The 144,179-nt window shown below is 38.6% G+C and overlaps 4 protein-coding genes across 8 annotated transcripts; 1 reads left to right on the top strand and 3 right to left on the bottom strand.

The window, feature by feature from the left end:
* Nucleotides 1-1,693: 1,693 nt before the first annotated feature.
* Nucleotides 1,694-20,139, bottom strand: LOC122649813 (pathogenesis-related genes transcriptional activator PTI6-like). The gene is made up of 2 exons (XM_043843055.1): nucleotides 20,135-20,139; nucleotides 1,694-2,937 (listed from the first exon to the last, which is right to left on the bottom strand). Exon 2 carries the CDS (start codon nucleotides 2,900-2,902, stop codon nucleotides 2,120-2,122), a length of 783 nt encoding a protein of 260 aa, XP_043698990.1. The 5' UTR covers nucleotides 2,903-2,937; nucleotides 20,135-20,139; the 3' UTR covers nucleotides 1,694-2,119.
* A 26,364-nt stretch (nucleotides 20,140-46,503) lies between these two features.
* Nucleotides 46,504-66,885, bottom strand: LOC122652289 (ubiquitin-conjugating enzyme E2-17 kDa-like). Of its 3 annotated transcripts, none has more exons than XM_043845991.1 (5): nucleotides 66,741-66,885; nucleotides 66,010-66,088; nucleotides 64,850-64,977; nucleotides 57,481-57,585; nucleotides 46,504-46,885 (listed from the first exon to the last, which is right to left on the bottom strand). In XM_043845991.1, the coding sequence occupies exons 2-5, from the start codon at nucleotides 66,077-66,079 to the stop codon at nucleotides 46,742-46,744; spliced, it is 447 nt and encodes a 148-aa protein (XP_043701926.1). In that variant the 5' UTR covers nucleotides 66,080-66,088; nucleotides 66,741-66,885; the 3' UTR covers nucleotides 46,504-46,741. The 3 variants fall into 3 exon arrangements, with proteins under 3 accessions (XP_043701926.1, XP_043701927.1, XP_043701928.1); XM_043845992.1 differs by having other exon boundaries at nucleotides 66,714-66,864; XM_043845993.1 differs by having other exon boundaries at nucleotides 66,737-66,854.
* Nucleotides 66,886-78,017: 11,132 nt separating this feature from the next.
* Nucleotides 78,018-117,078, top strand: LOC122649927 (protein MLP1 homolog). Of its 2 annotated transcripts, none has more exons than XM_043843191.1 (9): nucleotides 78,018-78,117; nucleotides 78,603-78,903; nucleotides 81,844-81,906; nucleotides 82,139-82,201; nucleotides 82,382-82,444; nucleotides 82,877-82,936; nucleotides 98,572-98,715; nucleotides 107,275-107,370; nucleotides 116,463-117,078. In XM_043843191.1, exons 2-9 carry the CDS (start codon nucleotides 78,709-78,711, stop codon nucleotides 116,946-116,948), a joined length of 1,170 nt encoding a protein of 389 aa, XP_043699126.1. In that variant the 5' UTR covers nucleotides 78,018-78,117; nucleotides 78,603-78,708; the 3' UTR covers nucleotides 116,949-117,078. The 2 variants fall into 2 exon arrangements, with proteins under 2 accessions (XP_043699126.1, XP_043699125.1); XM_043843190.1 differs by having other exon boundaries at nucleotides 78,603-78,942.
* Nucleotides 117,079-121,068: 3,990 nt separating this feature from the next.
* On the bottom strand, nucleotides 121,069-127,703 carry LOC122649926 (probable inactive receptor kinase At5g58300). 2 transcript variants are annotated; one of them, XM_043843188.1, is made up of 5 exons: nucleotides 127,598-127,703; nucleotides 126,754-126,832; nucleotides 126,589-126,674; nucleotides 123,451-124,856; nucleotides 121,069-121,995 (listed from the first exon to the last, which is right to left on the bottom strand). In XM_043843188.1, the coding sequence occupies exons 4-5, from the start codon at nucleotides 124,742-124,744 to the stop codon at nucleotides 121,367-121,369; spliced, it is 1,923 nt and encodes a 640-aa protein (XP_043699123.1). In that variant the 5' UTR covers nucleotides 124,745-124,856; nucleotides 126,589-126,674; nucleotides 126,754-126,832; nucleotides 127,598-127,703; the 3' UTR covers nucleotides 121,069-121,366. The 2 variants fall into 2 exon arrangements, with proteins under 2 accessions (XP_043699123.1, XP_043699124.1); XM_043843189.1 differs by lacking the exon at nucleotides 126,589-126,674.
* Between the last annotated feature and the right edge of the window lie 16,476 nt (nucleotides 127,704-144,179).

Raw genomic sequence — 144,179 nt, 5'->3', positions numbered from 1 at the left:
GGTTCTTAGAACCACGGCTGAGCTGGAGGTATAAATTTGTGGGAGTGCAGAGAAACAACAAGAGTGGCTAAGGTTTCAAGAACTGGAATCAGCTGAATCGGATCAGAATTATTTAAGAATTCGCCGGATTCCGATTTCCGATTCCAATTCGAATTCCGAGTTTAATAACAATTGGGTCAAAATCAGATGTATCTATACTTGGTGGTCTACTTTCTTCTGGGGCCATGGAAAGAGCGGATAAGAACAGAGCTATATATATACAAGATTGTAGAAGGGAAGTGGGAGCTGAAAGAGAGAAGTATTTGGTAAGAAACAATTATTCTAGGCCCATAGCAGAAGTGGGCCGGTGGCAGAGGTGGGCCCAAGTGGTGACGATTGGTCACACCACCAATGAAGTATGATGATAATTGATCACGTTATCGTGTTGGTTACCAAATCAATGGGACCCACCAAATCCTTAATAGTTGATTTGGTACCCGTCTAGTCCAGAATCAAGATCTCTCTTCCCTTCCATTCAAAGCTTTTCCTTTAGATTAATGAGTTATGACTTTGATGTGCAGCCGCCGGTTGCAAGTAACAACGCTCCTTATTGTTTTGTACTTTGTGTAGTTTAATTATCCATCTCTCTCCGAGCGGTACACACCACACCACACCACACCACACCACATATATTAAGTTAAAGTGTGTGCCCTGCCATGATATGAGGTTGTGGTCTCCCCACTATAAAGTATTATCTCAGCCAGCCACCATCTTTTGTCATAATTATGAAAGCTAAGCCCAGAATCGGGGAACTGAACCAGTTGGAATCGGTTTAGATCGTTGTGTCCGGGTTGATCTGATCTGGATTGGATCGATCAGGAATTGAGATTGGCCGAACGGGCCAGGGTGGGGCCGATCCATTTTTTAAAACCTTGATTGGTCGTGTGTGGTTATTTTGAAAATTAAAAGTTGATCTTGATATCTCTCTCATGGCCTTTTGGGCTGGGTCGTATAGCCAGGTGATGGCCTTTTTCTACTCTCTTTTTTTTTAAGAAAGGCTGCACATCAACATCTTTGTGGACACGTGATAGAAACCTATCATCAAGAAATTATCAGATCTATCAGATCTTTTTATCCAAGGTTTTTCATTCAACATCATCAGACAGTTCTTCCGGTTCCACTGTATCACCTTTTATAGGTATTCATTCTTGTAATATTTGCTGTGATACCCCTTACGCCCTAATTGGAAAGATTTGAATTCGAATTCGAACCATAGAAAGGTTACTTTAGTAATTCTGTGCGCATTTGGTGTAGTGGAAAACAGAGAGCAACCCAGATTATTATTCTGTCAAGGAGCCATACATTTAATCAATTTAAAATTAACCGTACTGATCTACCAAAGATATTCCAGATCGACGACAGGGGCAATATCCAATCGCCGTCCATTAATAGAAACCAGAGAGAGGCCTTGAGGACCCCCACTCTTCCCAGCCCACCGAACCAGGAGACAAAACCTTGCCATATTTAATACAGATAGTGCAGAGAAATCGTGAGCCAAAAGTCCACATCAGCACGTGACGAATGGTCAGTTGTTTCGCGGGTTTTTTTTCAACACCACGTGTCCACTGTAGATGTTTTCCAAGTAAATCCCCCCTTAGTTGATACCGGCAATAACCGGTAATAGAATATTCAACGGTGATAAGCTCTAGAAATGACAATCACCCGTCACCACCATAACCATTATTATTACTATTTTATTCAAAGATTTCTGGAAAATGAAAAGGAAAGCCTATATAGCCTTATAATACATACTTTTCCTCGTCAAGCGTGGAAAACAAGTAACCAAACACTACCCCACACCACCACTACCCTACTACCAGTCTCAAGTCTCAGTCTTCTCTCTAATTACTCTCTTTCCTTCACAATTCGCAAATTTAATTTAATTTTGAATTTAAATATTAAATAAAAATAAAAGTTCACGGACAAAATCGCCGTATTAATCGGCTCACTCACGGTATCTTGGGTGTATAAATAATAGAACATCTTCATAACCTGACTTGAGCAAAATCGTCAATGTCTAACTCCCCGAATTCTTCCTCGCCAAAGTAGTTATTCCTCGGCAGCTTGATCTCTGGAAACGTTAACGGTGATTCAATGTCAAACCCGAAAGCGTCAACGTCACCGTAAGTTCCGTAACTAAGTGTGTCAGAATCAAACGGTGTTGGTGACCTAGCATAACGGAGGACCGACGTGGGACCGACGTGGGAGAGTAAGCAGCTTCAAAACTATAAGTGTCGACTTGACTAACTACCGTTACTGTGTCCATCCTTGTTGGGAAAGGGAAGTTTGTAACGGCATCAGGGCCCTTCAATCTAACGGCGGCGTTATCATAAACGGTTGCCGCTTCTTCGGGTGTATCAAATGTGCCGAGCCATAACCGTTTCCGACGGGTCGGATCTCGTATCTCCGCTGCCCAACGGCCCCATGGCCGTTGCCGTACACCTCTGAATCTTTTCCGTCGAGTCTCATCGGAGATTACCGACTGTAATCTTCTCTTCTTCACCTTTGCCGGCGACGGAGACGGCAACGACGGCGGCGGAGGTGGCACAGCTTTGGCAGAGGTGTCGATGCCAATCTCTTGTACATATCTTCTCACTCGCCGCACGATCTCTTCTCCTTCGTCGTCACTTGATGAGTCCGTGGCATCTACGTCTCTGAAAATTATTTTCACCACTCTTTTTCGTCGGATTTTGCCTGTGTTTGGAAATGATGATTGGTTGTGATCCATGGATCTCTCCATGTCCCGCTCACTGAGAAGCTTCCTTGTTTTGAGAACATGCTCGGAAAACTTCACCTTTACCCTTCGTTGTGTTCTATCGAAGTGACTCTGTCCACATGCGTCTCCCGTCAGTTCCAGTTCCATAGGACAGAACGACGGATTGAAGGAAGATAGATGTCCTACATCAAAATCGCCCGGAAGGAACATGAAATAGAGAGATGGTATCGCAAGAACTCGATTGGATAGCAGAATCAAAAGGAATTGAGATTTGGTCACGAGAACTTTATCAAATCAGAAGGAATTGGAACTTTATGGGAAAACTATGGAGAAGGAGACAAAAGAGGAGGAGCTTCCTCTCCACCTCCCCCTCCACTTTCTACAAATCAAACAGAAGAAGATAGATCTTGTCGAGAGAACTTGCAAAAGCGGAAAACAGAATTTAATAGCTTTTCTGCAGAGTATGGAAGGACTATTAGGAAGAAGTACAGTCTAGGTACCAGGCTTTACACCGCCGACCAAAGTCTGCTTCTTTTACCGGCAAAAGCTGATATTTTTTAAAGTGGAAACACTCTTCAGTCTTCCCCTGAGTAAAGCCAAGGTTGCAGAAGCAATTAAACGGCGAAGAAATAACTCTCTCTCTCTCTGGCAGAAGAAAATAAAAGAAAATGGGTATCTGAGTCGAGCAGATTCAAGGGTTTAGGGTTGTTGTAGTAGTCACAAAGAAGAAGAGAGTGAGAGACAGAGAGAGAGAGAGAGAGGGACTGCAGCACTGCAGGGGTGGACGAAACGAGGAAGAAAGTAGAGCGAGAGGGATACTTATAGTATACGGCTTTTAAAAGTAAAAACCGCGAGAGCTCTCTCTCTCTTCTGATCTTCTCTCACCTTATTGCCGGTTCGTGTGTTCCGCCTGGGTCGGTCATACCAAGGGCGAAAATTGGAAAATTCACGTGCGAGGCTTCCAGCTGGCTTTTTTTGACGTGGCAGTGTGGCAGTCATGTTTTGGTCTTTTGAGCGTGAGTGACGGAAATCATGCTCGGTGTATAGATTCCAACCTCCCTAAGGTTGTCAATTTCTCTTATGATTTAATATTGTGAAGTGTGAACACGCGTCATTATCCTATGTTGTTACAGCACGATGCTGTATTTCATTGTACGGTGCTGTAGAGATCATGTGACACAGAGGATCTTACATGATGCACATGGTCTCTGTAGCATCACACAATGCAATATAGCACGTGCGATTACAAGCATAGGATAAAAATTCGTGTGAACACCCCTATGGGTGACTATGACCTACCGGTGTATGGATTCGAACCTCCCTAAGGTTGTCAATTTCAATCGAACCCATGTTACCGAAAGCGAATCGAATCATTTAAATCAAATTTGATGAACCAATTATTATATAATTTGATATTGATTTTACAATTGCTTTTACAAATTGTAAAAGAGTAATCGGTTCAGTTATTGGGTTTAAATCTAAACAATTTGAAGCTAACTATTTATTTTAATCAATTACCAACTGTACTCTAAATTCGAATCAGTAATAAACCGAAAACTCGAACCGATTTCAAAATGATTTTCAATTTGAGAACTCAAAACCGATTAATAATCGATTGAGTTTCAATCACTATCAATTATAAAATAAATTAGGGAAGCAGTTTTTTGTATGGGAATGTGGCCTATGCCAACACTCCCATGTGTCTATCTCTCTCCTCCTTAAAATAAAGGGGCAGAGGTGTCTTTTCACATGAGGAGGAGAGAGATAGACTCATGGGAGTGTTGGCGTAGGCCACACTCTCGGACAGAGAACTTTTTCCCAATAAATTAAATCGAATCTATTAACACCTTTATACATACGTTTGCTTACATTCTCTCATCTTCATGATCACATGTGTGTCTACCCCCTTATTATATATAAATCGTGAGACACTCCCTCCCATGCGTCTATTAGCTAAGCATGGGAGATGTTAGTACCAAGTTATAGGTACCGGTGTTGAGATCATTCCCGCATCAATCAACATCAATACCAATATGACACCAATATAGATTGATTGTATCAAACTAGTATCCGTTACAAATTAAAAATCAAATCATATTTTTTTGATATTGATACCTTAAACCATGGTCAATGCATACGAGCATGTAGATTCTTCCCAAAAATAGAAAACAGAATTTTTGTTTAACCCATAATGAAAATGAATTTACCAAACTAATCAGACTAAAAAGAATCCTTATCTACTTTATAGGGAATTTTTATGAAGGGAGAAAAGCGGGGTCCGTTGGACAATTTGAACAAGTTTTGGCCCATAGAGCATGTTCAAGGAGGCAAGGGTGGTCATTGATGGATTGTGATCGATGAGAAAAAACCTAGGAATCAGTAGAAAGTTTTCTGCCACCCGTGGACTAGTAGGATTCACCTACCACCCTAAAGTCTTAATAATGGTTTAATTGCACGGTAGACAATCGCTCGTCAATCGATATGGATCAGCTCAGATTGGATAGTTTTACCCTTGATTTTCTTTAGAAGTTTAAATTACTCCCCCCTCCCCTCGATTATGGTATAATGACAAACCCCTCCCCTGGGTTTTGAGAAATGACTCTCCCCTCCCCTGCATTCCCAAGATTCTATCAACCGTACCCTTGCCGTTAAAAAGGACTGTTAAGTGATGACATCACCCTAATTATATTCGTTTAAACCCCAAACTGCCCTTATATTTGTAATATTTCAATAATACCCCCGCCTAATAAGAAGAGAAAACAAATAGAGAGAAAAGAGAAAGAGAAAATGTATCTCTTCTTCTTCTTGTTCGAACACATCTGTTATCTTCTTTCTCACGTAAATCAGAGAACATCATCGTACAAGTTAGCGGTTAGGCTGCGGCCATATTCTTTTAAATGCTATCCGGCTAAACGAAGGTAAGCCCAATCGATAAACCCTAATTTTTATCTCTAATCCCATCGATAAACAAATTGATAAACCCTAATATTTGGGGACAACCCATTTTGCAGAAATTCAGAAGGGGTGGTGCTACATCAAATGTGATAAAAGTTCATTCAAAAGATTGATCCTACACACGGTTAGGTAAGATTTGCACCTATAGTAGTGCAATTGATTTCTGCTGGTTCTTTTTTTTTCTTTTTCCCCAATTCTACTGTTGTATTATAAAAACGTTTCTTTTGGCTTGATTAGATGATTATATGCTATTCCGTTTCATTATGGGAGTGTATATAACCTATATTCAATACCTATGTGATTAAACTAGAGAAAATAGGCAACCAACTCCCATCTCTCTCTAATTTTTATTGTTTAGATTGGAGTTATTTTCTCACTCCCATATCTCTCTGATTTCTATTATATAGGTTACGGTTTTGTATTCTTTAGATCACTCTACAACATTGATTTGTTTTTTTTGTTGTTTTTGTTGTGCATCTTTTACAGGTAAATGTATCAAATGTCTAGCTCAAGTGTTAATTGCAGCAATCCTAATACACTCAAGTACAAATCCTTGAGGTGCAAATGTAATCGGAAAAGTCTGATTAGAATATCGAGACCGATAATAATCCAAATAGGCTTTTTTACGATTGCCCACGATTAATGGTTGTAATTTTTTGTTTGGTGTGATCCCATTGTTGCACCAACAACCGAGCTTGTGCCGAATCCCACCCCGATTTACAAGAGTTGCGGGAGGAGGTGCGGGTGCTACGAGAGGAGATACGGGTTTTGCGAGAGGTGTTACGGGGTTACACAAGCGGTGCGAAGTGGAACAATTAGAATGGATGAAACGGAGAAGTTTGTTGCATCAATGAAGCTTGGAGTTTATTTTGTTCTAGTTTTCTTTGTTGGTGTAATTGTATCGATTATGATTGGCAAATAAATGTGAAACTGATGTACTTTTTTTTTTTTTTGATGAAAGTGAAACGATGTACTTAAATCCCAGCATTAGTAATGAAAAATTGTACAACATCATTAGCAAATGATTCTACAATCATATTTAATCAACAAGATCTTCTAATTGGCTTTTTCCTCAAGTGATCATTATAGGACTTTATATTGAACTTCTTTCTCATCATTAAACAGAGCCCAGCAGCAGAACCACTATCACATACAATTTTAGATGAATTGCTAAACCATCACACGGTGTATTCACAACTCAACTCCACCACCTCACCGCCCCTTACAAAACCATTTATGCAAGCTTTGGACAGCATTCCCTTGTATTAGTCTACTGTACCACAACATCTGGATATTTGGACAGCAATTCCCTTGTAAATAGGGTTTTAAAAATCTGAAAATTTGGACAGCATTTCCCCTTTAAATAGGCTATCTTAAACCTGGAAATTTGGACAACATTCCTAAATTATCCAAAAAAAAAGTCTATGCTTCCAAAAGTATTTGTCTACCATACTTCAACATCCAACATATCTAAAAAAAAAATTTGTTTGGATCATCCACATCCAACTTAACATCATGTCCAAAATAAAAGTCTACCACAAAATCCAACATATCCAAAAAAAAAAAAAAAAAGTTTACAGTCATCCACATCCAACTTAATATCATATCCAAATAAACATAAAAATCATCAAATTACAGCCTATGATTCTAATTTCTTCACTGCCTCTCCTCCCCTCTTTGAACTTATTTCTTCTTCATTTCTCTTGCTTTCCTTTTATCTTCCTTGGCTTTCCTTTGTGCTTCAATCTTGGCCTGCATATTGTCATAAGTGATGGTAGAAGAAGCTTGAGATCTGGTCAATCTTTGAGAGGTATTGACATCACATTTGCTCCCACTTCCCTTCTTTCCCTATACAAGCATGAATTCAATATTAGAATCCTTGTAATCATCACGATAACATAAAATAAGTATGAGTACTTAGGATAAAATCTTATGATTATACCTGTACTTCCTTCCCTTTAATTGGAGCTCTTTCGCATTTCCTTGAGTTGTGGCCTACCTCCTTGCAGTTGCTACATCTGACATTTCCAAATCTTTTTCTAAACTCTCCAGATGCTCCTTCATCAGGTTCCTTCCTCCTATTGATATGTGGTCTTCCTGGTAACCTCTTCAAGGGTGGAGGCTGAACAGTACCTAGGTGATGCTCAGATTTTAACTGCTCCAAACCAGGTAATGGGTGGATTATATCCTTGTAAGCCTCCAAGTATCTTTTTACACTATAGTAATCATCACAATAGCTTTCCAATGTGTGCCTCTTGGACACATAAATTATCAAACAAGGCTAAAATAGGGGCCCCATAAATTATCAAACAAGGCTAAAATAGGGGACCGGCACATACAGCAAGGCTATATCATGTGCCTGTCCCTCTCGGACTTTCCCACCGGCAGATCTAGGTTCTCAGGGACTGGCACTTGCATGTGCTGTCCATGTGCCTGTCCCTCTCGGACCTCCCACGCAGATCTTTCTCGGGGACGCACTTGCATGTGCTGTCCATGTGCTGTCCCTCTCGGACCTCCCACCGAGATCTTTCTCGGGCCGGCACTTGCATGTGCCTGTCCATGTGCTGTCCCCTCGGACCTCCCACCGCGAGATCTTTCTCGGGGCGCACTTGCATGTGCCTGTCCCTCTCGGACTTCCCACCAGATCTAGTTTCTCGGGTGCACTTGCATGTGCCCGTCCACGTGCCCGATCTTCTTTGTTCATGCCATTCCGAGAATGGTTTTGCACCCCAAAGTCTTGGGCTAAAATGGGGTATTCTTAGGGGTTTTTAGGGGTCTCTTTGGCCATGAGAACAACTCCAACCAAGGTGCCATAGCACACACCCAACATGGGTTTGTAAACCCCATGATCGATTAGGTTTTTCTCCATTAAAATACATATGGAAAGAAAACTCATGGGTTTGGGTATTGGGGTTTTGAAAGGGGCTTTAATCAATGTTATTTAACAACCCACAAACCACACCTCTATGGTCGATGTACCTATCCTCGACGACTTCTTTAGAGTCACGGTCAACAATCTTGTGAGATGGCTTGAGTATCATGGTCCACAGTTCACGAGCGTACTCCGCTCCCGGTTCTACATAAAAGGTTCAAACCAGACCGGTGGTCAGACCGAGTTTTAAACCGGATTTTGGGCACGGATTTAACATCGTTGGTCGTATTTTTGTGGGTCTCGGTGTTGGTATGGCATCGATGACATCTCCATTATACATCTCAGAAGCTTCTCCTGCTAAAGTCCGAGGTGCCTTGGTTAGTACCAATGGTTTCCTTATAACAGGAGGCCAGTTTCTGTCTTACCTGATCAACTTAGCATTCACCAAGGTAATTAAGCCATATCTTGTAAAGTAGTAGTAATGATCTGGTCTTGTTTCTTTTGGTTTAGTGTTAATAGACAAGACAACTTTAATTAACCCATCAGATTTGATGTTTCAGGCTCCTGGGACATGGAGGTGGATGCTTGGAGTTGCAGGGTTACCAGCTATGTTTCAATTTGCACTAATGTGGTTTCTTCCAGAGTCACCACGCTGGCTTTATAGAAAGGTTCACACTTATTTTTATTCCCAGTTATTTTTGAGTTCTTCAAATGAGAACTTTTCAAACAATTTTTATACTGTTATATATCTAGATAAGTTGAAACTTGAGCTCCAATTATCTGCAGATGATTAAGAAAACCAATTTTTGCTTCTTGTGTATTTATAATGTTATACAGGGAAGGGAAGATGAAGCCAAAGCCTTACTCAAAAGAATCTACCCCGTGGATGAGGGAAATGGAGATACAAGCTCACGAAAGAGTCTATTGAGACAGAGATCAATTGCACTACTATAGGTGCAAATCTTACTTAACCGTGTGTAGGATCAATCTTTTGAATGAGCTTTTATCACATTTGATGTAGCACCACCCCTTCTGAATTTCTGCAAAATGGGTTGTCCCCAAATATTAGGGTTTGTCAATTTGTTTATCGATGGGATTAGAGATAAAAATTAGGGTTTATCGATTGGGCTTACGTTTAGTTTAGCCGGATAGCATTTAAAAGAATATGGCCGGAGCTAACCGCTAACTTGTACGATGATGTTCTCTGCTTCCGCCGGAGAAAGAAGATAACGGATGTGTTCGAACAAAAAGAAGAAGAGATACGTTTTCTCTCTCTTTTCTCTCTATTTGTTTTCTCTTGTTATTAGGAGGGGGTATTATTGGAATATTATAAATATAAGGGCAGTTTGGGGTTTAAACGAATATAATTAGGGTGATGTCATCACTTAACAGCCCTTTTTAACGGCAAGGGTACGGTTGATAGAATCTTGGGAATGCAGGGGAGGGGAGAGTCATTTCTCAAAACCCAGGGGAGGGGTTTGTCATTAGACCATAATCGAGGGGAGGGGGGAGTAATTTACTCTTTTTTTTTTTTTTAAAGTTTTGCCCTTGGTCTGTATTGTTCCACCGATATAGGATCGGCATGTACTGATACCAATCTGAGAGCGATACCTCAAACCATGGTCTTAATTTTCCTCCTATGATTAGGAAGTCAAAAATAACCTTCCCACTATTACCAATGCTCATTTCAAGATGCTAACACCCATCGTGTCTCCTTGCCCAATGGGTGAAGGGAAACTTGGTCCAAGCCTTTATATTTAAGGAAAATGAACTCTGTTCAGCAGCTTAGCATGTGCTAATGCCTCTTTGAGTCTATCTCTCTCTTTGCGTTAGCATACATTATGCTCTTAGACAAAGAGCTATTTGGGTTATATCTATTATAAAGGTTGGTGTTCTCTATGAAGGAGTGTGGCCCTTGCGTGCGGGGATATTATGAGGGGGTGGGGTAGGATTTTTCCCTTTCATGAGGGGTAGGGCGATCATTTTTCCCCTTTGTGTCTGGACATGCACATTACACTCCCCCCATGGTTTGAGGTATTTGTATTGTATCACCTATATCAGGCGATACATACCGGTTTACAAGTGACCAATCCTGATATCATGCCAATACCATATCGATGACACGGTACAGGCAAGGGGCAAAATGATCAAGAAACCCATTTTTAAAAGAGAATAAGGAGTTAATTTGTTTGATATGGCTGATCTATGCCAATATCAATCCAACATTGTATTGATTTTTGGGTTGATCGACACCTGTTCCGATATCGTGCACTAAAACAAATCCGTGAGTCCCACAAAGAGAACTGTGTTCCTATTTGATGAAGTAGTCTTTGTATGGAAGCGTGGCTCCTGCACATGCATGAGGGCGAATGGAAGAGCGCATAGGGGCATCAAATGAGGTACCAATTCCATTGATGCATTTCATGGTGACAGGGCGGTCGTTTCGTCCCATGTGGTGCTGGTAGAGACCAGAATGTTCCCAACATTAAATTACTGGAAAACCCCAAGGAAAAAAATGAAAGACCAGACCTCAAACGCGCGACCAGATCCTGACTCCAGACAGACAAACAGTGATCAGTAGTAATGACTAATGAGAGAGAAACATGTCTTTTGTTGCTTTCTTCTTTTCACTTTCTCAGAATCTAAATGGATTTCCTTCTTTTCTAGCGTCTGCAAACGCGTGTGCTGACGACGACGGGTCCTTTTGCCCCGCTTCTTCATTTACCTTTTTGCCCCTCATCCCACTTCTAAGTTATAAGAGGGTAGGGTCAGTCAAATGATCGGCTTGCTCTGGTTTTAATTAGTCTGAATCGATTTTACGTGTATGTGCTGATCCAAATCATAGCCCAACTATTAATGTGAGTTTCAGTTTCGCGTTTTTATCGGGTTCTTATCAATACAATATCAATTCGGTTTTGATTTTTCAAAAATATTATTGAATTTTTTATTTTAATCGGTCTTAATGATTGGACCGGTCAATTTTGATTTTGTACTAATTCTTAAAACCCAAAACCATATCGACCAATCAAGGAATCAGTTTGGTTCAAACATTATTGGTTGGTTCCAATCGATCCAACCAATTCAAGTTGAATTTTGACACCACTAATCTTAGGCACCAAAATGAATGTATGAACACAATTGGAATTTTTTTACCAAAAAAAAAAAAAAAAAACTCAATTAGATTTTCATGACCACCTCTCATTGTTTCTTTTTCACCAATGATTAACTTCACTTTTGAGAAGGAACTAGAGTGAAGAAGAAATTTTCAAGAATAGAGGGGAAAAAATTACTTTTTATGGGAAAAAGAACTTTGTCTGAGAATATGTCTTGCGTCTAGATAAATTGAGATAAAATGACCATCCTAACCCCATGAAATGTGTAAATGATGTCCTAATTTATTTTAATGGGTAGTTACTTGGCAGTGTATATAATGTATCTGGAAGCCACAAGACAGATTTGAGCTGTCCATTTTCTTGACTTTTTCTATCTAAAGTCTCTTCTTACTCAATTAAAGTTGGGAGAGTGCATTAATGGTCAGAGTAATAGTATAGATGCATAGATATACTTGGGATACATGCCAACATACAATTTGGATCATTCGAATCCTTTATGGTCGGGCAGTCGAGCGGCCACCTTGCGGCCTCACATAGACAGGGCATGGACCCAATCTAGGCAGGGTGTTCTGGCAAGGAGTAGGGCGATCATTTCGCCCTTGCCTGTGTGAGGTTGTACGGTGGCCGCTCAGTTGCTCGGACGTAGAGGATCAATGGTATTTGATTGAATTGGACTTTTAAATTTGACATGTGGCTAATCTATAGCATATCGTTTCCATCCAATGATTAGGATGGACAGATCATGAATTTAGCTCGTCTCCAGGGAGTCCAGTATGCCCAGGATGCTGCCAGCCGTTGAGCTGTGCCACACAAATCCCTAGGCATGCACTAAGATGTGTGTGGCACATCTCAACCGCTGGATGCCCCCTGGTAGTATCCTGGGCGCACGCCTCCCTAGAGACGATCGTGATCCACAAATCATCTTTCCACATAGGGGTGCAAGTTTGGCCCTGTTGGCCCGAACCCGCCCTGAGCCCGAACAGGGTTTGGGCTGAGATATTTGGCCCTGAGGGCGGGTCAGGGCTAGAAATTTCTGGCCCTGAGTTAGGGTCGGGTCGGGTTAGGGTTGAGGCCTCGAGCTAAGCTTGGCCCGGCCCGGCCCGACCCTGATTTAAGTTATACTGTAAAATATATATTGACAAAATTTATACATTATAAACTTTAAATTTCACCCACATTTCTTTATATAATATATTATATATGAAGACAATAAGTATTATAATATAATTTATTATATTGTTATTTTATGTAAAATTAATAATGTTCTTCCCAGCCCATTCCAGCCCATGCATTTCTTTCCCCCTCCCCATGATCAGGGCCAATCAGGGTCGGTCCAACCCGACCCTGAGGGCGGGTCAGGGTTGGATTTTTCTGGCCCTGAGTCAGGGTCGGGTCGGGCCTGGGCCCAGCTAAGGGGACTTAGGGTTGGGCTAGGGTTCTATAAAGCCCGGCCCAACCCGACCCTGTTGCAGCCCTATTTCCACATGGTAGAATAGGTGTCTTGTGAGGTTTGAAAAAGTAACATACCCTTACGACAATAATATTTTACTTTTCCTAATTCTATCAACGTTATTGTAAATAGGAAGAACACAGTTCTTGATAGAATTATAATGTGACTGTTGACAACTTAATATAAAAATAGTACAATACAATTAATTTTCTTAATAATTAGATTTTATAATTAGAAAATATCTTATTTCTAATATTATTTCCGGGACTTGAGTTAATTCTATGATTGATAATTGACAATTGTTGTACCTCTCAATTAACAATTTTTTTTAAAAATGTTTATTATATTTGGATCCAATAGACCATTATTTTAAACTAATAAAGTTTGATAATAATGTAAATTTTTTGTAATTTAATCCACTAGTGGCTATTTTTTGCATACTATATATAGTTATACTTTTTTTTTTGGGTAGAAACTAGGGATGTAAACGGATCGGATTCGGCATGGATAGTGCTATATCCACATCTACATTCGATTAGTTTTCGGACGGATTCAGATAGCGCTAAACGGATATGGATACGGATACGGATGTGGATATGTATCATATATTTTATCCGTTGACATGTAAATATAGCTTTTCGAATAGCTATAGCCTATCCGTATCCGTATCTGTTTAGCTTTTGGACGGATTCAAATAGTATTAAACGGATACAGAAACGGATTTCGGCTATTCATTTACACCCCTAGTAGAAATCCTATACAAAGACGAGTAGTATGAGATAAGAGAGAATCAAATAGGAGGAACAAAAGAGTTCCTCTCAAAATAAAAATGTGTTGTACGTGTTTGATGGATCTTAATTTATTTCTTTTATGGGAAAAAAAGTTTTCTGCCTTACTTCACTAGTATACCCCTCTATGCCGCTTACTCAAAATTTTTTTTCCCTTATTTCTTTTACAGGAAAAAGATTATTACACTACTTTTGTACAGATTCCTTTATATCATTCTCACATAATAAACAGTGGGATCTACATTGACACTCTCTCTCCTATTTTGACCATGTGGAGCCCATTGGAATGATATCATTTTCCAACACTTCATTGATATAATTCGTAAGAAATTCCTTCTAACACTGCTCTTGTAGGAAACCCTCCCCTTCCTTTTATTTATGACCGGGGGTTTGCTGCTCGGTCGTGTGGCCTCTTCACTACCACCTAGGCCAATGCGAATGCACACGTGGGCATCCACACATGCATAATACAATCTTTTTATGTGACCATGTGTCTGGGTATAAGGGGCGCGACCGGGCAACGATCTTTTCCCTTTTAATTATTCATAACAAAGTTTTCATCCCAATAAGAAACTAGGGTAGAGGTACCATGTGGACTGTGGAGGCAAAGATTAGATTTGTTAATCAAAAGGTCCAATGCAAAGGGCTCACTTAAGGAGCATAACATGACCAACAATAAATGTCATAAAGTACTAAATGTTTTCAACCACTAATGAGAATATAAACCTTTAAATACATTTTTTTAAGTAAAATACCTTTTTATTTGTCAATAGAAGTTTATAAAATTATTGTTTTTTCTATCAAAAAGGAAAACAAAAGATCTTGCCACAAATTTTGCACAAAATGGAAGAAGAGAGAGAGAGAGATCAAATAAAATAAGGTCGACATAATTTTAAAAAAAAATATCCAAAGAAAGTGCTTGTCACTATTCATAATGTTTAGGGTAAATTACACGTCACCCCGTGGTTTTCAAACGAAACTCAGATCACCCTCTGGTTTTTGAAAAAACTCAAATCACCCTCTCTATAGTAACGGTGTTAGTCTGTTGATAGTTATTAGTGTGAAAGGACTATTTTACCCTTGTAATAAATATTAGAATTAAATTTACAATACTATCCTTCATTCATCTTCAATATTGGTCAAGGGTAGTTTAGAAACTTAAATTTATTTAACTGACTGACATCATCATTTAACAACATAAAACTAACGGAAAGGACTACTTTGTCATATTGGGGTCTAAACCAAGGGGTTATTTAAATTTTTTCAAAAACCAGGGGGTGATCTGTTTCGTTTGAAAACCTGGGGATGAAGTATAATTTACCGTAATTTTTATTTTTGTTGTCCTTCTCTCTCTATGTATAAATTTTGGTCAAACCTACAAGAGAAGTTGGTCTTGTATATTGTGTGTATAGATGTACATATATAAAAATACATAATCTAATAGTGTTAATATTTCTTGTGGAAAAAGTATTGTAAACATTATAGTACAATTAAATGACTATCAGTTAGTGTGTTTTGAAAAGCTAATTATATAAATCCTATTCCATTGATGGGACATCCTTATATATAGAAAATGTCATTTACAAAAAAAGATTTAAAAACTCAGAATCAGGTATGGGGTTAGCCTCCAGTGACTCTGATTTATTTATTTTTTGGTGAAGACTCTGATTTGGATCAAATTAGAATGGGGCAGAAATTGAATAAATGAGCCAAATCTTAGAAAATAGAATTGAGAAGAAGAAGTATAGGTTTTCACATATCTTTGATTTTTCAAAAAGTTATTCAAAACTTTATTGATCTCGTTACAAGAGGCAAGTTTTATTGATTTTATATATTTTTAGTGACTAAAAGAATGAGAAAAAAATGGCCTTCGTGCATTCATAGCCGATTTCTAAAAAAGTTCTCGAAATTAGGAATGGACGAATCTGATTCCGGCTGCTTTTGTCAATTTTCTAAACCATGACTACCAATTGGATGACATTAGATTTATTAATTTCAAGAAAAGAGAGGAAAACCTTTTGTGGACCTTAGTAATATTTATTTAATTATATCATTGGAAAAATGTCTCTAAACCACTAGCGTAGCCTACAACCCCTCGAAGCTTGTAACGAGGGCCCGGTTCTTGATATGTGGAACTATTTAGCTCACTTCTATTCCATAGTTTCACGAAGTTTGTAGTTCAAAATCCATATGTACTCCACGTTCTTATCAGTAAAGTTTTGTTTAAAAAAAAAAAGCTTACATCCCCTTGAAGTTCTTATTATTTTTTCCTTTTCTCAAAAAGAAAAAAAGATGTAGGCTACACTAATGATTTAGAGAACCCTTTATATCATATTACTAGAGTTAAACTAAATCATTCTAGTTTGGCTAGCAGTACTTTTCTAGACATGGGCATTGTAGTTAAGACATGGGCATTGTAGTTAAGACTTGATTTCCAAACTTAATTTCTTATTAATCTATCAATTCATTAATAAGTAATTCTCTCTCAAATTAAAAATAAAAAAATTCCAATCCAACACACTATAGAATCCACCAACACCCATATTACAATACAATTAATCACAATCATAAGCATTATCATCTTCTGGAGTTTTTCATCATAAAAAAAAACCAAAAAATCATCTTATGGAGTTATTGCCATTGGACCAAATAACAAAAGTGGTCTAGAGTTGTTATATGTTTCATGAAGACAATACCAAGATGAAGTTCATTCTTAAAGATTAAGTGGACCAAGATAACTATGAGAAGGTAACAAATTGTGCTCCAAGAAGATTTCATTGATTAGTAATATAATAAAGATTTGCCAATTAAACGAACACGAGAGGGTCCCCATGCTACTAGGGTGGAGAGGAATCTGTACGCCAAATCATTAGCTGTCTTGAAAGGTATGAACCATACGAAGCCCACATTTTTAGAATAGAGAGAGAAAATAATAAAAAAAATCATGTGAGAGAGAATTGAAAATTAGTGGCATTACAATCTTTTTTTCTAACACTTCAAGAGACTATAAAAAATAAGAAAAGTTTTTCTTCATCCACGGTGAAGGGTTCCCCTACAAATGTAAAATCACCCGTATAAGTGCAATGATGACTATAAATGAAGAAATTCCTACTTCATCGTGACTTAAAGAAAACTTGGTCCGAAATCAACAAACCAAGTGCCAAAGTAGAGATATCGCATTGAGCTGCATGTTATGTTCACCATTTTTTTTTTCTTTTTGGTTTGTTATATGACCCTATGTTGATATTATGTATTTCATTAATTACTTTTTCAATTAATAAAATATAATTACATTTTTCTTTTATAGAAAATTATGGAAAAAGGTCTTTGAGCCAATCGCAGAGGGTACATTAGCACTCTCTCTCATACACATACAAATGACTTATCTACCTCTCAATGTACAAAATTGTTTCATCACTCCTCATTAATGTGCTTCCTATGTCGCTTGCTTTGAGAACCCTCTCCCAAGAAATATTTATCACTTTTAGATCTTCCAACATATTAGTTATCAGAGAGACATTATATGCACCACATACAAAGCTATATTCTTCCCACACACACACACACAAACCAAAAACAAAAGCTATTTTCTCATTGCATTGTTTGGAAATAAGTTGAAGCAGTTTATAAAAGGTAAATATAAAATAGATAATAAATAAAAGGAAAATGGTTTTGAACAACGTCAACTTAAAAATGAAATTGCACACACCCTCACATATCACTGTGAATATGAGGGAATGCTATGTCATAAAAGCCTCTGCTCTTTTTGTTAGATTCCAAAAAGGGTTCATTTATTCACCCAAAACTGCACTCAAGCAGTGTAAAGAACCCTCTCCCTAAATAAAAACAGGTTGACCGAAATTTAAAAAGGACAAGAGTTCTTTGTGGGGGAGCGTGACCCTTGCGTGCAAACAGGAGCCACTAAGGATCGCACGATAGCATCAATAGGACTATCATTATCGCCTTTCATGGAGGTGGGGCGATCATTTTGTTTGTGCCTGGATGCAGGGGGTATACTCCCCCTCACAAAGAACATTTCTCCTCATACAAATGAGAGAGAGAGAGAGGGAGAGAGAGAGAGCCAGCCTATTGCAAAAAGGTTTTCTTGCTAGAAACCTTACTTCTTATCCCCAAAGCAAGAGACATAGCATTAGAGATCAGGAAAAAGGTTTGGAAAGTGAAAAACCCCAACTAAAATAAAAAAAATCTAATTGCATCGAAACTATTAAGGTGCAGGGAGAATTAATTATAGAGCTATACTCCTACATCAGTTATATGAAACTTTGAATGTATCTTAATATATCTTTGAATTACCTCCATCTAATAGTACCTTAGGATTTTTATTTTAAAAAATAATACCTTAAGATTTTGAATTGGACCCTCAAGTGATATTTCATAGGGTATTTCACTTTATTTAATAAAAAACTGAGGCTAACTCAAAGCTTTAACACGTTTCACCTGGGCCTATCAACTGTCCCACTAAAAGTAGTGATCATATGATAAATATCATTGAAAGAACCTCATCGGTTGCCCCTTTGAAAAGGCAATAATACATAAAGCCTTTTGTCCTTCTTTCTTACGCAAAGTTGGCCAATCAATTCATTGAAGGACCCATTCAAAGAAGGTGGTGTGTTTTGTTGAGGAATTTGCAAAGAGACTGGCAAAGTAGACCAAATTCTCGAGAAGTGAAGACTGGAGAAGAACATCCTCAAGCTCAAGCTCAAGCTCAACTGTTTCTGCATCCTGACCACACCTCTCCTTTTCTTTCCAGATCTTTTTTATGTTTTTTGAAAGAGAACGCCATCCGGTCACTCAGTGCAAGCCGTCCTTCGCCCTTGGGCTCTGACATAGGGGGGGTGAAATGGTGGCCGTACCCCCTTAAAACCTCAAAAATGATCAGGGGTATAGCGGTCATTTTATGCACCCTTGTGAGGGCAAGAGGTGGCCTGTCTGGTGGTGTTCTTTCTCCCTATTTATTTTTTTGGGAAAAATAATACTACCTAGGCACTTGGAGTGCGTTGCCTTAGCGCCCAGACATAAAGGTGCTGAAATGGTTGTTGTACCCTCACAGAAAAGCGGAATTTCCTAAGACATGGTGATCATTTCGCATGCCCTTATGTCTGGACGCAAAGACAATGCACCACACGTGTCAGGTAGCGTTCTCTTTTCCAATTTTTTTTTTTTGGAATTCCTATCACAGACATGCATTGGATAGGATAAGAAGACTGTTTTTTTCTCTTGCAAAATGCTGTCGTAAGACCCAAGTGCTTGTCAAGATGTGTGAGTTTCTGAATTACCAAGATTACTGTTAGTGTCCTTCTAGGGTTTTAAAACTCTAATGAAATATACCATAGTCGCTCCAAATATGTTGAGAATTGATCCATCCATTTTGCAAAATGAGAAGGAAGTGTTTGTAAAAACTGTGCCTCAATCCAAACAGGCCGTAATCATCCAACCTTTAAGCCGAAAATGAGAGGACATATCCCAACAAACGTTGAGATTAGATAGCTGTTTACTTATTACTTCATTTGCAATTTTATGCCCAACGATCACCATCATTGCTGCCCTGATTGCCCTGAAAGAGAAAAGCTTTAACTGGGGAGTTGTTTTTTTTTTTTTTTTATATTTTTTTAATAACTTTTTTAGCTTTTTGAGTGGTGGTGAATGGTGATGGTACATGCATGGTACTGGAATCTCGTTATCCCCTATATTGCTGCCCTGATTGCCCTGAAAGAGAAAAGCTTTAACAGGGGAGTTGTTTTTTTTTTTATAACTTTTTTAGCTTTTTGGGTGGTGGTGAATGGTGATGGTACATGCATGGTACTGGAATCTCGTTGTCCCCTCTATCAGAGGAATTGGAGGTACCCGCGAATTGAAGGTGATAATTATTCATGGTACTGTAGTAGTAGGGAGCAGGATTTTAGTAATCCGAATTAGATAGCCAAATTAAGGCTTGCTTCTGCGCCCTACCTGATCGTAGACCAAAGAAGCAATGTCACTTGATACGTTTAGCATGTTTGGACCTGTTGGGATCGCTCTTGACTGATATTGATACGAATTGCCCGGAATTGGGTCCGATTTGATGGAATTGTCCCCCCTTTTCTTTTTTTGGGAGGATGTTCTCTCTGTCGCAGCCTGTGCTGTGCCCAGACACATGGGCATGCAGCTTGTGCAAGGGGGCAGGATGGTCATTACGCCCACCCTCATGTGCCTGGGCGCAGGCAGTGCTGCGGCACAGAGAACATCGCCTCCTTTTTTTTTCTTTAATAAAAATTGATTTTTATTATCTTCTTACCTTTGGGTTGTACCTCGGTATCAGTTCGGTCTCATCCTAATTCCTAAGTGATCAGATCTGAGCAAATCCACCAATTTGAGAAGACTGATACTACAAACCATGAGAGAGAGAGATGGGAATTTGAGACAAAATACTTAGATCTTCCATGATTTTAAAACTTGAATTGGATTCAATTGGGCCAATTCCGATTAAATCTAATTTTATACACATTGAATCCAATCGAGTCAGGTCAAATCAGACTGATGGGATGATTCGACTAGGAATCGATGGAGGCCAACCCCCTACCTGGTTCTTAGTTTAAAACATTGAGAGCTCAAGTGGGAGCCAGTGTTTGAATTAGGTTTGGATATAGTGACTGAATTGACCGGTTAAGATCAGAATAGACCGAAGCTGATCTCGATTTTGGACGATCCGGCTCAGCCTATCCCCATACAAGAACTAGGGTTAGGTCATTTTTTTTGGCTGATTTTGACCAATTACTCACCGATCTGGATCCCTATTATGGGTTTTTAAACCCTAGTTTGGATCCCCCATGAAAGCATGTAAGAAGTAGAAGAATAGAAACCCTTTCCAACCTTTTTCTTGATGGAAGAAGTCATTAATAAGACAGAAATCAACCAAAAATTGTTGAAGTGGATAAGCTTTGTTATCTAACTCAAAATTAATTGGTAATTGATGTCTATAAGTTCTATTTAATCAATTAGGTGGGACCAAGACCAATCACCTACCCTAAATGGTACCCAACCCCAACTCCCCCAGCCTTCCTGAAAGGGCAAAGACAAATACATGGCCTATTGTCTTCTCCAAGGGCCAAATCGAAAGAAGAGGACAATTTCATTCACTTATAAGCATGACATGCTAACACTGTAATCTCATCATATGAGAGATTCATTAAATAAAGAAAGAAAGAAGATCTTATCATCATATAGATTTTCAAAAAGAAAAAGGAAGGAGAGAGAGAGAGAGAGAGAGAGAGAGAGAGAGAGAGAGATATCTCTTAACAAGCATCATAAAGAGTGCACCAATGAAGAGGGACATAACAGTTTCTTACATATGGAAATGAAAGATTATTTAATGTCTGTGAGAGAAAGAGAGAGAGGGCTAGTGTACACCCATAGTCGTCTCAATGAACCTTTTCCTATAAATAAAAAATCAGAAAGACTTAAATCCCCGAGAAAGTGAGTGCAGATCGAAGCCCTACTGTATGTCCCATTCCTACAGATACAGATGGCAATGAATTGTGACCGATCGTATCCTACTAATTTCGAATTGTCTCAAAACCACTGAATCGTAACCAAACTCATTTCTTAATCGTATTAAAATATCCCATCTCAATTGATCATATATATTCATGCAAACCCACCAATACGTATCATATGTTAATATATATTATGATAATTTTTTGTTAATGAGTCATGTTTGAGGATATAAAAATTAGTGTCATATGAGTTATTTTGGGTATTATAAAGATGATAAAAGATTTAAATTTCAAACCTAATATAGAGAAACATATACAATTTATTTATTTTTGAGTAAATTGAGAAACATATACATCAAAACAACTAATTCTAATAATTCATTAATATCCAAGGTATTATATATGAATACAAATACTAACATCAATAAATTTTCTTGTCAACGAAGTCAACTATATTGCACACCTTCAAATAACCTAACTCATTTATTTATCGTGTCTTCTTGTGTCATGTCACATTTTTTGTGCCATGCATCTAATTTCTGTCAAACCAAACGTATTGGTTGTGGGTTTATGTTGGAAATTGCTGACCACAAATAAGGGGTCCATGGGCCCCTAACACAACTCGAACCTCAACCGTTGATTGGGAAAGGGTCGGAATCTGATTCAGTGAGGATGATCGCATGATTTGACACTTCCCAACATCAATCAAGGATTGACCCCCACGTTTGATCCTGAAGGCAAGTGAATAGCCATGAACACAAGCTCTTGCCACATGGCAAAAGATTCTAATGGACATAGATGAATCACATGATAGAGACCTCAGAAGTCACACTCATCTCCTTAAAAGTTTCTGCGTGTTTTTACTTGACAAAAACTAGGAAGAAAAGAAAAGAAAAACATAATAAGACGAAAGTAACAATGAAATCAGTGAGATGTTTATGGGTTGATGTTTTCTGTGCCGCAACGCAGCCTACGCCCAGACACATGGGCCTGCCATTTTGGGGGGCATGGTTGTCATTTCACCCACTCCCAAATATCTGGGTGCAACCTGTAACCTGGACATAGAAAACATTCTCCCTAAGTTTATATACCTTTCTCCTTTCTTTATTTTTTTAAATTATTTTGATTTTCTTTTCTTACCAACCAAACACACCCTAAATGCTGGCAATGTGAGTATGTAATAAGAGTATAAAGACATGCCATAACCTCCAATATGTAATAATATTTGATGATAATGATTAGTGTAATTTTCATAACCTTTTCATGATTTTGGATGTATTTTTAGCTCATAGAGCATGCTTATTTTAGGTTGAAATCTAATTTAGGAAATAACTGAAGAGTCCTTTATGTTTGCTGATATGGTACTTCTTGACCTCGGGGACAATTCACCAATGAAAAGAATGTAGAGATGTAGAAAAATATGTTGGGATCCACATTTTTTGGACAAATTATCTATGCCACCATTTAACCTTTAGTTAATTTGTTTTATGTTTTTTGATGAAAGTGTTATCACAAAAACCACACATCAATCCCGAAAGGTTAATCGACTTTTAAGATCGTGGAATGGCAGATATACACAACAAGCACCACACTCATAATGTACACTTGATGTGGGACTAAACCTACACATCCCTTTTTCTTTTTTTGATGAAAGTGTAATCACACAAACCACACACCAATACCAAAAGGTTAATTTGTTTTATATTGCATGTTAGAGTAGTGTTTCAAAAATACTTGAAAAAATCAATTCTATGTAAAAACAAAAAGTTTTAAAGAAAATGAAGAATTTTTTTTTAATGAAAACTAAATATTACAATGTAAAAATTATTATTGGAACTCAGAACATCACACACCCTCTCCCAAAAAGAAAATCTTACGCATCTAATGAGCTCAAGTAATGGTCGTTCTAAATGGGTTTTTGTTTTTTTGGGGGTAATCTTTCTAAAGGATATCATTTTTGAACATTTCATATTTTAGGTGGATCTTTATGTTCTTCTGGGGAGAAAAAAACAAAACTGCCTACCTTTGTCATTCCATCTCCATTATCCCCATGAGCACATCAAATTGTTTTAATTCACTTTTCAAGTTTCATCATCCTAGCCTACAAACCTTTAAACCAGAGCTAGAAGAGATTTAGTGAAGCATAGTCAACTAAAAAAATAATGATTTTAGTATTTTTTTTTTTTTAAAGAAAAAAGGTTAATCTACCATTCTATCAGGTTTAACGAGGTTTTATTTATTTATTTATTTTCAGATAAAAATAATTTTCTAAAATTCGATTCGCGATTTAATCAAAGGATTCAAGCTTCAAAACCAACTTAATAAGTGAAAACTTTCAAATTTAGAGAAACCCTTGAAATAAACATGAGCGATCCTCTGCCAAATCCTATTTTCAGGATCAATTCTGTTTGTTTTAGTGTAAAATTTTACCAGGCAAATTTTATCTGTAAAATTTTACTTCGTCTTTAAAAATTTTTGAAGTGAATTTTCAAGTAAAATTTTACGCTGAAACAAACGGAACTGAAGGGAATAAAAAAAAACCAATGATTAGTGCAGCTATATATGTATCAAATAATAAAGGTGTTATGTATGTTTCGAATTTTTGTATCCATTTCGAAGATTGGTCTGTTCCCACATTTTTTTGTGACAACCGAAATAAGATTTTTTTTTTAAATTTGTGATGGCAGTGGAGGGCTTCTTGGATCAATAGATCGACCCAACTTAAAGGAGTTTTACCGTGCTTTAGTGTCTTGTTGTGTAAAAAAAGAAAAGAAGGCGATTTTTTTTTTTGGTTTTTCGTATTAGGGTTTTGAGAAGTGAGTTCTTACCACCACTTGGGTGTTCTTATGAGATCTCTATTATAACTTCTTTCATTACATAGTAAATAATTTTCTGTTGCTTCACCCGTGGATGTAGCACATCACATTGTTGTGTGAATCATGTTAAAACTCTGTCATCTTTGTTCAGTTTTGTTGTTTTTGTGTTTCTTGATATTTGTTTTAACAAAAGGTCCCATAGCCTCAAAGAATAATCAATATAAAGTGAAATAAAGAGAAAAAGTTCTACGGTCCATATACAAAGATGAGACATCGTGGTATGGAGCAATAGATCAAGAAAACGAAATATATTCCCCCTCATCCAATAGGATGAAGTGTCTAAAATACCTTTACAATGATGATTTCTATCCTTCCCATGTCCCTATACTAACATGGTCTGTCAAACCAGAGAATCCCCATAAAGTAAAAACCAAAAAACGAAAAAAACAAAGGGTTGCAAACTTAAAGGTCGATAGCTTTTCGATCCATATGTGTGATATTAACAGCTCACCAACTTATGTCTCTTTCTCTCCTTAATCCTTAGAGCCCTTGGATGTAAAAGACAACACGTGGAGAATGAATGATCTCATTTTCTATCTTTTGCTGATTCGGTTGTTATGAACTTCATCTGTATCTTATCCAAAAAAAAAACTTCCTCTTTACGTAAAGGTGTTGTGTCCCATCAACATATATATATATATATATATATATAGGTTTTTTTTTAAAAAAAAATTTAATTGAGGAATTCGAACCCTTGGGCACCAAAAGTTTAGATTTTGTTGCATAATCACCATCATAAGGGAACAATGTAAGCTAACATTACCCCCACAAATAAGGTTGTGTGTGTTTCTTTTTTTGAGGGATGTATAGGACATGGGTTCAAAATATAGTCTTGGATTGGTGGTATTGGTTGATTCATTTTGATAAATTTGATCGATCTTGTATCAGTGGATTGGTACATATCAAGGGTAAAATAGTAAAAAAAGAAATTTTTAAATGACCTCAAAAGACAAATCTGTCTGATACGGTCCGATCTGGATCGATATCGGCCAAGACCAATATCATATCCGATACTGATTCCTAAATCCTTATCGATATCAGCACTTGACCGATATTGTATATTATAACAGTTTGTTGTAAGGGTAAATGTGTCAAAAATCGATTTTATTAGTAAAAGTGAGCAAAACCATCTGATATGACTCAATACGGCAGATATGTTTTGGTATCGGTATTGACCAAGACCAATACCCATCCCGATGTCGATATTTAAAACCATGGTATTGGACAATCCCAAAAATTCTATGGACCCATTAAGCAGAAAATGATCTCCAAAATATCTGCTTAGAGATTTCTTTCTATGGTGCTTGCATAAAATAGTTTTTTATTTTACTTATATGTTTGTTTTAAATTTCTAAAAATGAAAGGGTTTTCATGCACGATTGCGTAACGCAATGGCGGGTTATGATGTGTCAAATAAGAGAGTTTAATTATTTCAATCCCTTATTGTGAGAGGAGAGAAGACCCTACACAATGCACGTTCATATACAAAACCTTTGCCTTTTAAAAATTTGTTTCTATATCTCAAGGGCAAAAAAGTTGTAGAAATCTATTTCCACAAATTTTTTTTTTTTTTTGACCACACAAAGAAGATTCTAAAGGACATAAAGAAGATGATGTGACATTCTAACAATTAGACAGAATATTCACCCAAAAAAAAAAAATTAGACAGATAGATATTCAGTCAAATAACCCAACATCTATTGGTTTATTTCTTTATTTTTTTTTTAAGATGCATGTGATTCAAGCATTTTCTACTAGATTTGATCACTTTTAAACTGCCGTGGAAAATGTGGAAATGGGTTCTATTTTGATGGCAGGAATTTTATTCGTATGTTTCCTTTGTTGTTTATTAGAATTTTGTTTAAAAAAAAATTTGTTGTCTAATAGATTCAAAAATATTTTTGGTGTCCATTAGATTCAAAGGATATTGCATTTTTTGTCTACAACCTTTGATGAAGGAAATTTATTGATGATTTTTCTACTTGACTTGGACCAAGGAAAGTGTGCCTTGAATGTTAGAAATATAGTCTCATCCAATAAATAAAAGGGTTGATGTTCTTGTGGGGGAGTGTGGTCCCTACTTGCACACTCATTGGTATCATGAGAGTAGGATTTTCGCTTTTCATGGGGGTGGGGCGATCATAATGCCCTTGTGTGTGGCCATGGGCAGTATACTCTCCCATAGAGAACTTTTCTCTTGAATAAAATTAGGGAAAAGATTCCCCACGCTATCAGTGAAAGGGGAATTAATGGTAGCATAGGAACGGTATCATCTATATGGACCAATATGGCTTGAGAAAGAGAGAAAATAATTAAAATGTGTGCAGAACTTTTTTTCATAAAATTAATATAGAGACATTAGGTATGGAGAAGTATTAACATCAAGCTCCTACCACTCATTGTTTCAATGATTTTTCACTCTAACTCTCCAAACATGAATAGGCTAGTTTGAATAAAATAATACAAGTTGATCTTTACAATAAATTTTTAAATAAAAATATACAAAATAATAAAAGACAACAAATTAAATACATATTTTTAGCTCTTCATGCATATCCTTACAAATCATTACATGCCTCCTATGATCAAGGATCATAGATTTTGCCCTTTATGTATAATATGCATGATCCAATATTTTTTGGGAGTGTCTGGATGACAACTCAATAGGAGTGTGTTTAGAACTCTACAGTTTCTCTTAAGGAAAAAACGACTCTATCCAAGAGTATAGTTCCAGTGCTCAAACACATTATGGTGCGAAATGATCATCACACCCCCATGAAAGGCAGAAACCACACCCTTATTGATGATTTCTCGTGCGCTTCCATTGCCCCTGTGCTGGCGCAAGGGCCACACTGTCGGACAGAAAACTCTTTTCACTTCTTTAAATTTCCCTTGGATTTATTCCCAAAATTTCTTTAAGATATGCTTATTTAAGGTCTTCAAAAATAATTATCCTAATGTCATTATCAAGAGAGTCAATGTACATATCGAGTATACATGTTAAGTGACACTATTACCCTCCTTGAAAAACAGTGTATCACACTAAAAAGACAAAAAAATTAAGATTACAAATTATTTGACACCATGAGGGGTGTCAATGAGAAAATCCCTATTTTAAAAGTTTGGATTTGATTAGTTCCAACTTTCTCCACCATGTCTCTAACCCTAAAAGAAGGTTTTACCTAAGAAACAGTTAAAATCTATGTTATAGGTGTAATATTAACCAATTGTTTTATGTTTACATGATTAAAACTAGACTAGTAAAAGATCATTCCTTCCCGCCACATTAATTTTTATGGGAGAAAGAATGTTGTCCGGCTGTGTAGCGTACACTAATGCCTCCTATGTCTATCTCTCTCCTTCCACAAAAGGAGCAAATATGTTATTATATAAAAGGGAGGACAGAGATAGACACGGGGAGGCGCTAGCATACGCTATGCAGCCTGGTGGCAGCATTCTTTCTCCTATTTTTTTATGGAGTCTTTACATATGTTGTGCACCCTCCCCACCCCCCCCCCCCCCAAAAAAAAAGAAAAAAAAAATTATTCCATACATTGTCCACGAGAAACCTTGAGTCTATTGTTCCTGGTCATCTCCATGCAAACCTTCCAAATTGCTAATTTAAAATAGAGAAAAGGAACGCTAACCTGTGCTATGTGTGGCCGTGTAACTGTGCCCAGACACAACCCGGCTCGAAAAGACCACTGCACCCCGGACTTTTCCACCTCTCTAGGAGGTGTGACAGTCTTTTCGCGTTAGGCTGCGTCTGGGCGCAAGGTACACACCCACACAGTAGTTGGAAAACCAGGTTTTCTGACTTGACTCATCTTTTAGAAAAACCTAGTGACTCGGCCTTGTCAAACCCAGTCAAAGTGAGTCACGATTTTTAATTTTTAAATATAATAAATATGTATAAATTAGTAAATATAAAAAAATATATATCAATGAATTTTGAGTTTATACTATTGAATTAGAGAAGGGAGTCTAAGGGTTGAGAGTTTCTTATTGTTTTAAAATGCAGATTTACTATTTTACTCAACTCAAATTCTAAGCGAACCGGCCTTATAATTTTTAAAGAACGATTAAACTTGTTGAGTTTGTCATGACTCGGGTAAAAATTACTTAGTTTTATTTGACTCGAATGATTTATGATCCAGTCGCGTCACCTTTTACTTGGCATAGTCTACACGAATCTTGACCAGATTTTCCAAAATTTTGATTCGACTTGGGCAACTCGTCCCAATCAAAACCCGATTTTTCAATTATGTCATACACAACACCAGTTAGCGTTCTTTCTCCCTTTTAAATATATGAATATTATACCTATCTTATATAACGTGTGAAATATCTCCCACGACAATAAACTAGGATTCTTTTTCATTTTTTGAAGGCAAATGATGTTCTTTTTTTTTTTTTTTTTCCGGTTTTCTGGGTAAAAGCAAATGATGTTCTACTTAGAATAAAACAAGAACCCTTTTTTTTTTTTTTAATGAGAGTAAAGACATATATATATATATATATATATATATATATATATATATATATATAGATGGAAAATTAGTACAATGTTCATAGATACAAGGTAATTTAGTCAGGGTAGTTCGTTAATAGAACAAGAACTCTTTCTACTAACATAAGCATAACAAGTTGAAATATAGTAAGAAATATTTGAAGTCCCAAATCCAAGATATTGCCATTATCAAAATTCAAACTCGTTTTAATTGGTTTCACTCTAGAGGTCAAAAGTCAAAATTCTCATGCCGATTCTTTTATAAGTTCTGCCAATCATGATTATTAATATCGGTATTGATAATCATATCTTTCTTGGCCGATACAGATACAAATATGTATTGTATCGGTTCATAATAGACGGTTTTGCACTCAATCTCACTAAAAAAAATTGTCTTTCGATAGATTTGCCCTTAATAAGAACCTACCACTGCTACTGGAGAAACCAAACATCGGTGATCCAATACCGATATTTAGTTCCATGTTGTCAATTGTGCTAAGGTTAGAGACATAATAAGGTTATTAAACTTGGAATTGGGATCTGGATCGGGTCCAATCGATTTCAATTCTGATTCCAATTCAATCGAAATCAATCTAAACCCTAGAAACATAGTGAGAATCCACCACTCTATAACTGTGAGAGTTGATCCGTTCTTGATTCTTGAAACCATGAGCTAGAGAGGGATCTGGCTCCTCTCCAATGAGTATGCCAGCCCAATGAAACATTCGACGGATGGACTGGCTAACACATCTTTGAGTATGCATCGAGCAGAGATGTGTGTCAAGCAGGTAGACAACCCAACCGTCGAATGCCTCATTGGGCACTCATTGAGTGGATGCATCAAAGGAGAGGAGCCCAACACGATAGAGACACCTATCTATGCCATTTGGAAGAGTTAGGTAAAATAGAAAATGAAACATCAAAAAGAAGACATCAAAGGCCCCCAAGGACCGGGAGTAAAGGTCCTTTTCCTTGGACTAATGATATGAAATATATTTTAATTTAAAACTAATGAAACTTTGAAAAAGAAGGTTAGAAAGGCTCTCTCTCTCTCTCACACAGCTTGGCTTGGAGAAGAAGCAAAACAGGAGTTTTGGAGAGTAGAGAGAGCTCACTATGTACTAGTCTATGAAAATGGAGGAAAGTAGGGGAGGAGATCACATGACCATGAAAAGAATTGAAGCCACGAGAAGTAAGACATCACATGAGGAATGATGTGGAGAAGTTGGTAATTCCTTTTCAATTATTTTCTGTCTTTGCTTGTCAACCAAGCGATCAGTGAGAGTTTTTCTCTAAAAGACTTTCATTCATTCATTTCACTGAGATATCTGTCTATTGCCCTTGTGACTGAGTCTTCAGTTAATTGACTACCTTCACCTCCAATTTTTTAAAAGGAAAAAAGAAAAGTTAATTAATTAGATCTCTATAGCAATTGGTTATATATTATTTACTTACCTGATCAGTCACTATACATATAATAATTCCATAATGGTAAGTGTGACACTAACCTAACATAAACCTAACACAAAAGCATAGATTCACACATTCAAATATCTAATCCAAATATCATCAACTTTGAATATTCTTAAAAAGAATAGATAATAATTAATAATGAAATTTAAAATAAATAAATTAAAATAAAAAAAAAGGTTTGTGGGTCACACCGAGCCTGACTCTATAACAGCAAGACCTCCAGCTTGAACATCTGTATAATAAGGAGGTATTTTGAATAGTCAAAATATCACTTTATTAATTATGTTTTGTCTTATATGCAAAACGGTTTTATCTTTTATATATCATGTAAGATGGTCACCATGCATTATTATATAGAGGTTAACCCTTAAGAAAATAGAGGCAATTGATAAATAAAAACTTTAAAACAATGGAAGCATAAGAAAAGATCACTTGCCAATAGTCGGGGTTTAAACATTTGGAATAGGATCGCTTCAACTAGCTGGTTTCAAGGATTTACGCCGATTTTGGCCAATTCCGTTTACTTGAACCTTGGTCCTAGCATTGTTGGGAGGATTATGAACAATGGTTTATATGAAATTGATTTTGTTCCTAATTCCAAATTGTACTTCATCTTCTTGTATTTTTTCTGCTGTAAATCCCTAATTTTAAGTGAGGAATCGGTGCCACAATACTCACATCCTATGCCCTATAACTACAAAACCTCTGAAATACTGATGAGGGTGATAAATGCTCTGGTTTGTTCTTTGCTGAGTTAGTTTTTTTTATTTTTTTATTTTTATTTCTCTTACTTTTATCTTCTGACTCGATTGTTAAAGTTCCAAAAATAATATAGATACAATTTTTTGGCTTGCAACCTATTGAAAAATTGCTGTAATTTAAGGAGGTAATTTTTCTTCACCCACGGTGATGGAGGTACTCCTTCCTTGTGGGTATTAATGCCTTATGAGGTGAGATGAGAATCATGGGCATTTTCAAACTTTCATCCTATTGGGGTGAGTATTAATAACTATCAAATCTTGGGTTTTCCTTCTCGTAAGATGGAAGAAAACTTTATCTGTAATGTAATGGAATTATAGTCCCTTCTTTCTCGTTGTCCATTAATAATTTTCTTAACCCCCACCCCAGCCTTCCCCTCCTCTCCTCTTCCCCCCCTACCCCCACCCCAAAAACCCACCAAGAACAAAAAAAAAAAAAAAAAAAAACAAAAAAGGGTAAATTAAGCCTAAGAAGCCTTACAAGTTTGCAAAAAAGATGTTTAAGATACCTTAAGTTTGAAAAGTGACGTTTGGGGTTCTTTATTAACAAGTTTTGTTCTAAACTAGATTTATATTTTCAATCATTATTTGCCTATTTGGGCAAAACACCCAACAGCCATCACCTTCACGAGTGCGGATAAGGCGGTCATTTTCCGCCTTGTTGTGTCTTAGCAGTAGGGTCCTGCCGGGCAGCTTGGCAGTAGTTGATCCAAATTCCACCTTCACGACCCGCTGTGTAATCGTCACTCTATTGCAACCCATCTGCAACTGCCATCACACCTTTGTTCCCGGCCCGCTGCCTGCGACCTCCCACAACTGCAACTACATCGTTGGTCCACCATCTCATACAACTCCATCCATTGTTTCCTGCAAATTGTCCTCTAAGGCGCTCTGATATTCCGATTCTACTAGTTGTCATCTTAATTGGTTTTGCCATTGCCTGCAATTCATCCTGAATCACATGTGCATCTTTGCTCACCAACTCCACCTTCACCACCAATTAGTCCATCAGATCCAACATTTCCATCGCAAACACCATCCCATGTTGACCCCAACCCTGATGCATCTTTAGCCTCGCAACCCTCATCATCCCTCATTCCATCAGCCCATATCCCCTGGAGATGCAAGGAAGCTACTTTGCTCAATTCACCAATTCAAATTAAAGAGCTCAAGTGGGAAACTCCTCTATAAGGATTACTTGCATTTAGAAATTAAATATTAGAGAAAGAGGAAAAAATTTTGCTGCTACAAGGCTGGCAGCCAAGGAAATAGAGAAGCTTGATTTCGATCCATCAGTTGTTATTGGTGAAGTCTGATTTCGATCCAGAAAGTGCAGTTGGGATCTTCGGAGGGTCTTTTCGGTCTCAAAACGATCTCGGATTGTCGAAAAATGGCGTACATCACTACCAAAGGTTGTGAATTGTGTTGGGCTCGTCGAGATCTTCGAAACAGTATATTTCGTGATATACGTTATGTTTTGGTTCGACCCTGTCCTGTTTGGCCTTTTTGGGTCTAGGGTCATTTCTGTACTTTCATGGGTTATGGCTTCTCTATATAATGTTCTTATCTCTGGGAGGGTTGTATGAGAGGTTTTGCAACATTTCCAAAAGCTAGTGAAAATCTGTTCTATTGCTCAGTAGTGGACGTAGCTTCCAACTTGGGGGTGAACCACGTAAACCTTTGGTGTTGTATGTTGTGTGCTTTCTCTGTTTTTCGTTTTCTTTTACAAATCGCCATTCGATCTGGGCATTGTTTTCTTAACATCAATGACCCCAATAATACTATTTATTATTCCAACTAATGCTCTCGTTCTTCAATTGCTTTGTTAACTGAGTATAATCCCTTGTATTTCGCTTTAGTGCAGACAAGGATGGGATGGGGAGATTAATCGTCATCAAGTTCAATGAGAGCTAGAATTTGAGGTCGTAGGGGAGGTGAGGTGAGATGAACTGTACAGAGTGAGGTGGTGGCAGTGGTTGGGGATAGGGTTGGATGGGGTAAATTAGGAAATGTTGCAAACTCAGGCCACCTCAGGTGTAATTTACCTCCCAAAAAAAACAAAAGAATACATGGGTTTTAACGATGGGTTGGGTAGTACTCAGCAGAGATTCATTGGCATTCATAGAACTAGAAGGAAACAAACCTTATCCTTCTAGTTTTATGAATCAACTAGGAGGAGCTAAAATTTGTTAGATGGGTGGCATCAATCACAAAAACAGTGAGAATTATGTTTTTAAGGATTAACAATGGGATGATGGTGGCGAGTAGCGGGGTAAGTGGGTGGGCTACCGGATAGGGTGAGGGCGAAGGGAAAATAGGATTGTACAGACGACATGGTTGGCCAATATGGTTCAACATTGTAATCTTGACCATAGGATTACTTTTAAATGTAATGATCCTGACCAATAATGGTTCAACATTGCGGATCTTTTTTTTTTTATACAGGATGGGGACCCAGAGAGAGCTGCTTCAAAAGAGTCTTGAGGACCCTCTGTTTCAAATGAAGTTCATTGCATAAGCTCCTCTGGTTGAGTTTTAAATCGAGAGAAGGGAAGAGAGAAGGGGTTGTGAGCTCCAATAACAACTCTCAATTTGTTCAAAGAAAAATAAAAGTTCAAGAATAAGAAAAGAAACAACCAACTATTCTGTCATTTTCAAGTAAATAACTACATTTTTAGATCCTGAAAACAGAGAAACAAGACCGGCCCAAACCCTAACTAAGACCCAAACCTTCAGAAAAACACAGACAAAAACCAAACTGAAAAACACCATTATATACAATCAAATCTTCTTCATGATCTCAGCATTAAGATATTCATGACCTGACTCACGAACCTCAACCTCAAACTCTTTATCTTCTTCTTCCACCTCCCTGTCGTTAAATATGTCACATACCATGAACTTTTCATCCAAACTTTTCACCACCACACCACCCCTGTTCTTGAATATTCCGTCTAAAATGAAATTAAGAGAAAGAGAAAATCCTCTTCTACGTTTGTTGCATAGCCATGCAACTTCGAAACTTCATCGGGCTCCTTCTTTAAAACTCTCCTTGGGGACAATTATACGTCTCACGAATTCACCCTTAGATTCTCTATGAACATGCAGCTTTCTAGTCCTCTTCCTAGCCATTGGAACAACCGTAAGCATCTTCACCACCACCGCCCCCTTGAGAAGAAGGATACGAGAGTTTTTTCTGGTTCGAGAGAGAGTTTTGATTTGATAGGAGAAGGGAAAGGCAACATTTGAGGAATATATAGGAGAGGGGAGAGGGATTTGGCTCCTGGCGAGAGCTGGAGCGTCCAGCACCACTTAAGATTAAAACATCTGTCCCTTACAACATCTAACGGGCATAAATTTTTATCTCTCATTTCAATCCATCCTCTCGTTTGTCGAAACCCGATCCGACCCGACTTCACTTCATTCAAAATCCATCTTCCTCTCCTAAAACCTACCATTTCATCTACGAATCTCTCATCTTCCTTCTGTGAGATTTGTTGGATATCGATATGTGCTCTTATGTGTACAAAATCTGGTTTATCAGAGAAATTGATAACCATAGTTGGGCAGGAAGAGGCAAGAATGAACAGGGACATAATTGAAAGTGCCAATCTCACACAAGGCAAGGGGTCTTCATCTGGGTTTTGAACTTTATTAATACATGCTAACCTTATTGGGCTCATATGATAGTTTACCCATTCTAGGTTAAGTCAGGGGTATTGCTGACCTAACATATTGTGGGAGTCTGATTAGGGTCAGGGAGAAAATTATATATTCATCCCAATGTCCCCACAGCCGTCACTTGTTATTATTATTATTTCTACTCACAGGAGATTCAAGAAAAAGGTTGTGGAAGGCTATTAGGAAGGCAAAAAGCTTGGGGATTGATTACAGTTATCAACCAAAAAGGTATGTCATCTATTCTTCCATTTATTTCATTGCATTTCAAATCTATATGGGATTATGTATGAGTGATTACGGATGCTAATCACTACAATTGGTATCAGAGCAGGTGGTCGCGAGTTCAAGTCTCCCCGCGTGTGACATATTGCGGATCATTTTTTTTTATACAGGATGGGGAGCCAGAGAGGGCTGCTTCAAAAGGGTCTTGAGGACCCTCTATTTCAGATGAAGTTCATTGCATAAGCTCCTTTGGTTGAGCATTAAATCGAGAAAAAGGAAGAGGGAAGGGATTGTGAACTCCAATAACAACTCTCAATTTATTCAAAGAAAAATAAAAGTTCAAGAATAAGAAAGGAAACAACCAACTATTCTGTCATTTTTAAGTAAATAACTACATTTTTAATCCTAAAAATAGAAAAACCAAGACCAGCCCAAACCCTAACTAAGACCCAAACCTTCAGAGAAACACAGACAAAAACCAAACTGAAAAACACCAATATAAACTGTCAAATCTTCTTCATGATCTCTGGATTAAGATATCTATTACCTTACTTACGAACCTCAACCTCAAACTTGTTATCTTCTTCTTCCACCTCCTTGTCGTTAAATAGGTCACATATCTTGAACTTTTCACCACCACACCACCCATTTTCTTGAATATTCTGTCTAAGATGAAATCAAGAGAAAGCGAAAGTCCTCTTCTACTTTTGTTGCATAGCCATGCAACTTCAAAACTTCCTCGGGCTCCTTCTTTACAGCTCTCCTTAGGGACGGTTATACGTCCCACGAATTCACCCTTAGATTCTCTATGAACATGCAACCTCGTAGTCCTCTTCCTAGCCATTGGGACGACCATAAGCATCTTTCACCACCGTCACTCCCATGAGAAAAAGGATACGAGAGTTTTTTCTGATTCAAAAGAGAGTTTTGATTTGATAGGAGAAGGGAGAGAGAACATTTGAGAAATATATAGGAGAGGGGATAAGGATTTGACTCTTAGCGGGAGCTGGAGCGTCCAGCACCACTTAAGATTAAAACACCTGTCCCTTACAACATCCAACGGACAAAAATTTTTATCTCTCATTTTAATCCATCCTCTTGTTTGTCGAAACCTGATCTGACCCGATTTCACTTCATTCAAAATCCATCTTCTTCTCCTAAAACCTCCCGTTGCATGTACGAATCTCCCATCTTCCATCTGTGAGATTTGTTGGATATCGATATGTACTCTTATGTGTACAAAATTTGGTTTATCAGAGAAGTTGATCACCAAAGTTGGGCAGGAATAGGCAAGAATGAACAAAGACATAATTGAAAGTGTCAATCTCACACAGGGCAAGGGGTCTTCATTTGGGTCTTGGACTTTATTAATACATGTTAATCTTATTGGGCCCATATGATAGTTTACCCACTCTAGACTAAGTCAGGGGTATTGCTGACCTAACACATTGTGGGAGTGTGATTAGGGTCAGGGAGAATATTATATATTCATCCCAAGGTCTCCACAGCCGTCACTTGTTATTATTATTATTCCTACTCACGGGAGATTCAAGAGACATGTTATGGAAGGCTATTAAGAAGACGAAAAGCTTGGGGATCGACTACAGTTATCAACCAAAAGGGTATGTCATATGTTCTTCCATTTATTTCATTGCATTCCAAATGTGTATGAGATTATGAATGAGTGATTACGGATGCTAATCACTACAACTGGTATCAAAATGGGTGATCGCGAGTTCAAGTCTTCCCCCGCGTGTGACATATTACGGATCATTTTTTTTTTATAGAGGATGGGGAGCCAAAGAGGGCTGCTTCAAAAGAATCTTGAGGACCCTCTGTTTCAGATGAAATTCATTGCATAAGCTCCTCTAGTTGAGTTTTAAATCGAGAAAAAAGAAAAGGAAAGGGATTGTGAACTCCAATAACAACTCTCAATTTATTCAAAGAAAAATAAAAGTTCAAGAATAAGAAAAAAACCAACCAACTATTCTATCATTTTCAAGTAAATAACCACATTTTTAATCATAGAAATAGAGAAACCAAGACCGACCCAAACCCTAACTAAGACTCAAACCTTCAGAGAAACACAGACAAAAACCAAACTTAAAAATGCCAATATAAACAGTCAAATCTTCTTCATGATCTCAGCATTAAAATATCCATGACCTGACTCACGAACTTCAACCTCAAACTCGTTATCTTCTTCTTCCACCTCCCTGTCGTTAAATATGTCACATACCATGAACTTTTCATCAAAACTTTTCACCACCACACCACCCCTGTTCTTGAATATTCCGTCTAAGATTAAATCAAGAGAAAGAGAAAATCCTCTTCTACTTTTGTTGCATAGTCATGCAACTTCGACACTTCCTCGGGCTCCTTTTTTAAAACTCTCCTTGGGGACGGTTATACGTCCCACGAATTCATCCTTGGATTCTCTATGAACTTGCAGCTTTCTAATCCTCTTCCTGGCCATTGGGACGACCGTAAGCATCTGCACCACCGCCGCCCTCATGAGAAGAAGGATACGAGAGTTTTTTCTGGTTCAAAAGAGAGTTTTGGTTTGATAGTAGAAGGGAGAGACAACATTTGAGAAATATATAGGAGAGGGAAGAGTAATTTGGCTCCTGACAGGAGCTGGAGCGTCTAGCACCATTTAAGATTAAAACATCTGTCCCTTACAACATCCAATGGACATAAATTTTTATCTCTCATTTTAATCCATCATCTCATTTGTCGAAACCCGATCCGACCCGACTTCACTTCATTCAAAATCCATCTTCTTCTCTTAAAACCTCCCGTTTCATCTGCAAATCTCTCATCTTCCCTCTGTGAGATTTGTTGGATATCGATATGTGCTCTTATGTGTACAAAATCTAGTTTATCAGAAAAGTTGATAACCATAGTTGGGTAGGAAGAGACAATAATGAACAGGTTGAAAGTGTCAATCTCACACTAGGCAAGGGGTCTTCATCTGGGTTTTGGACTTTATTAATACATGCTAACCTTATTGGGCTCATATGATAGTTTACCCACTCTAGGCTAAGTCAGGGGTATTGCTGACCTAACACATTACGGGAATGTGATTAGGGTCAGGGAGAATATTATATATTCATCCCAAGGTCCCCACAGCCGTCACTTGTTATTATTATTATTCCTACTCACGGGAAATTCAAGAAAAAGGTTGTGGAAGACTATTAGGAAGGCAAAAAACTTGGGGATTGACTATAGTTATCAACCAAAAGGGTATGTCATCTGTTCTTCCATTTATTTCATAGCATTCCAAATCTATATGGGATTATGTATGAGTGATTACGGATGCTAATCACTACAATTGGTATCAAAGCAGGTGGTCGTGAGTTCAAGTCTCCCCGCTTGCGACATATTGCGGATCATTTTTTTTTGTACAAGATGGGGACCCAGAGAGGGCTGCTTCAAAAGGGTCTTGAGGACCCTTTGTTTCAGATGAAGTTCATTGCATAAGCTCTTCTGGTTGAGCTTTAAATCGTGAAAAAGGAAGAGGGAAGGGATTGTGAACTCCAATAACAACTCTCAATTTATTCAAAGAAAAATAAAAGTTCAAAAATAAGAAAGGAAACAACCAACTATTCTGTCATTTACAAGTAAATAACTATATTTTTAATCCTAAAAATAGAGAAACCAAGACCGGCCCAAACCCTAACTAAGATCCAAACCTTCAGAGAAACACAGACAAAAATCAAACTGAAAAACACCAATATAAACTGTCAAATCTTCTTCATGATCTTTGCATTAAGATATCCATGACCTTACTCACGAACCTCAACCTCAAACTTGTTATCTTCTTCTTCCACCTCCTTGTCATTAAATAGGTCACATACCTTGAACTTTTCACCAACACACCACCCCTTTTCTTGAATATTTTGTCTAAGATGAAATCAAGAGAAAGAGAAAGTCCTCTTCTACTTTTGTTGCATAGCCATGCAACATTGAAACTTTCTCGGGCTCCTTCTTTACAGCTCTCCTTGCGGACGGTTATACGTCCCACGAATTCACCCTTGGATTCTCTATGAACATGCGGCCTCGTAGTCCTCTTCCTGACCATTGGGACGACCGTAAGCATCTTCACCACCACCACCCCCATGAGAAAAAGGATACGAGGGTTTTTTCTGATTCAAAAGAGAGTTTTGATTTGATAGGAGAAAGGAGAGAGAACATTTGAGAAATATATAGGAGAGAAGATAAGGATTTGGCTCTTGGCGGGAGCTGGAGCATCCAACACCACTTAAAATTAAAACACCTGTCCCTTACAACATCCAACGGACAAAAATTTTTATCTCTCATTTTAATCCGTCCTCTTGTTTGTCGAAACCCGATCTGACCTGACTTCACTTCATTCAGAATCCATCTTCTTCTCCTAAAATCTCCCGTTTCATGTACGAATCTCCCATCTTCCCTCTGTGAGATTTGTTGGATATCGATATGTACTCTTATGTGTACAAAATCTGATTTATCAGAGAAGTTGATCACCATAGTTGGGCAGGAAGAGGCAAGAATGAACAGGGATAGAATTGAAAGTGTCAATCTCATACAGCGCAAAAGGTCTTCATATTGGTTTTGGGCTTTATTAATACATGCTAACCTTATTGGGCCTATATGATAGTTTACCCACTCTAGGCTAAGTCAGGGGTATTGTTGACCTAACACATTGTGGGAGTATGTTTAGGGTCAGAGAGAATATTATATATTCATCCCAAGGCCCCACAGCCGTCACTTGTTATTATTATTATTCCTACTCATGGGAGATTCAAGAGAAAGGTTGTGGAAAGCTATTGGGAAGGCGAAATGTTTGGGGATCGACTACAGTTATCAACCAAAAGGGTATGTCATCTGTTCTTCCATTTATTTCATTGCATTCCAAATTTATATGGGATTATGTATGAGTGATTACAAATGCTAATCACTACAATTGGTATCAGAGCAGGTGATCGCGAGTTCAAATCTCCCTACGTGTGACATATTGCGGATCATTTTTTTTCATACAGGATGGGGAGTCAGAGAGGGTTGCTTCAAAAGAGTCTAGAGGACCCTCTGTTTCAGATGAAGCTCATTGCATAAGCTCCTCTGGTTGAGCTTTAAATCGAGAGACGGAAAGAGGGAAGGGGTTGTGAACTCCAATAACAACTCTCAATTTGTTCAAAGAAAAATAAAAGTTCAAGAATACGAAAGGAAACAACCAACTATTCTGTCATTTTCAAGTAAATAATTATATTTTTAGATCCTGAAAACTGAGAAACCAAGACCGGCCCAAATCCTAACTAAGACCCAAACCTTCAGAGAAACATAGACAAAAACCAAACTGAAAAACACCACTGTAAATAGTCAAATCTTCTTCATGATCTTAACATTAAGATATCCATGACCTGACTCACGAACCTCAACCTCAAACTCGTTATCTTCTTCTTCCACCTCCCAGTCGTTAAATAGGTCAAATACCATGAATTTTTCGCCACCACACCACTCCTTTTCTTGAATATTTCGTCTAAGATGAAATCAAGAGAAAGAGAAAATCCTCTTCTATTTTTGTTGCATAGCCATGCAACTTCAAAATTTCCTCGGGCTCTTTCTTTAAAACTCTCCTTGGGGACGGTTATACGTCCCACGAATTCATCCGTAGATTCTCTATGAACATGCAGCTTCCTAGTCCTCTTCCTGGCCATTGGGACTACCGTAAGCATCTTTACCACCGCCGCCCCCATGAGAAGAAGAATAAGAGAGTTCTTTCTGGTTCAAGAGAGAGTGTTGATTTGATAGGAGAAGTGAAAGAGAACATTTGAGAAATTTATAGGAGAGGGGAGAGGGCTTTGGCTCTTGGCGGGAGCTGGAGCGTCCAGCACCACTTAAGATTAAAACACCTGTCCCTTACAACATCCAACGGACAGAAATTTTTATCTCTCATTTTAATCTATCCTCTCGTTTGCCAAAACCCGATCCAACCTAACTTCACTTCATTCAGAATCCATCTTCTTCTCCTAAAATCTCTCGTTTCATCTGCGAATCTCCTATCTTCCCTCTGCGAGATTTGTTGGATATCGATATGTGCTCTTATGTTTATAAAGTCTGGTTTATCAAAGAAGTTTTTTCATAGTTAAGCCGTCGTTTTGGAGGTCTGTTTCTACTTTTTGATTTGTTTAAAATCTTCTGGTTTTTATCTTCCAACAACGAGCTTGAAACTATTGTTCTTACGTGTTCTTTGTAAGCTTCTCTTATAGATTTACAGGAAAATATGTGTTTCCGCATATGGGTTTCCATTCAAATGACTAAAAACCTTGTTTTGTTCAATTTTTGTCTTCAAACGAAAGCTGTGGTGATGGGTTTCATCTTTAGCCATGGAAAATATGTGTTTTCGCATATGGGTTTCCATTCAAATAACTAAAAAACTCATTTTGTTCAATTTTTGGTTTTATGGGTTTCAAGTGGTTTCTCTTTTAGACTAAAAGAGGGAATTTTCTAGGGTTTTTATTGTTGAACTGTTGTTTAATTCATTCTTTTATTAGATTCGTAACCTTTTAGCTTTTTCTCCTTTAGAATTATTTTTGTGTTGGAATTACTTTATCATTTTTCTATGGTTCTCACTTACTCATCGCTCTTTTATACTGAATTGACTTGCAGGGTCGAGTTGGGAGGGAATCAGTAATCAAATCGGGTTGTGGTTCCTAAAATGGTGCAAACTAATCTCCACCACAAGATCTTTTTATGCCACATGTCGCACAGGGAAGGTGGTATTGCCGGGTATTGCCAGATTAAAGAATTGGAGAGGATTTTTATCCATGGGATAGGGAGATGTTACATTGGCTTTTGGTCATGACAGTTTGATTCATTCCTTAATCAATAAAGCCAAAGCTGAACCAATACAGATCGTCTACTGCTCAACTGCCCGTAGTGGCCTGTGCGACATGACAGGACCGAGGGCGCAATGACCGCCTTACCCCCTGCCCAGCGCCTCTCCCAAGCGGGGGTAAGGCGGTCATTGCGCGCGACCCTGTCATGTCGCATAGGCTGCTATGGGCAACTGGGCCGTAGAATATCTGGATCCAAGCTGAACTTTTTTGTTCTATCATCCAAACAAATTGCTTCGGGTCCAATCTCGCCTGGTTCCATGAATCCCTCACCCATTTCAGATCTACTCTAGTGAATTTTGCAATCTACTCTAGTGGTGCAAAGTCTGCTACTATTTGCTTAATCAGCCTCTCAGATTTACAAGAGGTAACTCAGTCATAGTAATGGCGTTGAGGAAAGATGGAGAACGGGGATGAGAAAGAGAAACGAAAGGTTTAGAAGGAGGAAGATGGATTTTGAATGAAGTGAAATAAGGTCAGATCGGGTTTCGTCAAACGAGAGGATGAGGAGAGGAAAATGAATTAAAATGATAGATTAAAATTTTTGTCCGTTGGATGTTTTAAGGGACATGTGTAATGATCTTAAGGTGGTGTTGGACCGTCCAGCTCCCCACTGCAAGACAGGAACCAAATCCAAGGGGAGAGAGATTTGATTTGATTTGAGAATGTTCCTGGATCGGGCACTGTGCGATATGCTGGCCCATCGGACCAACCCGTTCAAAGTTTTCGGATGGATCCCATGCTTGGCACCATTAAAGCTCTGTAAGGCATTAACCCCAAATTAGGGCTGTAAACGGCTCAGATTCGGCTCGGATTCACTACTATCCGAATCTGAATCCGTTTAAGGAATGCAATATCTGAATTCGATCCGATATCCGACAGAAATTTAAAAGTTATTATCATATCCGAATTCGAGAGTTTATCGGATATCCGGATATTATCCGATCCGTTAAACTCTCCGATTTGTGAACATTACACTTATGGATTTCCGACTCCGATTACATTCTACACCCAGTTTTGTCGTCCATGCTTTTGCCCTCTGCCACCAAGAGCTGTAAAGAGCTGTAAAAAAAATCATCTACAGCAGCCCCATCTCCCCAAACCCCCCCCCCCCTCGTCTCCAACAGTAAAAACCTATTCTCCTTTCATTACCCCCTGTTGTAAGCCTGTAACAGCGAACAAACAAAAACCCTCGACGTTCACAGCAAAACACTCCTCCCTTCAACTCTCATTCCCACCCAATACCTTGGCCCCAAACCAGATAACTTCTTCAAGTTTTACTGAAAATCACCCCACCCATTTGACTTAAAAAAAAACCACAGTTGATTCCCAGTGAGAGTCGAGAGGGTTGTGCATGTGCCATTGCCGGTGCCGCTAAGAGTCGAGAATCAAGAGTGAGTGACCTTGAGGCTTGAGTGCAGAGTGTCGGCGCCGTTGAGGGCTTGAAACGTTGAGACTTGAGAATCGAGAGTGAAAGAGGGAAGAAGAGAATAGGGATTACTCGATTAGGGTTACAGTCCTAGTTTTAGGTTAAGAGTAAGGATCATATTACAAAAATAACCTTGTAAAAATACTAATAATAAGGGTGATATAGTAATATTTATATATTTTTATAAAAAATATTAAATAATCATAATTTACAATCGGATAACAAATTATCCGATTATTATCCGACTCCGACTAGAACTATCTGACTCCGAATCCGATTAGCTTTCGGACGGATTCAGATATTTTTCGGAAACCAAAATTTCGGATTCGGAACCTCCTAAATGGATTCGAACTCGGATCGGAGTCAGATTTTCAGCTATCCATTTACAGCCCTACCCCAAATATATAAAACACATAATTTGGGATGGAAATTTCACTGGAATGATGGGGTAAAATAATCATTTAAGAGGTAGGTTGGTTCTCTCACCAGTGAATTGTAACGTTGTACTTGACACAGTTAGTGACCTTCACAAGCACGTTATCCGTCTTCCCTCGCATACAGTGTGGGCCCTAAGAAACGGCTATTAACGGTGACAATGAGCTTGCTTGAACACAGCCTCGTGTTGTTCCTCATCACCACCTGCGTAAATCAATTAGTTATAGATGCCAAATTTTGTTGACCCCAAAAAATGAGAAAAGGAAGTAAATGAAATTTGCATAAAGAATGGTTTCTACATGTCGGTGATGGGAATTTTTATGGACAAAATGTTGAAAAGTATTCCAATGTTTGTTTTTTTTATGGAAACAAAATTTAGAAAATTTTCAACATGTAAAATTTTACATTTACAAAGTTAAATTTGTGGCGTGCCAAAACAAATGAAGCCTATATGTCAAATTTAATTTTATAACCAACCTTGTATCAAAAAAAAATTAAATTTCTTTTGTATTAATTCTCCCTTTTTGGACTTTTGAGCCATTTTTTAAAGATTTTATTTTGCCACATAGCAAGTTCTAATTTGGTTTTAATGGATTTATAAAGAAGGAAATAATCCACATGTAAACAAAGTATTGATGTAAGGCAACATATATACCACTTGGTAGTTGTACGCCGTTAATTAAGAAACTATAACTCACAAGAACATACTCATACCACTTTTCCTTTGGTTGTCCTAGTGAGTCTTTAAAAGAATAATATAATCCAAAGGCACCATATCATAAATGCTTCTTTTTTTTCTTTTTTTCTTTTTTTTTTTAAAATGGAAATCATAAATGTTTTCTACCACACAAAGCCAGGAATGGCTTATCATGGAAAGCATTGAGATATAGTCTTCAATTTTATACATGAGTTGCAAATTTTTTATTTTCAATCGAGGAACATGGAATTGAAATGAAAATTATTTCTGCAAAGATATTCTAGACAAAGCTACAGAATATTTCAGAATTTGGAAAAAATTTGGACACTGCCTGGAAGAACTTTTGAAAGTTAAGACAATTTACAATATTTAGTACTTTGAAAATTTCCAGGCTATACTATTTGTTTCAGTTTAAGATCATCAACAAGGCAAACATGGGTGGGTTTTATGATAGAAGCTTAATTGGTTTCTAGTTTCTAGTTTCTAGTTTCCAAGTTCTAGGAAGGTGATCCAGATTGGTATCAAATGGACCAATCCAATCCAATCCATTATACATAATGTATCAACCAATCCACTGGCAATATATATTCAGTTGCTACCAAGCCACTGTGTTTAGCTAATTAATTATATATCTGTTCCGACTTCGGACCATCCAATACAGATTGATCTTGATGGTATAACAGCTTGAATGATCCGTGTGCTAATTAATACTCAAATTGTGTGCCACTTGACCTTTGCTGTGCCATTGGATGTGTACTGCCACCCCGCTGGTATTGCAGAGGATCCCGGTCCCCTTCATGTCTCCATCGCATTTGCACATCAAAGTTTAAAAACCTCTGTATGAGTGCTGGCAGCGTTCACCACTGATTCCAATACCAATATGGATCAATATTATCAAAACTGGATAAGACGATTTTTCCCACCTTAAGATTGTGATATGCTATTTATTATTTTGCCTTCAATATTTTTGTAAACCAATCCCAATCTAAATCGGAATAGGAACCCTAGACTCATGAATCAAGAAAAAATCAAAGATTTCCTTATATCTGCAATTTTCATTCAAAAGACTTGTAAATTTTACTACAAGAGGAAAATCACTACTCTTTTACTATCTAAAAGGGTAGGGAACGACAAGAAAACTGAATTGAAAGGGGATTAAAAAAACCCCCCAATATGAATCAGAAGTAAGGACACCTCGTCAGCAAAATTCTAACCGGTGGAGGTGGGTAACTCAGTAATGCCTTGGAAAAAATGTTGCTGCTACAATTTCGTCCCTTTATCCCCACATATATGGCACAGTCTGTCCTTCAGTAATAAATTTTTCCAGTACTAAATTTAACACCTTAAATCAGCAAAATAACACTTCAGCTCATCATAAAAAATTACAACAAAAAAAAAAAAGAATTCACTACAGCAATAAGATGTGCTCATATCACGGTTAAAGCTGTGATGTTTTCAGCAGAGATCAACAGTGTGGTGTAATACTCCATCCAAGAATTGATGAGAAGCAGTGTTTAAAAGAACAGAATTGATCTAGATCGATCCCGGCTGAATCCGATCCAGAACGGATCAGAATCAGTCTGGATCGGCCAAAAATGTGCAAACATCCAATGACTATGAATGTAGTATTACTCAACCTATTCTAATTGGCCGGAATCAAGATCGGTACAGAGATCAGCCAAAACAAATCTTGATGCGTAAAAAACACTGGAGTCGGGCCACCTATGCACATTTTGAGCTGCACTCCAGGTGCATTAATCAGGTCTACAAAACAGATGTAACAAATTCCATATTCTTCTCCAAAGTTGGGGCCATAGGGTATAACAAGTTCTACTCTCCTCGGATCAGAACTCATTTCTTAAGAGCAGCCTCTGAAAAATGGTTTTAGCTTAACAGGAGAGGCTCCAATACTGACGACCCTCAACTGAGGAACGAGCATCACGCCGGCAGTGCCTTGAAGTGAAAGTTTCTAACCCTGCTGAGCAATAACCTTATGGTCATGGTCCCCAAAAGTGTACCAAAGGCAAACTGTGAGTCCTTGGTCAAGTAGGTTTAACTTACAGGCTGATGCATAACTGTAAACCTGTTGGCATTAAATGGTACAAGGGAACAAGGGAATATCTCAAACTATGCAAGAATGGATAAACTTTAAACAGAAGCATCACCAGGAAACTATGGAAACAACCACAACATCCTATTAGTACAGTAAATTCCCCCCTCATCAAGACTTACACAAGTCAATTTCACAGAGAGGAAGTGCCAAAGGATATTTCATATCAAACATTGTTTCTTTGTATGACAAACAGAAACACTATGGTTTTACACATCTTTCAAAGTCATTCCTTGGGTTATACCCTCATCCCATGGCATATTTCTGTGTCCAGCTCCGAGCAGTTGTCTCGTACTTGTTCCGATCAGACTTGTACATGTGAGCAATCTCCGGTACAAGTGGATCATCAGGATTTGGGTCCGTCAGCAAGGAGCAGATAGAGAGCAAGACCTGATTGGCAGGCAGGGAAATAAAATTGATTTTTCCATTAAATGTCACATATTTCACGTACAATCATGTCTAAAATCAGGACAAACTTCCATCCTTGTTACTGTTTGGAAGAGGGAAGAATGTACAAAGAATTACTGAGATTGCTTTAAAGCCTAATACAGCTTTAAATAGGAAGGAATGACAGAGAACAGGATTTCGTTTAACTGGCCCCAAGTTCTCAGGAATGATTATTGAGTTTATTTGTATGTGTACAACCTTCAATAGCTTTTACTGATTCAAAAATCTCTTATTTTCAAGTTAATTTTTTTCCCTGGACCACATTTTTCACTATTTTTGTACAACAAAATAACAATTAAAAATGATGAGCAAATTATGCCAGAAAGTGCAATATTTGTAAAACAGTAGCAACCTGAATAAAGGTTCTGAACTCAAGACATAGTATAGGATTTTCACCATATTGACTAACCACTCACAGGTAGCAAGAGTTGAAGGATATCACGAAGATGAAGTAGAAAGGTACTCCCTAGATTGTTTTCAGGTAATACATACTAATCAAACATTTGACATTTTATTCTACACATGCCAAACCCAAGTTATTACTAAACAAGTGGGGCCAATGGAAATAAACCTCGAGCTTGGAGACACGTTCTGATCTGATCAAACAGAGGAGAAAAACTATAGCGGCAGTTAGACTCTGGGAAGCAGATGGTATTCCTGGAACTTTAGGTTTACAAGGGTGTAGGAATGAGTGGTGGTTTTCTGCTTTATGTTTGGTTTCTAAATGTCCATATGTCTGTTGACTCAAGTCTCATCACAGTGTTAAGTAGCCAGAAGGATGTTTTGGCTATTTGAATGACCAGGACCAAGTCATAGTAATTTATCCCCCAACATACCCCCCTCAAAAAATCCTATCAAAGTTTCCAGTGGTCAAAAGAAGTGCAGTTGCACTTTTTAACGAATATCAAGTGCATTGTTCTCCTAAAGTCCAATTACCAAAAATCAAGCTAATGCTTGTACGTCATCTAGTACTCCCAAAATCCTAGGAGGATGTGCTGTTTTCTGGCCCTAGTAAAAATTAGAAACCTAGAGTGTGACACAGCATAATATCCTCCTTTCCACTTCTCTTTTTTTCTTTGACAAAAACATACCATAATTAAATTATACTAGCCCTAGCCCAATGGTCATTCTAGACCATGTAGAGTCGTGGAGGGATGATACGGCCAACCTGAACCTAAAGATAGAGGGTAACACATTAGACACATGTACAATTTGGGGGTCCAACTCAATCATCTTCCTCACATTTGTTTTGACTTTTTCCCTTGTATTTCCAGCCATTGAAACATCTTGCCCCTTGAATTTTCTTTTTGAAGCATTGTTTTGCGATGTCACAAATTCCTTTTAGCTCAATTTGACAGGTGGACAGTAGATGGTGAACCTACTAATACACAGAACTAGTTGCAGAATAAGTGCCACCTGGCAGTTATAAAGAAGTATAGCACATCAACAGTTGCACCACCTTCCTCATGTGATTCTTACACTATTAATCTAAAACTTCTCTCAGTATACCTCAATGTAGATTTCAGTTGATAGCAGGAAGAGGAGGACGAGGGCTTGCGGCTGTGTGAAATCAGGACTTTCTTTTGATCCTGCAGTTCTTAAACCTGAACCAGTTTTGGCTTAATTAAACCAGTGGTTGGTCCAGTTAGTGGGCCAGTCCAATTATGGGGGTTTTGTGGTTTTATTCTATGATTTTATTGCAGTTAGTTGACTGGAAATAAGATTGTTTAATCACATCCTTAAAAGAATTGGTTTCCCTTTATTATTAATAGTATTCAAGTCTGTTTAGAACTCCTAGGATGATCAATTGGAGTGTCCTAGTCATATACTCATGTTTGCTTCTGTCTTTTTTGCCTTTACAGCTTTTATAAGTAATTGTAAGGCTTAAACAGTCCCCACGTTTTGAGTAATGAATTTGGCTTTTTGCCTTTGGTTATGGGGTGATTCCTGATTCATATAGTTCCTTTCTTCTTCTTATCTTCTTCTCCTCCTTCCATCGATTACAACAGGTCAAATCTTATCTCTCCTATCCAGTGCATGCTTTTCTTGATGCAGGAGCTGTTCCATGGGCAGGGTCATACCCATTTGAGAACTCATATGAAGACGAACCGGGTCCAATTAAGTTTTGGGTTTAGTAGGATATTTTTGTTTTATTAGTTGGGTTTATCTGAAATTGAGTCGATTTGGAGTTAAGAGTGATTAATAATTTTCTTTTATTGCTATTGATACAGTTTTGTTGGGATAAGGCTGAGTTTGTTGTTGTTGTCGTTGTATTGCGATTTATAGAGTTTTAGATAGGATTTTATTACCGTTATCAGTCTTAGGAGTCTTTATTTATTTCTTTAAATACATGGTTGTAACCTGCAGTTTTCAGATTTGAATGAATGAAGTTTGAGTTTTTTTACCAGAAACCATGGTCGTGTGACCATCTCTTCTCCCCCCCCCCCCCAACTCCTTTGTGTGATCTCTCTCTCTCTCTCTCTCTCTCCCTCTCTCCCTCCCTTCTTCTTCTCCTTCCATTCTTCTTATCATCTTCCCAATCTCAGGTTCTGTTTTAGCAGACGAGTGATTAACAGAAGGTTTGTCGGAACTCCGTCGGCAGAACTCTGTTTGGTCCCATATCTTGATCGAAGGTAGGTCTTTCATGGGCGATTGGAACCCTGGAATTTCTTTCCCCAAACGCATCTCTGTTGCAAGCAAGTAAACCAGTAGCAGATCCGATTTCACCTTTTTACCGCCAGAAGCAACTTCAGATGTGTTGATCTGATGCATCGAATACCATTCCACCAGATTGTTACTTGGGTATCAAAGGACTGTAGTAGTGTGACATTCTCTCAAAATCTGGGCCCCATCAGAGTGTTGTGGAGGAAGATCTAGCCCCATCGTGTTTGGATTTTTCCGCCTCTGGTTTGTTCTGGAGGTTGAAGACAAGCAGCCCCAAAACCCACTTCCACGATTCCTTTTTTTCTATTTTACTCTTTAATTTCCAGTATTGCCCCTTCTTTTCTTCTCGATTCTAACTTATCCTTAATTTACTTGACTTCCTAGTTTATCCTTATTCTTGAAATTATAATTCCAATTCTGTCCTCTCCCCTAGTTTACCTTATTTACCTATTAAGATTTCCCTTTAATTACAATTCTGCCATCCCATTAAAACCTTCCCTTATTTACAGATTTTCCATTGCTCTTTATAAATCTTGATTTATCTTCTAGCTCACCATTCAACTTTGGATTTGAGTGTTTCATTTTCCTGGGTGGGCCCTTAAGCAACCCAACAAGGGTTATTCCAACCCAGATCTGCATCATTCCTTTTCTCACTAATTGCTGAAGCTCTAGGGCTTTCTAGGCCTTCATCTTTGGAAAAACTCTCTTCCTAATCATACGAGGAGTATTGGCTAAATCAGACTCTTTGATCTGATGATATTAGAATTCTCTAAATCTGGTTTCTTCCATGTCCTGCGATTCGGGGAAATTCTTGGTTCTCTAAACCATAGTTGTCAAGGCGTCGCCTTGGCGTCCAAGCGGAAATCTTGTGGGTAAGTCGCTTGGCGCTTTATTGTCAAGGCGCTATTTTATTATTTTTTTATGTTTTATTCTCTCTGTTATATTTCTATTGGGTTGTGTACGTTATTACTGCACACTGTTTTACACCAAATCACCTAAAGAGAAAGATCTATCGAATGAAACCCTCGACTCTGGATACTCCTGGTCTCACGCCTCCTCTCAAGGGAAGAAATGAAACCCTCGATTCCTGCCCCAGCTCTCGCCTCCAACAACTCCGGCAACCACGAACTAGGCTCCGATGATCCTGTAAGTTCTTCGATTCCTGCCCCAGCTCTCGCCTCCAGCGACTCCGGCAACCACAAACCTGGTTCCGGTGACGACTGCAACCTCAGATTTTCTCCGGTAAGTTCTCTTCCTCTCTTTTGCGATTTTTTCTATGTTTCTTCTTCTTTGTTAGTATTTTTTTTCTTTCAATTCCGGCAGCGTCTCACACTCGGTCTCTGCTATTCCGGCAACAGCAAGTCAACAACTACACTCAAGCAAAGCTTCGTCCTCCTACCTGTCCGGCTCCGGCAAGGTAAGTCCCTACTCCTTAGTATTCCTCTTATTCTACTTCTCTGTTTTCCCCTTCTTCTTTTTTTAAATTTTAACGCTTGCTTCCTCCTGCTGTAATGCTGTTTGATTGTTTCTTTTTCTTCTTCTCTGTAGTCTGTAACTCCTGCTGCTGCTTCTCTTTTAATTTTTTTGCCTTATGCTTCTTCTTCTCTGTATTCTGTAACGCCTACTGCTTCTGTGCTTCTTCTACCTTTGATTAACTTCTATGTTTTCCGAATTTTTTTTTGAAAAAATTTTCAAGCCCGTTGCTGCTTCTATTTTTTTTTTTTTCTGGCTTGGCAAGTGGTAACTTGTATGCTTCTTCTGTTTCTTCTTCTCTGCAGTCTGTTACGCTTACTACTGCTGCTTTTTTTTTTGCTTGATTAACTGATGTAGTCTGTAATGCATGCTGTTACTTCTTTTTTTTTTTTTGGCTTGGTTTAGTAGTTAACTGCTTCTAGCCTTCTTCTTCTTCTCCGTAACTTAACTGCTTCGAGCCTTCTTCTTCTTCTTCTCTGTAACTTAACTGCTTCTAGCCTCCTTCTTCTTCTTCTCTGTAACTCACTAACTCTCTGATATAAGGTATGATGCATCATGCCATCATGTATTGGGTGTTTGGCGGGGAGGGGGAAAACTAACACTAGACCGCCTTTACCGCTTAGGCGGACGCTTTACCGCCTAAGCGGTTAGAAAGGCCTCCACCGCCTTGGACTGCCATGCCGCCGTGACAACTATGCTCTAAACCCCAAGCTCTTAGGTGTTTTAGATCTACATTCCATAGTTATCAAGGTCGTCGTGATGTAGGTCAAAGCATGAAGAAGACATGAGAGGGGGGGAGGAAGTTACTGTTCACGTGAACAGTACCACGAGGCACTGTTGTCATGAACAGTGATTTGGGGGCTGATATGGATAAGTTGGTGGATATTGAATGCAACTTGAAAATTCAACTGCCAATTTGTGGAGGACTACTACAGCTGTTATAATTAGATTTATTAGAATAGGGAGTTCCTATTTTATGGGATTGCTTTTATGTAATGGGTAGTTTCTATTTTATAGGTTTTTAGTTTCTTACTTAGATTAGGATTGGGTTGCTTTTGTAATTGGGTTATTATAAACAAGGTCAAATGTTCTCTGTGCCGGGGGCGCAGGCTGCGCCTAGACACATGGGAGTGGGAGAATTGACCACCCTACCCCCCTGAATGGCAGGCCCATGTGTCTGGGCGCAGGCTGCACTACGGCACAAAGAACATCAGCCCTATAAATAAATATGCGGTTGAACAGAAAAGGAGACGGCGATCGAAGAGAAAAGAGCTATTGATGAAGCTGTGAGATGCGGCAATGGTGAGATACCATACCGTGGGTGAGAGGATGACGGGCTGAGATAGCTGATCCTAAACCCTCCCCCCTTCTATATCATTTTCTTCTTCTTCTTCTTATCCTTTTATGTTTTCCTTTATATGTAAACAGAAAATAGCAATAAAAGAGTTTTAGTTATTTAATTTTGTTCTTTCTATTGTATCGACCCTGCTGCAATTGATCTCCCGCTGGTTTCCCTAGTTCGATGTCGAGTCTTGCATTATTTGGTATCAAAGCCTACTATGGTCAGCCATGAAGATGGACGTGCACAACAAGCTTTGTCTAAGAATGATCAAAACTCAAGAACAGGTTTTTTTTCCCCCCTTTCTAGAAGGGGATGTAAATCGAAGCATGAGGACGACCAAGAAAAAGGAGAAAAAAAAAAAAGTTATTGTTCACGTGAACAGTGATTTGGGGGCTGATATGGATAAGTTGGTGGAGACTGAATGCAACTCGAAGATTCAATTGCCAAGTTGTGGAGGACTACTGCAGCTGTTATAATTAGATTTATTAGACTAGGAAGTTCCTATTTTATAGGATTGCTTTTATGTAATGGGTAGTTTCTATTTTATAGGTTTTAGTTTCTTACTTAGATTAGGATTGGGTTGCTTTTGTAATAGGGTTAATAAATAAATATGCGGCTGAACAGGAAAGGAGACAATTTGAATAGAAAAGAACTATTGATGAAGCTGTGAGATGCGACAACAGTGAGATACTGTGGGTGAGAGGATGACAGGTTGAGGTAGCTGATCCTAACACCCCCCCTTTATATCCCATTCTTCTTCTTTTTCTTACCCTTTTATGTTCTCCTTCATATGTAAACAGCAATAGAAGAGTTTTAGTTAAAATATCATCCCCCTCCCCTCTAAGTTTCCTTAATATCAACCCAATCCCCAAGTTTTGGAAAATGATAATGCCCTCCCCTACTTTCCCAAGATTCTACCAACTGTACCCTAAGTGACTAACTCTGTTAAAACAGCATATGAAAAGACGATATTACCCTCATCTCTAACATCAATTCTTTCTTCTTCCAGTAGCCACGGTCACCACCACGACTGTATCCACCACCACCGCCATCCTCACGATGTCCATAACCACTGCCACCCTCCCATAGCCATCCAGTTCGATGTTTACGCCGGAGCTGCCTTCTCTCTCTCCCCTTCTCCCAGTGGCCTACTGCTGCTGTCTTTTTCCAGGAAGAAAGATGGTCTGACGATCGTCGACGACTCCGCCACCAAAGATCTCAGGCGTCTGTTCCTCCTTGATTAGTATTTTAATTCCAAGATTAAACTGGTATAGATCTTGATCTGGATCTAGGTCAGAAAGATTTATGCTTTTTCTGGGTTTCGTCTCTATCTCTCTCCATAGAAATTCAGATCTGTTCTCTGTGGCGAGCGATCTGGTGTTGAGCGTGGTACTGGGAATTCTTTTTTTACCTGGTTGAAGAAGAACAAGGACCGTAGAATAGTAGATAAAGAACAACCCTAGAAAGATTGTCAATTGAATTTAGGAACATATCTGAACATATCAAGAACACAAAATAGTTAGGGATTTCTTTCCTAATCTTACACACAAGAGGTGAAACCCAAAATACAGGGAGAAAAAATCCAGAATAACGAGATTATCTCCAGCGTTTAACAAGGAATCCACAAGGTCTTGTGTAGAAGGGATCTCTTTCATATTTGGTTGGATCCCTTTCTTCCACCATTTCTGAGATATCCCAATGGAACGACTCGTCTACAATGTAGCCAAAATTACCAATTAGTATAGGATATTAAAGATCGATTTCAGAAAAGAAAGGGGCAGAGTTGGAAGGAGATTAACAAACCTGCTCAAAAGAAGCTTGAAGGACGATCCTTTATCCATGGAAGAAGGTCTCTGAAGAAGATTGCATGGTAGATAAGGGGTTCTGAGAAGAAGGGAAACAAAGAGAAAAAGAAATTCTCCTAGGAGAAGCTGAAACGCAAACTGCAAAAATTTACTCCTAATGAACTATGCAACCTTTGCTACTGAAACAAGTCGTTGAGATTTCCAGCCACCTTCCCTTCTTTTTTGACCTCCCCAAAGTCCCTGGCAAAGCTTCCTTGACTACCCATGCGTCTTGCTTTAGATCACTGCCTTCTCATGGATAGAGAGAGATGTGGAATTAATTGCTGGAGCACTGAAGAGAGAGCACCGGAGGAGTGGCAGCGACAAGGGTGGAGGATTGAGGAGATAGCAAGGGTATCTCTCCTGCGTAGAACTTGAGCTTCTCTGATAGTATTGCTCCGTGTGGAAGCAGAATAGGAACTCCTAAGCGGTGGTGGTCCCGGTGGTGCCGGCGGTGGAAGAGGATCGGAGGCGACGGTGGTGGTGTTGGCCGAAGAAGAGGAAATGGAGGAGAAGATGACGCAAAAGGGAAAGTAGGGGAGGGCAAAATTGGAATAGAATTATATTAAGGGTATTTTGGGGTTTTAAAATTTTTGTACATGCCACGTCATCACTTAATGGTATTTTTTAACGGTTAGGGCATGATTGATAGAATCTTGGGAAAGTAGGGGAGGGCATTATCATTTTTCAAAACTTGGGGATTGGGTTGATATTAAGGAAACTTAGAGGGGAGGGGGATGATATTTTCCCTTCAATTTTTTTCTTTTTATTGTATTGATCCTGCTGCAATCGATCTCCCGCCGGTTTCCCTGGTTCGAGGTCGAGTCTTGCTTACGTTGCCTAGGTATCCAGGCGCCTTGGTCGCGTTATTGTCGCGACACGTTGAATCCAGGCCCACATCCAACGGCTTGGGTCGCCTAGACGTCATCTCAACTATGCTCTATTCCTCTGAGAATCTACAATTAATTTCGCAAAACCCCAACCCAATCATCTATTCTTGAACGAACCACCATTACTTCTTCACCCATCCATCGTTCAGTTAAATGTCTGGTTTATTTCTTAAAACAACTAAACCACCATTACTGTTCATCCAATAAATCTTATATCGTCCATACCTTCATCAAACCCCAAAAACATAATTTCAATCTCTTCTTATTTTGAAAATATTAGCCCTCGCTGAAATTATTATTCCAGCAACTTGGGCCAATCAAATCTCGTTTTAGTTCTGTACTAATGCCACAGCAGTGACCAACATCAATCTTTATCAGCCTGTCAAAATGTTGCACTCAAAGATTCATTTATTCATTTCAACGAAAAGCAGCAGTTTCAAGGAATTTTATAACCAAGACTTGACCACCCCTTTCCCTCAACCAGCATTGGACTCTCAATTTTCACCTCACTTAAAACACATTTTGGTTGCAAGCAAAGGGAGATGAGGTGATGCAGGTGCACTGCCTTGGACCGACCCAAACCCATTTGGGTATCCATGTGAAGATGAACCGAGTCCTTTTTTTTTTTAGATTCAGCAGGATATTTAATTTCTTAGGGTTCTTTATTAGTTGGGATTTTATCTTGTAATCTTTTATTGCAAATGGACTACTTAGTGGTACAGTCCTTTCCATACTTAGTTTTAATAGGATAATTAATAGTTGAGTTAATTTAGGAATTTAATTTTCAGTTTTAGTAAGCAATTATTAATTTTTGTTTTCTGGGTTTTATAAATAGAGGTGTAATCCAATGATAGAAGCAGATTCGATGAATTAAATATTGAGTTGGAGTTTTCACGTTTCTGGAGCCAATGGAGGCCGTGTTGCCCTCCCCCCCCTTTTTCCGTACGATCTCTTCTCTCTTCCACTTCTCTCTTTCTCTCTTACTTCATCCCTCTTTTTATTCTCTTTCTCCTGCTTTCCTATTCTTTATTATAATACAGGTGACTTTTTCCTCTTTGCTGGACGGTACTACCAGCTTCAGGGGAAAAACCTTGCTGAAGCTTTAATCCTAATCGATTGACCCTCAGAGTTGGGCCGTAGGTCTGGCCGATTCATCCCTCCAAACCTTTGGCTCGGGCCCTTTCCATCTTGAGGCTTCATCGCACATCAGACCTGCACCTTCATTACCACCGTCAGATTTGGTTTCAGTTCCATCGATCTCCTGGTTGTAGGTTCTTTTCAATTATTCTTGGTGCCCTTGAGAGAAAAGGTTGCGGCGACTCTTGCCTGAAGCTTCGTATCGATTGGGTTCTCGTGAGAAAGATCCATCTTCGAAATAACTTCCATTCAGCCGCTGGGTTATGGTTCCTTCTTTGGCTGAGGAGCCGTGAGGTTGAAGAAGACAAATTCCCACCCTTTGTTTCTCGATTCCTTATCTATTAAACCCATTTTCCTTTAGTTTCCAACACTACCCTTTTCTTTTACCTTTATTCCCCACTATCCATTATTTTATATTTCATTCCAGATTTGCCGTCCCATCACTTACGTTTCATTCCTTTTGTTTGCTTTGCTTGTTGCCTTCTTTGGATTTCCATAAAATTTACCAAAGTGCCATCTCCATGGTTAACTTCAATATAATTACAGAACTGCCATTATTTCTTGCCATTCATCTAGTATTCGGGTGGGCCCATAGCGAGCCGAATAATGGTTATTCCAACCCGGGTTTGCATTACGAGGGACTGTAAATTTAATTTAAAAAAAGAAAATTGAAACTTCAACAATTCTTGATTGGGTAAGCTTACTTAAAATCTCACAAAATATGGTAATAAAACTATTCAAGTGGATTATTTACTTTCCCATTCAAATAAAAAAAAAAAGTTGGAAATAAGTAAAATTTAATTACAAGATTTTGGAAGTTTTTGAGTTATTCAGTCCTTTTATTTCTTTAAGGCAAGTATAATTTACACGATCATCATTTTTAATGACTAGAAAAGGTTCCTTTTTTATATTTGCTTTTACTTATTTGTTTCTTCTCACCGTACTAAAACGGAACCCTTAAAAACCGTAACTCGTCCATCCCTTGACAACATCCAACCGTCTAACGCTTTGTTCCAGAACCTCCAAAACCCAACATATACATCTAGTCTAGCTAACTTCATAAAGCCTATTGAAAGAATGCACTAGTAAGAGGATTGAAAGCAAGAAGAACAAAGCCACTTAGCAAACGAAGAATAAGGACTGGAAGCAAGTAGAAGGTAATTTCCAGCTGCATCACACAAATCATACCTTTGAGATAGTAAGAGCTGGGCTCCATTGTTCTTTAAGGATATCCAAACAAATGCTTCCATTGCTATTGATGTTTGGGTGAAAGACCTTTGTCCTAAATGCTACCTGAAATACAAACATGATGAGCCACTCATGACATATGGGACCTTCTGACGAGCATGCTATTGTACATGTCAAGAGAGAGTGCATCCATGAAACTCAAATGTAAAACAGAAGAAAGATTACCAGTTTATATAAACTATAATCAGAAGGCAGTTATTACAAAAGTACACTCATAAACAAAGAATATTCATGAGAAACCACAAAACAGATACAGAAACACTAAACTGGAACTTCCAACAAAAGATAGCAAGGTAAACAATTAAAGGAAATCACATTATATTTGAAGTTAAGCTATACTTTATTCATATGTACTAGAATTAACACTCAATTTAATAGCACTTCAGACAGATAAATTTTCAATATAGCCTCTAAGAAGATAATGAAGGTCTACCAGATCAGTGGGTGTTCATTGAATCTGGCAATATTTAAATGGATAAAACCTTATTTTATTTTGGCTTACAATGTGCAGGGTCCAATCAAGTAGAATGAAACAAAAATCTCAAACTCGAACAATGAACCAAAAATCCCAACTTGAACAATGAACCATACTGAAAGTAAAGATCCCAATACAGTATCATGGCCTACCTACAGTACAAAGCATAAGGTGCTCTACCCCTGGCAAGGATTTGTTCTGAAGTCCAATCCAGATTTCAAAATTGTTCAAAGACAATATTCCGCTCCGAATATCAAAAGGAATTTAAAATCTCTTTGAAATTTATGGGAGAATATCAAAATATTGCAAGCCCCATCCATTTTTCCAAATATTCTACAAATCCCCCGTCCTTTTTCTATTCGGTACAGAATAGGTCATGGGTCCAATAATTCTGGGACTTTATGTTCATAGTCCAGCATCCACTCTCATGAATCATTCTCATTAGAAGAATGAAATATTACATAAGATAAGAGATTGCAGAAATGCCGTCTCTCACTCAGAGAACTCAATCCACATGCTCTCATAATGATCAAAACTTGAAAATGGGGTTTCCTGAGAGCAATAAGGGCAATTGAGTGATCCAATAAGAAAACATAACTCACACAAACCTAGTTTCTTACTCCCATTCTGTGTTTCTTAAAAAATATCCCAGAATAGTTAATGCAAGACCGAAATCTCAACCCAACTCTCTGAGACGAAGAATAGAAAATCACCCTTGGGAAACTGACAGAGAGCTAATCAAGTGAGGTGATAAGTCCACTGGCCTTAGACAGATATTGTAGGTGTTGGGCTATAAATTCTATTAGATTTTTATTTAGCGGACCAGATCTATAAGCCCATGTGCTAGAGGGGTTGGTTCTACACATGATACCAGTCATTCTTACAATAGTTTATGTTTTCTTGTTTCTCATAGTTTTTAAATCAGGAGTGGAGTTAGTTTGGATAGTAGGGTAATAGTTCTAGTCAATAAATAATGGAATTCAGGAACAATGTAATAGAGTGTTTTGAAATTTTTTAGTCAATCAATGATTGCAGGATAGCAACTCAGTGTGTTATCCCAGGGTCACCATATGGAGGTCTCGAGATTATTCTTCTACTTCTAATGCTTTGTTTCTGTTCCTGTTACTTTCTTGATTTATTGCAACCAACAGGTCAGGAATACCCAACCAATATGTATTTCTGAAGTCAGTTTCTCTCTAACAATTTTCTGCATATCATAGTTCCGTTGGCTGCCGTGTCATCAGAGTTATAGTGAACCAACCTCCTCCGTTTGAGCATTACTTTAGACTGCAACAGTTCAGCTTCAATTCCTGACATTCCAATCATCAGTCTGAGGTTTTGGGTATTAACCCTATTACCGAGGGAGACTCCACCCATGGAGTTTGGTTCTGAAATTCGAAAAGCAATCATGAGTTCCTAAGTCTGACTATTGTTTCCAGGTTATGTATGTACCACCAGGGGTGCTTGCAGAGACTATTATTTTAATTTCTGGACTTCATTGGGGGTTCTTTCTATTTTCGGATTGGAACTAAGAGACCTGTGATTTAGCTATTTAATCCCCAAGTTTCATGAAATTTCATAGTCTGCATTGGTTGCTGGTTCCATTAGGAGGAGTCCAACTTCTTTTCTGTTGCAGAGAACGAGAGGTTGAAGAAAACAAAAATTTTCTTATTTGTGAGGTTGATGAAGAAAATATTTCATATTCAAAAACTTGCTTGAATTTACAGATTTGCCACTGATTTGCTTGATTGGGATTTAATTGATGAGAGTTGAACCAAGCGACCTAATTAGGGTTTTGGAACTTTAGGTAAACAACAGTTCATTTCAGTTTCAAATCGGATCACGAAAAAACTTCTAAACATTATCATTTCCCAAAACCCATTTTGGTTTTCCACACAACTATTATTTTCATGATTTCATCTGGACAAAAAAAGACTTTAGGGTAGTGTGGAAAATCAGGATTAAAGAACCCCTTAATCCAAAATTTTGATAAATTAAATTCTGTGAAACCAATTCTTTTAAATGATAGAAGAGTGAAAAAAAATAATTAATGTGGAACCCAGGTCAAAATACCATATTTGGTTCGCTTATGGGCCCATTAAAACATGCCATAACCAAATAGTGAGGAATGATGGCAATTCTGTAAATATGTGTAAGTTTAGATAACCAATGGCAGAATTGTAAATAAACAGTAGTTTATAATAGAATGGCAGTATCGTAATTAAAGGGGAAATCTTTAAGGGCAAATAAGGTAAACTAGAAGAGAGGACAGAATTGAGATTACTATTTAAAGAATAAGGGTAAAGTGGGAACTAGACATAAAAATAGGACAAAGAGGGATTAGAAGGGGAGAGAGGGCAATAGTAGAAAATAAAGGTTTAAAGATTCAGAATGACAAAATCATGAAAGGGCATCATCTTCAACCTTACGACACCAGATAGCCAGCGGAAACCTTTGCTGATTTCGAAAGATACAACCCACTCACCTTTGATCTGTTCACTCTGAAATTTTAAGTATTGGTTCGTAGCATCTAGGGCTCTTTGAAGCACTCAACAACAGCTCCAATATTTGGGTATTGTTCTGATAATCAAGGACTGAAACAGGCCTGGAAGGTGGACCACAAACCTGGTCTGAATCTGGTTATGAAACTCACAGCAAGAACGTTGAGTGGGAAGGGGAAACTACTGTTTGAATCACCCAGGGAAAGGGTTCCTTCGACCCTAATATCAGGGAGAAAAGAGAAGGAGAGGGCCTGTGCTACAGCCAGAAACAAAGAAGGAATAGTAAAGATATTGCAGGTGGGAAGAAGGGATACGAGACAGAAAAAGATTGCAGGATTTAAAATAGAAGATTACAAGATAACACCCAACTAATAAATACCCTAATAAATTAAATATCCTACTGAGCCCAAAGACCCAATTGAACCCAGTTCGTCTTGGTTTGGGTTCTCAAACGGGTTCGGCCCGGCCCACGGAACAGCTCCTGCATCAATAATTATTTCAGTGTTACTGAACGCCAATTGCACCAACTTGACCACTTAAAAATCAAATTAGACCTTGACCAATGACCATACACTGTAGATATGTTTATGAACCTCTGATCGTAGTTCGAAAACTTGTCTCCACCAGATCTCAGTGAGAGTGCCATTTTTTTTTTTTTTTGTTTCGGAATAAAGTTTCGGTGGGCAAGGCCATAGTTGGCTCCGAAACTTTAAGGGAAGCTTGTTTTAGGCTTAATAAACCCAAGTACAGTGAACAATGCATATTAAATAGACACCCAAGTACAAATAGTATAATACTAAGACTGAGTATTGAGGAGGTCGAGATTCCCGAAATATTTGAGATTTCTCCGACACGTCTTCGAGATTCTCAAAATATTCGAAATTTCGGTCGAGTAATTCGAAGTTGTGCATGTTTTGTGTCTCGTATGTCATGTCGTCTCGTATGTCATGTCGTCTCGAGGAGCTCGAGATTCTCGCAATATTCTAGATCTCACCGAGATTTCGGCAAGTTTTTGAACTATGCCTCTGATAAAGGTTTTGAGATGGAGTAGCATAAGCCCAGAAGTACTAAATCAAAGATGAATTTCTAGGACAAGCACTGTAATATAAACCTAGCTTTTGGATCTGATTTCCCTGGCTGTAGGATCTGATTTCCACGAAGCATGTCAATTCCTGCAGTCCAATCTCTAACATCTAGTTTGGGGTCCAGCATTTTCAACAGCAATCCTAACCTTTTTAAGCGGTGTGAACTCATACCTAGGAGGCTAAAGTTAACATGACTAAGACATCATTGAAACAGTTTATAGAGGAATCCTAAAGGTGAAACAATTGGTATATTTCCTTATCTTTAGTATTTTTGCAGCAATCATTTAGAAAGAAATTCGAGAATGTAAAGCAAAATCAATGTATTTACAAGTAATCATGAGACCTTGCCACAAATAATCTGAGAAGATTTTAGTTCTGGATATTGAAAACTAAGTTACTTTAGAAAATTACTTCATTGTCTACAACTATCTAGGGATGTAAATGGATATTCGAAAATCCATATTCGATCCGCGTTCGTATCCGTTTAGGAGAATCCGAATCAGTCCGAAACTAATCAGATACGAATATGATAATCCCCATATCCGACCAATTATTATTCGATTCATTTAGCAATTTGACAGTAATAAAATATCTGAAATATATCTCTGTATCTGTCTATCCTTTTAAGTTACTCTATTGGATTTTGTTATCTTATATTTATAAATTTATAAGTTAAGATAATGTGATTCTTTTTCTAGATTTGCTAACATATCTATTAAAATAAATACAAGATAAAATCAAAAGTAAAAAACGTAAGAAGATCAAAGACTAAGAAGAGTAGAAGAAAGGGTAGTTGTTGAACTCTCAAGTCTCAACCCTAACCCTCATCATAAAAAAGGTAAAGATGTCAACGGAAAGTCGAAAATTCGTATTCAATCTGTGTTCATATCCATTTAGGAGAATCTATATTTAAAAAATCACAATCCGGAAATTATCCGAATCTGTCCGAAAACCGATAGGATATTATCCGAATCCACCCGAATATAATCGGATACGAATATGATAATGCCACTATCCGACCGAATTCGACCTGTTTACATCCCTACAAATATCTAGAAAAGAAACAGAAATATTGCATCTGGATATTTAGAAATGAATGAAAAGTGCGAACTTTTGGCAGTGGGTGCCTTTTTTTTTGTGGGTGGGGGAGTAAGAAAGCATGACCGCAAACCTAACACAAACCTTACTTCAAAGGGAGTAATCAATGGCGACCCCATATTTTTTGGTCTCCTGGGCTTACTGATGCAGGAGCAATTCCTTGGAATGGTCCAAACCCGTTGATAATCCACATGAAGACAAACCGGGACCGATTAAGTTTTGGATTTAGTAGGATAACTTTGTTTTAGTATTTGGGTTTATCTGAAACTTGATCGATTATGAGTTTGAATTTTATTGCTATTGATGGAGTCTTAGATAGGGTTGAATTAATGATAACGTGTGGTTGGTTTCAATGTCTGTTTAGAGTTTTAGATAGGATTTTATTTCAGTTAGCAGTCTTGGTTAGGAGTCTTAATTTGTTTCTTTACATACAAGGTAGGTTGTAACCTGCGTAAGTTTCAGATTTGATAATGAAAATTTATTGAGTTATTTTTTCACCAGGCTGGTATGAACAATGTTTGTGTGACCACGGTCTGTTAGCAATAAACGTGTTTAAAATCTGTTTTAAACACGTTCCCATTTTTTACCATTTTAAACACGTTTTGTCGTATGTTTCCCAAGCATATGGGAAAAAACGGCAAACGGCAAGTATTCCCGTTTTGCTAACCATGAGACCACCTCTTCTCCCCTCCTATGAAATCTTCTTCTTCTTCTTTTCCAGCAATTTTATGTGTCTTCTCTGTTCCTGGCGGTAACATCAGGCCCTCTTTTGGCCTTCATTATCTCTTCCCTCCTCTCTTTTCTCCTTGAGATTAGGGTCGAAGAAACCCCTTCCCCCAAGGCGACCCAAATGTTGGAGTATTACTTCCAGAATTAGAGAATCAAACTAACTGTCAGACCTGATTCTTGTTTTCCGCCAAGCTCTGTTGCAGGTTTCCCAATTGAGCTCCCAGCTTGCTGTTTGTAAGAATTACCACCTGGATTTAACAACGCCTGGGATTGCAACTCTACATCTGAAATTTCAGGCCAATCCATGGTCAATCGAGTGGGATACCAGCACCTGAACGAAGTCAGATATTCCACCCTTCTGGTTGAACTCCAGAGGTTGAAGACAACCTCGTTCTTTCTCATTCCCCACGATATTACACCCTTTTAAGTTATCTTCCCAAAATACCCTCCACTTAATCTTTTAATTAGTTATGTCCTTAGGCTTCCTCTAATTCCTAGTTTACCCCTTATTTATGATTAACTTTTGAATAACCGAACCCTATTTTCTCTCCCAAGGTTGACGACAACCCCTTTCCCACGATTCCCTTTGTTGCTTACTTATTTCCCCACTTTCCATAATTACCCGTCCTTTGTTCTTATTCAAGCCTCTACCCTTTCATTTATTTTCTTCCAAGTTAGTCCTAAATCCATAAATCAAATACCTTTTGTGTCCTCCCTTTGTTCCTACCCAACAGCCTTCTGTTTAATTACAATACTGCCATTCCAATTATAAGTTTATAACTTTCAGTTATTTAAAATTCTGTCATTGCTCTTACAAAACTTCAAATATTTACTGTTTTTCCACTTGTTCTTATGATTTGAGTTATCTAACACTTGTGTGGGCCTGTAAGCAATCCGAGCCGGGTTTTTGAACCACGGATCCGCCGGTCTTTCTATATTTTTTCCTTCTAATAAGCAAGAGGACAAATCATTCAATGCAAGAAAGGCGTCACAAACACTATACCCCCCTTAACAGATAAATACAACAGTAATTGGTCCCTATGGTAAAGTACATGAAATCAGTAAGCAGAACGTCATTTGTGAGACTTATCTCTGCAGTACTTGTGCAATCTCACAGAGCTTGCAAAAGCCAATTGCAATTTCATACTCGTGCAAATATAAAGATACATTATTGATTGCATCTGATTACCACAACTGTAGCCACCAAGAGAATTATCCCTTCAAAAAAACACAAAACTACTAACAAAGGCAAACAAGACACATATCACCAACAGAAGAATGGTGTAGAACCAATAGACTATTGACATCTACTACAAGGCCACTGGCATTATCTATACAAGACTGGAGTGATGTTCAATGCATTACTTCTCATTTTCTAGATGCATGGATCTTGTTAAATCGGCATAAACAAATCTACATACCTTAGGTGGCTTGAAGGGATAATCAGGGGGGAAATGAATGCTAACAAGAAAAACACCTCCTGCATATGGGCTATCAGGAGGGCCCATAATAGTTGCTTGCCAATGAAACATGTCTTCCGCAACAGGACCTATTAAGAAAAAAGAACCAGGCATAAAAGTTCATTACATGAAGGTTATGTAAGTGAAATGAATCATTCAGAAGTATATGCACAAACAAGAAGAGACCACCTCAAAAAGTGCTATATTCAGAGAGCAGCAAAGAAAAAATGAACAACGAAAAATGGCATGATCAGAATTACTTCCTAAAGTACTCGAACACAATTTTGTCACCTTGAACAATGAAATAAAACCGGTATACAAATTTAGCACCAACTTGGTCAATGAAAGTCGCTCACATTAGCAGTTAGACATGCATTGATACATCACAACGGATGAATCAGTAAGTAAAATATTTCTAAGGCCAATTACATGCTATAGATAGATGTGTAACATAGAAGGGAGAACTCAATATTATTAGGCTGTAGCAGTTACAAATTCATAGAAAAAAATAAACAAAAGGCAGGTTGACCATAGCCAAACTAAGAGTATAGAAACAAAGTAGATCACAGCAAACAATTAACGACTGCAAACAGACTGTGAGGGAAAGAATGGCATGGGAGCCCAACCTCAAACAAGAAAGTTTTCGGTTAATTGCAACTTACTATGACCTACATGGAAAAAGGATCAACAATTCGATTTACCTCCAAATCAAATGAAGTTGCTTCTTGACGCAATTGCACAAAGCATAAACAAAATAAGGGAAAAAGAACGCCACCCGGTCGTGTCGTGTGCTGTGGCATGTACCTGCGCCCAGACACAGCCGGGTGCAAAATGACCGACACATCCCTGCCTTTTCATGGGGTGTGCGGGTCATTTAGCACCCGGCTGAGTTTGGGCACAGGTAGACAGCCACAGCTCACGACCGGGTGACGGACTTTCTCCCAATAATTAACTGCCACCGGAGAAGATATGGAAACAATTTATTTTTGTGTGATACGATCATAGGATGAAGTCGAAGCAGACAACCATAAATCAAAATAACCCACACAATAGAATAGTAAGGTGATAATACACATGACCAGACGAAAGAGATAAGGAACCGAATCAACAAGGATGCATACCAGCACTGCAAGATGTCGGAGGATCCTTCTGCAAATCCTTGAGCTCCTTCAATATACGCTTCGATGCCATGAGATCCGACTTCAGAAATAGGAAAAACAACAAGTTAAAACCTTGTTCCTATAAAAAGTTAGAAACTAACCCCTCTACACTCAAGATATCAAACCAGGGATACGGCAGATCCCTAAAACCAGGTTGAGACAAGGAGAAATCCTATCAGCCAAATAAATGGGGGGGTAAAAGAAAATTAAAACTTCAGCATGCCAAATAGCTTCACGACTCCAACAATGGATCGTAAAATAAGAAACCACAAAATTAAACTAAAGGAAACCTTAAGCTCTGGGAATATAAATTACCTCAGATAACGAAAACAAAATATGTTCAGAACAAGCAAATTTTGTCAGAATCTAATTAAACCCTAGGACTGCGTTATTGTTGACAACCTAAACGCCTAACAAATCCAATCGATGAACATGCAAATCCCATCAAACCTAATTAAACCCAATTAATAAGCTAATGTGACAAACTAAACGCTTCATATCTTCAATCCACGACCAAAACTGCTAGCAAAAGCTAAGAAAATAGGAAGCCAAAACAACAACAAAAATCAAATATCAGGATCCAACCAATTAGAGGCACCATGTTTCCCTTCTTGTTTTTTATCAAACAGGATCAACAAAGCTATGGCAATTAAAAGGAAGCAAACTGAGAGAAGAAGAACGGGCGTACATGAGAGGAAAACTAGGGTTTCGATCGAGAAGCTTGAACCTCGCGGACAACTGTGGTGTCGGAGCGGATCGACGCCACCCCCAGAAACCGCAAATTCCTGCTTTTTTGAGAGAACACGATGACCACTTATAAAGGAGTTACTGACCGTTTTGTCCTTTTGAGCCACATACTTTGACATTTATATCCCCAATGGGCAATTAGTGAAGTGATTAATACGGAAGAAGTTTCTTAAGCCGCCCGGGCTGGTGCAGAGTGCACTAGCATCTCTCTCCTCATGTGAAATGACCTTAAGCTACCATTTGGTAACACATCACTGTGTGCTCTCTATCCGTTTGCTAATACAACAGTCTTCTTCCATTTATAATCCTGCCTATGGAAAATAATTGGGAAGAGGGTTGCCTTTGATGCCAGTGTTAGGGGAATCTACACTCCACGTCAAAGGCAATCTCACAGGAAGTTGGTGGTTACCTAAAGAAACTTCGATTCAATCCCCCTAGCTGGAAGGCATCTACCTTATCTCGATCACAAGGAAAGGCTCACCACAATTCCATCACATGATCATAGCAGGAGAGAAAATAATAATAGACCCTTTGTGACGGGGATATAGTACTCTCGCATCATGGGAAACGTTTTCCCTTATTATCGGCATAAAATATAATCAAATATCTTCTGGACGATATTGCAAAATGAATATTTGAATGCATCTTGTTCCATATAGTAGTAGTCCTTCTTTCTCTAAAAGTGGAGTAAGGAACAGTGCTTTACGATGGCAAACTAGTGTAGCTAACCAAAGGAGTGGAGGCAAGTCTCAAAGAATCTCCTTCTTAATAATCTCCTTAATCAACTCTTCCCTCCTTGAAAGTTCAAGAAGGAATCACTAAAGAATAAGGAAGCACGCTGACTTCGAAAGGAAGCTTGCGAAAGGGAAAGAGATGAAAAGAACCAATGGCATTCATCCTGTCTTGTTCTATAAGAAGCACAACGGGTTACTACGGTTGTGCATTGACTATCGAACGCTTAACAAGGTGACAATCAAGAATAAGTACCCCATTCTTTTGATAGTCAATCTCTTCAGCCAACTCGGATGAGCTAGGTTCGAGAGTTTGGTTCAACTGAGACTAATGTCTCATCGGGTTTAGATGGGGATGGGAATGCGGATTTGGATGCCTCGTATGATAAGGAAGAGAGTTTTTCCAAATATGAAAGTTGCTTTGAAGAGGGGCACCCTTTCCCTATGGAAAATAGGGAAGTTTAAAGTGATAGTAAATATGAAATTATTTTTTCTTTCTGTAGGGACCAGGATATTGGATATAGCCATAAGAAGAATGTTTGGAATAAATAGGTTTGAAAAATGATCTTAGAGTGTCTAGGGTTGGGCTAGGAGGATCTCTTAACGCCTACTTTTTCTCTTTATTAGCGTCATAAAATAGAATCAAATATCTTCTAGATGATACTATAAAATGAATATTTGAATACATCTTGTTCCATCACGTATGGGAATAATGTGGCAAATCCAGCTATTAGATTCAAATTTTAGCATTGAAATCAATGATTTAGTTCCCACATGCAAAGTCATATTCTCCCATATACGTCATGTCATTAATTGAATTCACATGCGTTTTTTCAGTAATCTTAGATTTCTCAATGCCTTATTCTGTGCTTGCCCAAGCCCAATTGAGCTAAAACTACAATGAACTTTGGGTGCACCTGTTAACCCCAATTTGAATTTCCACAAAACAAAATTAAGTGCAAATGCAAAGAAATAAGGATAAAGTTTTCCTCCACCATGAGCTGAAGGAAAAGTATATACCCATCTAGGGCCATAAGTACTCTACCCTCAATTGTACGAAGTCGATAATGCCTCTCCACTACTCCCGATGTGCATCATCATGGGTGAATGGAAACTATCTCCAAGAAATAAAGCTATAGGGTTTCCAACATTGGACAACGCAGGAAGCCATTTCATTCCCACGTGGTTAGCTTCATTCATTTGATGGTACTATAGTTTTCAGAATCGAACGGAGCGAAGGTTAAACCAGAGAAGATTATAATAACCTGGGGCCCAAGCCAGTAGTTAAGCTGATTGTATTTGGCACTGGATGAGTTGAAGTCGACACCGTCGTGCCCTTTGGTCGGCTAGCCATGCCTCATTGAGTGCCGGCCAGAGTCCAAACATAGAATCATTTGTTCTTAAATAGGAATTAAACTGAATGCTCTCTAAAAATCCATTGGTTTTTGAGATCTATTCGATTTGGTTCACTAGACCCTCTAGGAAAAATCAATATTTTAAGATGCATTTGTGTATATATATTTCTACCCTTTTCCTCTTAATTCATCAGGAGATTATCAAACACTCTTCCAACTAAACTCTTGTTTTTGTTAAGGCTCTGTTTGTTTCGGCGTAAAATTTTACACGACAAATTTTACTTCGTAAATGTAAAATTTTACATGTTGAAACGTTTTCTAATGTTTATTTATATATATATATTGCAACACTTTTCAACATTTCAAATTTTACATCTTTTTTTTTTTTTTAAATTAAGTGAAAATTTTCTAGGTAAAATTTTATGCCAGAACAAACGGAGCCTAGAAAAAAAGAACTATATCCGGGAGTGTGACCTATACCAACACTCTCATGAATGTATCTCTCTCCTTCCCATATGAAAAGACAACTCTGCCCCTTTATTCTTATATTTCTCTGGATTATTCAAATACTTAATTATTTTATTAAAAATATGGTCGATGAATCTAAAAAGGGCTGAAATTGACAACAAAAGAAAGGATCATTTTCAGTTCACTACCCCATTAAAGTTTGAAAACTATAGATGATACTATTTGGGATGCACCATGGTCTGAAACACTAGACCACGACAATCGAATATTTCTCCCCTTATTTGACGAATGCTCAATAATAGATAATACCTTCCCTTTTCGTTTTCTCTTCGTATTTTTCTCATCCAACGGTCAACATATAGATACATGAGCCCTTGGGGAAAGGATAAGATTCCATAATTTTCTTAATATGATGAGGGAATAATCTGTAGATGGCATTATACATTATATAATGATAATTAAACCCTCAATTATCTGACAAGAATCTAAATCGTGTTCAATGCATACCTCAAAAAACACTTTTATGTACTCGTTGATTAATTTATTGTAAAAGTTTCCGTAGACCCACATGGCCACATGGTCCAATATAGAATTCATGGTCCTCACATATAGTTGTGACATGTGAAGGAGTGATCCAACAATTTGACTAAAATTGGATATCCATGGAGAGGGATATATTGGGTATTTGTTAATTTAATTTTCAGATTTAATTATCGCGTCCCCCTTATTGGTTTGGCCTTTTTTTTTTTGTTTTTTTTTTATTGTTCATATATTTAGAAGGGAGAGGGTTTAATCAACAAGCGGCATATAAAAGCCCACCTATTTCATGGGGCAAAATAGTTTTGTACATTGGGGGACAAAGAGGATATTTCATGTGAAGAGTAGAGAGAGATATACATAGATGTGCTAGTGTATCATACCACAGTGGCTCAAAAAGCCTTTTCCTTACTTAGAATAAGGTTTTGTTTCTTGTAAAATAAAAAACTTTTAATGTTTGTTTTTTGACGTAAGATATAAAAAACAAATGGCGTCGAAAAATAATAAAAGAAAGGAAAACTTTTGTATGGTATAAGTTCTCATGTAAACTATCATTTTAAGGAGAAAATTTTACAACACCAACAAATATTGAATAAATATCAATTTTCCCTTGATTTTTCAAATTATATTTTACCATTTGACTTTAAACTTGCCACTAACAATGGACCTTAAGACCATGTTTGATTTACAACACAGGTGGACAAGGATTAAAGTTTCATTATAGAAATCAAGTTGATTTTTATTTTGACTGAGGACCCATCTCCTCTTGACCCATACCTTCGACTTAAGGCCATGTTTATTTCATTGTAAAATTTTCCATGCAAATGATATTTTTATTTTAAAAAATATATATTTTTTCAATGCCTTTTTCTTTGCATATACATTTAAATAGGTTTCATTTTGTTTAGAAGGGTTTTGGTGGGTTGGGTAAAGGGTGAAATCGTTGTACGAAAAATGTTGGTGACTGTTTCTTCCCCTCCCCCTCCCCCTCCCCCACAAAGTCCCACCAAATCGATGGGACTTTGCAGAATTTACAGGGAGAATCACAAATGTAACTCTAACTCTCTCTCTGGTTTTGTAGCTAAGAAGCATAATAAGGCTTCCATCTTGAAACTAGTTCTATATTTGATGTTTCATACCCAACATTAATTGATGAAGAAACGATCACATCCTGTGGTAGTGCTTGAACCATGTTTGTAGTTGCAATGGCAAATCGAGGAGAAGATTGAACACCATGGTTCAATACTCTTGCCTTGAAAACTTGCAGGAATTCGGGCATCTTCTCAGAGGAATTTGATGAGCTATCTTCTGGCACAAGAGAAATTTCTACCGCTCCCTTAACCTTCATGTAATGAAATACTAGATTCACTGGCTTCAACTACCACTACTCTGTACAACCTTTTTATGGTTTCTGCTTCTAAAACAATATGTTGGCTTTTGATATCCCTAAATTTAATCACCCAATGGTGTCATACCACATCATCGGATCATTGTAATTTATTAATGACTAAAGTCGGATCATTGTAATTTATTAATGACTAAAGGCCATCGGGTCAGATCTATACCAATGAGGAGCCCATTCATAAAATGGCACAACATGCCACGTAAGGATTTGTCAATCCATCCTCACACTAATTCACCCCTATAAGGAAGCGACAAGAGTAGCATCCACGATTCCTATCAATCAGGGATCACTCTCCTAAAGAGATTCTACCGTTGATTCCCCTGCCATGAATAGATAATTGACAAATGGGGAGTCTCCTCAACCGGCTCTACTCACCATGAACACTATATATACTCAGGTCACAGTGCTAGGAGACAACTCGTGGTGATTTCTTGACACAAGAACTTTGATAACCACTTCATTGCAGTCATCTAGTTTCTGAGATATGCACAACCCCCTTAGCTCTTGCTTGAAGATTACGACCTCAGAAATCCCTCTCGCTCAAAATAAATAATATAAAAATATTATTTTTACAAAAGAATAAAATTACTTTTTCCAACATATTTACATAAAAACAAACATAAAGTTGAAAAGAAAGCTAAATCATTTATAATGGAACCGACCTTTTACATAAAAATTTGACCTTGTCCATTTACTACTTGAAAACAAACAGAAAGCTGAAAAAAAATAATAATAAGTTTAAAATCATTTAACTTGTAATCAGACGGAGCCGAATTTGGCTGATTCATCACGTTTAAGATGATAATTGCCCTTACCGCCTACTACACGACTGCCGCCACCTTATTGGAAGATAGCCCATTGGTTGGGTTATTCATTGGAATATTTGAGCTGGATCGCAATCCTTCTTGGACTTTGACCATCGTGTCGACTTTCTCCACGTTTGATCTGAAAGGGTCAAAGTCAATATTTAATTCGTGTTTGAAAAGTTTCTGTGATGTCAAAGTTCTTAATTACTTAAATGACCCTTTGCCAACTTTAGTTAAAAGATTAGAGACTTGTCATATTTTCGAAAACAGATCCAATAATGTTTTTCGAATTCGGTTTGCACTGGTATTCATTTAGGGGCATCCGTATCCATTTTGAGATATCCTGAAAAAATTGGTGTGATCTGAATAGATATCCAATTAATAAAAAATAAATAAATAACTACTGATCTTGAGGGTTTTTGTCTTTTTGAAGATTCAACAAGTTCTAAGGAACGACGAAATAAGGATCATGAGATTATAACAATTAAGAGACATGGATTAAAAAGTGAATCATATTTGCTAGGAAGAAAGATCTAAGTTACACAAATCAGAGATGTAAACAGATAGTCAAAAATTCAAATACGATTTGTATCCATATCCGTAGGGGTATACAAAGGTTATTTCATTTAAGTTAAGCCGAGTTAATGTATCCTCTCTACAAAAGGTTCAGATAACATGTTTTATTTTATTTTATGTTTTTTTGAGAAAAAGTTATCTGAACCATTAGGAGAGGGTATGTTAGGATATGTAAGCACCCCTCTCTCCCTCTCTCTAAAACAATAAACATAGCATCCAACACTTTACTGAAAATAAAAAATAAAAAACGCATGGCATCCTCATCCCATCCAAAGATTTGGATTCACCCGCTTGCCATGTCATTAGGCAAAAACGTGGGGTGTGGGAACTACTTTCGTTAGGATTAAAATCCTCTCCAATTCCTGACACAGTGGGGTGCACTATGTGGGTGGGATATCGCCACCTAACAGGCACGACATCCAATGGTTCGAGCTCAATACGGTCAGTTTTTTTTTTTTTCTTCCCCTTTCTTCTCAAGCTTGGACCGTTGGATGTTGCGCCGTGGTGGCATCCCAATCCCGAATTGGAGAGAATTTTTTTCCCCTTTCCTTACTACACCTAGGAGTTGTGCCTGTTTAAATTATATATTCAATAAATCTTTTTTTGTCATATTATTTAATATACCAAAATTATCACCAAAAGTAAGTGTCAAGCTTATATGTTATGAGAGAGAGAGAGAGTATTGGGGTTATTGCTACAAAAATCAATTTACAAACGCAAGTACTTTTTTTTGGGAGGGGGGTAGAAATACAAGTATAACTTCTCATCCCGTTCTTAAGAGTAAAGCCAAGCAAATAATGGCACCTCCAAAGTTTGGGTGATCATTGCAATGAAGACAGTGGCCAAATTTATCAAAAGATACTCTGCAATATAAACCAAACACATATAAGGCACATGAATGAGAGACAAAGAGATGAAACATCATGCAAATATAATTAGTGAATCTTTTAAACTTTGCTTTTCACTTGGTCCTCTATAGAAAGGCTTCTCTTTGGAGGACCCTAAAGTGGTAGAATGATGTGTCAATTTCAACTATTGATACAATTTGGATAGATCATTTGTCAAATTTTGGATTCAAATTTGAGCATAAACCAGCATGCGCATGGTTCAAATAATTGAATACAAAATTAGACTAAACATGACATGTGAGTAGAAAACCTAGACATTTAGTTGTGCACAAAGGGCCTCGTCCAATTATGCTATACGCAAAAAAAGTATCTGTGAAGAGAAATTAAGTATTCCCAACGGGCCGTGAAGGAACCTTTCACCCCAATTAATGCATGGGTCCTCTTTTGATGGGAGATAAAAAGATTCTCCCCCCCCCCCCCCACCTCGCCGGTAACAAAGAGAGATAAAAAGATTCAAGAAAACTTATTGACTACATTTGAAATCCATGTTAAATACTAATGCCACTAGGGCTTGCAAATTTTGTTCATCCAATAGCTCTTAAGAACATTAGACAACAAAATCCATAGGTTTAACACATTTAATGGGTAAATCCATGACCTTAACTGAAAAAAAATACTACTACTTCGTAATATAACAAATATAAAAAGATAGCAAAGCATTAAAGGAGCCAATCTTTAGAACTACAAAAACCAAATTGAATTTTACCACATAAACAGAAGAGAGAAATAAAACGGAGACAGCATTAAAAAAGAGAAAGTTTTCCACCACATAGGGTGAAGAGATTTTTTTTTTCATCCTAGGTGATTTGACGCTATGATTAGATTTTTGGAATAATGAATATCATCATTAATATTTACAAAGATTTGGAATACCTTCTCAATCATATGGTCATATCCCATAGATTAAGAGGTTCTCTCTTCATCATAAGGAAAACATGGATAGTGGACTTGTATTAGTCCAGTCCTTCCATGTGTATTCCACGTTAAATGTTACGTGCAAGGTAATCTCAAAATAAAATAACAAAAATAGAGAATTAATAGGGATAGAAAGAGAGGAAGAGAGATAAATTTGGGATAGAGTTTTGCTTTACTGACGAAGTAATGGCGTTTGATTTGTTGGGAGGTAGCCGGTCTCTCTTAAGATAAGCTCAAGATTAGTTTTGATTTTCCAATTCTTCTTTCTATCTCACCATTCACAAATAAATACAAATAATTGGTTATCACAACTATCCACTTCCCATTCCTACAATTTCCCCTACATTTTATCTGCAACTTATCCCGTTACTAATAACTAATTACACACTTACTATTAATTAACTACTTAATATTAAATAAACTTACTATTACTAATTAACTACTGAATATTAATTAAATATTAAATAAGATATACGTAACATTAAACTTTTGGAAAAAAAAGAGGCACTGTTCTCTGTGCTGCAACGTAGGCTACGCCCACACACATGGGGGTGGGCGCAATGATCACCCTGCCCCCTGCACAGGCTGCCCATGTGCCTGGGCACAGCCTGCGGTGCAGCATAATATTCTCCCAAAAAAAAAAAACACTTAAAAGGGCAAAAAAAGGTTGACAAAGAAACATGTGTAGTGGTAGAGAATACTTACTCCTAATGTGAACATATTTTGGTCACAGATAGGTTCATTTCCATGTGGAATATTAGATAACTTGATGTTACTGCATTTTATGACGGTTGGCAAGCCTCTCAACTTTATACTTCCATAAGCTACTCCTACGTTGCCGGTTAACACCACATCCAAAACCAAACTTTTATCTTCATACTTGGCCTTTAATCTTGCACCTTCTTGATTATCAATCAAAGAATTCGAAACTTTTGTATAAACCTTCAAAACAGTTATATTATTAGGATTTTGAAAAAATCCTGGAATTGTATCTTGACCCAAATCGATGTTGCCTGATGAAATGAAAACCTTGATATCGCCGAAGGGGATCCCTATTTTCTTGTTCTTGTTGAAGGAACTAATGAACATATCTACATTTACAGATAAATATGATTGTAGAGCAATAGATGAAGAAATTTTCAATGTGGGTATGATAAGCTTCTTGATTTTTATTTCCGGTAAGTCGGCGTGGAAGGTGGTAATGAATAAGAACATAGATAAGAGGATTAAGAAGAAAATACCAAGGAAAGCGATACATGTATATTGGAAGCAACAACAAAAAGATGAGCAAGGGCAGCGGATCAGAGGTCTTTGGTTCTTGGATTCTTTGTGAAGTTTGGGAGATGGAGGAGGAGGAGGAGATTTTTTGGGGTGAAAGGAGACATGAATGCTTTTTTCTTTGGGGTGTTTAGGAGAAAGGAAGTCATGGCCTGGAGGCTTCCGCAATGACAGAAGTGGTGTTGGTGGGTTACCGTGTTTGGTGGTGGCTTTGAGCGTCGCCGCCCCCGGAGCTTCCATTACATGAGAAGAGATCGATCTTCTATCCAGAAGGAAAAATTAAAAAGCTACGTCCACACCGCCAACCCTGTTTCTTCTACTTAGTTTGTACGAGTCTTATTTTGCATGGACCAATGGAGCATGGAATGTAAATTTTCGTTATTGTGAATGAATGAATGAAGTCATCTTATATGATATCGTCTACTTCTGCCTGCCCCTACTTTCGTGTGCGCCTTACACATAATGAGAGGTGCAAAGATTGCCTTACCCCCGCTCGAGCAAGGCACCCGGGTAGGGGTAAGACAGTCTTTGCATACCCCATTGTGTGTAGAGCACACACGGAAGTAGTGGATCCGGATGCTCTTATCCCTTGCTTTCGATAACCATTTGTCCATTCTTTACCAAAAAAACAATATCTCCGGAAATCCGGTAGTGGCATGAAATCTCAGAAATTAAATGATTGTGTCACCCGTGGGTGATTCACTCTGCCTATTTCATGAGCAGAAATGGCATCTAGGAGTGTATTTATAAACTATGCCCCATATTTAAATGGGTGTAATTGTTTTGGGTTGGTCCAACTAAGGTTCGGTTTGATTTCTATTTGGTCTACAAATTTATGATTTATTCGGCTTCTATTCAGTTTGGGATTTCATTCAATTCATTGATTTTTTTAGGAGCATGCGGAAGTACCAACCTATCTCCCATGAAATAAAAAATTGTACCTATGTTGATGCTCTTATTTATACACTCATTGACCCTACATTGGTGCAGCCGTTACACGGCCAACATTGATCTCTTGCCTTTTGTTTTTTTGTTTTGTTAATTAATTTGGAAAGGAGGATTTTCGATTCACAACCAGATCCAAAGAAAGTTTTAATGGTCAAAACTAAAGCCAAACTGATTTAGTTCGATTGGCAATTTCAGTTCACTATTGATACCCTCTCCCCATTGGGTGCTTAAGGCTTAAGCAGTAGATCTATAAATTGGTGGATGCTTTTCTTTCTCCCACCTCTGTCTTTTCTTCACCAAAGCCAAACAATGGGACCCACACGTTATGCCATATAAGCATGTTGCATTGCGTAACTTGGCAGCATTTTACATTTTTACGTTCCCGGCCAACAATGGGTGGTGTAAATAGGTCTATAAATGGATCGAATTTGGATTAGATACGAATTAGAAGTGATCGGATATGGATATTCCTTAGTCAAATACGAATACCTCTAAACGGATTTGGATACAAGTCACTCTCAATCCATGTTTCCTTAGATCATGATTCTCTTTTCCTTATATTATAAAATATGTTGAATCTTCAAAAACCCTCAAGATCATTATTTATTTATTATTAAGCGTTCAAATTTTTTTTAGATGGATTTTTATTGGAGTATTTGGATTTTTTTTCTGAATATCTCTAAACGAATACAGATGTGGATCGAATTCGGATTTTCGGTTATCCATTTACAGCCCTATGTGTAAATATGAGATCCAATCACCTATTCGTTTGTGCACATTGTATGTACGATTAGGTGATGAAATCTTTCTCGCTTGTGTTCCATTAAGAGTGCATATATAAATGAATATTTATGGATAAAAATAGTGAGAAAGAATGCCACCAGGTTGTGCTAGATACGCCACCCTTGTGCTTAACACAGGGTTGCACGAAATGATGGTCACACCCTTGGTCATTTCCAGGGTTTCAGGGGGTGCGGTGATCATTTTGCACGCCCTTGCTATGTCAGGGCGTAGGGGCAGCATGCGCTGCGTCATCGAATGAAGTTCTCCGGATCGGTCCGCCATGCCGATTCCACGTTTGAAATCACCGAGCCCTAATGAATTGAGGGTAAGGCCATGCGCGTGTGAATGCATGCTCAGTTGGGATTCCAAGATGCATCAGTTGGGTAATTGTATGGTGGGGATCAACCGGTCTTCCGAACAGAGGTGGAAGGACGAAATGCCTACAGCCTAAAAAGCCGTTACGAACTTAAAAATCTCTTTGTCGCCATTTGGTCCCAAAACTTGAATCTCTCTTTCCATTCTCGACGTTAGTTTTATTTTCAAAGCAAAAACCTTCAGAAACCTTAAAATTGGAAGCTAAATCGTCGGAGATCGACTACTTTGGATCTGCAGGTATGTATTTGATTCGATTCGTTTTGTTCTTTGTCGTTTCAATAAGATTAAACACTAGATTTCTTAGACTCGAGTTGGATCCATCAATGAAGAAAAGGTGGACTCCAATTACTGCACTTATAATGGTTTAGGAGGTTCTTTCCCTTCCAGAAAGCTGTAAAATCTTCACCAGGTTCCTGATTTCTTTGTCTATCGTTGCGTCACTTTGAAGATAGTTCTTTGATCTGACGTTGAGTTGGTTTCAATGTGTTCTGACTTCTGATATTTGGTGATTCAATTTGCCGGTGAAGATCTGTTTATTTGGTTCTATGAACAAACGCCTCTAATTTTAGAAGACACTCGCTTTCATAGATCTTAAGTGTTCATGATATTCAGATCCGTATGCCTCTCGAATTCATCATTGGCAGAATTCACTCTCTCTAATCTGTAGAAAAAGACGAAGGTGAGATCTTTGTTGTAAATTTGACTGTTGGATTTCCTGGCAGGTGAACTGGATAGAGATATTGTCTTGGAAGCCAGGGAACTGTTCGATTAGGCGTATTTTTTATTCCTTAATAAACTGATTCTATCCCTAAGAATTTGAGCTAACTAATGGACGAGGATAAAAAGAAGAAGAAGAACAAGAAAAAGAAAAGCAGGCAAACTAAAGCTGCTGAAGATGTGTCGGATGGTGTTGGAGCAACAACTTCTCTGGAGCATAATAATGTAGGTTCTATCGAACAGAACCACTGCAACCTAGTTTCTGGGAATGTGGACATTCAAACGCCTGGAGTGGTGGAAACAAATGTAAGCTTGGACAGACATCATAATGATGGTGCGATAAGAGTAAGTTTTGATTTTGATACCCATGATTCATGTATCTTTTCGACTCTTATAAATTTAGCTGGTCTTGGGTTTGGTGATGAGTGCGTTGGGTCGCATACTTGCAATTAGACATAGTTTGATGACTTACTTCCTCGAGTTCGGAAGCTTGAGCATATGGATTTTTTTTTCTTCTTTGGAGGTGGGGAGAGGGTGGCATATTAGAAAATTCTACAAGCATTAAATTATCAATGAGTTTAACATAGTTATGCATGGTTAAATTCCTTGACCAAGAGAAACTGTTATTGAATGGCTTTAATAATTTCCTTATAGATTTGACTATTCAAATTTACGATGCGGCTTCCACTCATCATGAATGATGATCTTCATACCTTAAATTATTGTCAATAAAGAAATTTGAGTTATTTGCTGCATGTAAAGAGAGTAGACATGAAGTGATGTAGCCATGCATGGAATTTATGTGGATGGTGTGCTTCAGATCCACAATGAGATTGTTTCATTTGAGAGGGAGTAAGGTTGATGCAGCTCAAAAGTACAGGAAGGCCAGCAGCAAACTATACCATTGGACTGGACGAAGAATGGACCAATATGTTTAATTTTGAATCTTTAATGGGTTATATGGGACATGAGCTTAGTATTTTTGCATTTACTATTATAATGGGCCAATTCTATAAGCCAACATATTAGGGATTACGGCCTATACAGGATTAGTGTTAGTTTCTGTTTTAGTAAGTTGTATTCTTTATTTTGGTAGTGTTTAACCATATGGTTCATACCTCATGTTTTGGTGATGAAACAAACTCGTGGATGATGACAGTTGGGATTACTAAAATTTGTATGCATGTGAAAATGTTATACCATCCCGTGAGTTTAAAGAAGCATCAAAGAGATTTATCATTTAGTAAGCAAGCATTAGAGAAGCTAAAGTCATGGAAGAAGTCTTCAAGAACAAATGGGAAAGCTCTTCCAAGACCCTAGCTCAGCAAAGGATGAACATACCATATCTTGGAAGCATTAATAAGGAAGAAGACATCCAAGGCATAGGATTTTATATTTACTTTGTAAAATCTTGTAACCCTATGTATGCAGGTCTCTCACAACTGAAAAGCCCTTTGAAAATCACTAAAGAACTAATTGGAACATTCCCCTAACTTAGGTGGATAGAAAAGTGACTTAAAACTATGTAGACGCAAAAAAATTGTGTTTCTAGTCGTCTGTGCTCTGAGCCTCCGAAGGAGACGTCTGCACTCTTGCAAAGACGTCCACACTTGTGCAGATGTTCAAACAGTATATTTGGGTTTTTAAGGTCTTCATCGGAGTATGTCCACACTATTCTGCAGACGTTTGTCTAATGAAAGGAGACACCCATGCCCTTCACCGGACGATTTCACAGTTAGTGGCATTTCTGCCCTGACAAAGTCTCTCAGACTTTACCTAGAGATGGAAACGGTTATTCGAAAATCAGTATTCGATCCGCGTTCGTATCCGTGTAGGAGATTCCGAATCTGTCCGAAACTAATCGGATACGAATATGATAATCTCCCTATCCGACCGATTATTATCTGATTTGTTTAGCAATCCGAGGGTAATAAAATATCTGAAATATATCTCTGTGTCCATCTATCCTTTTAGTTATCTTATTGGATTTTGTTATCTTATTTTTATAAATTTATAAGTTAAGATAATGTGATCCTTTTTCTATATTTTCTATTGGTTTATATATATTGTTTTATGCAATGTGATACATGGAATCACATATCTATGTGAGAAAATCAAAGACTAAGAAGAGTAGAAGAAATGGTAGTTGTTGAACTCTCAAGTCTCAACCCTAACCCTCATTATAAAAATGGTACAGATGTCAACGGATAGTCGAAAATTCGTATTTGATCCGCATTCATATACATTTAGGAGAATCCATATTCAAAAAATACTATCCGGAAATTATCCGAATCCGTCTGAAAACCGATAGGATATTATCCGAATCCATACGAATATAAACGGATACAAATATGATAATGTTACTATCCGACCGAATTCGATCCGTTTACATCTCTAAGTCTTTACCTGTACATTAGTTTGTTTACAGTTGTGGCTTAGTAGGAAACCAGGCCCTTTTGAAGTTGGTGATCTGACCAGAATATCTGTTTGAGAACAGGAGAGATCTGGAGGGTGTATTCTAGTTCAAAGCAGAATTGCTTTCTCTGAGAATTGGCTTGGAGCTTGCTTATGAGAGAGGGTTTTGAGAATGCGATATTGGAAGGTGATTGTGCCACTATAATTGCTTGGGTTCGTGCAGTCTCTGATTGTCCACGGAGGTTTGGTCACATTATGAGATGTACTAAACACTTGGCTTCCCAGCTGAATTAGTTGTTCAGCTGGAGGCTAATGAGTTGCTGACTATTTAGCATGGGAATGTGTAGCTAGAGTTGGATTGTGTCAAGGAACTCCTTCCTTCCTTCCTTTACCTAGATAGTTGGGGGGGGGGGGGTATTCTTATTATTCTAATATTTATATGTACATTTGTAATCTGTCCAGTGTTTTGTGAAGTTGTGTCTTTGGGTTTTCGTGTGTACTCTGATATATTTCTTTCTATGATCAATACCTGTTATTTATCCCCCCCCTCCCCTAAAAAAAATAAATTTGTGGCTGTAAGGGAGGAGGAACAAAATTTTGGAGTATATAACATACATGAAGTAAACAAACAAGAACACACACACACACACACATAGATACGTATCTAACTATATGCTAATCGAGAAAGATTGTTAGACCTTGGTTCTCCTTGAGCCGGACTCAATCAAGCTCAATTTTGATTGTTACTCTGAATCTCTGATGTTAAAATCTTACAAATTTTGATTTCCAGGTGGTTTTACCGGACAAACTAACTCCATGCCTGTTTTACAGGCTAGTCTAGACGAGAAAATCAGACAATTGCAAAGTGAAAATGATTCCTTCATCCAAAGGGAGGTATGGTTCTTCCTCACCAAATTGTAAATCTCGGGGCAAGGTTTGGGGGGGGGGGGGGGAACATGCTGTTAGCCTAGAAATGTGCCACATATCCTTTTATATGCACTTGGTTTACTTCTCACAGCAGTTATGCTGTTGGATTTTAAAATTTCTAGGATGTTTATAAAGAAGGTAGATTTGCAGCAAAAGGTTTTCTAGGATATTTAGCATCTGGAATCTGGATGATCTACAGGCTGGTTTGGAGAAGAAAATCATAAACTTGCAGAATGAAAAAGATTCATGGCTCCAGAAGGAGGTAATTACTATCATTTTTGTTATACAGAATATTTTAGCTGCATCTTTGAAATAGGCTAAAATTTATAGTTACTGTAGATCCGGGGCATTGATGTTTTAATTGGAAATATTTTCAACATTGGTTAGCTTCAATATTCTTGTAATTTTGGGGCTTTGGAGTTGATAGTTTAATGATATGCAGGTTAGTTTGGAGGAGAAAATCGAACAGTTATCAGATGAGAAAGCCGCTTGGACTCTAAAAGCGGTATTTTTCTTCCCTTTGTGTATTTGTTGATGGCTTCCAGAAAGAACCATTGGCTCTTTACACTCTTAATTTGTTTTCAATGATCCATAGATATTTGGGTGTATGTGTGGTTCTAAGTTTACAATTGTAATTCTGTTGCATCACATCAGCCAATACAATGATCTTCAGGTCACCTTTGGTGATAGTTGAAACAATTAGAAGATGAGAAAAGGTTCCAGGATCTCTTTTTTTTTTGGGGGGGGGGGGTTCGTTTCGACAGTTTTTTAATTTCTCTTTTCCCCCATGAAACCGTTTCTTCTCGTCTTTCTCTTAAACTCTTTATTCTTTCATCATTCTATATCTGTATGCGGGAAATTGAACTTAGCTTTGTATTTTTGTGAGTACATGCCCACAGTCCTTATCAAGAATCTGATGTTTGTTCTTGTTCTACAGAATTCTATGAAGGGAATGTTTGATAGACTGAATGAAGAGACCACACGGCTACAGGCACAGGTATGTAGCTCTGGTAACCTGAGATTGGATTCAATTTTATGCAAAAATTTTGGTATTCAATTGTATGTGCAAAATTGTGTCCCAAACTACTACTGATGTGGTACTTCTACCTTCATTTTATCCATTGTAGTGCCTGCCTTCCTGGTTCCTATTCGGCCTGACTAAGGTGGGTTTCGCCCAATTCTGGGTCTATACTTCTGTTTACTTTTTAAGGGCCTTAGGGAAATCGAGCATAGTTGTCTAGGCTACCCAAGGCATTGGAGGGGCATCTAGGTGACACGCAAGGTTCTAAATCTTGGTTTCGAGGCCTGTTTCGACCCTGGCCCAAGATTTCCCAGGTTTCGACTGAAACCTGATATTTTCTGGGCAAAACTCGACATATCATGGACTGGTTGAAACTTGTTAAAGTTAGTCAAAACTCGGTATTTTTTTGATCGAAACTACAGAAATGTACGAAATTTTGTCGAAACTTGGTACGAGTTATTATCGACTCAAGGTTTCGTCTCGGTTTCTGTTGAAACCAAATTTTCAGTTTCAACCGAAATTTGATCAAAACTTGGTACAAGTTAGTATCCATGTTTGGGAAACATACGGCAAAATGTGTTTAAAACAGTTAAAAAGGGGAACGGGTTTAAAACGGAGTTTAGACATGTTTTTGTTAACAAAGGCCTTGACAACTATGAAATAAGCGGATTTAATCAGCTTATCCTGTCAGTCCTTGTGTCTAGGTGCATTAATTGTTCTAATATAGTTGACATCTACTTTTGGTGTTAAATCTACTCCAGGATCCTGTACCTGATATTTCTTTTTAGGGAAAATGAACTCTGCCAGGAGCATAAGCGCTTCCCTGGGTCTATCTCTCTCCTCCCCCAATGAAATGATATATCTGCCCATCTGTTGTGGGAGGAGAGAGATAGACTCAGGGGGTGCTAGCGTATCTCTCTCCTGGACAGAGAACTACTTCCCCTCTTTTAATTATAGAACTTCATTGAGAGTAAGAAAAAGGATGGGCTACTTCCCCTCTTCTTTGGGTATTCGGCAAGGTTGCCCCCTCTCCCCTTTTATTTTTACTTTGGTCATGGAAATTCTCTCCAGGCTCATCCAGTCTAGTACTGATCAGCAGCTCATTACTCCGCTGCCCAAATGCAAAGCTCTCAAGCTTTCTCATCTCGCATTCGCAGACGACCTCATGATTTTCTCTAAAGCCTCTATTAGCTCAGTGGAGAATATTATGACTTGCTTGCATCATTTTGAAGTTCTCTCGGGCCTTCGCATCAACCCTACAAAGTCTTTGCTTTTTCTTGTAGGGGTCTCTGAGTTTGAAAAGGCTTCTCTTATTGACAAATCTGGATTTTCTTTGGGTCTTCTGCCTGTTAAGTATTTGGGGCTGCCTCTTATCCCTACCAGACTTACTACTCATCACTGTTCTCCTATGCTGGACCTAATCAGGAAAAAGCTTCAACTTTGGAGAGGCAAGCTTCTGTCTTATGCGGGTCGCTTGGTTCTTGTCAAATCAGTTTTGCAAGCTTCCCATATTTTCTGGTCTGGTATTTTTGGGCTGCCATCTTCAACTATTAAGTCTTTGGGAGCTCTCATGGCCTCTTTCCTCTGGAAAAGTACAGACTCTTCAAGATTTCTCCATCCAACAAGTTGGGCTTCTATTTGCCTTTCAAAAGATGAGGGTGGCCTTGGCCTGCGTCGAATCAAAGATGTTAACTCTGCCGGTATCCTCAAGCTCATTTGGAAGATTGTCTCTAAGCCGCGTAGCATCTAGGTTGATTGGATCTACTTGGGGCCTCTCCGCAATGATTCACTCTAGTCCGTCTCTGTTCCTTCTGATGCCTCCTGGGTTTGGCGTAAAATCCTTGCCCTGCGGCCAATTGCTTTTCTCGCCATCAGTTCTTAGATTAGGAATGGTAGTACCTCTACCTCTGTCTGGCTGGATCACTGACATCCTATGGGAATTTTACACCACATTGTCCCTTCTAGAGTTATTTATAGTTGTGGCTTGAACAAGAACTCCATGGTAGCTGACATCATTTCTGGAAATGATTGGGGTCCTTCCCACTGCCCTCATCCAGTTCTCAACTCAGTGTGGGATGTTTTGCCTTCCATTTCGAGAAGACCCTCTGGGAGGGATGATTGTGTTTTCTAGATTCCTGCATCTTTAGCTCCAAATCTGCCTAGAATCTTGTCAGGGCCAGTGGTCCTCTGGTTCCTTGGAGGAAGCTTCTTTGGTTCAAATATCATATCCCTAGGCACTGTATTACAACTTGGAGAGCTCTATCTAACTGCCTTTCAACGCAGTCCTTTCTCTACTATCTACAGATCTAGGTCTCATCCAGGTCTCCCCTCAATGCTGCCTTTGTTGGAATGCTGTGGAGGACAGAGATCATCTCTTTTTTGATTGTCTTCTCCTCTGCTGCATTTGGCAAGGTATTCTCAATAAATGCTGGCCCCGTCGAAGCAGAATACTCTCTTTTGATCGAGAATGGATTTGGGTCGACATGACTTTTGCTGGTTCTTCAATTTGTGACTCTGTGGGGAAGATTGCTTTTTGTGCCATCATCAATCACATTTGGATGGAGCGTAACATCAGGAAATGGACCTCTAACTCTAGGTCTCTTAGATAAATTTGGGATGCCATTTCTTTTGATATTAGATCAAAGCTTTCTTCTGTTTTGTTTGTTTATTTTGATTCCCCAAGGAACAGGTATATTGTTGTGTCCTGGGGATTTCCCTCTTCCTCTCTCCAGCCTTCTTCCTCCTCTTCTTGAGGTAGTGGCTGCTTGTGTATTTGTGTATTTCTTTTCCTTTTTCTTCCTCCCTTTTGGGGGCCCTTTGTAGTTCTTTCTTCTTATTAATGAAATTTTTATTCATCCAAAAAAGAAAAGAAAAGAAAAAGGATGGGCTTACAAGCCTTTCCATGTTGGAATTCATTCTTTTATGTTTCCTAGTGCATCTAATCACTGATTGATCTTTGACTGGCATTGCTGCTAAAGGAAAAAGAGAATATTATATCTTGTACCTTAGTCATTTGCCATCACCATCATTTCTTCGTCTGGCCCTTTCAGTCAGATCCAACCAGGATTTCAGTTCCACATAATTGGATATTCGTGGATATTTGTTTTTGGATTTTTTTCAAGTATAAAATAAAGTTTTATGCATGGTTTGAAGTATCGACCGATGCGATACGATACAGACCGATACGTATCGGTATCGGTCGATACCGATACGATATATACCGATACGTATCGGTATCGGTCGATACCGATACGATACATATCGATATGTCTCCTTTTTTTAAAAAAATGAACTGTCTCGAATTGTATTGAAATGTATCGATCGATACGGGCCGATACGATACGATATGACCGATACGTATCGATACCATCGATACGTCCAGTAAAGGGTTCTGTGGGTGGTTTAATACGTATCGATACATATCGACCAATACGGCTCGATACATACCGATACATTACCGATACGAACCGATACATACCGATACACACCGATACGTACTGATACCATCGATACATTCCATAAAAAAGCCATTTTCACTCACAGACTCGATATAACTCCTAATCTAACAAAAAAATGAAGGAAAACTCTCAACCAAAAGTCTAAAATCTTGCATTTAATCTTGGTTTTTCACACTTGTAAACTAAAAAATGAATCAAGGAGTGCTACAACATCATCCTTGCATCATCCAATACTCTTCATCACTATAGACGATTACAACATATAATAAACCTCATCTTTTATAACAATTTCAATTTAATGCACTTGTTTGGTTATATATTATTCACCATTTTAGGTTTTATTCATGACACTCATTATATATTGTTTATTTATATCGTTTTTTTGTTCCAAAAGTGTATTTCCATGTGTATCTTGACCATTTCTATGCGTATCTGTATTGTTCGATACGTATCTCCGAAATGATACGATACGATACGTCTCTTAAAATCACCCAACCGATACGATACCCGATACCGATACTTTAAACCTTGGTTTTATGTCTATTTTATGGAAGCCATTGTGAACATTTGTTGGTGTTACCCATCCAATTATTGGGTCCTGCCCATCTGACATGCTTGAAATCTACTTGAACCCAGACTATTACGTGTGTGATGGGTTTTTCTGGAAGCCTAAGGAAGTGTTTGGTTCGGCGAACCAACTGGTGGTTGCATTGATATTGGTGAGGAACCAATTGGTAGTGCACCAATGGATCCGTTGTCCTGACAGATTAACTGTTTGTTTACCTTGAGTCTGTTAGTTGAATTTTCCTGAAAAACTGTTTGGTTACCCTGAGTCTGTCAGTTGGATTCTACTTAGATTTATATGAAAAACTGTTTGGTTTCCCTGATTCTATCAGGTAGATTTAGATTGAATCTGTATGAAAAACAGTTTGGTTCAGTTACATCCTATCATCACATTGGTTACTCTATGGCTAGAAAATGAAACAATTATGAAGAAATTTGCATACAACTTATGTTTAAACTTGAATTAAAATGGGAGTTAAGAGTTCTTATCCAATAGTTGTCATTGTCATTCATTACATGAATAAAATATAATTTTAAAAAATTGTTATACTATTGTGACATCCTATTCCCGCCTCCTAGACATGATCACTTGTTAAGGTCAAGTTTTTTGACAGCATCAAGGACGTCCTCTAACTCCCTTGTATGTTGCTCCAACATTCTTGAATGTTGCTCTAACATCCTTGTTTGACCTTGGGAAGCATTGATTGTTCCCCTGAGGCAACTTTGTATGTATTTTATGTCCGCAGGTGGTGATTGTGTGATTGTGGTTTGAACTTCTTCGGTATTTCTATATTTGTTGTTAGGAGACGAAGGTTCTCCCTCTTCTATTATTTTAAACATCCCATAACCACGATTTTGTGCCTGAAAATAAACAAAAATTCCAATTATTGATTAAAAAACAATTTTAAAGGGAATTCTTTTTCAAAGGAAAAAGAATCTAAAAAAGGACAAAAAAAATTGAATGTTGATTCATACTGAGGTGGAATTGGGACAACACAAAAAATCACTCCCTATTGCTAGTCCACTAGTACATCTGCGCACTTTGCATTGTCCTTCTCCACAATCACACATTTTGAAGTGATCCTTCCATGAAAAAAAGTCATTGTGTAGTTGACACTTGTAGAACATTCTTCCTGGATTACGCTTAGTAGTTGATGTCATTATGTTACATTTAGCACCTCAAATTTCACACCTAGCCACATTGTTATCCATCTATCCAAATCCATAAATGAACACATAATAAGAATTTGTCAATGTGTCAATATAGATGTAACAATTACTAAACCATTACTAACAATATAACAAACAAATATTAACCAAAATCATTAGAAGCAACCATTACTAATATGTCAATGTTCTCTTGTACATCAGTCAAATATCTAATCTACAAAAACATTAAAAAAGATGCCTCTAAAGTAAACTAAAATATTACAGTAACCAACAAGTTTTGAAACCATGAAATGTTAATTGTTCTTGCAAACTAAGCACTTCATAAAAAAACCAAACATTGTTCAACACGTCTTAAATAAAAACCATAGAACCCCACCACAGCATCAGTCTTAATTGGTTCACCCAGTTGCTGGCATATACAAGTCCAATAATTTGAGCCTGTCTTCCTCCTTTGCTCGTAAGATGATGATGGCTAAGTTTTTCCTTCCCATGAAAAATGACTTGGCAAGGGCTTTCTTGTTGAAGTCAATGCCTGGGATTGCATTAATTGCATCACAAACTTTGTCCCCAAAAGCTATCTGTGACTCATTCTCCACCATATTCGTGATTGCTGTAGCGATAGCTTTTAGAGGACTTGTAATTTTATCAGCTCCTTGCTTCTTTTTCTTCTGTAGCCTACTTGTACCAGTTGATTGAGGTCTGCCACGTCTACGATTGGAACTTCCAGCAGGAGTGTGAGTTGTAGTTTCTTCATTTTGACTCTCCCCATCATCACTAAGGACAAAGTTATCGAGTCCAACAACTGCAGCGGCAGCCTGTGCCGGGGTTGTTGAAGCAATTCCCATTTGCAATTTCGTTGCCTAACCAAACTACAACTTCTAAGTAAATGGGAAGTACTTGATGCTCCCTCCAGTACTTTTGCTCCTTTTTCTATAAACAAGAACAAGAGAAACAAGAATGACTAAAATGGTAAAATCTAAATTGAATTATTGGATTATTCATATGAAATAAGTTAATTGTACTTTAAACTCAGCCGAAACATGCTGGGGTACATCAAATCTCATCTCTATCGCATTCCAGCCTAATCCAGAATTGTTTTGTAAGTCGGACAATGATTTCAGTCTAGCTTTCCATATCCTGTAGTGGTTTTTACATTGCTCCCATTCATACGTTGCTTTATAGCGATCTTTTATCTTAAGTGAGATTGCTTGCCATTGCTCTTTCTTGAGGCCATTATCTCCACTTCTCCCATGTCTATGTTGCATTAAGAGACACTCTAGGAAAAAATGCGAAATTTCACTAGGCCATGTTGCAATGTCTCTTGTCTTAGACTGAGAGGGGGTTTTGGAGTCCATCAATCTGGAAACCAAAATGTATATAACAGGATAATGGAACTGTCACTAGAAACTAGAAACTAATATAAGAGCTGTCACTATTAAAATCACAATAGAGAGAAATATATAATCATGATCCTAAACTCAAGATGAAAAACTAAAAACAAAATTACCACTAAAATTTCAGAGCTGTCACTAATAAAGTTACTTGCACATTTACCCTTGAACAGAAATTTGCCCTTCTTCCCTTTTCTCCCCCTCCCTCTATTAAACCCAATGACCATCCCATGCAACCATCCAGGAACTTTTCTAGATCTGCTAAGCGGCTAAACACTCCTTTGTTGCACCTCACTCAGCATCTTCCACGGCAGTTGCCCATTATCAACATTGCTACAAGACTCGGTATCTCCTTTTGAATTGAAAAAAGAATGATACAGGAACTTGATGCAACTAACTGCTCACACCATCCTAGTCATAGTATCCTCAGATTTCCAGTACACATAGAAAAAAGAAACTCCAGCACTAAAATCACTTTTGTTTGTCACCTTGCAGCCGTATCTGCTGCAACAATATGCCTAAATTATGACTCTTTTCCCTAATTAGAGCCCGTGACCAAATGGCCTCCATATGAAAATTCTCTTGGAAAAGGAACAAAAAGAAACACAATCTTTTACGGAATCCTCATTGTACAAGTCTACAACCTTGTAACTTGGGTCTCTTTTACTTGGTCGTTTCGATGTTTCTTCTCATTTAGTCATTTACCTGTGCTGCAATCTTGCATGTGAACTGAAATGATGGACTGCATAAACTCATGACAAGTTTTAGATTTATAATTAGTGCATAACTGCACTCCATTTTTCCACGTGGTAGCTCAGATGTCAATGCACACTGAGTTTCATCCATTTGATCTACTAGATGGGGCCCATCTAGATCTGGTCTGGTCTTTCATATAATGAACATGTGGCAAGTTATAAGGCTGTAGACTTGTACAATGGTTTGGGTACCAAGACCTGAGACTTTGCCCCCTTTCAGATGAACTTTCTCTTCTTACATGAGGATTCCGTAAAAGATTGTGTTTCTTTTTGTACCTTTTCCAAGAGAATTTTCATATGGAGGCCATTTGGTCACGGGCTTTAATTAGACAAAAGAGTCATAATTTAGGCATATTGTTGCAGCAGATATGGCTGCAAGGTGACAAACAAAAGTGATTTTAGTGCTAGAGTTTCTATTTGCTATGTATACTGGAAATCTGAGGATGCTATGACTAGGATGGTGTGAGCAGTTAGTTGCAGCAAGTTCCTGTATCATTCTTTTTTCAATTCAAAAGGAGATACCGAGTCTTGTGGCAATGTTGATAATGGGCAACTGCCGTGGAAGATGCTGAGTGAGGTGCTGCAAAGGAGTGTTTAGTTGGTTAGCAGATCTACAAAAGTTCCTAGATGGTTGCATGCGGTGGTCATTGGGTATAATAAAGGGAGGGGGAGAAAAGGGAAGAAGGGCAAATTTTTGTTCAAGGGTAAATGTGCAAGTGACTTTACTAGTGACAACTCTGAAATTTTAGTGGTGATTTTGTTTTTGGTATTTCATCTTGAGTTTAGGATCCTGATTATATATTTCTCTCTATTGTGATTTTAATAGTGACAACTCTTATATTAGTTTCTAGTTTCTAGTGACAGTTCCATTATCCTGTTGTATACATTTTAGTTTCCAGATTGATGGACTCCGAAACCCCCTCTTAGTCTAAGACATGAGACATTGCAACATGACCTAGTGAAATTTCACACTTTTTCCTAAAGTGTCTCTTACAGCAACATAGACATGGGAGAAGTGGAGACAATGGCCTCAAGAGAGAGCAATGGCAAGCAATCTCACTTAAGATAAAAGATCGCTATAAAGTAACGTATGAATGGGAGCAATGTAAAAACCACTACAGGATATGGAAAGCTAGACTGAAAGTATTGTCCGACTTACAAAACAATTCTTGATTAGGCTAGTATCCGATAGAGATGAGATTTGATGCACCCCAGCATGTTTGGGTTGAGTTTTAAGGTACAATTGTCTTATTTCATATGAATAATCCAATAATTCAATTTAGATTTTACCATTTTAGTCATTCTTGTTTCTCTTGTTCTTGTTTATAGAAAAAGGAGCAGAGAGCATCAAGTACTTCCCATTTACTTAGAAGTTGCAGTTTGGTTAGGCAACGAAATTACAAATGGGAATGCTTCAACAACCTCAGCACGGGCTGCTGCTGTAGTTGTTGGACTCGATAACTTGGTCCTTAGTGATGATGGGGAGAGTCAAAATGAAGAAACTACAACTCACACTCCTGTTGGAAGTTCCAGTCGTAGACGTGGCAGACCTCAATCAACTGGCACAAGTAGGCCACAGAAGAAAAAGAAGCAAGGAGCTGATAAAATTGCAAGTCCTCTAAAAGCTATCACTACAACAATCATGAATATGGTGGAGAATGAGTCACAGATAGCTTTTGGGAACAAAGTTTGTGATGCAATTCCAGACATTGACTTCAACAAGAAAGCCCTTGCCAAGTCATTTTTCATGGGAAGGAAAAACTTAGCCATCGTCATCTTACAAGCAAAGGACGAAGATAGACTCAAATTATTGGACTTGTATATACCAGCAACTGCGTGAACCAATTAAGACTGATGCTGTGGTGGGGTTCTAAAGTTTTTATTAGGATGTGTTGAACAATGTTTGGTTCTTCTATGACGTGTTTAGTTTGCAAGAACAATTAACATTTCATGGTTTCAGAACTTGTTGGTTATTGTAATATTTTAGTTTACTTTAAAGACATCTTTTTTAATGTTTTTGTAGATTAGATATTTGACTGATCTACAAGAGAACATTGACATATTAGTAATGGTTGCTTCTAATGATTTTGGTTAATATTTGTTTGTTATACTATTAGTAATGGTTTAGTAATTGTTACATCTACATTTACACATTGACAAATTCTTATTATGTGTTCATTTATGGATTTGGATAGATGGATAACAATGTGGCTAGGTGTGAAATTTGTGGTGCTAAATGCAACATAATGACATCAACTACTAAGCGTAATCCAGGAAGAATGTTCTACAAGTGTCAACTACACAATGACTTTTTTTTGTGGAATGATCACTTCAGAATGTGTGATTGTGGAGAAGGACAATGCAAAGTACGCAGATGTACTAGTGGACCAGCAATAGGGAGGGAATTTTGGTGTTGTCCCTATTCCACCTCAGTATGAATCAACATTCATTTTTTTTTCTTCCTTTTTTAGATTCTTTTTCTTTTGAAAAAGAATTCCCTTTAAAATTGTTTTTTAATCAATAATTGGAATTTTTGTTTATTTTCAGGCACAAAATCGTGGTTGTGGGATGTTTAAAATAATAGAAGAGGGGGAACCTTCGTCTCCTAACAACAAATGTAGAAATACCGAAGAAGTTCAAACCACAATCATACAATCACCACTTGCGGATACAAAATACATACAAGGTTACCTCGGGTACAATCAATGCTTCTCAAGGTCAGCACAACATCAAGGAGTTGGAGAACGCCTTGATCTCAAAAACTTGACCTTAACAAGTGATCATGTCTAGGAGGCGGAATAGGATGTCACAATAGTATAACAACTTTTAAAATTATATTTTATTCATGTAATGAATGACAATGACAACTGTTGGATAAGAACTCTATTAACTCCCATTTTAATTCAAGTTTAAACATTCAAGGATGTTGGAGCAACATACAAGGGAGTTGGAGAACGTCCTTGATGCTGTCAAAAAACTTGACCTTAACAAGTGATCATGTCTAGGAGGCGGGAATAGGATGTCACAATAGTATAACAACTTTTTAAAATTATATTTTATTCATGTAATGAATGACAATGACAACTGTTGGATAAGAACTCTATTAACTCCCATTTTAATTCAAGTTTAAATATTAGTTGTATGCAAATTTCTTCATAATTGTTTCATTTTCTAGCCATAGAGTAGCCAATGTGATGATAGGATCTAACTGAACCAAACAGTTTTCATACAGATTCAATCTGAATCCAACTGACAGAATCGGGGAAACCAAACAGTTTTCATATAAATCCAAGTAGAATCCAACTGACAAACTTAGGGTAACCAAACAGTTTTTCAGGAAGATTGAACTAACAGATTCAGGGTAACCAAACAGTTAATTTGTCAGGACAATGGATCCATTGGTGCACCACCAATTGGTTCCTCACCAATATCAATGCAACCACCAGTTGGTTTGCCGAACCAAACACTTCCTAAGGAATCAATGTCAAAATCAGATTTTGAAATTATGAATAGATAAGGAACTTAATCCAGTTGACAGATCTGAAATCAGAAGTGAAAACCAAGTTCAGAATCTGATAATTTCAGAAAATCGGAATATGAACAGGATTTTTTGAAATCAAGATAAAATTAGTGTTTGAAATTCTGATTTTGAAAGCATATGCTAACAATGATTAGCTGAACTCAGATCTGAAGCTTCAGAACTGGAAACACTACCAGCAGTATAATATGATCTAAGGACAGAAATTAGAAATTATGTGTAGGATAGGATAAGATATACTGACCTATTTCAGTTGATAGGAGTGAAGTGCAGGAATCTGATGCAGATTCATCACCAAATAGGGCTTGTTTCACTGGGAATAAGTCTAAGGTTGAGTTACATACATGTTGGGCCTTTGTTCCCAAGGGTTTTCTATGTATTAGGCCACTTTAATGAGCCTAAACTAGAGGTACATAGGTTGCATACGGGATTAGCCCAATACTTAGTTTATTTTTATGTTTTTTAATTGAACCGGTTCAAATTGGTTGCATCCAATTGGTTCAATTTAAGTGATCATGTGACAACTTAAGTGGTCATGTGATGTAAGTTGGGCTGGATTAGGACTCTATAAGTCCAGCCATATTTTGAGTCTATTTCTTTTAGTATTTTAGTTTCCTAGTTGGTTTAAGTTACCTAATAGGTTAGGGATAAGGTTAGGCCATTCCTTTTTAGTGTCTAAGTCTATTTTTGAGTCTTTTATATAAGTTTGTAAGGGAGGCCAGCATTACATACGAATTTGATTAATAAAAACTCTGCTTTATGCTTGCTGCCTTTGTTGCTGCCTTTGCTCCATCGTGAGTGTGCCTTGTGAGTAATATCAAGGTGAAGGGATTGGTGGATCTCCAATCGACTCCTTGCATTGTGAAGATCGGGAGGGCTACTACTTATCTCCTTGCATCTTGTAGATCGGGAGACCCCATTGTTCAGCTTCAAAGCTGCTGCCATTGAAGAGCTCTTTAAATCCAGTAAGTTTGAATCTGAACTTCGTTTAAACCTTCTTCTTCTCACTCCTACCCTAACTAGGATTCCTCCATAACTTCAAATCTGTCCATTAGTTTCAAACCAAACTTTCAGCATACACCCCTTACATCATTATTGACACTCGATCCAAGTTTCATCAAACCCCCATCACCCTAAACCCTAGAATCCCCTACTCCTACCTCCATTAGGAATTGTCTCCAATAACCTTATCTTGCTGTCCAACTCATTTAACCTACTTCCATTCACTCAAACATCATAAAACCTATACCATTAGACTTCCCTACACCTGCCTATCATTACCATATAAGGCAACCTTAACCTAAACCTAACTTAACCCTAATTTTGACCTAAAATTCAATTCTGCCCAAAATTGCAGAATTTTAAAACTCATCCAAACCCTAACCTTTTTATACCATAATAGCCCTCTAGACCTGCCCATTAATACCCTATAAACCTCTTTCCCAATATCCAACCCTAATCCTAGTTTTACGCTAAACAACCCACATCTGTAAACAGTTATAGAATTCTGATCTTACCTGGCTCCTACCTAGGACTACATTAAGTGGTATCAGAGCCATGGCTGAGCATGGCACCCCTGCTGTGGACCCCACACAACCACCCCCACCCGATTCCCTTGCTGCAATTATGACTATGCTGCAGAAGATTTCAACAAACCAGCAAGCCCTTGGTGATCGAATGACAGCAATGGAACAAAGGCCAATTGTGCCTCTTGTAAGCAACATTCCCCTAGAAAAGGACAGATATCAAGTCAATTCGGTAGTACAAAGAGCCCCAAGGAGAGATCAATACAGAGAAGACAGAGAAAGGTACAAAGATCATAGTGAAGATAGGAACAGAGGATACAGAGACTACAGGAGACGCCATAGACCTCCAGAGGCGTATGAGTTGAGAGACTTTGATGGCAGACCAGATCCACAGGTATTTTATGATTGGTTAGCTGCTTTAGATGATTATTTTAATTGGTATAATTTGCCTGAGCATAGGAAAATTAGACTAGCACATACCAAACCAGTGGGACCAGCACATAATTGGTGGAGAACCCAGATGGATTATCCTGACTACAGTGGTAGAGAACCTGTTACATGGGCAGAGATGAAAGAAGATCTGAGTAAGAAATATTTCCCACGAACGTTTAGAGCTCTACAACAAGGTAACTTAAATTCTCATCGACAACATTACCACCAAAAGGCCTTCAAATCTGAAGACAACTTGAAGCCTCCATCAATGAGGTTCCGTTTACAAGTTGAAGAGTGTGGGAAATCTAACTTCACCAGTATTAAAACAACGGCTGAATACAAATTTCCATTACCAAAGGAAGTTGAGAGAGCACAAGTTAAAGATAAAGCTGAAATGGCAGTGAATTGTGAAGAAAAGAAAGAGACAGCCCCTATAGCTTCAAAGATGGAAAGTCGACATGTAGAAGACCCTACTGAAGTGGTCAATGTCGAAGAAACCAAAGTAGAAAAAGATGAAACAGCAGAAGATGAAGAGATGGTTGAGAGCACTCCACAAGAAATTATTGGCATTCAAGATGCTGTTTTTGAAGAGGTGGAGCTTGTGTCTCAAGTATTAGATGCGAAGGTTGCTAACACTGAAGACTCTATGGACAGGACATTCACAGTTGCTGCTGATTCAGAACACCATGGTTCTTCGAAGAGAAAGTTCCACGCCTTGGAGATTTTATCCCCGATGTTCCTGCTTCATCGGAATTCTGTTTGGGGATGGTCAAAGCTGCTGATTACATGTTGATTCCCCCTCATCACTACAAAATTCGAGGACGAATTTTTTCAAGTTGGGGAGAGTTTATGTAGATTCATCACCAAATAGGGCTTGTTTCATTGGGAATAAGTCTAGGGTTGAGTTACATATATGTTGGGCCTTTGTTCCCAAGGGTTTTCTATGTATTAGGCCACTTTAATGAGCCTAAACTAGGGGTACATAGGTTGCATACGGGATTAGCCCAATACTTAGTTTATTTTTATGTTTTTTAATTGAACCGGTTCAAATTGGTTGCATCCAATTGGTTCAATTTAAGTGATCATGTGACAACGCCAAGTTGGAGTTATGGAGATTGTGAGCAAAACAGAAAAATAAGAATGGCTTGAGTGAGTAATGTGGTCACTCAGCCCCTTTACTTATAGCTTTCAATCAGAGGGCAGAATTACAAATATGTCCCTGCATGGCCGACTATATTGGCTATGTGGAAAATAGAGAAAATAAAAAAGGAGAAAATACCCAAAGTACCCTTATCGGGTTACATAACTCAACAGAGATCAACCTTGGAATCAAAAGGTTTTAAGATAAGTAGAACAAAGCCAGTAAAAAGCATATGGGGTGTGTAACTTTTGTTACATTAGGACGGATAATGAGGTGGTGAAAATTGATGAGAGGAAGATTCCGCAGTGTGATTATTTTAGGTATTTGGGTTCAATCATAAATAAATAAGGTGATATAGAGGATGATGTTTCATAGAGAATAAAAATAGGATAGATGAAGTGGAGATGTGCTTTTGGAGTGTGGTGTGATCAACATATTTCTTTAAAACTCAAAAGGAAAATTTATTGGACAATCATACAATCGGCTATGGTGTATGGTGCGAAATGTTAGGAATTAAGAAGCATTATATAGCTAAACTCAGTGTAGTGAAGGTAAGGATGTTGAGATGGATTTGCGGCAAAGCTAGGAAAGATAATGTTAGGAAGGATCATATTAGAACTGATTTGGGAGCACCTCCGAGAAAGTTGTTTGAGGTGGCATGGCCATGTTCAATGGAGGCCTTTGGATGCTCTACTATGGAGGAGTAATTTGATTTAGATTGAAGGAATTAAAAGAGCCAGGGGCAGACCTAAAATGACCTTAGGAGAAGTGGTGAGGAAAGACATGCATAGCTTAGTTCTTGTATCAAGTATGACTTCAGATAGAGCTGATTGGAGGGCAAGGATCCATGTAGCTGACCCCATTTAGTTGGGTTAAGGCTGAGTTGTTATTGTTGTTTCTAAAGTGAAATTTAATAACCAAATATGGAAAGATTTGGAGTTAGTAACATGATCATGTGGGGTAATGATTACAAAAGCTTATTTTTTAGGTTTAAAACTTCACCTCCCTTCCCTTTAATTTCTCTTGCAACCAAACGGACCTATAATGTAATTTGATTGACTAGGAAACTGACTCAAATAAAAGCTCTAACTAAAGTAATGAAGTAAATTCAATTTACTTCCCTCCTACCCATATTTTCGGCCCATTAAAGTGGCTCATTACAATGAATATCCATTGGACCAAAGGCCCAACATGTATTAAACCCACCCAAGTCTTATTTCCACTAAAGGAAGCGCATTTGCTCTGATTTATCTGCATCAGTGATAGTTCACAGGTTTTTCAATGGACAGCTTTCCACGTATTTTCCTGCCAAAAGTGAGTTGGTAGACTTTGTTTATGGTATCTGATCGAACATCTTATCAACCTAGATACCCAAGGTCCATAAAATAGAGGGGCCACAATGGTCCTGTCCCACATGTATTACTAATTTATTCAGCTGTTGGTTCATAAAATTCTGGCCTTACATTCTTGGTTATAAGAAATTCAATCTTTTGGTTTCCTTTTTCATTTAACATGATTTGAAGTTTAGGAAACTTATGTATGATATCCATTCCATTGTTTCTTCACCATCAGTTCTCGGTATGCCTTCATAATTGTCATTGTTTCTGATATAGATATTAAAAACGAAGCCTGGCAGGTGAAGGAGTTGGAAGAGTCTAGGGCTAGTCTTGTACATGAAAAGCAGCATTTGATGGAAACTGTCTCTTCTCTTCAGTCACAGCTTCAGCACCTTGAAAGGGAGACTTCATTTTCTGCATCCTCAAATATAGATATGACAAAGGTTTGTTTCTTTTAACTGGCAGAGTTACTTATATTTTCTGTCTTCTCATGTGTAATGAGTAAATGTGAGCTGTGGTATGGGTATCCTAAAGATAGTCAGACTGTCAGAGTTGGCAATTCGTAACAACTACCGAAGCTGAACCAACCCCAACCCCAATCCCCCCTGCTGAGCCTGGTTATGGTCTTATTGGGATCATCTCAAACTGACCAATAATCTGTGTGGGTTCAGTTTAGATGTTTTGTTAACAAAACAGGAATTACGTGAATGGCTTGAATGATCAATGAGATCAGTCAAGCTCTCTATTTATAATAATAATAATAAAAGAGATTACAAAGGAAAGCACTGTTCACGATACTATTCACGACACTGTTCACGTGAACAGTATCACAGCCCAAATTACAATCCTACCCTTGTTCAAAAGTACATAAATAAAGCATAAATAAAAAACCCAAAATACCCTTATAATATCGGGTAACACATCTCAACACTCCCTCAAGTTGGGGCATAGATATCACACATGCCCAACTTGACTAGACTAGGATAAAACAACTTCCCACTCAACCCTTTGGTGAAGACATCAGCCAGTTGATCTCCAGACTTCACAAAAGGAATACAAATCTGCCCACTCTCTAACTTCTCCTTGATGAAGTGTCTGTCAATCTCCACATGTTTGGTACGGTCATGCTGCACTAGATTGTGGGCAATGCTAATTGCTGCTTTTTTGTCACAGTACAACATCATTGGAAGATGAACAGAACCACGAATATCAAGGAGTAAACTCTGAAGCCACAGTAACTCACATATGCCCTGGGCCATAGTACGGAATTCAGCTTCAGCACTAGATCTTGCCACAACATTTTGCTTTTTACTCCGCTATGTGGCTAGATTTCCTCCAACAAAAGTACAATAGCCGGAGGTAGATTTCCTGTCAGGGTTACCACCCCAGTCAGCATCTGTGTAAGCCTCAATGCGCAGATGGTCATGAGGAGACAAAAGGATCCCCTTTCCTGGAGCTGACTTCAAGTAATGGAGAATACGAAGAACAGTAGCCATGTGAGTGGAATAAGGGTCATCCATGAACTGCTCACAAGACTCACAAGAATGGCAATATCCGTGTCGGTGTGGGAGAGATAAATTAACTTGCCCACCAATCGTTGATATCTGCCCTTATCAACGGTTCACCATCCTTCTCTTGCGACGGGTAGTAGCTTCCAAGGAGTGTCACAAGGATGACAACCAAGCAAACCAGTCTCGATAGCAAATCTAGAACATACTTTCTCTGGAGAGAAAGATGCCTTTTGGAGAACGGGCAACTTCAATCCCAAGAAAATATCTTAGCGTCCTAGATCTTTTATGTCAAATTCCCGTCCCAAGAAAGCCTTCAGTGAGAAACTTCATCTCAGTATCATTACATCCACTATGTCATCAACATAAACTATGAGAAGAGTGACCTTTTCTCCCTTTCGCTTGATGAACAGAGTGTGATCAGCATGACTCTGTTTGTATCCACAGGAGACCATGGCTTTATGAAACCTACCAAACCATGCCCGTGGAGATTGCTTCAACCCATAGAGTGCCCTTTTGAGCCTACAAACTTTCCCATGGGTCTTGTCAGAGGAAAAACCCGGAGGAACATCCATATAAACCTCCTCTTCTAACTCCCCATGAAGAAATGCATTTTTTACATCCAACTGCTGTAGGTCCCAGCCAAAGTTGACAGCACAAGACAGTAAGACCCGGACAGTGTTCAATTTTGCAACAGGGGCAAATGTCTCCTGGTAGTCGATCCCATAAGTCTGAGTGAAGCCTCTGGCCACAAGCCTGGCTTTATATCTATCCACTGTTCCATCTAGCTTCTGCTTGACAACAAATACCCATTTGCACCCGACTGGTTTCTTACCCGAAGGAAGAACAACTAGCTCCCATGTCTCATTTTTAAGTAAGGCCGTCATTTCTTCCATCATGGCTGCTTTCCACTTTAGATCTGCAATCGCCTCCTGCCATTTCTGAGGAATAGAAATAGAGGAAAGAGAAGAAACAAATGCACGATAGGAAGGAGATAAAGCATCATAGGAAACAACATTGGAGATGGGGTGTTGGGTGCATTACCTAACGCCTTTACGAACAGCGATAGGTAAGCCAAGGGAAGGATCCTTACCAGATGATGTAGTAGGGTCTGGATCTGGATCAAGTGCAGACGATTGTGGAGGTGGTGGTAGTCTCAATTTGTCCTGTGCGCTCCCGGGTATATACCTTATCAACAGGGATTTGACTGACTGGTCTACGCTCCCCCTGAATAGGAGCCACTATAGGAGCTGAAGTTACAGAGGGCTCCCCCTGAATAGAAGCCGGAAGAATAGCAGACACATCTTCAAAACCTTGATCCTGCTCCCCCTGAAGAGGTGTCTGGGAATAATATGACAAGGACTCATGGAAGACAATATCCATGGAGACAAAAGTACGACGAGAAGGTGGATGGTAACACTTGTATCCTTTCTGGGTCGCAGAATAGCCCAGAAAAATACACCGAATGCTCTGTGGAGCAAATTTCCCATGAGGATGATGATTGCGGACATAGCCAACACAACCAAAGACTTTGGGGGGAACCACAAAGGAAGAGGAACCCTGGAGGAGATCAACGGGGGAACGACCATCAAGGACACGGGTAAGCACACGGTTGATGAGATAAGCAGCGGTAAGAATGGCATCACCCCAGTAGTGAGAAGGAACCTGCCGTGCAAACATAATGGCCCGGGCTACCTCAAGGAGATGTCTATTTTTCCTTTCAGCAGCAACCCCATTATGGGCAGGTGTGTCAACATAGCTGGTCTGATGGACAATACCATGTGCAGCCAAATAAAGTTGGAACTGACCCTCCATGTACTCTCTGCCATTATCACTGCGTAAAATGCGCAAGGTGGCATTGAATTGGGTCTGAACCATACGATGAAATAACTGAAAACAGCGGAAGACCTCACTTTTATGGCTCATCATGTACACCCAAGTGGCACGAGTATAACAATCAATAAACGAGACAAACCATCGATGACCAGAAAGGGAAGTACAACGGGCAGGGCCCCACACATCAGAATGAACCAAAACAAAAGGAAACTCACTTCTTTTATTTAATGAAGAATAACTGGAACGAGTCTGTTTGGCCAAAACACAAGCCTCACATAAAAACTCATTCCTATTACAATGCTTAATCAAGCTCGGAAACAAAAGAGACAAAGTACTAAGGGATGGATGACCAAGTCGGCAGTGCCAGAGATGAAGGTTAGGGGATGAGGTGGACTGTAAATGATGAGCTGTAGAGGAAGCCGAATGCAAAGTAGAAGGCTGACCCGGGTCAAATAAGTAGAGACCACCCTGCATCTTACCACCCCCAATCGTATACCCCGTCTCCAGATCCTGTATGACACAATGAGAAGGGAAAAAAGTCAGTTTGCAGTTCAGATCTCTAGTTAGACTACTAATAGAGAGAAGATTAGTAGAAAAGGACGGAACATGCAAAACAGATTTTAATGAAAGGGTAGGGGAGCAGCGTATGGAACCCTTCCCATTAATAGGAGAAAGGGAACCATTAGCTACTCGAACACTGTCTTTGCCGGAAGATGGAGAATAAAGATGAAATACATGGGAGGAGCCAGTCATGTGGTCAGTGGCACCGGAATCTATAATCCAAGGACTGGATATAGCCGATGCACAGAGACTACTGACTGGAGTACCTGAGGCAAAATTAGAACCAGGGGGGGCAGCAGGTGTAGATGCCGTAGTGGAGGCAACGGAAGAGGCCTGTAGCATGCGACGGAAAGCTAGGAGCTCATCCTGAGTAAGCCCAATGTCAGATGAAGGGGCAGCAGCAACAGGAGTAGGAGAATCAGCCATATAAGCCTTGGGCTTAAACTTCCCACGGGCTTTCTTTTCCTCAAAATCAGCAGGCTTCCCATGGAGCTTCCAGCATTGAGCCTTAGTATGATAGAGCCTGTTGCAGTGTTCACACTTGACAAGACCTTTAGGGACAGCAATACCACCATCGGTAGTGGTAAGAGAAGGAGTCTTGGAAGCAACTTGCAGGCGGAGCGATCAACGATGAGAGGAATGCAGCATAGCAGCCCGACGAGATTCCTCATTATGAACCAAGGCAAAGGCCTGTTCTAGGGATGGAAAAGGGGACTGCCCAAGTACTTGCAACCGAATAGGATCAAACTCCATATTTAGTCCAGCCAAAAAATCGTAGACACATATTTTGTCAACGTGTTTGCGATAGGCAGCCGATCGATGCAGTAGAGGGGATAGTCGGAGTAATGATCCAATTGCTGCCACATGTTCTTGAGGGCAGCATAGTATTTGGAGACAGAGAGCTCCTGTTGGGTAGTGGCATTAGCCTTCTTTCTAATCTCATAGACCTGTGCATCATTCCCCGTGCAACCATAAGTCTCTTTGGCACCATTCCAGATAGTATGGGCAGTGTCCAGTAGAAGAAAATTGTTTGAGATATCCCCTTGCATAGAATGGATCAAGTAGGACATCACCATCGCATCATTCGATAACCACTTGTTGAGCTGAGAACCCTCTTCCACTAGGTTAGTTGTTGTCCCAAGAAGATGGCCAGTGAGGCCACGACCAACTACTGTCAAATAGGTAGACCGAGACCACTTCAGGTAGTTGGAGCCATCAAGTTTGATTGGGGCAGCAAGGGGAAGAAAATCAGTCCGGGGCTGGCCATTAATGCCAGAAGAGGCCGAAGAAGAATCTGAACCAGTCATTGCGAGCAGTAACCAATCTTCAATGAAGCGAGAAATAGCCAAAAAATATCCAAAAAATTCTGGAATCGACCCCCAATAGAAAAGGGCTGTATTGGAGCAAAAAATCTCAGATATGTAGGCTGGGAATGATGTCGAATGAAGGCAGCAAGGGTGCCAATCAGATGCAGCAGGAACCAGCAGCCCAACCCCAAGATCGAATAATGTCAGGGTTTTGAAAAAAACCCTGAGAAGAGAGATCGATAAGGGGGATGGGGTCTTCAACCAATCTGATGAAGTGAATAGGGACTGAGAACAATATCAAATAAAGATCCCACAATAGAAGATGCAGCCGAAACAGATGTAGAGGCCTGATCTCTAAAAAAAATAGGAATCTTCAAATCGCAGACAGTGCTTCAGCTCCACTCGATCCAAAAAAGAGGCATAAAAAAGGAGGTATATTGGGGCAGCAGCTAGATCATTACGATCACCTCAGTAGTGCTGCCCTAATGGGAGAAGAAGAACCAAAAGAAAGGAAGAAAGAAGAAGGGAAGAAGCTCGATGGAGGGAAGGAGAAAAAAATCGAAGGGAGGGAGGTGGGTTTTGAAAACCTAGATCAGAGTGTATTTGGCTCTGATACCATGTTGGAACCGCTTCCTCTAAAAGGCCGACCTTGTAAAGGGAGGAAACAATATGTACATCATACAGGAGCTTTAACACGGCGGACTATCCAAAGGGGGACACGGGTGGATAAATAATTTTTTAATACCTGCCCGCTCCCAGGGGGACTCGATACCGTGACCCCTACCTGCTCTGATACCATGTTAACAAAACAGGAATTACTTGAATGGCTTGAATGATCAATGAGATCAGTCAAGCTCTCTATTTATAATAATAATAATAAAAGAGATTACAAAGGGAAACACTGTTCACGATACTATTCACGACACTGTTCACGACACTGTTTACGTGAACAGTGTCACAGCCCAAATTACAATCCTACCCTTGTTCAAAAGTACATAAATAAAGCATAAATAAAAAACCCAAAATACCCTTATAATATCGGGTAACACATCTCAACATGTTTTCATATTGATCTGATGGCTAACCGGGTTGAACTTAATTTTCAGCTGATTAAGCTGTATGGACCAACGGTAAGGTTGGTCCATTACGTCTTAGTGGTCGTAGGTTTGAAAACAGCCTCTCCGCGAAGCAGGGTGCATACATTATGACCCTCCCCCGGCCCCGCAGTGACGGGAGCCTACCGAAGCTGAACCAACCCCAACCCCAAACCCCCCTGCTGAGCCTGGTTATGGTCTTATTGGGATCATCTCAAACTGACCAATAATCTGTGTGGGTTCAGTTTAGATGTTTTCATGCTGATCTGATGGCTAACCGGGTTGAACTTAATTTTCAGCTGATTAAGCTGTATGGACCAACGGTAAGGTTGGTCCATTACGTCTTAGTGGTCGTAGGTTCGAAAACAGCCTCTCCGCGAAGCAGGGTTAAGGCTGCATACATTATGACCCTCCCCCGGCCCCGCAGTGACGGGAGCCTCGTGCACTAGGTACGCCCTTTTTTTAAGCTGTATGGACCAACCTGCATTAATTTTTTGCAAGATTGTTATGTACAAACCTAATTAATGTCTATATTGGCATTTCTGAGCCCAATGACATTGCAGGTTGTTGTGTCCAAACCTAATTACTGGTTATATTGCTATTTTGAGCCTAGTGACTCTTTGATGATCATAGGTGTACCATCTTTGTAGTCTAGCTGTATCATAGATATATATTAATACAAGTGGTGGAGGTGGGACCATCCATACACTGGGTCCCATACTTCTACGCAGGTTCTTGTGTCAGAGATTGACAGCTGATCTGTGGTGTTCTTTTTTTAACTGTGTTCGCCATATTCTTTCTGACCACTGTGAGAGTAGTGGGTATCGTCTAGAAAGGATCATTGGATTGTATGTCTCATATTCCCTGCATGTGTGCCTTGTTGATCGTCTCCCAATTTTAAGAAATGGGCTGGTTATTTCTGTTGAATTTCCTAGATTTTAAGGATATGTAGAATGCTGGTGCTCATTAGAAACCAGAGAATTGCATTGGGATAATCATTGCGTCATCCCTGAATGACTCATCCTCTGGTCAATTCCATGAACAGAAGAAAGTATCTGAGGATATTTTAGTAGATAGACTAAATCCACCAGTACATTTACAGAAAGGAAAACATATGCATCCCCCACGGGACCTAGTGAGCTTACCCGCCCAATCTAACGAGTGGAGAAGGTATCTAAGGGCGCTTCCTGTAATAAAGGACACAGTATTGTGACCTATCTAGGTTACTGGGATAAGTCAAAACATTAGATAAACAGATGGAGCTTGGCTAATCCAGGATGATGCCTCTGTGCTCTTAGTGAATTAGCTAGTCCTAAATAGTACAAATGCAATTCAGAGTGAGCCTAACATTTATATACGTGAGAAGTGGGAATACATTGACTTGCACTATGCAGGCTGTCCTTGTAAGCAGAAAGAGAGAGTTTAAAATAAATTGTTATGCAAGCATTTCGTTGTGTACATATACATGGAAGATTGAGTATCTCAAAGTTGTCATAACAAAGTCTAACTCAGTATAGAATTGTTTGAGCAAGTCTTGATACAAAGAATGTAGTGTTGTCACTGTAGTACTGATCAATAACAGAAACAAATAGTATGAGGAAGAATGTTCTATTGTGTCCTGTGGGATGATGTACTTAAATTTTTGCCCCCTGGACCTTAAGGCAACAAATGGAAAACTTTGACAGCTTTACAGATTCTTTCCCCAACTTTTTTCTTGAATATGGTTATGAACATAAAGATTAGCTGGCTTCTGAATAACCTGTCAAAATGACATGCATAGGTTGGGACCATAGTTGTCATGGCGTCGCCATGGCGTCCTGTCGCTGGAGAAGGTTGCATGGCGACCTACGCCATGGCGTCCCTCTTTGATTTCTTCTTCCTGTCTTCGATTTCTTCTTCCCTCTTCGATTTCTTCTTTCCCTCTTCGATTTCTTTCGATTTCTTCTTCGATTTCTGAATTTTCTTCTTAAAACTTGAGAAACAATAGAGAAAAAATAAAACATGGCTTGAGTATACATCTATTAAAACATTAAAAATAGAGAAAATAAAAAATAAAACAGTTGCCATGGCGGGACATGTCGATATATCGACGTGACACCCCTCCACCGACTTGGATCGCCGTGACGCCGTGACAACTATGCTTGGGACTAATAACAAGTACGGCTTTGAGTAGAGCTGATTGGAGAAAAAGGATCCATGTAGCGACCTCTTAGTTGGGATAAAACTGAGTTGAGGATTAAATATGGCATCCTTCAACTTAAAGAAAAGGACTGAATGAAAGAAACTGTTTAGTTTCATTTATCTGATCTAAATTAAAGTTCAAGCAGCCCTTTCCTTCTTGCTCAATTTGACTTTTATTTGGTGGTGATGAGGCAGATAAGAGGAACCCTTTTTTTTCCGCGGGTGGGGGGGGGGAGGGGGCATGATGAGAAGATCTTGATACACTATAATGTCATTATTTCTATTCTATTATTTTGTGAAATATAAGAGACTCTGATAACAGTTAGGATTTTTGGTGAAGTCCCTGGGGAAAGAAAATATTCTGCATAATGAAAAAAGAATTGCAAGATGAGCAGAGTTCTTCATTTGTATACTTTGATCAATGAACACTTTATTTACTCTCTGGTTTTTTTTTACCGCCCACAGGTCTTTTAAGGAAGTTTTTATCTCTGATAAGTTTTTATGGACCTTTGCAGCATGTATCTGAACATGAGGATTTGAATGCTCAGATAGAAGCAGGACATGTACTAGTTGAGAAACTGATTGCTGAAAATGCACAACTTGTTGAAAAGGTAACACCTTGTCATGGTAGTAGTTCATGAACATGTTGTTTTCATCTATTATTGTTGTTTTTTAAACTTTGTTGTGATCCCTAAGGCTCTCTTTGGTATAGTTTAAATTTATGTTTTTCTGACATATAAACATAAACAGATGCGTTTGGTATTATTTATAACCCTTATTTCTCATTAAAATAAATCAATAGAAGCATAAATTCATAAATAGCTTGAGAGTTGTTTATGATTTATCACCATAAACTGTTAATGTTTATTTATGCGGGTACCATTAATGAACATGTGCAGAATTGCTACTTAAGTGGGGGTAAAATGGTAAAATTAATGGAAATTAGAACAAAACTTGTCTTTTGCCTCTCTCTCTCTCCCCAACCCGGAGGGAAAATGACCACCTTGCCCCTATGAAAAGTGGAAATGCCACCCCCATGATGGCAATGCGTATGCTATCATTGGCCCCCATGCACGCGTAGGAGCCACGCTCCTCCATAGTGAACATCAACGCTTATATTATATAATATATATAATAATAATAATAATATGGAGAAAAGAACATGTCGTGTGGCCCACATGGCTCCTACGTCTAGACACAGAAGCCTGTGAAAGTACTGCGCTGCCCCATGGAAAGGTAAAGATCCCGCAAAAGGTGATGCTTGTGTGTACGCTCCCATTGGCCAGCGTGCGTGTGCAGGTTCTAGAAGCCCAGGTAATGATCTCTTGCCCTAATAATATATTCTTCACTTAAGCATACCAAACATATTTTTCATTATATAATCTATTAAGTCTAGTAGTAACCAAATGATTATTCTCTATAGCCCATAACCCATTATTCATATGATCATAAATATAAATATAAACTATGCCAAAGAGAGCCTAAGTTTGTTCGTTTAATTTCTGATAGGATATCATGCATGTGATCATTATACGAGGCTGAGGACCCAACATATTACGGGTGCAACTTAGGGCGAAATAGACCTAGAATGACGAGGAAAGCTAACCACTGATTAGACCTTTGTCTGGGCCATTGTTTGGCTGTGATAATCGGATTTTGTTGGACAAACAGCAGCCATTTAGTGCGAAGCATTGATTTGTTGTCCTGGATATGTGCATAATCTGACTTGGGGCAGAACTAGAGCTAAAGTGATGATTATAGCCATCTTACGAGTTAACCCTTTAATGACAATCCTGTGGCTAGCCAATCAGCTCATGCTTACTTAGACAAACAGCAAATTTTTCAGAAATCAATTAGTGGTTCTCTTTCATGGGTGTCATAACATTGTGTACATAGATTGTCGCAAGTCATGTTTCATCTGTAGTTATAAATCTCTAATAGAAATGGAGTTGGATTTCTCAAGCCTTCTTGCCACTGAGAATCTAATTATGTTCTCCCTTTCCCCCCCCCCCCCCCAAAAAAAAAAAAATCAATATTAGCAAAACAAAAGATGTAAATACTAATTTTTGATTTGTTTGTTATAACCTTTATTTCTTTTAGATGGTGTAAAATATCCAGTAATTCCATTGCCGACGAGTAGGCATGGGAGGGCTCCTCTAGGGACTTCTACATAGGCTCTTATCCAATAAATGTAGACAGCTCACTTTTTGTTCTGTTGATTCCTATTGTTGTTGTAAAGTATGCTCCTCCTCGGCTTGTACTCTACATGTATTCTCCTTTCTTTAATAAAATTGTTGTTCATAAAGAAAAATTGCTTCAGTGAGTGAGCCTTGGCGCAATGGTTAAGGTGTGCTATTGCAACCTGTTGGTTGCGGGTTCGAAACTTGGAAACAGCCTCTCCTGCGAAGCAGGGGGTAAGGTTGCGTACATTTGCCCCTCCCAGATCCTGCAGTAGCGGGAGCCTTCTGCACTGGGACACTCTTTTTTCATCAAGAAAAATTGCTTCAGTTGCAATTTTTTTTAAAATACTTTCCAAAAAAACAAAATTCACATCTGTCTCTTCTTTACAGAAATCTAACAAAAAAGATCTCCCTTAATAGATGGTGATATCCATCCCAATTATTTTTATCTTTCTCTGACCACCTTAAGATTAAGAAAGCACATCTTTTCTTACATCTCACTCAACAAGTTTTTTAAATTTTCTGCCCCTCTCTTACAGAACTCCTAGTCATCACATTGTTCCTCTAATTAAATTCACATCTTTATATGTAAACAATAGTCCCTATCTTGCTCTTGCTCGAGAATGGATATGGGTGGATATAACCTTTGCTGGTAAGTCGATCTGTGAGACTGTTGGTATGCTTGCCTTTGGAGCCGCCATCAATCTTATTTGGATGGAACAGAATCTCAAAAGATGGTCTCCTTCCTTCAGATCTTTCGTGCAGATTTGGAAGTCTATTGCTTTCGAGGTCAGAAGCAAGGTTTCATCGGTCTCCTCTCGTGTTGATTCTCCAAGGAATAGACATATTGTTGTGTACTGGGATTTGCTTATTTCCTTACTGCAGCCATCTGCCTCCTCTCCTTTAGGGTGGTCCTTCTTTGGTTTGATGTGTAATGCTGTATTGTTTTTCCTTTTCCCCTTCTTAGAGTCCCCTTTTATCTCTTTCTCCTTTTGGTAATGAATTCTTTATTCACCCAAAAAAAAAAAAACAGTTCCTCTCTTTCCAACCCACTTTTTTCTTGTTTGTTGTTTTTTCATCCTTTTTAAGTCATATTAAATCAATCTCTGTCCTTTCTAAATCTTCTCTTCCTCCATGTCTCCCACATCTCTATCACGAAATAAATTTTTACTTTCAATGTCTCTTCCCTCTCACCTAACATCGCCTTCTGTTCTCTATCTGAATCTTCTCTTCCCACTCTCCCCCTCAATCTTTATTTCTAATAAATTTTACTCTGCATATTGCTCCTCACACTCTCACCAAACATTCTTGCCTCCCCCTCTTCCACCGCCACCTTCTCCATGTTCTTGAGGAGATTCTATGTGATGTAGATAAGTCACCGAAGAAGTTTATTTTATATGAAAAAAAAATTCGGTTGGGCCATATATGCAGGGTTTAAAGTATCGGTGCGTATCGTACCGTATCGGCCGATACATCTCGGTATCGATCGGTGTCGATACGATACATACCGATACGTATCTTTAAAAAAAAAAAAACAATGTAGCGACTGTATCGATATGCATGTCAATACGATATGATACGATCGATACGTATCGATACAGCTGATACGTATTATTTTCAAATTTTTATTATTTTTTAAATGTATCGGTACGTATCGATATGTATCGATCGATATGTCGATACATATCGATACGTATTGGTCGATACGTATCGATACACATGCCTTTTTTCATATTTTACACTAAACATGAACCAGAACGGCCAAAAATTTTTTGGGGGCCTAGCCCCCGAACCCCACCAAAGAGATTTGTTCGCTTGCTACAGGTTGGGCCTCCGTGTCACGAACTAAATGTTAATTTTTTTCTCCCTTCGGGTTGCACCACAAAATATGTCGGGTCGGGTCGGATCCACATTGCACTCGAATCCTTGGAATACAAGACATACTCAACACTTGAAAGGGAAAAGGCAGGTTTTTTCACAAAAAACTTGATCTTTTGCTTTAAATCTTGCATTTTAGTTCCTTTTTTTTTTGCTAGGATTCAAGGAGAATAGGTTCAACTAACTATTAGATGCATGTTTGGTATACATTTGCAAAGATTTGAACTCAAATCCACAATTTTTCACCCAAAACCGAAAATGGCTTCCTCAAGAGTCAGTATTGTGCTTATGTTTGGTCACAGTACACAACATCATCCTAGTTGCTCCTATTCTTGAAGACCTTACAAACATGAGTTTGATCCACCTCGACATTCTTCATGGCAATAGAGTGACTCCGCATGTAAGAATCTCATTTTATATAACAATTTAGAAGTGCTGCACTTGTCTGGTTATACATTATTCACAATTCTTAGTGTATATGCATGATATATGACATATATTGCTTGTTTATATTGTCTTTTGTCCAAAAATGTATTTTCATGTGTATTTTGATCATTTTCATGCGTTTCTGCACCAATCGATACGCATCTCCGATCTGATATGATACGATACGTCTCTTAAAATCGCCTAACCGATACAATACCCGATACCGATACTTTAAACCTTGCATATATGCATTGGGACTTTGATCCCATGGGTTTACTTTGTAATTGGCCAATTTAATGGGCCAAAAATATGGGTAGAAAGTAGTAAAACGGGATTTACTTCCTTAGTTTAGTTAGAGTCCTATTTTGAGTCTAATTTCTTTATTCTTAGTCAATTTAGGTTACCTTATTAGTTAAGGATAGGGTTAGGCGTTTCCTTGTTAGTGTCTTAAAGTCTTCTTTTTGAGTCTTCTATATTAGTTTGTAGGGGAGGCCAACATTATACATGAATTTGATTAATGAAATATTGGTTGAGCCTTTGTGAAAATCCTGAGATAGGATGGGTGAGATGCCCAGGCTGAGATAGCCATTCCCTTCCATCAGTTATTGAATTTAAACCCTAATTTTGTTAAAATCAAATTCAAGAGTGCTACAAGCTGCTGGGATTTCTTTCAACTTATTGTCACATCGATTTCTTGAAGATTACCACATTAAGATCATTGCTGCTTCAACAGGTTACAAATTTGTGGGTTTTTATTTGTTATTTCAACGAAGGAAATTGTTCCCTCATTTGAGTTCACATTGTTCTCTTGGTTCCCTCGTATGATTTGGGTTCCCATTATTCTTTTGGTTCCTTCATATGATTTCTTGTTTGTTGGAGAGTTTTTTTATTTGATCCTGGCTGGGATTAAACCTATTCTGGTTCTAGTTTTACATTTCTATGGTTCTTGCTGTAGAATAATGGTTGTACATTTTCAGACCTTGGTATCTGTAACTGGAGAGTTATTGTAACATTTTTCTTTCTGTGGGTGAAAGTTGCCATAACATGTTAGTCACCCCCCAAATCTGAAGTTTCCATAACATAGTTAATAACCTTATTTGGCACTCCTTTCCTTTGATTGAGTCATTGCTCTTGTTACAATATCAGTACAATAATGATCACTTACCATAAGAAGAAGAAATCCATGTGAATTCTACATCTTTCTGTAATTTTAATAAAAGATGTTTTTTTTTGGTAGAAAGGTCTTTGATGTAGGTTCTGCCATAATTAAGGATTCCAAGAAACTGTTGAAGGTGTAATGGAGGGGCCAGAGATGCCGCTGACATGGACGGGAGCGTCCATCTTTTGCCAGTAATGGCCGGGTATTGCAGTGTGTTTGCAAATACAGCCAGTTCCAAAACTAGAAACAACGTTACAGTCTTACAGATATAGAAAATACCTCCCTCTCTTAGAGACTTCTTCCTCTCCCTCCCCCCCTTGTCTTTCTACTCTTTCTATCTCTGTAACGTTGTTTCTCTCAAGGAATAAAGAAGAAGATGAGAAACCGAGAGAGAAAAAAGACCCCAGCAACTAATACCAATAGGCTATATACCCATAATAAATTAGAACATTTACAATAATACTCTATGCTGTATATAAATAAAACATGAACACTACCCCTTAAGCTGGAGCATAAATATCACCCATGCCCAGCTTGGAATAACTGTCAAGAAAAGCAGGGTGAAACAAGGCCGTCATGAACATGTCACCCAACTGATCACTAGTACGAACAAATGGAGTAGAAATCAACTTCCTCATGACGACATCCCTCGCAAATGGCAGTCAACCTCACTATGCTTAGTCCGCTCATGAAAAAACTGATTACTGGCAGCCTAATTATCACAATACATATCCATAGGTTTATTGATTGGAAAAGCAAACTCCTGCACAAGAGATTTAACCCACATTAATTCAGTTACAGCATTTGCGATGGCCCTATACTCATTCAGCACAAGACCGAGCTACTATAGTTTGTTGTTACTCCTCCATGTAACAAGATCATAGTTGTCAAGGCATCTAGTCACCTTGGACGTCTTGGTCGCCTTTCTTCCAGGCCCCTGCCAAAACCTTGAGTCATCTAGACACTGTGACAACTATGAACAAGATTACCATCAACAAAAGTACGGTTTCCGGTAGTTGATCTTCTGTCACCATAAGCACAAGCCCAGTCAGCATCAGAATACCCAACAATATCAGTATGACAATGAAAACGATAGATAAAGTGTTCAAAATATGATATGTTGCCTCTTAGTAAGCCTGCTTAAGCTTCTCCATGAATTGACTAATAACACCAACAACAAATGAAATGTCAGGTCTGGTACTTTATGAAAAGAAGGGAACACTAGTCATGTGATTGGAAGCACCAAAATCAATAATCTAATTGGTAGAAGATGAAGAAGCAAGAAGCTTAGCAATACATATATGCGCTAGGCCGCTAGTGTGGCAGTGGATGAGGAAGTGGAAGCCTCAAGTTGCTGAAGGCGTTTCAATAACTGGTTACAGTAATCTTGAGACAGAGAACTTGATGGACCAGCTCCAGATGAAGAGGCAAAATTGGTGTTGTTAGATGACACCATGTTAGAATTCCCATTAATCACTGCTGAGTTTGCCGCTTGTTGTGCCCACTCGGGTCTACCATGCTCTACCACAGTGCATGCATTGTTGTAAAGGTTGGTCAGTCTGCTGTCCTCATGACCAATAGTACCCATGGCCTCTATCTCCCTCTGAACCATGCCCTCGTATGAAAAAACTAGAACCTCCTCCATGACCACTGCTGCCAGTAACAAACAAGAACTATCCTTGGACAAAGAAGAAGATTCAGCTTTGACGATAGAGGGAGAGACAATTCAATGAATGCAGTAGAATGCCTCATTCGTAGAAGGAACCTTCTCACTGATAACGAGTTGGCTTTTGACAGGTTGCAAATCAGAGTCTAATCCAGAGAGAAATTTTGCTACTTGAAGTTCTGCATGTTGAGATTTAAAAACTTCTAGATCAGTTGAAAGGGTTGGTAGACGTTCAATTCTTCCCACATTCTCTTGATGCACTATAATTTTAACAGATTTACCATTCTCTTTGAAAGAAAAGATCTTTTCATAAAGACCATACACTCGGCACATATTTTTGTCTTAAAAAAGTAGTTGTCAAGGTGTCGCTTAGGCATCCACGTGCCTTGGATGACTAGGCGGGTGCCTTGGTAGCCTTACTGATGCCACCTTGCACTTGGACCCCCTCCAATGCTTTGGTTTGCCCTAGATGCTGTGACAACTATGTGAAAAGCTCTCCTTCAAATCGTCCCAAACACCCTCAGCAGTAGTATGAAACATGACATTAGCAGCTACAGACAGTTCCATATTGACTGGATGCTCACCTAGGTGAAGCCTTGACAACTATGTATATCATTTATTGTCTGGAGTTGCCGGGGAAGAAGTCAGATAATCCACTTTACCTTTAGCATTGATATACACTCTTATAGCCTGTGCCCAAAGTAGATAATTGGAAGCCTCATTCAGCTTAATAGAAGCAATTTGGACTTTTATATTGTCCTCAAAAGGTTTAGAGTCACCTCAGCAACGCACTCAGTCACAGTCCCAGAAGCAATCAAGAATTAAGATGAAATCAACATTGCAGGATGAAGAACCACCAATATCGCAGAGCAACAATTCTCTCCAAACCGCAGAGAGAATAGGGTGCTGAGCGTGCCAAAAAAGTTAAGAAATACTCAGTTGACATATATATAACATAAACTGATAATAAGAACAACTAGCACATTGGATACACCAACAAATAATCAAACCAACTAGGACTTCAGATATTGCAGGGCCTAAGATAATTACATATCAGAAAACTTGAAGAACAGGGTACCGCAGGTAGTGTCATTGCAGGAACAATCAATCACAGCAACATCACATCAAGGTGGTCTTTATCAGATAAAGGAATCCCTTGTTTTTATGTGAGATTTATCAAGGGAACCCATCAAGGCTCATGCACTGAAGCAGCAGCTGCTGCTATAAATATAAAACCAGAAACTTTGAAAGACTCTCAAAACAGGGGAAGAAAAAACCTGTGGTTATTATTGATCAATAATGCTTTGATATCGTGTTATAATATAAGTTCAATAATGATCAATAATCATAAGAAGAAGAAAGATCAAGGAAGAATAAGAATGAAGAAGATGAGAAACCGAGAAGGAGAAAAAAATCTTCTCAATCAATAGCAAGTATATTTATAAAACTAAACTTTAGTCTAATTGCAAACAAACCCAACAACCAATAACAGCAGACTACAATAACAACACCACCAACAACTCAGCCTTATTCCAACCAAATGGGGTCGGCTACATGTGTCCTTTCAAAACAAGGTAGAGAAAAACTGAGGTCCTCACAAAGGGAAAGGAAAGTAAGAGGATGAAGAGTAACAATGAAGAAATGGGATAAGAAAAGTGAGAAAGAGGAAAGAGGATAGCCCAGGAAACTAGGAAAATCTCAGCTACATGGTGTCGATAATGTGGAGCCTTGCCCTTCAACAGGCTCTATCTGAGGTCATAGTGTCATACTTGGTACAAGACCCAAACTATGCATATTATTCTTCCCAACCTCACCTATGGTCGTCTTAGGCCTGCCCCTAGCTCTTTTAGCTCCTTTAATCGGCATCAGATTACTCCTCTTTACTGGGGCGTCCCCAGGCCTCTGTTGCACATGGCCACATTCTTGGAGCTTGTCGTTGATCGGAGCAACTCCTGCATCAGCTCTAATACGTTCGTTCCTCACTTTATCCTTCCTAGTAAAGCAAAAGTCAAGATGTTCGTATCAATTGTTGTAGGTTGTATTTTGGTAGGTTTTAACAATTCTACCAATCTGGGTTGTTTGTGGTAATTTTATTAGATTTTGTTTTTATTTCTTTTGGTTCTCAAATAATGCTTTGGTGTAGAATCTTATTAATATTTTATTCTTATTTTAAGTTATAGTGTGTAAGCCTTGGCGCAATGGTTCAGTTTCGCTATTGCAACCACTAGGTTGCGGGTTTGAAACATGGAAACAGCCTCTCCGTGAAGCGGGGTAAGGCTGCGTACATTTGCCCCTCCCAGACCCTGCAGTAGCGGAAGCCTCGTTCACATAACAATATGCTTTTGTTTGTTTGGAATTATCTGGATTTGATCTGTACTTTGTGTTTGCGTTCAGGTGAATGAACTGTACATTGAGCTTGATCGACAGAGTATAAGAGCTGCACATTCTTCAACAGCTGGATTTGATCCAGCTGTAATGACAGGAACTGCAATCAGTGCAGAAAAAGTTTCGGAGTTCAGTGAGAAGATGTCTGCATCAGGTGAGAATATGGAATCCTTTGAAACTATTCAAATGGGAGACAGGATAAGCAGCACCAACAATCCAGATACAGGCATCAGTGCCATCACTTCAATCCAGATAGAAGAATACCCTGCATCGTTTGAAGCTGGCGGGTCTGAAGAAATTGTGCAGGTTCCATTGGATGACAGTGAAGTTCAGGAGAATGAGTCACCAGCAGCCTTGGCATCTGAAGAAAATGTTACCCTGCCATTATCGGATGCACCACTAATTGGGGCTCCTTTCCGGCTGTTTTCTTTTGTTGCGAAATATGTCAGTGGTGCTGATTTAGTTAACCAGAACACTTCAAGTTCCAGTAGGTAGGATGAATTATGATTTTTTTTTCTTTCAAGTTTTTGTTATTTTTATTACCTTTGATTTAATCTCCAATCCTTTCCCAACTTTTAACAGATTAAAGAATGTAAAGACTGAAGAAAAGTTACTTCATTGGAGATAGGGTTCAGAACATCCATAATCAGGTTCTTGATTTGATGCTTAGGATCAATGTTTTCTAAAATGGATAATGTTCAGGCCCAGCGGTTCAAAAATATCCAAGTACCTAGCCCAACGGTAAGACCTGGTATATTTCTAATGTAAACCAGTTACCAGAACAGAATAATTTAGCAAAAAAATAGTCCAGAACAGGATCACAGAATAGAGAAAATACTTCTTGTGTAAGTCATAAAATAATAATAATAATAAAAAAAAAAAGGACTCCAATTGAATGGATCATGGATGGTTAAAGCCCGTCATTTCTTCAAATCTGAAATCTCTTTTTGATTCAAAATCGTGTGGTGTAACGTATATCCTTCAGTTCGGATCATGAAATAGATTAGATGAATCGAAAAATGGATTTTGTTCTAGAAATGAAATCTCGTTGGTCAAACATGTATCTTTCTTACCCAGAGAAAAAGTAAGCCTTAGACATGTACAATTGAATGGTTGGTTACCCCAGGATTTACTAAAGTAGGATCTGGGTAGTACCAGTAACTGGCCCCCAGCATGCTTGGACCTGGCCTGAACATGGTTACAAATGTTGGTATCGTATGCCCAATCCTGTATCAATGCAACGGTTCTTATAAAGGACAGATATGTCCAACAAACGAATATTTTTATTTATTTATTTATTAAAATTGAAGGTAAAACCATCTGATACGGCTGGCCCGAATCGATATTGGCTGAGACTGGTATGGATTCCGATACTAATATTTATAACCATGGGCCGGAAATCTATCCCTTCGCACCCATAGGCTGTGTTTGGTTGCAAGGGGAATTAAAGGGAAGGGAAGTATTTTTTTTTTTTTTTGGGGTAACAGGAAGTGAAAATTTTCAAACTTTATAATCATTATCCCATGTGATTGTATAAACTACTTAAATTTCTTATTATATTTAGTAATGATACATTTTACATGTAACTTTTATTGGGGAAAAAGTTGCAGCGTGACTGATAAAGACGGATAAACGCAGCGTTACACACAATGGTTAAATCTCAACCGTTGAGATTTAATCAATCGATCATAACCGTTGAGTTTTCAACCTGCAACCGGCACTCCCACGTCTTCTTCTTCAGCTCCCAACCTGCAACCCAAAACCCATTTCCAGAGACAACCAAGGAACCACCACCTGCAACCCAGAACCCATCTCCTTAAAGCAATCCATTGTAAATCTCTCTCTTCCCCTGTAAACCTATTCTCTGCAAACCCAGAGAGAACCAATTTACCAAAAAAAAAAAAACAGGAACCACCCCCTGCAACCCAAAACCCATCTCCTTGAAGCACTCCCCTGTAAATCTCTCTCTTCCCCTGCAAACCTATTGTCTGCAAACTCAGAGAGAATCAATTTATCAAAAAAAAAAAAAAAAGAACACCGAACCCAAATTCACAAGTAATGACCGCCTTGCTACAAGGTTAACCCCTAAAATGTAAGAACATCTAACAGAGAAGACATTAGATCCAATTGATCTTAGGGATATTTCAAGTCCCAATTATAATTTTTAGGGGTTAAATGTTCTTACAGTGGATCTTAGGAATCCAATCCTCTGCAACCTCTTTGATACAAGCTTGGAAGAACTCAACCCCATAAAACCGGTTTATAAGGTGAGGGAACCCAAGAACTTATCAACTCACATTAAGTTTCCTATATAACCGATGTGGGATAAATGGGATCATAACATTCCACCACGCTCCGCAGGCCCGGCGCCCACGCGGGCTAGCTTTGCACTAGCTATTAGTTTCGGTCGAACACTGCCATACCGACGTCACCATCCGAGCCGCACGATTGCACCTGAGAGATGTGATGCTAGTTTTGATACCACTGATACGAGCTTGGAAAAACTCAACCCCATAAAATCGGCTTATAAGGTGAGGGAACCTAAGAACTTATCAACCCACATCAAGTTTCCCATATAATCGATGTGGGATAAATGGGATCGTAACACCCTTTCCCGAAGAAGATGCCTCAGATCCAATCAATTAACACCCCTAGCAAAATCGAATCCAACGGAGAAATCCAGAAAAAGGAAATTGAATGAAAATCAGAAAAAACCCCAATTATAATTTTATTTTTTTAATCTTCTTAAAATTTACATTTCCATGTTCTTCCAGTCGCTTAGAAAACCAGAAAAAAGAAAGAAATTAGAGTTACAGAGAACGAGAGAATGAAGAAAAAGATAGGGCTTTAATTCTTCAAGGTTTCCTTTTCTACCTGTGCTGGTTGTCTCCACGGAAGCTTCACGGAAGCTTCAGGTTCAAGGAGATACCAAACCAAAGACGACGATCTTTTTCTCCACAGAAGCTTCAGGTTAAATCAGGGATATCAAACCAAAGACGACGACGACAACGGCGAGACAAATGGCTGTAGAGAGGAGAAGAGCCAAAAGTAAACGATCACCTGAAGCACTCCCCTGAACCAAGTAGGATTCCGTGTCACCTGAAGCACTCTCCTGCAACAAAGAAGAATAGGAAAAAGAAGAAACTAGTTGTCACGGTGAGCAGGTTACAAGCTTTTTTTATTCAACGACTACAATTAAAAGGTTAAAAAATAAATGGGTCAAATTAAGTCGTTGCGTATAATATTGCGTTTAACGAAAATACCCGTAGCGTTACTACCACCCACTCATTTTTATTTTATATTTTAAACTAAAGGAAATTTTTCTTGGTAATTACACTCAAGGGAATTGAATGCAAAATAAAGTGAAATTTAATAACCAAGTAAAAAATAATTTAGGATTAATAATATTATCACATGGGGTAATAATTATATAGCTTTATTTTTCCAAGTATGAAAATTTCACTTCCCTTCCCTTTAATTCTCTTTGCAACCAAATGAAGCCATAGACATAGGCTATCCCTGGTATCATCAGATCTTCTGGGCTTTAGCCCAACTTCACTCACCCTTTGATCCAGATTGTGGTTGGTTGACCTGGTTTTATTGGTTACCTTGAAGACTCAAAATCTTTCCTAGTCCACCTCCCACGGTAGCACACTCCCACCTGCCCAGGGAAAAGGTTTAACCAGTGAGATATCTTGTTTATGTTTGTTAGTCTGTGTCAGCAGCCGACCAAACATGGATTACTATTAATCCAAGACAGCCATTGATGAGCAATTCAGGTTGGTTTGTCATAGGAAATAAACAGCAATCGGGTTCCAGATCAGTCCTGGCGGATCTACCGATCAGAATTGGAATCACCCAGAATCAGCATAAAGTCCTTGAACCCTAGTTTCTGTATAGGATTGGTCTGATCTAAAATTGGGATTGGCCTTGGCCTATCCGATTTGATTCTTCTAACCGTGGTTTAGGTACCGATATCAGATCGGCAATATCAGTTTCGGCCACGGCCATGACCAATACTTGAACGACACTGTATCAGTGGTCACAGAACAAGAGATGGTAAAACGGTAAAAAATAACTTAGGTAAGAGGTAAAACAGTCTAATCCAGCCCAATACAACAGATACATATCGGTATTGGTATTGATTTTGGAACGGACTAATACCCAATCCGATACCCCGCACTAAAAGTCTAAAACCATGTTTCAAACCCTAACATAGGCTGTAGGCTGTGTTTGGTATGCGTTCTCAGAATAGATTCCTAGTCTAGAACGCATTCTGAAACCTGACCCAAAATCTATTCTGATAAACATACCAAACACAGCCTTTATAGTGCAAGTAGTCAAAAAACGAATGGCGGTCGAAATGTTAAGCCTAGAAGGTCAACATCTCCTCGAGACCTTTGCAACTAACCACTCGCCCTACATCAGGAAATAAAATCAAACCCTCTCTACCACCAATTGGTTTTAGAATAACGATAAACACTTGATCCAAAAAGATCAATAATTGGTATCAGAACCAATGTTGCAAATTTGCGTCACTCGGCAAAAACTGAGGGAGATTGTTGGGCCTAGGAGGTCAGCGTCTCCTCACGACTCTGAGACTAACAGACCAACATGAAATTCATCGTGGATCAAATCAATCAAATTCACAACAATAGAAACAACACGTTACAAGTTACAATTGTGGAACCAATAATGGGCATAAAACCCTATCCTACTGAGAAAAATAATGTATAACACTAAAACATCTAAGAAAAGCATGCAATCGACTCGTTTCACGGTTCAACAATGCAGACAAGCCAACCTTTAAGCAATTGTGGTGATAACTTCAAACGTCGCTCCTGAAACCTGATCAAATTTCTGGAGCTGATGAATAATTAAATATGGTACCTTAGTCCACAACTTGAAAGCAATCATGGAGTTTGCACAGTAGAATCCTTTGACTTATTCTCCTCTGAGGATGGCCGGTTCTCTGAGTCGGATTGCCGGATTTCCTCTATCATTCTGACAACTTCTTCTATCTTAGGTCGCATGTCTGGCACCTTCACCACACAAGCCATGGCTATCTGCAGCATTTGCACCATCTCTTCTTCAATGTTTTGATATCTCATCAGCTCAACATCGAACACCTCAGCTGTCCATTCCTCTCTCACAACTGACTGGACCCACCTTGGTAGATCAGCCACGTCGTCACGCCCAGGTGATTGCAGAGGGGCTTTCCCTGTCAACATCTCAAGGAGCAGCACGCCAAAGCTGTACACATCTGATTTCTGAGTAGGTTTTCGGGTTTCAATCACCTCAGGAGCTCTGTAGCCTATGGTTCGTGATGGAGTGGCAGGGATGTTCATAAGAGGGGTCAACCCAAAATCTGAGATGCAGCCATCTTGGTCTTGGCTGAGGAGGACATTGGAGGACTTTATGTTGCCATGGGTGAACTTTCCCCCTCCTTCAGCATGGATGTGTGCAATGCCCCTTGCAGCTCCAAGGGCTATTTTGATCCTTGAATCCCAGTCAAGTGGAGTTCTTCCGGTGTCCCTGTTTCCTGTCACAGCATTGAAAATGGGGGACAAGGATGCAGAGTACATTAATATATTTGAAATAGAACTGCACTCCACTCAGTAGCATAAGTGATCTTTCAGTCTAAATGAAAAAAAAATAAAAAAAATCATGATGTCAATCCTAGTATACAGTCAACCTAACAGTATACAGTGATTTGAGTCTTCTTGTATTCTAAACTTCTAACATAAGAAGCCTGCAACAAATTTTTGCCCTAGGAAGATGAGAATTCTGATCTTCCCTACTCATTTTAACCATTGATTATGCAAGGGAGTTGGAACACAATCATTCATCAGTTCTCACCAGGACTGACAGTTCAGTTACTTTCATTAATTACTATTTCAGTTGCTTTTAGAAGAGGGGATGGGGAAAGACCAGGAACCTTAACTTCCTAAAGCTACATAACCATGCAAACTTAATCTATATTTCATTTCATGGAAATGTTGAAATATTAGTTTGGAAATGCTAATGATATTTAAGCAAAGAACTCTAGTTATCAGAGAGATTTGATCATTAACTTCCATTTCAGTGACATAACTTGTGTTTAGACAGCCGGACTTGAAAATCCTACATGGTACAGAGGCAAATAAGCTCGGTCAACCAACCAACACCAAAGTGCATAAATTTCTACACTAATTTTATATACGTTAATCTCAGGTAGTAGTCCCACTGTTCAATAGGACACTTGACCGGCAGCAGTTAGACTCTTCTTCATTTATTTATTGTTACAAGTAAAACATATACCGTCACCCGAACACTGAAATTTATAGACGAAACATGCTTCTATTAATCATTTCACACAATATGTACCATGCTTTACAGATCATTTTCAGAAGAATCAATTTTTTAAGTGTTTCCATGATGCAAAATTGCAGTCAAGTTCACCTTACTTATGTTTGGTGCCAACTAAAATGCAGAAACCATCTTTTCATGCTAAAAGAAAGTAGGCTAGAAACATTGCATCTTGGGATAAGCTGCAATCAACATGGTAGCATTATAGGTTCACAAATCTTCTTAAAGATGGACGGGTAGGCAATTTAAGGCAAAAGGGTTCCACCATGCCCTGTACTTTCTATCACTGGATAGATGCGATATTCCACCTTTTAAATTTGGTGGCATATAACTAAGTGGTCGTGGATTTGAGTCTGGAAACAGCCTCTTTGCGAAAGCAAGGGTAAGGCTGCGTACATTATGACCCTCCCCAGACCCAGCAGTGGCAGGAGCCTCGTGCACTGCGTACGCCCTTTATATCTCAACCTTATGGTCCACCTTGAGTGGAGCTTTCCAACTAGGCTTATTAACGCTTTTTCAAATCTCTACAATGACACACAAAGATGCCAGATTGGTATGAAACTTTAAGCATGGTTAAATGGTGACATGGCATTCTAGGTAAGGGTATGTAAAATCTTGAAAAGGCTAGAAAAGATCAAATAGGGCATACCATGCAATAATGTGGACAAGTTCCCCGCAGGGATGTAGTCATAAACCAGTAGTTTCTCATCCTTCGAGTAGTAATAAGCACGGAGTGGCACAACATTTGGGTGCTGCCCAACCCGTCCTACAATCTCCATCTGCTGCTCAAAGTCCCTCTTCCCCACCACCACTTCCTTCAACCTCTTCACTACCACAGTTGTCCCCTCCTCTAGGATAGCTTTATAGGCTGTCCCATAGCTCCCCTTCCCCAGCACTTCAGCAGACGCCCTCAAAAGATCCTCAAGGTCAAAGTTATAAGAACAGCCTTCAAAGAAGACTAACTTATTCTTCTCTGCCTCTTGCACCCCACTACCAAATTCCTCCTTAGGCTTCTCAGCTCTCCCTCCACCAGTGGCCTTCCCCTTCAAGACGCTGCTACCTTCACTATCTTTTTTCTTCAGACAGCATAACAAAATTGTTAGAGCTAGAAGAACTAAAACTGCAGAACCTCCAACCGCAATAGCAATGATAGCCCTTGTGCTCAGTTTCTTTTTCGATCTCTTGCCCAGTTGAGGAGCTGCTGGTGAGAATGGCCAAGTAGCAGGTGAGGGTGAGGGGGAGACTGGAGAGCAATATTTCAGAGGTAGTCCACATAAGAGAGAATTTCCTATGAAAGAAGAATTAGGGAACTTTTGGAGGTAAGCTGGAATGGAGCCATTCAAGTAGTTGTAGCTCAAATTCAAATGCTTGAGCCTTGGGAGGTTGAGATTGGGGATGGGTCCAGAGAGGGAGTTGTTCTGGAGGTTCAATCCAGTAAGTTGTGTCAAATTCTGTACTGTGGGTGGAATCCTGCCACTGAAGGAGTTGAAGGATAGCTCAAGTAAGTTGAGTTCTGGGGAGAGAGAAGCAGGGATATTACCAGAGAAGTTGTTATGTTGCAGGTAGAGGTAGTGAAGGGAAGGAAGGGATGAGACATCAGAAGGAAGATTTCCATTGAGGAGGTTGGATCGAAGGCTCAGGGTTCTGAGGGCACCTAGCTTTCCCAGAGTGTTAGCTGGGATTGGGCCAGTGAGTCCTACACCAGGAAGTCGCAGGGCAACCACTCGAGTGCCATCTGGAGAGCAAGTAATGCCAACCCATGATGAACAAACTGGGGAAGTGGGATCCCAATTAAGTTTCCTACCATGGGGGACAGTGGCAGCAAAGTCGAGGAGAGCTTGTTTGTCTGAGTTCAGGTCAGCAATGACCAGAGGAAAGAGAAACAATACGAAGAAAAGGAAAGGATTTGGTGCAAACGAAAATAGGAGCATTGGGTATTTCATATGGAGGTTGTGTAGGATGGGATGAGTTGAAGTGACTTTGTCTGAGAAAGAAGGATCTTAGCAGATCTTGATTTCAGCCTGATCAGCAACAAAAACCATCTGAGGATATAGACTGACCAAAAAAAGTCACAAGACACAGTTAACACTGACTACAATAAAATGGAAAACAAAATATTATCTGTTCTACACCATGCATGATGCACTAAAGGGTAGCTATAACCACTTGACATTAAATAAAGACTATAGAATAATTTACATGAAACAGTGCAGAAGAAGAATAGGAATACTTGCCACCAAAAGAACTTGAACAGAAAACAATTAAGAAAAAGCAACATCATACTGTTATTAGTGTTTTTCTCAACTCTCTTCAAAAGTAGGAGTCTGTATAACCTAGAGAAAAAGGCTATCCCTTTTGACAGAGAAATTCCCATGCCAAAAAAAATGCATATAATTATGCCATGTTTAACCAAGAAAGCACATGCACCCCACGGGGATTTCTGTAAATATGAAATCAATATCCTCTTAAGCAGTAAGGAAAGTTCAAAAGGAGGGAAAAAGGGGAAACGTCTGGGCACACCAACAGGGTGTCTGGACCGTGTCACTTCCCCCCCCCCCCCCCCTAAAAAAAAAATTGCAGGATTAAATTATGATGTCTAGAGCCAGGAAACCCTTTTCTTATTCCTTATATTTTCTAACAAAAACACCAATCCTTCCCCCCTCCCCCTTTAGGTAGAAGAAATGGGAAGTACTTTCTTCCATTTATGATAACACCAATTATACTAATGATATGCAAATTGTAAATCGAATTAATACTTCAATAATAAACTTCAGTCTTACTTAGAGCTAGGGAAAACCCAGATTTTAAAAAAAAAAAAATGCCTAAAGGAGGGTGAGAAGAGGGGAAACCCCCAATAGAGGGGCATCTCTGCCATTTCAATTTCAAAGAGGAAAGGTTGGACAATTACGAAAAAAATAAAATAAAAATGGAGTCGATTAAATTTCTCAAATCTTAAAAAGCTAATTCATTCTAACTTCCCTAACAAAAGCAATTTCCATTTATTCCACTTTCTTGTAGTGTGATAAAAGCTATGCAACACTAAAGTTCAAAACACTGATTTACAAAAAGTAATCAAATAAAAAACAAAGTCATCCAAAAGCAAAAGCACAATCCTTTTCATATAAAGAAGGCAAACGGGGAAGGCATTCTATGTTATAAAGCAATTCTAATCCTCTACTATGCTCTCCTCTATGGATAATCGTTGATGTATGGACAAGGAGTGAGAAATATCTCAGGGCTATTAATGTAAAAAAGCCGATTCTCCATTTTTTTCCCTGTTGGCTAATTCCTTGTATATATTATATTATTAATAACATTAATGACATTATCCCAGCGTGTCCAGAAACCAAATTTTGTTCATAAGCTAATTGGAGTAACTAATTAATTAAACAAGTTATAGGCTTTGCTTATTGACGCCCTAGGCCTAAGCCCACAGTCAGCGCGTCTTTGGACTAAGGTCATCTCTTTGATCTATGCGAATTGGTTACCATAATAGAGAATTCAAGAAGAGTCGTGTGAGGACATGAATATTAACTCTTTTTTCATTTTTTTTTATTTTTGGGGTAGAAGAATATTAATTCTTCACCTGTCTATTGCTTGGGTGGGAACTCGACGGGACATACACAACAGGTCATTTGCACATCCAACATGGTACATATAAATGCAATGCCTGCCTCGTTTGTTAAAAGCACTCAATGCGCACATTAGCATCCTCCCACACTGAAAACGGGAGTTTTTACTTTCCTGAGATCTAGCTAAGGGTTGGAGAATGCAGTAGAAGACTCACCAAAAGGAAATTCAATGGCTTCTTCTCTTAGAATCCATGGCACTAATAAGAAGGCTCGGCCGTTAAATCTCGAAACCTTTCCGAATCTGGAAAAGCAATAGAAACTTAGAGGTAATACAAATCAACAATTCAGCACAGACCTCACACCCAAAACTCCAGTCTTACCAGATTGAGAGAAGACGCTGCTCAATTTGTTCCTGGGCAACAAGAAGCTCCGGATCCGCCATTAGAACTTTGGAAGTCGCTGCAAGAAACAAATAACCTGAGATTCTCAAACCAAAGATTTATACTGAAAAAAATTAAATCTAGAAATCCGCTTCTTTTAAGAGCTGAAACTGATGCAATCTGCATTATACGAACATTGAAGAGCGGAGAGAACCTCCAGATGAAATATTTTAACAGAACTCTATCTCTTGATCTGAAATCCTATGCTATCTGGAAAATTGTGAGAGTAAAAAAAAAACCGCCAAATATTTGGTAGCATCTGATGAACTTCCAAGCTCAAAATGGATGCGCAACTGAGAAGACGAGTCAGAAAATATGACAGTAGGAAAAAAAAAATTCCAGAAGGAGAAATAGAAACAGTTACACAATTTGAAACGGAGTTAAGTAATACAGATTATAGAGCAGAGACAATCACATTTGCACAGGCTCGACTCAGAAGGAGAAAGGGAAGAAGAAAAACACACACAAACTCGAAAACTTAGAAGTGTGGTTTCAGATAAAGAGTCGAGCGACGGGGGCAAAGAGACACTGCACTCTCGATTGCACTCGGAATCGAGAAGCTACTCTTCAAAATAACTGCATGTAACAGAATCCAGAAATTTCCTCGGAGAATGAAAAAAGTATCCACCGTGGACATCGGATCTGCTATTAGTACGCCGGAGTCCGGACAGCTGAAACCTGAAACTACGTGAAGTTTCACGAGGAACACGAAGACACCAAACTTGAAAACATAAGCGATACAGAAATCAGAACCAGCACTCAAAACTCAAAAAAAGTCTCAGACCTAGAAAATTCTCCCAGAAGAGTACTGTTACACTTAATGACACTTTGCTCCGGAGCTTCGGACTTGGCTTTAGAGCTCCAACACCTTCACAGACGAACAGAGATAATGACTGAAATGATGAGATATTCCCTAAAACAGTCGAACATCCAACGGCATTCCTTCACAAATACACTCCTTGGAGTCTACAAGACTACAACCGAAGAAGCTTCATTTTTAAACCTCGAGATTTCCGCTTTGAATCTGAATCTGCAGGCATTTCTCGTGATGTCGGTAGCTCAGAATCTTCCGCCATTAAAGCGAGAAACGCAGTTCCAGTTCCTCCTGAGCTCAAAAGCTGGTTTTTCGAATAAATTCTCTTTGAAGCTTAAAAAAAAAAGATGAAAGTAAAAGGAAAACTCCCAAACCCCACCACCACCACTGTGGTGTGATCATGAAAATGAAAGAGAGAACTTTATCTTTCTGAAGAAGCTGTGGCCTGTGTAGCTGCGTATTTGTTGTTGTCTGTTCGCTCAGTTTCCGCCCTAAGATCCTTGTCTTGCCAATTGACCCTTGTTTTCCATATAATTACAAAATATCCCTGGCGACTTGGTTGGGACGTCTGGTTCTCGTCTCTTGTGGCTTGTGGGTATAAATCAAATCGAACCATTTATTAAGTATTGGTATCGTATCGCCCATATCGAGCGATACATATTGGTTTTGCTAGTCATCAATATCGATACCATGTTGATACTGTATCGATAGCACAATATGGACAAAGGGTAAAATGGTTAGAAAACTCATTTTTTAAGGAATTTTAGGGGTACTTTTGTCCAATACAATCGATCCAAGCCAATATTGTATTGGTATCATATCGGTTTTGTGTGTTGCCGATACCCGTTCCGATACCGTGCACTAAAACCATAGTTCCATTACCTCAAATCAAACCAATTAATAAACGATTCCGGTTAAGTGGTTTATATCAGCTTCGATTTTGTTGTTGATTCGTGTTAACAGTTTTGGCCTAGTTGGGAATAAACATCTATTTTTTTTTAGGGAAAAAGTTTCCTACGTGGACGTATGGGCGACACATAGTGGGTGACAGAATGACTGCCATGCCCCTCATGTATGATAGAAATTCTACCGCCCATTGTGCTGCCACGAGTGTTCTCATTGATTGGTGTGTGCGGTGTGGCCTTTGCATCCCACTCAAAAAACGATTTCCATTTTTTTGTTTTTTTAAGTCGGTAAAGAATTCTGATGTTATTGTGCTTGAATCACAACATTTAGGCCAAATTGTAACGTAAGAAATAAAAATAATTTAAAATAATTTACATTATTATTATTATTTGTTTAGGTAAGAGTTTACATTAGTTTAAATCCACCATAAAACATTAGAGAGCATATATAGAATGTTAAGACTAACCATTTTTTAATCGATTCAATAATATATCGGTTTTAACGGTTCAAAATTGTCATTTTAAATGGTTTCACTGCTCAAAAGTAAAATCAAACCGTTTAATCAATAGTTTCAATTCTTAAAACTGTTGCGGTTGAAGAAAAAACGTTCCAAGCATAGAAAAACGACATGTCTTTTTGAAACGTGTTATACAATTCTACGTTAGGGGTGTTTTTCTCTTCAATCGCAACAAAGGAAGTATTTATTTACCTTACGCATTAATAGTGGTATGATGAGTGTCATAAATGAGGGAGAAGTATTACCTTCAAATAAATAGGGGGAGTGATAGACGGTTTTACCAAAAAAATTAATAATAATGACGGTTAGATCATGTAGGTTTTCCTTCTCTAATGGTGGACGGAAACTTTCACCCCACACATATATATTAAGGCCAAAAGATTGATGCTTGATCATGTGATTTTGTACTAGCACGGGAGCTAATGAGTGCTCATAGGGGTATCAATATGGATGTGATTTTTTATTTAACAGGGGCAGGGCGATAGTTTCGCACGCTTCTATGTATAGGAATAGGAGCCACTTGACAAGACAACTTTGTCTTTCCCATATATTTATTAATTTATCAAGGGTTAAATCAACATAACAGACTTGAACTAAAACCAAGCATCATAAATTCTCCTCTTCTTTTTTTAAAGTTTTTTTTTTGGGGGTGCTTTTGGAAGATGGAACCATTGTATCTTTTTATGAAAGTTGATTAAAGGATCAATTTAACTCAATTTCACCCTTCAGCGTTATCTGAACTAAATTGCGTTGATTAGAGGGATCTAAGCAAGAACTGGGTCGATCAGAACTGAATCAAATTTGAAAAAAAAAAATATACATTGGGTAAGTAATTTGGAATAGAATCAAGACTAACTTGTGGTTTGATACTGCTCTATCTTAGAATTATGTGCAAATATTTCACAATATACACGCATATAATCAAATTCTATTATATATTTTATGGACAAATGTTCTCTGTGCTTGGGGAGGCATAGGATGCACCCAGACACATGGGGGTGGGCGAAATGATCGCCCCGCCCCCCTATTGGTCTAAATGATCGTCCCATGTGTTTGGACGCAACCTGCACTCCCAACCAGAGAACAGTCACCCATATTTTATAGACCTGATTTTCCTATGCGGACATTAAGCAAAGAATCTAATGCCATCTCTTAGACATCGAATCCAATAATCAATTTTGCCACATTGACCTTCAACATTGAAAAGCTGCATGTGCTAATTCAGGAGATTCTTTCATAAAACACCATGTAAGATGACTTTTGCCTTTATCATTTTTTTGTTTTTAATGAAAACATTGTTTAAGAAAGGGCAAAAAATCGCTGCCTATCATGCAGCCCTTGCACCAACGAAAGGGGCAATGAGACTATGAGAGTACACGCACAAGTAGCAACATGGATGGGGTTTTCTTCATCTTCATGGGGGTGGCACGGCAACTTCGTGCATTCCTGAGTCTGGAAGCAGGAGCTACACGACTAGACATCGTTCTTTTTCCCTTTAAGAAAATAGCATAGTTTCAATATCCCTAATTTTTTTTTATCATAAATATCCCTAGTTACCAAGGCTATAGCCTCGTCGTTACTACCCATCAATGAGCAATAGTCACATACTCTCTAGTCTTTTTTTTCTTTTTGACTAATCTATCTAAGAGATTGCCCAGGGGGACTCTACGCACGCACACTAGAGGGGTAAGGGGGAATAATAGGAAGAGGGGGGGGGGGGGGGAACACATTATATACACACACTCACACATGTGATAGGAGTCGATTCACTGACCTCCCCTGGTCTTTTTTAACAAAATCTACATATTTTCACCAAAAAACAAAAAACAAAATCTATATAATCAAACTTTTTCAAAAGTTTGGCTACATCATATAATAAATAAAACATTTCCCAATACCACATTTTCACATTCCCTTGATTAAGCCATTCTACCATTTCTAGATAGTCCATCAAAATTATGTCATGCACCCACCCTTGATCTTTGTTCCTTGTAATCCTTGGTAAACTCTTCGCAATTCTAACTCTTTCGAACTCCCTGTAAAACCATTATTCATATATGTTGTAGTAAAACGAGAACAAGATATCTTTGGAAAAAGTTTTTATAGATTGACAAGTTTAGAGGTATCTCTACCGACATCATGTTTTGCCAAAGGGATGGGTGATGTGGCAATTAATTTGGCTATTTGAATGTCTAAGAAATTTTCTATATTGGATGCATGTTAAATTCAAATTAAGATTTAATCAATTTCTCTTCCATGTATCTGCATATTCTCTTGTATTTTTCAATAATCTTTTTATTTTTAGATTTTTTTTGTTCATTATATATATATTTTTTTACTACTAGTAAACTTGGCTTTAGCTAAAACTTGAAATGTGAGTGTAGATAATTGGGATCTATTTTGCCACAAAATTTTATCTTTATTCAATTGGAGATAGTTTTACTTTCATCCTAGGTTTCTTTCACCCACCATTCTCATCATTATTCATCCCTTATTGTCGAAGATTTGAAATACCTATTGTATTATTCCATGATTCCCATTGAAGCATTATAACCCATGACTGAAGAGATTTTCTCTTCAGTATGGATGATGGAAAACTCGATCATATTCAATTTGTCACGGGCAGATATTTTAAGCCGTATAAAGATACCTCTAGATTGTGCCAAAGTAAAAAAAATAGGAGTCTTCCTTTCTATTTCTAGAAAATAAAATGGATTAGTAACCAGTAAAATGAAAAAAGATTAGTTTTGCCAATCAAACCTACTTGGCTTTGCGAGTGTGCCACCTTTAACATGCCGCATCCATCAGCAATGGTGGCAGTTGCTTCCCTTCGTAGATATGCAATATTATTAATTATACCTCCACGTGATGGTTGTTGACTTTTCTTTTTTTTTTTGTTCCTTTTGTGGTACTTGATATTTCAACATTTGCCATCACTTTTCCCTCTTCCTCAGCCAATATTGTTAATCTAACAGGTGGCAAAAATAAGGAGTCAAAGGATTCATCGGAAGTATTCACTATTTTGCGTAAAACAAGGTCATTAGAAATCAACAGTATAAACATTTGGATTGATTGTGAGAAGTTGGTGACATAAGTGACTCAAAATCCTAATCAATGGTCATAGGAAGTATTCACTATTTTGCTGGACATTAACTCTTTAAATCGTTTATGTATGCACGTATTCTTAAAAATTATACAATTTACAACGACCCAACTCATAGGTTAGTTATACAAACTAGATCTACTAAAGACCAAATCTGGCATTTTGGACAATGTGTCTTCTTTCTAGCTAGCTTTACTCTTTTCTTCATTTTGGTTGCTATCAAAAAATAGAATCCCTATGCCAACCAATCAATGTGATCGGATAGATGGTAGGAAGCATTTGCTTCTAAGGCGTTTTACCACATGATATTCAATGAATAGATATGATGATCGACTGATCGAGTGAGGTTGAATCATAACTAACCAAGAAGATTATGTTGATATATATGTAGGAAATTATAGTGGTATATTTTCACATCGGTTATTATGATTGGAGGTTCAATCGAAAACCTTAACACAGTAAATGAAGAGAGTTCCTTAATTATACAAAGGAAACAAGGACTTGAACAAATTAATCGATATGAAATTATAACTCTATAATTCTCAAAATTTTGTCTCATGTGTAGCTTTGGCATATATGATTCTACATGTTAGCTAATGGATTTTTAAATTTATTAACTTTCTGTAAAATAGGATTCACCAATAATCATTGATTGTTCTAGAAAGAAAGAGACTTGAACTTTAATATTATACTAGAGGGTTCAACCCAAAACCTTAAGGCATTAAATGGAAAGAGCTCCTCAAATATATGAAGGTGCCAAGGATCTAAACAAACCGATGTGGGCCGTACTATAGCTCCCAACATCTCAACATATGTATCTCAATATACCTTTGGTTCATATCCAAATGTATTATAAGTTAAATATTGCAAAATGGTTTCTCTAGGGGAGCTACCAAGACACAGAGGGGACGAAACGATCGCCTCGCCCTCCATGAAAGGTGAAAATTCCCGCCCTATTGATGATTTCGTGTGTGTTTTCATTGGCCCCCACGAAATACGTAGGTCGCGTCACACTCTCCCATAGAGAATTCTTCCCCGTTAAATATTATGAAGCAGTTTTTTGTCCAGGAGTATGGCTTACGCCAACACTCCTGTGTGTCTCTCTCTCTCTTCAAAACAAGGGGTAGAGATGTCTTTTCATATGGGGAGGAGAGAGATAGACTCATGGGAGTGCTGGCGTAGCGGACAAAGTTCTTTTTCCCTTAATATTTTAATGTCATTAGAAAACAACAAGTAAACGAATGTATGATGTGAACACTAATTTGTCTTTAACTAAGCAAATGGTTCTTGGTGAAAACATTATGTTTAACCTTGAAAGTCTTCATCAAGAGAAATATTTAATAAGCTAGGAAAAGTTGTACGTTGATGGCTGCATGTAACAACTATTAAAAAGTTTATTTATTTGCTAAAAGAAAATGGTAACTTGAAGTTATCATATGGGATTGGAGCAAATAAGATTGTTTAACCAATAAGAAGCACAATTGCTTTAACATATTATTGTAAGGTAGGGAAGGTTACCTATGGTTTTACAAAGTCCATTGTACATGGTGAAGGTTGGGACAAGAGATGATTCAAGATGCATGTGTCTGTCTATTTTGTCAAACTTGTCCTATTAAATATTTTGTTCAATCGCAACTTGCCTCGCTTTGAAATCGTGGATAAATTAGGGGTGTCAATTGGTCGGACTCGGTCAGTTTCAGTCTGGCCTAATTGATCGATTGAGCTCCTCTCTAGGGACCCCAAGGCCAAGGGAGTGCCTAGAGGGGCATCAACATCAGGATTTGTGCAACACAGCCCAGCCGTTGGATGCCCCCTGGGCATTTTCTGGGCGTTGGGCTCCCTAGAGAAGAGCACCATTTTAAAGGTTTAGGTAATTGGGCCTCGTAGGTTAGGGATAAACACATTTCCATTTGTTCAGTGAGTCAGTTACTAGTTCATAATTTTTTTTTTGTTGGAATAGGAGAGCTTTAATAGGGTAGGGGGAGTGGGGTGTGATAGGGGATGGGGATAGGCCCCAAGATGGTTTGGACTCATGACCTCTTATTTGAGGAGTTGGTCTTTTGCCAACTGAGCTGACCCCCTGGGGTACTAGTTCATAATTGGACTCAAGATAATTAGAGTATTTGGGCTTTAAATGGGCTAATTGCCTAATCGGGCTATCAACTATCCTCAAACGGTCGCTTATTAGTCAGTCACAGTATCCGTTTGGTCCTGGCCGATCAGGCGACCGTCGGGTCAAACTACCTTTCGCTTAGAACACCCGATTATTAATCGACTAGTGCTTGAGCTCAACACGTTTAATAATCGATCGGACCAACCTCAGGCTTTAACTGGTTGGTTTAGGTCAGGTCTAATAGTGTGGTTCAATTGACACATCAGTCTAGACTCTAGATCATGTACCTTTACGTGTATGCTTCATGTATGGATCGGTGATTACGTTGGTCTCTTTTCGCTTTCATAAATACCTCTCCAGGCACGAGCATCATCACCTAACTGTATGTGAAGCATACAAATACAAATCATCAATTCCAGTCTCCTCGTCCAGTGGAGCAAATTGGAGCTTTAGAAGAGCAGCATATGGGGTTTGGTACATGGCATTTCCAAACCCATTAAGGGTCATAAGGAAACCCTAACCAATAAAATCAAAGATTAACCATGTGATTTGGTATATGATTATATTATCCTAAATCGAATTGAAACCAAGCCGAAAAATTAGAATCGAACCAATAGATATCATTAAGTTCAGAATGATTCTGGCTTATTCCAACAAAATTAAAATCAAAATCAAAACCCGAATCCATGGAAACCAATTCCATTATTATTTTTTGCCTACTTGAACCATGCAGATAAGGATTTAAAAAATGTGAACCAAACTATATGAAATTAGACCAACTCGATCCAAACTAAACTGAATTGAGGCTTATTGGATCTGGATTGGGTTATTGTAAAACTGGTTGAAATCGAACCACATTAGATTGATTGACAATCACACCAAATATTACATGCAGAATCGAAATCAAGCCCGAATCAAAATCAAAATCAAATCTTTACTTTCGCCTACCCCTATTGTCATGTGCATCCCACACACAAGTAAAGTGGAATACCATACCCGAACACCTTGCCTGAGCAGGAGTAAGGCGATACTGGAATCACATCCGTGTTTTCACATTGGAATAAGTAAATACTTCTTCATTCCTGTTTTCACAGACCACTTTGACTTAAGTACGGCTTCTCGTTTCCTCTCAATGTTCTCTCTCTCTCTCTCTCTGTCCACCACTCAAGTGTTGTGGGCCAATTATTGAAATTAAATTGATTGATCGGAGGGAATTATAGAATGTCAAATGCAGGACCACCCATAGAAACCGCCAATTGGATATGATGGAAGAAAATGGTTTGATAAGATTTGAGAATTGAGAGAGAGCGAGAGAGGGATTATTTCAATCTAGTTGTGACAGTTGCGGAAATATCAATTCCCGAAGAGAAAAAGATTCCAAATCCAGCCGATATTAGACAAGAAGAAGTATTTACAAAATACACTATTGCAGCTGTTGGTCTTTGTTGATCCTTAAAAAAGACATTTATTTATGTAACCATATGTAGCATAAAACTGAAGACATATGAGAGCGATCCTGATCCTCTACGGTGTGCTGCTTGTAGCGGTCTGAGAGGTATAGATTGAGTTATATGTATAAAGACCATTTTACCCTTACCTAAATATTTTGCCTGAGTGGGGATACGGCGGTCATTGTATGCATGGCCCGATCTACACCGCACAGGCCGCTAGACGATCTGCCTCGCATATGAGAGAGTTGTCATAAGAAATAGAGGGTAAGACGATGAAAAGGCGGAAACCTTACGATGCTTACGTATGCGCTCCCATTGATCAACACACACATGCAGACTCTAGTTTAGGCAACGATCTCTTTTCCTTTTTTAATATACATGATAAATCGAAACAAAAATGGATTGAGTCTAATATATCAAATTGATAACAACTCGATAAAAAGAAATTGAAATAAATCAAAACCAAATCGAATTGAAATCAAGAAATCTTCCTTTAGAACGTGTTTGGTTGCATTAATATTGGTGAGGAATCAATTGATGGTGCACCAGTGGATCCGAGGTCCTGACAGATTAATTGTTTGGTTACCCTGAGTCTGTTAGTTGAATCTTCTTAAAAAATTGTTTGGTTACCCTGAGTCTATTAGTTGGATTCAACTTGAATTTATATGAAAAATTGTTTGGTTTCCTTGAGTGTGTCAATTGGCTTCAACTTGAATTTGTATGAAAAAACTGCTTGGTTTAGATAGATTCTATCAACACATTGGCTACTATATGGCTAGAATATGAAATAATTATGAAGAAATTTGAATGCAACTAAAGTTTAAGCTTGAATTAAAATGACAGTTAATAGAATTCATATCTAATAATTATCATAGTCATCCTTTAGATGAATAAAATATAATTAAAAAAATTCCTATAATATAAGAAATTGTCCCAATATTCTGTAGCTAAAAGAGTTTGGGCCTTGATGGATTCGAACCACCATACCCTTAGAACATGCTCATGTTCCAAGTGCTCTACCAATTTGAGCTAAAGACACATCAAGTAGAAGTTGGAATTTACAAAAACATGAAACCATCAATCTTTATTGTGGGTGAGGTGTAAAGAAGCCATCATGGCTTGGAAATCTGTTAGTGACAACAACTTCAATATTTCTGTTTCACAAACATTCTCCCCTTGACTTCCTCAAATGGATCCTATCACAAACAATTCATTCTCATAGATCCTTCCCACAGATCACCAAAGACCCAAAATAGGAAGAATCCTAGAACAAAACTAAATATATTTTCTAACACTCTACCCCTGCATTACCTAACAAGTTCCCTATATTTGTACAATCCAGACTCCATTTTGAATTATAGAGAGGAACAAACTTACACATTTCTCCACAAAGAAAAGGTAAATTTTGAAGGTTTTGAGAAGATACAGTAGCTCTAAAGTTAAACCCAAGAAGCTTTAGAAACAAAGATACAACAAAATTGCTTGGAGAACCACACATTCTTCTCCCAACCTACAAAAAAACTACCTTAACAAACATGATTGGTCTTAGTTTTGTTTTGTGATAGAAATTTTTTTTTTAAAAAGAAATAAAGAAAGAGAAAAATAGGAACCTCCTTCATGTTCAAGTATGGAACTTGAGAACTTGGGATGAAGCAGGAACTTGCAATCTTGGAGGAGGCATTGGATTTTAAAAAAAATTAGGGTCATTTGATTGTTTGAAAACGGGTGGCTGTGATCTCAGTGCACTATTAGTGACCACCACATTGTTCTCCTCAGCCACACCAAATTTAACATATTTGTGAGCTTCAAGTTGCTTGAATGGCTCATAGAGGAAATCAGAGAAGTCCTTTTCCAGAGAATTTTCAAGTGGGTATTGAATCCACGATGCCGTGTCATCTTCTTGAGTTAAATTACTTGAATTTCCAAAAGACCCATTTCCCTTGAGCATCGATTAATCAGTCTTTTGAACTTGTTTGGACTCATTAGTAATGAGACATGGTTTTCGATTTAACATAAACAAGAAAGACACACACACACACACACAGAGTGCGTTGCCACTCACCCCATGGATTTCCTCTGCTGTCCCACAGGGAGGAGATAACCTTCCATATTCCAATTGGAGACACAGTAATTCTTGGGCCGGTAGACAGTAATTACTTTGGAACAAGAAAAGATGAGTAAATGAAAAACCAGCTCAAATAAAGCAAGAACTCTGTTAAGAACATAGACATGGACAGAATTGGATTGCCGTGAATGGCTTGGCTTATAGTTGTATTGATCTGTTACAATTTATAGAAGAATATTACAAGGAAATAATAAAAGAATGGTAATATGTACAGGCTGATTTCTCTCAATCCTATCTAATCTTACAGGCTGATTTCTCTCAATCTTATCTAATCTTATCTCTAAAATCTCTCCTACAGTTACAGGCTAATTTATCTCAATCTTATCTAATCGTGCAGGTTACAAACGCCCAGCTTGGAACAGAGATGCTTGAATTGTTCCCGACCTAGTGCCTTGGTGAATAAATCTGCAATCTGTGTTGAGCTGGCTATCTTCCTGGGCTGGAGTAATCCCTGTTGGAGCTTTTCACGAACAACATGATAATCAATTTCGATGTGTTTAGTGCGTTCATGAAAAACGGGGTTGGAAGCTATGTGTAGCGCTGCCTGGTTATCACAGTATAATGGTGTTGGTGTATTGATAGTGACACCGAGATCACGAAGAAGGGATGTAATCCATGTCAATGCACAAGTGGCAATTGCCATGGCCCGATATTCAGCCTCAGCTGATGAACGAGACACCGTCGTCTGTTTCTTAGTTTTCCATGAAATCGGGCTGGACCTTAAAACTATGCAGTAACCAATCATCGAGCGCCGAGTCATCGGACATGTCGTCCAATCTGAGTCACAGTAAGCCCGCAATTTAAGGGGTCCATCAAATGGTAAAAAAATGCCTTGTCCTGGGCTAGCTTTAAGATATCTCAATAACCTGTGAGCAGCACCCAAGTGAGGCTGGCGTGGTTGGTGCATGAATTGACTGAGAATGTTTACTGTGTAGACAATGTCGGGCTTGGTAACAGTCAGATAAATTAGTCTTCCAACCAGGCGGCGATAGATAGATGGATCTGGCAATAGATCTCCATGAGAGTCAGTTAAACGAAGATTCTGCTCCATGGGTATATCAGTGGGACGAGAGCCAGTGAGACCACTATCTGTCAATATATCAAGCATGTATTTGCGCTGTGACAAGCAAATGCCAGTGGAAGATCGACCCACTTCGATCCCCAAAAAATAATGCCAGTGGAAGATCGACCCACTTCGATCCCCAAAAAATACTTTAGTGTACCAAGGTCCTTGATGCGGAATCTTTGACAGAGAAAGGTCTTTACATCAGCTATCAAAGAAGCATTAGAGCCTGTAATGACAATATTGTCGACATATAAAACAATGTAGACAAATTCATTTGTGGTGCCGTAGTATAAACAATGAATAATCCGCCTGAGATTGAGAAAATCCAAATTCCAGGAGAGCCGTGGAAAATTTGGAGAACCATTGGTTGGAGGCCTGCTTTAGGCCATAGAGGGATTTATTGAGTTTGCAAACTAGATTCTCCCCTTTACGGCGATATCCAAGTGGGGCCATCATATAAACATCCTCATCGAGGTCCCCATGCAAGAAAGATGTAGAATCCAGCCTTTGACAGAAGCTAGGGCAAGTAAAGTGCGTATAGTAACAAGTTTTGCAACCGGTGCAAAAGTGTCATGATAGTCCAATCCCTCAATCTGGGTGTAACCTTTGGTGACCAAGCTAGCCTTGTAAGGCTCAATGGTGCCATCCGAGTGTCGCTTGATTTTAAAAACCCATTTCGAGCCAATTGGTTTCTTGCCATTAGGTAATGGTACCAGTGACCAAGTATTATTATCAGATAGGGCCGATATTTTGGCTTGCATTGCTTCACACCAGTGTGGGTACCGCATTGCCTCAGTAAATGTGGTTGGTTCTGTGATGTCAGATAATGAAGACAAAAGTGCAATGTGGGTTGTAGAAAAGCGGGTACATTGTAAAGTATTGTGAAGGGGTAAGATGTACCTGAGAACACAGCCGAAGAAGAGCCTTGCGGGTGGGTAAAATCACACTGGTAATCCTTGAGCCGGACCGGAGGTTGGCGGGTACGTTGAGGGCGAGATGTAAGAGGGACGGTGGTGGTGGGAGGTGGAGATGGTGGTGGTGGGAGGTGGTGGTGGAGGGGCTGTGTCCACAACTGGGGTAGGGGACTCAACCGTTGGAGGAGTAGGGTGTGTATCATCTGGTTCTGGAATTGGTAGGGGTAAAACAGATGAAGATGGAGAAAGATGTTTACTCTGAAATGGGAAAACCGTTTCATGGAAAATTACATCTTGGGAAACGTAAACTTTCGCAGTTGCTAAGTCATAAATTCTAAATCCTTTTTGTCCAAATGGGTAACCCAAAAACAATCCTGGGGCAGCCCGTTGATCAAACTTGTGTTGGGCGGAGCCATTTCGAGCAAAACAGAGGCAACCAAAAACCCTTAGATGAGATAGGGATGGTTTGGGGCCAAATAAAATCTCAAAGGGTGTCTTGCCATGTAACACAGGTGTGGGTAATCAGTTAATTAAATATGCAGCTGTCAAAACACAATCTCCCCAAAAATCAATTGGTAAGTGGGCTTGAAATCGCAGGGCACGGGCAATATTAAGCAGGTGGCGATGTTTGCGTTCCACCACCCCATTTTGTTGATGGGTGGAAACACAACTAGATTGGTGGATAACCCCCCTGGTGGTTAGAAAATGTTGGGTTGGGGTGTTAAAAAATTCAGACCCATTATCTGTGCGTAATATCTTGATAGGTTTCCCAAATTGTATAGTGACTATAGCAAAAAAGGATTGTATGAGGGTATTAACCTCAAACTTAGACTGCATTAAGTAAAGCCAAGTTCCCCAAGAAAAATCATCCACAATGGTTAGAAAAAAACGAGCACCGGATAAACAGGGGGTACGATACGGACCCCAAACATCAAGATGTAGCATTTCAAAGCAAGCTTTAGTTGTGATAGAGCTAGTAAAAAAAAACAATCTAGTCTGTTTGGCCATTGGGCAAATAGGACATAAACATTGTTTAAAATAAATTCCAGAGTCCAAAGTCCTTAAAGACGAAACAAGAGAATAACCAGGATGACCCAGGCGACAATGTCATAGGTCAAAATTAGAATCAGCAGCAGCAACGAGTAGGGAAGGGATCCGGTCTAGAAAGTATAGAATACCCAGGCGTCTACCCGTCGCAAAAATTGTCTTCGAGCATGGGTCCTGAAAAGTACATAGATCATGAGAAAAAATGACATGACATTTAGTGGCAAGGGTAAGTTTGGGAATAGATAATAAATTAAATTTAAAAGAGGGTACATAAAGAACACTATGTAAAACAAGAGAGGGTGTCAGGGAAATAGATCCAATATGGGTGACAGAGGACTGAGGACTGAGGACTGGGTACCATCTGGTAAAGTGATAGGGAGGGGGTGAGAATGAGGCATAATGTGAGAAAATAAATTATAATCTGAGGCAATATGGTCCGTTGCTCCAGAACCCAAGATCCATGGATTGGAGCCTAAGCACGTGTGAAAGCAACAGTTACCTACGAGATTGGCCAGTGGATGAGTGTTACCAGTGGGCACCAATGTCAATAGATGTTGTATCTGGGCAGCGGTTAAAGTGGGAGCCGATGAGTGTAAGAAATAAAGAGACGTCACCGGCAGAGCAACTGTCGGAACAGCAGCAGCAGCAGTGAAAGTGTCGCCCATTGATGCAAAAGAGAAGAAGAAGAATGGATCTCAACCTACTGATACCATGTTAAGAACATAGACATGGACAGAATTGGATTGCCGTGCATGGCTTGGCTTATAGTTGTATTGATCTATTACAATTTATAGAAGAATATTACAAGGAAATAATAAAAGAATGGTAATATGTACAGGCTGAGTTCTCTCAATCCTATCTAATCTTATCTTCATCATCCACAATGGGATGAAGATATAGACGGTAAGAAACTCTCACACTACAGGAGCCTAATCATGACAAAAAAGAATTGTACCAAACTTTAAAACTAAGAACAGTACAAGGTCTGAGTGCCAAAACCTACATTATAATAGAAGAATGGGGATCAAAGGCAATAAAATGTAACTCTACAGAAGAATCAAAACAACCCTTTTCAAAATATCCAATAAGGAATTTGAAAGTTGCCGTGGGAGATAAAAGCAATGGACAGAAACCCAACTTATTGGAACCACTTAAACAGAATTCCCCAGTTTTAGATTCTCCGAGTCACAGCCACCAAAAAGGCAAAATTAAGAAATAAAAGAAGGTTGCACATATCAAATGTAGCATTAGAAGAAAGTTAAAACATCAGATGTAAATAATTCCACAAAGCAAATAATACAAAAAATAATAAGACAATATGCCATACCTGCGTTAATCCAAGATGAATCTTCTAGTGGAGATGTTCAATAAGAGAAGAATCAAGTCTAATTGAACTTCCTAAAACCTGAAATGGAAAAAATTTTGGTTAGCAATCAGAACCAAACACGTACAATCCAATTTTTATTATTTTTTTTAAAAAAAAACCCTAACCTGCAATTTCCACATTCATAACTCAGAAATTGCTAGGGTTAAACTCTAGGTATACAAAACCAAAGCTAGAGAAGGCAAGAGAGAGAGAGAGACAGAGAGAGAGAGAGACAGAGATGGAGAGAGATAACGAGAGCAACAGAGAAAGAGAGACATAGAAAGATAACGAAAGAGACAGAGAGAGACAGAGAGAGACAATGAGAAAGAGAGAGAGAGTCGTGATCTTACCTTTGCTTGAGACGAACAGTTGAGGTTTTGTAGTTGCAGGTTTCATTTCCATCGTGCTTTTCCCTTCGCTTGAGACGAACAGTCAAGAATTGTGATTCTTCTACCCGATAATTTGGGGATCGAAATAGATTCACAAAAATAAATGGTATTTATAGTAGAATTACATTTTGTTGAATCAAATATGCCAAAAATGATGCACATTTACATAGAAAAAGTGGAATCATTTAGATTCATGAACCTGAATCCGTTCACCACCAATTTGAACCAAACATTTTTTATACTTCAGATTCATGAATCCATTGATACATCACCAATTGGTTCACCGAACCAAACATGTCCTAAAGCTATCTTTCCTTTGAAAATAGACATCGTTTTTTATGGAATATGGGTTTTGCGGCTTGTTGTCTACAAAACCATGGCCCCTAAAACTATATTTCCTTTGAAAATAGACATCGTTTTTTGATGGAATGAGAGTTTCCTCCAACAAGTTAAAAGTATTCAAAGTTAGCATATGGAGAGGATCGAGTTTCCCCAGAGCATCTCAAAATCCATGGGATTTGATCCTTCGAATGAATTGAGAAAAGGTAGTTTGGAGTTTGACCTTCGGTTTGGCTCCACGAATGCACCACCTAGGCTCCTATTCATGCTCAAAAGGCGCTACTTCAATTCAAGCGCAAGTTCCTTACTTTGACTATCAGCAAAGACTAAAGTGGTTGCGGCGGCGGTGGAAGTTAATGATGATATCCACTATTCTAAGAATCCAATCCAAGTGTCAAATCATCTTGGATGAACAGATCTTCTCTTCACTTTGGTGAAGGAAAACTTTCTCCACCTGTCAAAGTCCTTTTCTGTTTTTTTTCCCCTTAAATTCTGTCATTGTTGGTATTTAAATCTCAACTTCAGCGGGTGTGGATTCTCCCAAATGAGAGAAAAAAGTTAAAAAAAACATGGTGGTAATATAAGGTTTGTTTCCTTCTTAGAATGCCAATGAACCTCTTCTGAGTACTACCCAACCCATCTTTAAAGTCCATATATTCTTTTTTCGTTTGGAAGGTCGGGGGTTAGGAAAATTATTAAGGGCCGACGAGAAAGAAAGGGTCATAATTGCATTGTATTACTTAGGGCTGCAACAGGGTCGGGTTGGGTTGGGCCTATTAAAACCCCAGCCCAACCCTGAGCCCTCTTATCTGGGCCCAAGCCCGACTCGGCTTTGACTCAGGTCCAAAAAAATCCAACTTTGACCCGCCATCAGGGTCGGGCCAGGCTGACCCTGATTGGCCCTAGCCATGGGGGAAATGGAGATGCATGGGCTGGCCAAGCTGAGAAAGGGAGATGAATGGTCTGGTTAGGCTAGGAAAGGAAGATGCATGGGCTTGCCAGGCTGGGAAGAAGAAGAAAGAACAAGAACAAAAACAAAAAATAGAAGACAGGGTCGGGTTGGGCCTGGCCGGGCTCAACCGAGGCCTCAACCCTGACCCGGCCCAACCCTGACGCAGGGTCAGAAATTCCTGACCCTAACTCACCCTCAGGGTCAAGGTATCTCAACCCAGGCCCTGTTCGGGCTCAGGGCGGGGCCAGGGTGGGTTCGGGCCGT

This window comes from Telopea speciosissima, chromosome 2 (genome assembly GCF_018873765.1).
Source record: "Telopea speciosissima isolate NSW1024214 ecotype Mountain lineage chromosome 2, Tspe_v1, whole genome shotgun sequence".
In the NCBI taxonomy this organism is placed as follows: Eukaryota; Viridiplantae; Streptophyta; class Magnoliopsida; order Proteales; family Proteaceae; genus Telopea; species Telopea speciosissima.
Note: the sequence above shows the minus strand (reverse complement) of the source record. Positions and strands in the feature narration are given on the sequence as shown.

Bases quoted from the DNA above. Each gene is read 5' to 3' on its own strand.
- LOC122649813 (XM_043843055.1), bottom strand. From the start codon at position 2,902: ATGGAACTGGAACTGACGGGAGACGCATGTGGACAGAGTCACTTCGAT.
- LOC122652289 (XM_043845991.1), bottom strand. From the start codon at position 66,079: ATGGCATCGAAGCGTATATTGAAGGAGCTCAAGGATTTGCAGAAGGAT. The intron at 64,978-66,009 runs GTATGCATCCTT...TTTTCTTAATAG, and splicing joins TCCGACATCTTGCAGTGCTG to GTCCTGTTGCGGAAGACATG. The intron at 57,586-64,849 runs GTATGTAGATTT...TTTGTATTTCAG, and splicing joins ATCCCTTCAAGCCACCTAAG to GTAGCATTTAGGACAAAGGT.
- LOC122649927 (XM_043843190.1), top strand. From the start codon at position 78,709: ATGGACGAGGATAAAAAGAAGAAGAAGAACAAGAAAAAGAAAAGCAGG. The intron at 82,445-82,876 runs GTATTTTTCTTC...CTTGTTCTACAG, and splicing joins CCGCTTGGACTCTAAAAGCG to AATTCTATGAAGGGAATGTT. The intron at 107,371-116,462 runs GTAACACCTTGT...GTTTGCGTTCAG, and splicing joins ATGCACAACTTGTTGAAAAG to GTGAATGAACTGTACATTGA.
- LOC122649926 (XM_043843188.1), bottom strand. From the start codon at position 124,744: ATGAAATACCCAATGCTCCTATTTTCGTTTGCACCAAATCCTTTCCTT. The intron at 121,996-123,450 runs GTATGCCCTATT...ATGCTGTGACAG, and splicing joins CTTGTCCACATTATTGCATG to GAAACAGGGACACCGGAAGA.